Source organism: Dipodomys spectabilis, unplaced genomic scaffold (genome assembly GCF_019054845.1).
Source record: "Dipodomys spectabilis isolate Male_0828 unplaced genomic scaffold, ASM1905484v1 ptg000325l, whole genome shotgun sequence".
NCBI classification, from domain to species: Eukaryota; Metazoa; Chordata; class Mammalia; order Rodentia; family Heteromyidae; genus Dipodomys; species Dipodomys spectabilis.
Window position 1 is genome coordinate 554,254 of NW_024871002.1, and position 144,179 is coordinate 698,432.

At 42.7% G+C, this 144,179-nt stretch overlaps 3 protein-coding genes and 3 non-coding genes across 7 annotated transcripts in view; 4 read left to right on the forward strand and 2 right to left on the reverse strand.

Moving 5' to 3' along the window:
• The window catches only part of Steep1 (STING1 ER exit protein 1), a 14,667-nt gene extending 5,683 nt beyond the window's left edge, over positions 1–8,984 (forward strand). The window contains exons 3-7 of one of the 2 annotated variants that reach the window (XM_042702489.1): positions 2,035–2,076; positions 3,331–3,469; positions 4,284–4,373; positions 7,842–7,934; positions 8,439–8,984. In XM_042702489.1, the coding sequence (XP_042558423.1) occupies positions 2,035–2,076; positions 3,331–3,469; positions 4,284–4,373; positions 7,842–7,934; positions 8,439–8,501 (427 nt within the window). In that variant the 3' untranslated portion in view covers positions 8,502–8,984. The remainder of the gene's footprint in view (positions 1–2,034; positions 2,077–3,330; positions 3,470–4,283; positions 4,374–7,841; positions 7,935–8,438) is intronic. The other variant, XM_042702490.1, reaches the window with a different exon arrangement.
• Positions 8,985–50,001: 41,017 nt separating this feature from the next.
• On the reverse strand, positions 50,002–54,697 carry Slc25a5 (solute carrier family 25 member 5). Its single transcript, XM_042702485.1, has 4 exons — positions 54,489–54,697; positions 52,583–53,069; positions 51,757–51,897; positions 50,002–50,385 (listed from the first exon to the last, which is right to left on the reverse strand). The coding sequence occupies exons 1-4, from the start codon at positions 54,597–54,599 to the stop codon at positions 50,228–50,230; spliced, it is 897 nt and encodes a 298-aa protein (XP_042558419.1). The 5' UTR covers positions 54,600–54,697; the 3' UTR covers positions 50,002–50,227.
• Positions 54,698–64,994: 10,297 nt separating this feature from the next.
• Slc25a43 (solute carrier family 25 member 43) lies at positions 64,995–100,525 on the reverse strand. The gene is made up of 5 exons (XM_042702492.1): positions 100,227–100,525; positions 92,894–93,135; positions 86,937–87,109; positions 67,089–67,223; positions 64,995–65,901 (listed from the first exon to the last, which is right to left on the reverse strand). Exons 1-5 carry the CDS (start codon positions 100,499–100,501, stop codon positions 65,704–65,706), a joined length of 1,023 nt encoding a protein of 340 aa, XP_042558426.1. The 5' UTR covers positions 100,502–100,525; the 3' UTR covers positions 64,995–65,703.
• Trnav-uac lies at positions 69,859–69,931 on the forward strand. The gene has a single exon. It is a non-coding gene; the product is annotated as a tRNA-Val (tRNA).
• Trnaa-ugc lies at positions 72,174–72,245 on the forward strand. The gene has a single exon. It is a non-coding gene; the product is annotated as a tRNA-Ala (tRNA).
• Positions 72,880–72,951, forward strand: Trnaa-ugc. The gene has a single exon. It is a non-coding gene; the product is annotated as a tRNA-Ala (tRNA).
• Positions 100,526–144,179: the final 43,654 nt, after the last annotated feature.

The following is a 144,179-nucleotide window of genomic DNA, read 5'->3' on the forward strand; positions in this document are numbered from 1 at the left end:
ACTTGTGTTATACCATGTGTATATTGACTACCTAAAATTGAAACCATGGGGCTGGGAAGGTGGCTTAGTGGTAGAGTGCTTGTCTAGCATGTGATCCTCAGTACCACATAAACAGAAAAAGCGGGAAGTGGAGTTGTGTCTCAAGTGGTAGAGTGCTAGCCTTGAGCAAAAGAAGCTCAGGGTCGGTGCCCAGGCCCTGAGTTCAGTCTCAGGACTGACAAAACAAAACAAAAAAACCAACAAGGGGTGGGGAGTGAGGTGACTGGTTCAGAAGCAGTTGTTAAAATAGTTCAGGGAAATGATAATAGTGGCAGATTCAAGAAGTTCCCTTCCCCCCTTTTTTTAAAGGTAACAAAGAGTTTATTTAATAAAGGCCACTCATTGAGGAAACTGGTAGTCCCTTTTTCCTTTTTTCCCCCTTTGAGTTAAAACTCTTCAGATTTGTTGATAAAGTAAGTGAGAGATTGGAAAAGAGAAGAATCAAGCTTGAGTCCCATTAAGTCATTTGTTAAATGAAATTGAGTTGTTTTATCTATGTATTGGTTATGTAAGGCAGTGTTATATGGGCTCTTGTGCTTGACTGCCTGGACTTACATTATGACCTTGCGCAAATCATATAATTTGTACTTAGGTTCCTCTATCTATGAAATGGGAATAATAATATGACGTACACAACAAGGTTGTAAGGATGTAATGAGTTAATACTTGTGTATATTTTAGAGTAGCTCTTGCTGTATGGCGAAAACTATGTAATTAGCTCTCTGCATTTGTGGCAGATGGATTCTAGGACCTCTTAGATGTTCAAGTCCCTTATAGATAATGAGCTATATAATGTGTGTGCTGTGGGAAGTTGGGAGGGGAAAAACTGGGAGAGAATGAGGGAGGGGGTGACACTGTTCAAAAGGAAATGTACTCATTATCTGACTTATGTAACCATAATCCCTCTGTTTTTTTTTTTTTGTTTTGTTTTTTGGGTCTGGTCGTGGGGCCTGAACTCTGGGCCTGGGCACTGTCCCTCAGCTCTTCAACTCAAGGCTAGCGCTCTACCACTTGAACCACAGCGCCACTTCCGGCTTTTTTCTTTTTGCTTATATGGTGCTGAGGAATCAAACCCAGGGCCTTGAGCATGCAAGGCAAGCGCTCTACCACTGAGCCACCTTCCCAGCCCCCCATAATCCCTCTGTACATCACCTTTACAATAAAAAATTTAAAAAATGGCCCAACAATTGCATGTAACCCACTCAAATTCTCCTGAATATTTTAAATCATCTTTATATGACTTACATAGAATACAATGTAAGTTGTAAATGCTATGCAAATAACTATTGTTTAGGGAATAATGATAACAAAAATCTGTCCATGTTCAGTACTGGAACAATTTTTTGTTTTGATCTGCTCTTAGTAAATCTATAGCTGCATAGCCCATGGATGGTGAAGACTGATTATGTAAAGTGGTAGCTATTTATCATTGTTGTTATGACTCTAATCGTCATTGTATTTATTAATTACATCTTCCTCTGCTAGAGAAGTATCTGATTTGTATTAGGAATTCAATAAATGCTTGTGAAGGTAGGAAGGAATGCAGGATCTTTAACATTAGTATACATGTAACCAGTTGATCTATATAATAAACTCTGGAACTTTCAGCATGATTGAATGAGTGATGAAGAAGTGAAGAGAATAAGATGGTAAGGCTGATTGGTTATAAGACTTGTCCTAGCCAGGCGCTGGTGGCTCATGTCTGTATTCCTAGCTACTCAGGAGGGCTGAGATCTGAGTATCCTGGTTCAAATCTAGCCGGTTCAAAGCCAGCCCGGACAGGAAAATCTGTGAGACTCTTATCTCCAATTAACCATCAGGAAATTAAGTGGCATTGTGGCTCAAGTGGTAGAGTGCTAGCCTTCTGCTGAAGAGCTGAGAGACAGTGCCCAGGCCCAGAGTTCAAGCCCCATGACCGACAAAAAAAAGAAAGAAAGAAAGAAAGAAACAGATTTGTCCTACCTTATTATGTTTTTACTTCCATTTTCTGTGCAGACCTGAAGGCATTGAACGACAGTACAGGAAGAAGTGTGCAAAGTAAGTATGAAAAGTGTGGCATAAGGTGGTAGAAATTATTTAATGAAAATTCTCAGTTGTGTCTCTATCTTTATAATCTTGACCTTCAAACCAAATACCAGTATGTTTCCCACACATTAAAAAAAATGAGGGAGCCAAACACTGGGGGGGCTCACACCTATAATCTACCTATTCAGGAGGCTGAAATTTGAGGATCAAGGTTCAAAACCAAGTCAGGACAGAAAAGGCTGTGATAACCTGATCTCTAATTCCAATAAAAAAGAGAGAAAAAAGCTAAGTGAAAGTATGAGGCACTGCATTCAAGTCCTAGTGCTGGCACAAAAAGAGGAGGAGGTGGGGACGGAAGAGAAGGAGAAAGAGAAAGAAGAGAGGGAGAGAAGGGAGAGGAGGAAGGGAAGGTGGTATTTTAACTTTATTGCATTAAGGAAATTGCTTTTATCTATTAATAGTATATGTGCTGTGGAAGTGAGCCTATCTTAATAGGTTTTTGTTTACCTCAGAAGTATAATAATGACCAGCCCAGCCAAAAAATGGCAGTTACTACAGGTTTTAGATTTGCAGTTGATCACTGCAATTTTTTTTTTTTTTTTGCCGGTTGTGGGGCTTGAACTCTGGGTTTGGGCTCTTTCCCTGCCCTCTTCAGCTCGAGGCGAGCGCTCTACCGCTTGAGCCACAGCACCACTTCCAGTTTTCTAGTGGTTTATTGGAGATAAGAGTCTCACGGACTTTCTTGCCCGAGCTGGCTTTGAACCGTGATCCTCAGATCTCAGTCTTCTGAGTAGCTAGGATTACAGGCATGAGCCACCGGCGCCCCGCTGCAATAGAACCTTTTTAAGTCCCTCCTGATGATGCAAAATAAAATAGAAAATATTCGACAAAGATGCCCAAACCAGGCACCCAGACACCTATGAAGGATGGTAGAAATTTTTACTACAAAGCTATCAATAACACAAACCATCCCCAAACATGGGTAATGATAACAATCACTTAGGATGCTGATTAAAATGACAGATGTCCAGGCTTCATTAGCTACATGTGCTAAATCAGGATCTTCTGGGAGGGGCCTAGGAAACTGATGAGCAATTTTAACATTCACTCCAAGTCATTCTTACCCAGTTGTTTTGGGAAACATGGGGAAGAGCCAATCATTAGTTTATGCCAGAAGCAAAAGTGTTCCTGGAATCTGAGCACACTTTGTAAAATACTGGGGATTTGGAATTAGAAGTCTTCCAGTGCTTCGCTCTGCCTTTGCAGGTGTGGACTGCCGCTCTTCTACCAGTCTCAACCAAAGAATGCTCCTGTGACCTTCATTGTGGATGGAGCAGTAGTGAAGTTTGGTCAGGGTTTTGGGAAAACAAATATATATACTCAAAAGCAAGAGCCTCCTAAGAAGGTAATTATTATCAAAAGAAACAGACTAGATTTAGCTTCTATTTTATTTTTATGTAATGCTGAAACTCAAACCTAGGTCCTTTGTACATGCTGATCAAGCATCACTGAGCTATATCCCAGCCACCAAATTTTAAAATAAGGGTATAGTACACAAGAAACTTCCCTTCATGGCTGCATTCTTTTAGTGAATGATTTTTTTTTGTGTGTGCATAAGCAAAGTTGTCACACCTGTTATGTGTTTATTTTTCTATAGTTGGCTTGTAAGGTTAGAAATTGTATGTTTTTAAATTTTTCTTTATTTCCTTCAGAGTTGCTTCTTTTTCTAGTGTAAATAATTTAGTACTGAATGAATTTTGCTATTTTTTTTCCAGCCATGGGTCTTGAAGTCAGGGACTGGGCACTGTCCCTGAACTTTTTTGCTCAAGACTAGCACTCTTATCACTTTTGATCCTTGAGCCACAATTCCACTTCTGGTTTTCTTCTGATTAATTGGAAATGAGTCTCATGGGTTTTCCTGCCCAGGTTGGCTTTGAACTGTGATCCTCAGATCTCAGCCTCCTGAGTAGCTAGGATTATAGGCACAAGCCACTGGTGCTTGGCTGAATTATGCTATTTTTTTGATGAGCAAATGTTATAAAAATATACTGTACATAAAAACATTGGCAATTTAAAATAGTCTGTCTCTAAGAGGAAGGTGTGTCCAACCTCCTCCCCTTAGTCCTGTACACGGGCATGTGTGTGCGCGTGCACACACATACCTGGTTCATGGATCCTTTGGGGATGACTTAGCCTGACTCCTCTTCCTGCTATTCCAGGTGATGATGACCAAGAGGACTAAAGACATGGGCAAGTTCAGCTCTGTTACCGTGTCTACCATTGATGAAGAGGAAGAAGAGATTGAGGCTGTAAGTGCTTCTGTTCTCAATGGATTTGGAATTGGGGGCTGAGAGGAAAGGGACCTCAGGAGCCAGAGCTTCAGCATAGTAGAATGACTAGAGACTTTGCTTTCAGACTCCTCTCTGCTCATATGACACTGGGGTAGTATATTTCTCTGCATCTCAGGGACATCTGTATAGTGAGAACAAGGGAGTTAAATTTTATTGATCTCTCTTTAATTATTTATTTTTTTGTTTATGTGGTACTGAGGAATGGAACCAAGGGCCTCATGGATACTAGGCAAGCACTCTGCCACTAAGCCACATTCCTAGCCTCTCTCTAATTTGAAAAACTAGTAGAATAAATGCTTTTTGGACTCTTCTAGTCAGCTCTAATGCTTTGTCTGTCCTTCGCAGTAGCACCAGTCCTCCCCCCCTTTTTTTTGTTGGTTGTGGGCAAGTGCTCTACTGCTTCAGCCACAGCACCCCTTCTGGTTTTCTAGTGGTTTATTGGAGATAAGAGTCTCATGGACTGGGGTTGGGAAGGTGGCTCAGTGGTAGAGTGCTTGCCTTGCATGCATGAGGCCCTGGGTTCGATTCCCCAGCACCACATAAGCAAGAAGAAAAAAAAAGCCAGAAGTGGTGCTGTGGCTCAAGTGGTAGAGTGCTAGCCTTGAGCTGAAGAGCTGAGGGACAGCGCCCAGGCCCAGAGTTCAGGCCCCACGACTGGACCCCAAAAAAAAAAGTCTCATGGACTTTCCTGACCGGGCTGGCTTTGAACTGTGATCCTCAGATCTCAGCCTCCTGAGTAGCTAGGATTACAAGTGTGAGCCACAGGCACCCAGCACCAGTTCCCTTTCTGATAATTCAGTAGAATGTTGTAGATAGAGAGGCATTATCTGTTGAATATATAAATCAGTGAACATAATGCAGCATTTAAACAGAATCAAGGTAAAAAAATCATATGATCAGCTCAACTGATGAAGAAAAAACCTTTGACAGAATTGAACAGCTTTTATGATGAAAGTTCCAAAGAAACTAGGAATAGAAGGAATGTACCTCAGCATATAAAGGTTGTATGTGACAGACTGATAGCCAACATACTAGATGGGGAAAAACTAAATTCATTTTCTCTATAATTAGGAATAGAATGAAAGAATTCCTTGCTACAACAATAGGGAAGAAAAAGAAATAAGAAAAAGAAAAACAGGAAAAATAAGAGCAAGTATTGTCAAATGGTACTACATGAAATTTAAAAAATTAAATGGTTTTTGCACAGCAAAAGAAACAATAACCAGAACCAAGAGACCACCTACACAAAAGGAAACAATCTTTGCAAGCTATTTAACAAGAAAAGGATTAATATCCAGTATATATAAAGGACTCAAAAAAAAAAAAAAGTAGAACTGGGTACGAGTGGCTTATGCCTGTAGTCCTAGCTACTCAGGAGGCTGAGATCTGGGAATCATGGTTCAAAGCCAGGAGACTCTTTTTTTTTTTTTTTGGTTGGTCGTGGGGCTTGAACTCTGGGCCTGGGCGCTGTCCCTCTGCTCTTCAGCTTAAGGTGAGTGCTTTACTGCTTGAGCCACTTTCGGTTTTTCGAGTGGTTTATTGCAGATAAGAGTCTCACGATCTTTCCTGCCTGGGCTGGCTCTCTGCTCCCAGAGACTCTTATCTCCAATTAACCACCAGAAAACTGGAAGTGGCGCTGTGGCTCAAGTGGTAGAGTGCTAGTCTTGAAGAGCTGAGGGACAGCACTCAAGCCCACAGTTCAAGCCTCACAACCAACAAAAAAAAGAAAAGAAAAAAAATCTGTATGGGCTGGGAATGTGGATAAGTGACAGAGTGCTTGCCTAGCAGGTGTGAAGCCCTGGGTTCGATTCCTCAGGGACAATGCCCAGACCCTGAGTTCAGTCCCCAGGACTGGCAACACACACACACACACACACACACACACACACACACACACACACACACACACACACACACACACACACACACACACACACACACACACACCACACACACACACGCCACACACACACACACACACACACACACACACACACACACGACTGGCAACACTCACTGGCAACACACACACAGATTGTATCTCACCCCTCACACACACACACACACACACACACACACACACACACACACACACACACACACACACACACACACACACACACTAAGATTGTATCTCACCCCTGTCAGAATGGCAATCATCAAAAAACAAACAACAAATGCTGGCAAGGATGTGAAAGGAAAAGGGGGATCCTCTTACATTGTTGATGGAAATGTAAACTAAGTACAACCACTATGGAAATTAGTATAGAGGATTTCTCAAAAAAATGCAAGTAGACCTTCCTTGTGACCCTAACATACTGCTCCTGGGTATATATTAGAAGGAGTGTAAATCAATATACAAGAAAGAAACCTGTGTCCATGTTTAAGCTTGCCATTTTGTTCACAATAGCCCAATTGCAGAATCAGCCAAGGTACCCACCAACTGATGAATGGGTAAAGAAAATATGGTACATAGGTACAGTATAATACTATTCAACTGCCGGGCGCTGGTGGCTCACGCCTGTAATCCTAGCTACTCTGGAGGCTGAGATCTGAGGATCGCAGTTCAAAGCCAGCCTGGGCAGGAGAGACCGTGAGACTCCTATCTCCAATAAATCACCAGAAAACCAGAAGTGGCGCTGTAGCTCAAGTGGTAGAGCGCTGGCCTTGAGCTGAAGAGCTGAGGGACAGCGACCAGGCCGAGTTCAAGCCCCACGGCCGACAAAAAAAAAAAAAAAATACTATTCAACTATTAGGGAAAAAAATAAAATTACAAGGAACTAGACAGAGCTGGAGATCATTATGTTGAGCAAGATAAGCCAAGCTGAAAAAGCCAAACAGCACATTTGAGGAATCTATACTTGAAAGACACACACACACACACACACACACACACACACACACACACACACACACACACACACACACACACACACACACACACACACACACACACACACACACACACACACACACACACACACACACACACACACACACACACACACACACACAGTTATATACTTTTTTACATATATAACACTTGATTGTAACTATGTGACTAGGCAGATGTGGGGGGACAGCAGAGAATATTGAAGGGGAATAATAGCAAAATGCGTTGTGTCTATGTATGAAAACGGCATAAGGAATCTCATTGGGAAACATTGAATAATAGGGGGTATGGCATAGGAGAAGAGATCAATAGAGATTATTCTGATTATGCTATAATAAATTACATGTACATGTGAACTAAAGACTGAAACCAGAACTCCAGATTATTGAACAAATGAATTGTTGAAAGAACAGAGGTGTGCCTTTTTAGTCATGATGTCCTGACTTGGACAGTATAAATTGCTGCATCAGTCTTCATTGTAATTCCTCAGTGAGAACACTGGGTAAAGTGTTCTTTATTTTTCTTTTATTCAGAGGGAAGTTGCTGATTCCTATGCACAAAATGCCAAAGTGATTGAAAAACAGTTGGAGCGCAAAGGTATGAGCAAGAGGCGACTGCAAGAGCTGGTGAGTAGAGTGGAGTTGAAAGACACTGGGAGCTTCATAGTTTGTATTTCTTGTTTTGAGTGAGCACATATGCTTGCATACAGTTGTTTAGTAGTTATGGCTATTGAACAAGTGTTATAAGTTATGAGCCTAGCCCCTGCAGTCACTACTACAAAGCAGAGTATTCTGGGAGGTGCTGGGGTCTCTGGGATGATGGCATTTTGAGCTGTTGCCTTGATTCACCTACAAATAGGTTTTTCATACAAATATCATTAGTCTCTGTCAATTTGATGTAAAAGTTGCTATTTAGTCTCAGTTTTCTCATGTATTATAGAATCAGAAAGATTGGAAAAGAAAGATTAGAATCTGTTGTTACAGATTCATAAAGATTTCAGAATCACTTCTAGTTTGCATGCTTAATGAACATGAAGGGAGAGTGCTGAGGGCAGTTCGAATAAGGCAAGAAAAATAAGAATTCTGTGTGATGTATTTGAGAATACAATTTTCCCCCTCATTTCATTCCAGGCTGAACTGGAAGCCAAGAAAGCAAAAATGAAGGGGACCCTGATTGACAACCAGTTTAAGTGACCAGGATCTTTCTCTGAGCCCAGACTGGAGGCAAGCACTTAAATCATGAAGAAAAAATAGCTTTTTTATTACTTAGATTGATTTCTGTTTATGCCCCAGGAGAAGGATTTACTTTGCTTCCCATTCACTCCTATATTTAGTGGGGTCTTCAAGTCCATTTGACCTGCTTTTCTAGGAGATGGATTAGTCTTTGTGTAAGATTTCTATGCTATGATTTTGTCTATTTGATGTAAATTTCTTCAGCTGTGTAGAAACTCTTATTAATACATCAATTTTTTTTCTAGTTTCTAAGGTGGCTTGTTTTTATTCCTTTTTCAAAATGAATTCATATGAAAACAGACTCTGAATAGCCTAAGTACCCCGTTATTGGTAAAGCCAAAAATCTGATTTTTAAAAAGGTTTTTACTATTCTGAATTGCTTCTCCTGTGGACTTTTAAAAATATATATTATTGAGTTTATTAAAAATTTTCATTGTGATACTATTTCATTTTGAAAAGTGCAATGTATAACATGTGCATAGGGAGCACCCTATAGTGTATCTGTGGTTACATTTCTACATATTTTCTTTGTCCTTAGATACTAATCCTAACCATTTTAACATCTGGTTTAAGTTACATATTTTGCTTTATCTATAAGATTGCTGGATGCTGGTGGCTCATGCCTGTAATCCTAGCCATTCAGGAGGCTGAGATCTGAGGATCACGGTTCAAAGCCAGCCCAGGCAGGAAAGTCCTTGAGACTCTTCTCTCTCATTAACCACAAGAAAACCCTGGCTCAAAGTGGTAGAGCACTAGCTTTGAGTGAAAGAACTCAGAGATAGTGCTCATACCCTGCATCCAAGCCTCATGACTGACAAAAATTTTGAAAAAGATTGCCGCATTACATCATTAGTATTAGGCAAGCATATTTCCTTCATTATGTTTTATTCTTTTATACTGAAATCATTGACATGACATTTTCTACATTCTCTTTATTAACTCATAATACATTTACAACAAAAATGGTGTTTTAATGTTAAGGGGCCATATTGAAGTTTTGGAGAGTCTTATCCTATGTTTTTTTTTAAGCTATCAATTTTGACAAAAATATTAAAATACAATGACATTCTCACTAGAGTAGTAGTTGGTAACATTTGAATGTATAATTTTATTGAAGAGGAATTGAAAGACTAGCTTGTCTTGCTGGGTTTTGTGGTACACCTCTATAATCCCAGCCTTTGGAGGGTTGCTTGAGTCCAGCCTGGGCAACATCGTGAGACCTCTCCATCTAAAATATAGAATAAAATAAAGACTAGCTTGTCTTGACCATCTTAAGATCCTTATCATTGTGGACCAAGACTCTTTATCCTAACTTTACTTAGTGACTGTTTCTTAGTTGTATCTTGTTTTATCTAATTGGGACTTCTCCTGATAATAGATGATATTGGACATACTGTTTGTCTTTTTTTTTTTTTTTTGATTACAGTAAAAAATACAATGTAGCTGGGTGCCGGTGGCTCATGTATATAATCCTAGCTGCTCAGGATGCTGAGATCTGAGGATTGCAGTTTGAAGCCAGCTTGGGTAGGAAAGTCTGGGAGACTCTTATCTCCAATTAATCATAGCAAAAGCCAGAAGTGGAGCTGTGGCTCAAGTGGTAGAGTGCTAGCCTGTGGCAAAAGAAGCTTAGGGACAGTGCTCAAACCCTGGGTTCAAGTCCCACAACCAGCAGCAAAAAAACAAACAAAAAAAAACACATCAAAAAGCATGTAACATAAATTTTATCATTATAACTTTTTTTTTGGTTTAAGACTAGAACTTACTGATGCACTTGTATTTGTTCATTAGCTGGTACTCTGCCACCTGAGCCATGCCTCCATCTCATTGTAACTTTTTAATTACCTGTCTCGGGAGTATTAAGTATATTCACACTGTTGTGATAGAGATCTCTAGAACTGTTCGACTGTGTAAATCTGAAACTCTATCTGCATTGAACAATAGCTTTCATTCCCTCTGTTCCTGAAATCCATTCTTCTGTTTTGTGAATGGGACTACTGTAATTATCTCATAAAAGTGAAACCATGTAGCATTGTCTTTCTGTGACTTAGTTCTCATTATTCACCATGGTATAGGATATGAAAAATTCTCCTTCCTATTTAAGACAATACGTAGTGCACCAGTACTCCATCTCAAAAGAAGAAAAAGCTGGTCCAATTATGTAGAAGATGTAAATAAGATTATAGTTTAGGCTAGTGTAAGACAGAAGATATGACCCTGTCTCAAGATAGCTAAAGCATAGGCAGGTGCTGGTAGCTCATGCCTGTAATCTTAGCTACACAAAAGACTGAGATCTGAGGATCACAGTTCAAGTTAGACTGGGTAGAAAAGTCTGTGTGACTTTACCTAAAATTAAGTGGGAAAATATTAGATTGATGATGCCACTCAAGTAGAACTGTGAGAAAAAGCCAAATGAAAGCTCAAGATCCTGAGTAAATGCCCTGATACTGGCACACAAAAGAAAAAGAAAATACAATATACATACACAATAGAATATGATTTATTGAATTCTAAAGAATTAAATTGTATTTGCATGAGAATAGATGGAACTAGAGATCATGTTATGTGAAATAAGCCAGACTCAGAAAGACAAATAGGTCTTCTCTCATATGTAGTATCTAGACTAAATATATTAAACAAATATATAGATATATAAGTAATTATATGATATTAAATTATATATTATAAACATTATACACTATATAAAATAATAAAATATAACAAATATATAAATGTATATTGAACAAATATATAAATAAATGTATTATGATCATTTTAAATACGTATCTGTATTCCATAAATGTAAAAGGAAGGAATCAGCAGAAGGGGGCAGGGGAAAAGAAAAAATATTTGGGGGAGAATATGATAAAGGACATGAAATAGAATGTATTAATGTATTAAGTAGCAAAATGATATGCATTGCATTTTTTAAAAAAGTAGTAGAGGTGTGGCTCAGGTAGTAGAGCACCTTGATTGAAAAAGCTAAGCAAGAGTATAAGAACCTGAGTTCAAGTCTCAGTACTGGCACACACAAGAAAGAGAAGGAAGAAAGGAAAAAAGAAAAAGAAAAAGTAGGGGATAAGAGTGTAGCAGAGGGCTGGGAAGGTGGCTCAGTGGTAGAGCGCTTGCCTTGCATGCCTGAGGCCCTGGGTTCAATTCCTCAGCATCACAGAAGCAAAAAGAAAAAAGCCGGAAGTGGCGTTGTGGCTCAAGTGGTAGAGTGTTAGCCTTGAGCTGAAGAGCTGAGGGACAGTGCCCAGGCCCAGAGTTCAGGCCCCACCACCAGACCCCCCTCCCCCAAACAAAACAAACAAACAAACAAAAAGAGTATAACAGAGTGAATATGATCAGAGTGCATGGAAATATAATAAAACTTCTTTGTACCTGTAGTATGTACCAATAATTTAAAAATATTATTTTAAAGCAATATGAGGTGATAGAGAATTTTGAGTCACCAGGGCTGGGCTTTGAGGAGGGACCATTTAAGGTCTATATAATACCTGAAGGACCTAAGTGAGCCAGACAGGTTATGATCGTGGGGATAGCATTCAACTGATGCCATTAGAAAGTGCAAAAGCTTTATTGACAGAAGAAGCTTAGCCATTGGAGGAATATAAAGAAGACCAACCAGACTGATTTTAGAGAGCAAGTGAGTGGCAAGAAGTGAGATCCAAAGAGTGAACAGAAACCAGGACAGTTGGAGCCTTGCAGACCTGAATAAAGATTTTAGATCTAGAAAATAGTAGGAAGTTATTGGAGACTTTTTTTTTGTGCTGGTCCTTGGACTTGAACTCGGGGCCTGGGTGCTGTCCTTGTGCTTTTGTGCTTAAGGCCTGTGCTCTACTACTTGAGTCACAGTTCTACTTATGGCTTTTTTGGTGGTTAATTGGAAATAAGTGTTTCAAGGGCTTTCCTGCCTGGGCTGGCATTGAACCATGATCCTCAGTTCTCATACCTCTGAGTAGCTAGGATTACAAATGTGAGCCATTGATTTCCAATTAGGAGACTTTTCTGAGTGTGTGCCAGTAGTGAGGTTTGAACTCAGGGCCTGGGTGCTGTCCCTGAATTCTTTTGCTCAAGGCTAGCACTGTACCATTTGAGCCACAGCTCCACTTCGGGTACTTTGGGGGGGGGATGGTAGTTAATTGGAGATAAGAGTCTCACAGACTTCTCCTGCTCAGGGGTGGCTTCGAACTGCGATCCCTACATCTTAGCCTCCTGAATAGGTAGGATTACAGGCATGAGCCACTAGTGCCTTGTGAATTAGTGCCTTTTGGTGTGGAGTCTGCTGGGGAAGAGGCATAAAATTATACATGTTGGGATTGATCCACTCATAGAGGCTGTGAGTTATTCTCTTTTCTGTCCTAAAGTTGGGCTGGAGGGCTGGGAAGGTGGCTCAATGGTAGAGCGCTTGCCTTGCATGCCTGAGGTCCTGGGTTCGATTCCTCAGCACCACATAAGCAAAAAGAAAAAAGCCGGAAGTGGTGCTGTGGCTCAAGTGGTAGAGCGCTAGCCTTGAGCTGAAGAGCTGAGGGACAGTGCCCAGGCCCAGAGTTCAGGCCCACGACCGGACCCAAAAACAAAACAAACAAAAAAACTAAAGTTGGGCTGGAAGCAGAACAGACTCCCCTTATCTAGAGTGATTTTAGGGTATAGAGACATAGTCCCTCCTAAATAGTTCCCCTATAGATCTGTTATTCTCTAGGTCCCAAAAATTCTGCAATTAGCATCTTTAATATTATAAACCTTTGTTTATGTATATTCTCAGTAGCAAATCTGTGCAAGAACACAGGGGGATGCCTCATTATAGTGTCGATTCTGTTCTGGAATTGAATATTTCCATTTCCACCTAAGAACCATATTGTTCCTGTCACTTTATGAAAGTTGTTGCTACTTTGCTGTTAGTTATTCTTGGGTAACAGGCTGGTTTTATGAGCAAGGCACAGTTGGGTACCTAGCCCACGCTTCAAGTCTAATGAATTCTCATTATAACTGCTCCTCCTCTTGTGGAAACCCTTTCTTCTCAGAACAGTGAAGTATTGTGGTTTTTTTTTTTTTTCGTCCAGTCGTGGGGCCTGAACTCTGGGCCTGGGTGCTGTCCCTCAGCTCTTCAGCTCAAGGCTAGCACTCTACCACTTGAGCCACAGCACCACTTCCGGCTTTTTTCTTTTTGCTTATGTGGTGCTGAGGAATTGAACCCAGGGCCTCAGGCATGCAAGGCAAGCACTCTACCACTGAGCCACCTTCCCAGCCCCTGAAGTATTGTTTTTGAATGATCACCCATTTAATTCCTGTATGGATTTTAAAAGCCTGTTGAATTGTGTACTTGGCTGTTGTCACTCCAATACCTGGATGAGCCACGTGTTTTGTATTTCATCATTTATAATAGTGCTTTTTCTTTTATTACTTCATATTCGTGTTCCTTTGTAATTTTCTACATTTTCTATTTGCTTACTAATTAGGTTTAATCTTGACTCCTATCATTTTTATTCATCTTCTTGTAGACAAATGTTTGTATCATCTCCATTGTTAAGCCTGCATTTGTTTTCTGAATGGTTTATAATATTTTACTATCCACATAGTTTTTTGTTTGCTCTTAGCAACATGGTTGTCATTAGCATCAGTAACTATTGTTGGAGCAAAAATAATCATGACTCGTGTCTGTGAATTTAGTTTTTAAGAAGCAAGTAGAATTTTGGGGGCATTTAGGAATATGGTCTCATGAATTGTTCTTCTCTAAACAATACAGATATTTCCCAGCACATACTCATTAAATGTGAAGGAAGAAATCTAAGTGATCTGGGACTATGGAGCTTTGGAATTTGAACAGTTCAGTTCTGCTAAAGTGATTTGTTCTCTATTTTCACCACTATGTTTCTGGCTAACTTCTGCCTGAGCTATCTGCCTTTTTTTTTTTTTTTTTTTTAAAGCAAAAACACTGTTTTCAATTTCACCAAGCAAGATTTAGGTCCTTCAGCTTTACACCACCTGGCCCACAGATCAATTCTAATGCAATAGCGCCCCCTTTGTCTCTGTGGTGGCCACTGTGAAGTGCTTCCCCACTAAAAATATAGGACTCTGCTTATTGCAGATAGACCTCAGCTGCCACATGCCTTTGGGGCCAGCTTCAGCTGAAGACAATCACTTGGCCCAAGGCCATGCTGCCAACCTCAGAGAGCATGGATCTAATGAGTGACTGATATCAGGATAAAAAAGGCCTGAACTCCTGGCTTTAGAGCTTCTCATGGGCTGGAACTTGTACTGCAGCCTCATCTCTCCCTTCATTCCTCTCCCTGCTCCCTTCCCACAAGCCTCTATTCACACAGATCTATCCCCACAGCATTCCGTGATAAACCTCCTGTGTGCTGATGTCATGTCAGAGTCAGCTGCTCAACAGACTGAGCCTGTAACATCCTCCCTTCCCCCCTCCGCTTTCAGGTATGGGTCCTCTCTCCTCTCTTTGGACGTTAGCACTCTCTTTCCTGAAGCTTCAACTTCTGTCTTCTGTCGTGGTCCTCATCCTCCTCTTCTTCCTCCTTCTACTACTACTTTTTTTTTTGTCAGATGTGGGGCTTGAACTCAGGGCCTGGGCACTCTCCCTGAGCTAATCTTTTACTCAATGCTAGAGCTCTACCACTTTGAGCCACAGTGCCACTTCCAGTTTTCTGGTGGTTAATTAGAGATAAGAGTCTTATGAACTTTCTTGCCTGGGCTGGCTTTGAACAGTAATCCTCAGATCTCAGCCTCCCCAGTAGCTAGGATTATAGGCGTGAGCCACCGGAGCCTGGCAACTTCTGTCTTCTTGACATGCAAATTTGAACAAAGACTCAACAAAAAACCTCCTTTCACACCGAGCTCCCTTTAGCTTCTGCTGTCTCCTTCCATTTCTTAGGCTGAACAAGCAAGTTTGCTTGGTTCCTTTCCATTCTCCTTTTTTTCTTTCCCTCTCCCCCTTTCTCTTTCCCTTCTTTTCCTGCCTCCCTCTCCTCTTCCTCTCTCTTCCCCCTTCCACTTCTCCTCCCCCCTCTTTCACCCTCCCTCTCCCTCACCCCCTCCCTCTCCCTCACCCCCTCCCTCTCAACCATGGGGCTGGAACTTGGGGCCTGGGCACTTCCTGAGCTTTTGTGCTAAAAGCTAGGGCTCTACTACTTGAGCCACAGTTCCACTTCCAGCTTTTGGTGGTTTATTGGGATGAGAGTCTCATGGACTTTCCTGCCAGGACTGGCTTTGAACTGTGATCCTCAGATCTCAGCCTCCTGAGTAGCTAGGAATACAGGAATGAGCCACCGGGACCCAGTCTCTCTCTCTTTTCTTTCAACAGGGTCTTACTATGCAGCCCAGCCTGGTCTTGAACTCTCAATCTGCATGCCTCTGTCTCCCATATGCTGGAGTTACAGCTATGTTTCACTACGGCCAGCTGGGTTAAACTTTTAAACCAGCTTACTGTGATCTAGTTTCTGCCCCCACTACTGCTAAAATATCTCTTCCTATATCAGCCTTGCCTTTCTTTTCTTTGTGCCAGTATACGGGTTGAACTTGGGGTCCTGGTTGATGACCCTTTGGCTTTTTCACGCTAAGATGGTTTGCTACCACTTGAGCCATACCTTCATTTCTTGCTATTTGCTGGCTAATTGGAGATGAGAGTCATGGGCTTTGTGTGTGTGTGTGTGTGTGTGTGTGTGTTTGTGTGTACATACAAGCATGTGTGCATGCACACCAGTCATGGGGCTGGAAGCTGTCCCTGAGTCTTTTTTTTTTTTTGGTCCATCGTGGGGCTTGAACCCTGAGCCTGAGCACTGTTCCTGAGCTTTTGTGCTAAAAGCTAGAGCTCTACTACTAGAGCCACAGTTCCACTTCTGGTTTTCTGGTAGTTAATTGGAGATAAGAGTCTCACAGACTTTCAAAGCCGGGCTGGCTTTGATCTGTGATCCTCAGATCTCAGCCTCCTTAGTAGCTAGGATTACAGGTGTGAGCCACTGGCTCCTGGCTATCCCTAAGTTTGTTTTTTTTAACTCAAGGCTAACACTCTATTGTTTGAGCTACAACTCTACTTCTGGTTCGTGTGTGTGTGTGTGTGTGTGTGTGTATGTGTGTATGTGTATGTGTGTGTGTGTCGTTAATTGGACATGAGAAGCTCACAGATTTTTTCTGCCCAGGCTGGCTTTGAAGTGCTATCTTCAGATTTCCACCTCCTGAAAAGCTAGGATTACATTTCGTCCATTGGACTTATCTCTCACACGCAACACCTCTTTTTCAATGTCTTTTTTTTTCATGTTGAATGTTTCCATACACATCCCCCAAGTGAAGCTTTTTCTTGTGTTTTAAAGTAGGTCAGGGGTCTTTGTTTATTCCCTTTTATAGGTGAGGAAGCCAAGTTAGGTGAGGAAGCCAAGTTATGGTGAAGTCAAGAGCCTGGGGTCAAGAGCATCATTAGAGCCAAATCAAACAAAAAAAATTTAAGTAGTGTACTAAGGAAACTAAACGTTAAGTAGGTTAACTGGCTTCCAATTAGGAAGGGCTGTGGCTGAGGCCCAGCTCTCTAGGGCTGGCCATTGCAGTGCATTTACATTCAGCCCACAAGAGGTCAGTAGGGCCCATAAAAACAGAATGGGTACAGGAAGGCTTGAATCTTGGAAAGCTGTGTTTCAGGGACAGTAACTCTGGCTCCTGGCTGCATAGAACTTCCAGAAAGGAAATCCTGGTACCACCAGGAGTTTTGGGGAGGACCTTTTCCAGTGACTTTCCAGGGCTGGTGTGTGGCCAGGGATGTGCTTATCTCGGGAAGGCTGTGCAAATGTCTAGGGCTGACCACTTTCTTATACTGTAATTCTCAGGGCATGATGGGCCCATATGTAGAGGGCCACACATGTATATAGGGAAGCTGACGTTTCCCCTCCATTTAGAAAACTATAGCTATGTCTGTGGGACTAAATGGAACCAATTCTACTATAGAGGCTGTGAATGGAGGAGGTTGAGGTTGGAGATTTCATAAGCCATATATCGCACCCTCAGGATTTAGAAGCAGACATCTCTGGGATGATGGATCTTGACATTTTTTTTGTTGGTTGTGGGGCTTGAACTCAGGGTCTGGGTGCTGTCCCTGAGCTCTTTGTTCAAGGCTAGCTTAACCACTTTGAGCCACATTGCCGCTTCCAGTTTTTGACTGGTTAATTAGAGATGAGTCTCATGGGAACTTTTCTTCCCGACTAGCTTTGAACTGCAATCCTCAGATCTCAGCCTCCTAAGTAGCTAGGATTGCAGGCATGAGCCACCAGCACTCAGCTTGACTCTTTTATTAATGGGAACTTTTTTATGCCTCAGTCTCCTAGTTGTTAGAAAGAGGAAAAAATATTTGCTCTTCAGGTTGTTCTGAAGTTTTGTTTACTCATTTACTTGGAATATCTGTCCTTCCTACCTTCTTATAACGGTGTTTAGAGTACATCACGTAGTAAGTGCTACATTACTGACAACTTTTCTTAGAAAGCTAGGCTATGAATCTGGGCTGGCAATAGCAGAGGAAGTAGAGGAAGGAAGCCTTCTTTCTTCCTGCAGTGTGGAGTCAGGGTTGAGGGCCAGATTTAGTGTTTTCCAAGGGTCCTTCTGAACATCACAACATACTGGTGGTGATGGTGGATCTCATGAGTAGAATGCCTGAGGACCTGGTTTCACTTCCAGCACCAAGAGTAAATAAATAAATAGATGCAGAAAGAAAGAAATGCAAATTCAGGCAGAACAAGAGGCCAAGGGCTAACAAGTTGTCAGGAGTTGGAGCTACATAACAGTTTCTAAAAATCACAGACCCACAGTCTGTTTCCTCAAAGTGAAGGAGGCTTCATTTTGCTAATTTTTTTTTGTCAGTCATGGGGCTTGAACTCAGGGCCTGGCACTGTCCCTGAGTTCTTTTGCTCAAAGCTAGTGTTCTACCACTTTGAGCCATAGCCCCACTTCCAGTTTTCTGGTGTTAATTGAAGATAAGAGTCTCATAGACTTTTCCTGCTTGGGCTCGCTTTGAATCCTGATCCTCACATCTCAGCCTCCAGAGTTAGCTAGGGTTACAGGTGTGAGCAACCAGCGCCCGACATTTTCCAATATTCTTGCCTATCTTTGGGCAGTGGGGTCAAGGTATGGAAGAAGGCATTGGGTACACATATGTAGTAGTGAGAACTCAAGCCAGGACATTCTAAGGACAAGAGAATCCAAGAGCATAGAAATGCCACATGTGGCTGAGCCTTGGATTTTTTTTCTCAGACAAGGGCATCGTGGATGACAAGACCCAAGCATCATCCTTGGGTTCTTTAGTAAACTCTCAGCAATGAATTTATTCACAGTTTTCAGAAGCTGCAGTCTTCTGTTTGAGGTTGCCTTCCAATTGGGATGTCTTATGTACATTTTTGCCTTCCTCTTAAAGAGAAATTCTGCTATTAAAAACATACCTGCCAAGTGGTAGAGTGCTTACCTTGCATGCATGAGGCCCTGGGTTTAATCCCTCAGTGCCACATAAACAGAAAAAGCTGGAAGTGGCTCTGTGGCTCAAGTGGTAGAACACTAGCCTTGAGCTGAAGAGCTGAGGGACAGTGCCCAGGCCCAGAGTTCAGGCCCCATGACCAAAAAAAAAAAAAAAAAAAGAGCCTGCCAAGCCAGGTGCTGGTGGTTCATGCTTATAATCCTAGCTACTCAGGAGGCTGAGATCTGAGGATCACAGTTTGAACGCATCTCAGGCAGGAAAAGTCCTTGGGACTCATCTCCAGCGAACCACAAAAAAGCCATAGGATAGTGTTCAGGCCTTCAATTCAAGCTCTAGGACTGACACAAAAACAAAAACCCAGAAAACCATACCTCTTTGAAGCTTCAAGTGATGTACTTCCTCTGCTATTATATCAGAATTCCCTCCCATTCCTCTTATCCCAGCTTTTAGGTGCCTGTAGTAGCAGTAGGAATCCAAAGGAATCTTCTCATCTTCTAAAGTAGCCCCATTTTCTACCTAAGCAGACTAAGGATCAGAGAGGTAAAGTGACTTGTCCAAGGTCTCACAGCTACTATGTGATCCATATAAGTAGAAACCCCTTAGGTTTCTGGTTAAGAAGATCTACTGGGGCTGGGAAGGTGGCTCAGTGGTAGAATGCTTGCCTTGCCTGCATGAAGCCCTGGGCTTGATTCCTCAGCACCACATAAGCAGAAAAAGCTGGAAGTGGTGCTATGGCTCAAGTGGTGAGCTGAAGAGCTGAGGGACGGCGCCCAGGCCCAGAGTTCAGGCCCCACGACCGACACACACACACCCAAAAAAAGAAGATCTATTGATGTTTGACTTTCATGAACTTTTCTAAAGACTTGATCATTGCCTTGCTTTCCTCCCCCTCCCCTAATTTTATTCTTGTCCATACAGTCACAGTTGGCAGCTAGACCAGCGTGCTAAGTCCAATCTAGGTGCCTCAATTTTGAGAGTGACAGCAAGGTGTCATTGAGATACCACCTTCCAGGAAGCACACGAGTGGGCCTTCCTATCACGCAGCAGTAACACCTGCTTTGGGCCTTTCAGAGTGCATGGGGAAGGAGGAGCAGGGAGTTTGTGGATGGGGCCTGGGCTTTCCAATCAGAGCCCTCTGGTGACATTGAGAGAAAGGAACTTGAACACAAGACCATTTAAATTCTTTCCTTCCTTCCTTCCTCTACCTTTCTCTTTTCTCTTCTCTTCTCTTCCTCTTCCTCTTCCTCTTCCTCCTTCTCTTCTCTTCTCTTCTCTTCTCTTCTCTTCTCTTCTCTTCTCTTCTCTTCTCTTCTCTTCTCTTCTCTTCTCTTCTCTTCTCTTTTGTGTCTTGGGGCTTGGACTCAGGGCCTAGGCACTGTCCATGAGTTTTTGTGCTCAAGGCTAGTGATCTAACCACTTTGAGCCACAGCTCCATAAGAGTCTCACAGATTTTCCTGCCTGGGCTGGCTTTGAATCGAGATCCTCAGATCTCGACCTCCTGAATAGCTAGGAATACAGGTGTGAGCCACCAGCATCTGGCTAAATTTCATTTTTTCCCCTAAGAAATCTTGACTGAACATTTCCCATGTGCCAGGTGCAGGCTAAATACCAAGGAACCCATGAGGAATAACAGGGGCAAAGTCCCTGTCTTCATGGGATTTACAGCCTAGTGAGATAAATAGATGTTTATTGGTTTGCTTTAAAAAGAACCCCCCACACATAAATATTTTCTACTCACATGACTGTCCTCTCAGGTTTGGTCAGGATTGGAGCACCACTGGGATTTTTGAACCTTGTGTTTCTGGTGCAAAAGTATCTGAACCTTGGGCTTAAGCAGTGATTTGTTGGTAAATGTTTAACACCCAGCTCTCAGTATATAGGGGGATGTATGTGTGTGTACATGTACAGAAATTCATTATAAATTTTACTGAATAAAGGATGTATAGTATACATAAGTACAACATAATAAATTACACAGCATTATTTATTGTAAATTGCATATAGATAATTGATTCTCACAGAATGTTTTCATTGATGTGATTTTTGTCCAACTTATTTACCTGTATTTATAATTTTTTTTAATGCTGATCCTGGGATTTGAAGTCATGGTGTGGATGCTGTCCCTGAGTTTTTTTTGCTCAAGGCTTACCACTTAGGCCACAACTCCACTTCTGGTTTTTTGATGGTTAATTGGAGGTAAGAGTCTCATGGACTTTCTTTCCCAGGCGGCTTCAAATTGTGATCCTCAGATCTCAGCCTGCTGAGTAGCTAGTATTACAGGAGGACCCACTGGATGCCCCCTTGGAATTACAACTGACAGATTATAGTTTAGGTGTGAATTTTAGATGATAACTTTTATTTACATGTGAAACAATGAAGATGCAAGTACCTCATTTGTCAATAAGATGAGTGATTTTTTTATTTTTATCAATCCTGGGGCTTGAACTCTGGGCTTGGGTGCTGTCCCTGTCATTTTGCTCACTCTATCACTTGAGCCACAGTGCCACTTCTGTCTTTTTCTGTGATTAATTGGAGCTAAGAGTCGCATGGACTTTCCTGCCCAGGCTGGTTTCAAACTGTGATCCTCAGATCTCAGCCTCCTGAGTAGCTAGGATTACAAGCATGAGCTGTAGCATCTAGCATGAGAGATTTCTTTGCTAAATAAGTGAATAGATTTCAAATGTTAGAAGACTAATTCCTTATTTTGTTTTGTTTTTCATAGTATAACCTACAGATATGTTACACCTTTTTTTCTGGTGCTGGTCCTAGGGCTTGAACTCAGGATCTAGGGACTGTCCCTGGGCATTTTTGCTTAAGGGAAGTGCTCTACCACTTGAGCCACAGCACCACTTCCGGTTTTCTGGTGGTTTGGAGATAAGAGTCTCATGGACTTTCCTGCCTCAGCTGGCTTTGAACCACAATCCTCAATTCTCATCCTCCTGAATAGCTAGGATTACAGGCATGAGCCATGGTGCCCAGCACACCTTTCTGTTTAATCTGTATTGTTAATATTTCTGCCACATCAATTTCTTAGGTCTAGATAGCAAAACAGTAAACCATAGTTGATTTCCTATTGCTACCTTCATTGTATGTTTGGGAACTGATGCTGGAGGGGTGGGGTGAGCCCAGTGGAGCCACGATTGAATCCCAGGCTTTGTGCTTGCTAGACATGCAGCTTACCACTGAGTGGCACCCCCTCTCCTCCTCCAGGATATTATATAGTATTTCATCAGTACAGATAAAAATAACCTCACCAGCATAAATAATAGTAAACTATTAAAGTGATTAGGAATTAATGAGTTCGAGTGCTTTCATTAACTTTTTTTTGTTTTTTTTGTTCTGTCATGGGGCTTGAACTCCGGGCCTGGGCACTGTCCCTGAGCTCTTTTGCTCAAGGCTAGTGCTGTAGCACATGCAACACAGCACTACTTCCAGTTTTCTGGTGGTTCTTTGGAGATAAGAATCTCATAGCTGGGCGTCAGTGGCTCAAGCCTGTAATCCTAGCTACGCAGGAGGCTGAGATCTAAGGATCTTGGTTCAAAGCTAGCCCGGGCAGGAAAGTTTGTGAGACTTTTATCTCCAAATAACCACCAGAAAACCGGAAGTGGCACTGGAGCTCAAGTGATTTAGCACTAACCTTGTGCTGAAGAGCTGAGAGATAGTGCTCAGGCCCAGAGTTCAAACCCCACAACCAACAAAACAAAAAGAGAGAGAGAGAGAGAGAGAAAATCTCATGGAATTTCCTGCTCAGGGTGGCTTTGAACTGTAATCTTCAGGTCTTAGCCTCCTAAGTAGCTAGGATTATAGGCATGAGCCAGTGGCACTAAGCTATCCTTTGGATGTAGGCACGGGTGAACTCTGTGCTTCTGGGCCATAAGCAATTAATTGTCTCTTCTCCTCAGCTAACCCTTGGACACTTTCTCAGGCTTGACTCTTCTGATGGATTCGGGGCGATGTTGCTGTGTCCTACTCTGATATCATTGCACAAATGAGTGTTGTGTGTTGGCACCTAGGCTGGCAGTTCTCCCATGGCACAGTCTTTGGCCCCACCCTTCCCAGCACTCAGTACAAAGAGCTGCCCTCAATGACTTAATGAATCAATGAATCCAAGCCTGGCTGGCAGTCAAGATTTCTTCTTGGCAAAACAGAAGCACAGTGTGGAGTCCTGTAAGCAGCACTCATCTTGTCATCTTGTGCAAGGAGTGTCCTTTATGATTGTCAGCACTTGTGGGGAAGAGAACCTGTCCCCCATCCTCAACACATTTTTTTTTTGGTCAGTCCTGGGGCTTGAATTCAGGGCCTGAGCGCTGTCCCTGAGCTCTTTTGCTCAAAGCTAATACTCTACCACTTTGAGCCACAGCTCCATTTCTGGTTTTTTGGTGGTTAATTGGAGACAAGAGTCTCACAGAGTTTCCCACTCAGGCTGGCTTTGAACCACAATCCTCAGATCTCAGCCTCTTAAGTAGCTAAGATTACAGGGCACCAGCCACACATGGATTTTTATTAGCCAGATGTTCTGTAACCAGGAAGTTCAGATGCCAATAGTTTTTCTCCTGACTACTTTCCCCCTCCCCCCCCCCCCCCCATAAAATTAACACCCTGTATCACCCAAGCTGGCGGAAGTGCTCATCGGGATTATTTGCTCTTAGCATCAGCCTGAGAACATTCTGTGCGGCTGAAAGGGTGGCACTGCCCTGTGTGTAATACTCAGGATGGGAAATAACCAGGGTGAGGGCACATATATTACTGGGTCAATACACTCAAAAAAAGTAAGGCTTAAACCATACCAGAATTACAGGTGCCCCATTTACTACCAAACCCTGCTTAGCCCAACATGCAGCCCCCATCCCCAGCATCCACACAGTTCCAGCACAGTTGTTGCTTCTGCCAATACCTCTGCAGTCCTCTGAAAGAGTAGAGGCCCTAATAGTGAGGTCTGCAGATAGGCATAATCTGGAGTTTCAGAGTAAAAAGTATCCAGTTCACAATTCCCATTATCCTTATAGATTTGGATAATGATGATCAGAGAGACACTGAAAACCACAGTATAAGGTCAAATATAAAGACCAAGGCAGGAGGATCAAAAATTTGAAGTTCACCTGGAGACTTAGCAAGACCCTGTCTTAAAAGTAAAAATTTTAAGCTGGGCACCAGTGGCTCATATCTATAATCCTAGCTACTCAGGAGGCTGAGATCTGAGGATTGCAGTTCAAAGCCAACCTGGGCCGGAAAGTCTGTGAGACTCTTACCTCCAATTAACCACCAGAAGTGCAAAGTGGGGCTTTGTGGCACAAGAGGTAAGAGTGCTGGCCTTGAGCAAAGCTCAGGGACAATACCCAAGCCCACAGCTTAAACCCTATGACCAGTACACACAAAAAGAAAACATTTTTAAAAGGGCTGGCATGTGTGAGGTCCTGCATTCCCTCCCCCCCTCCCCAAATAAACCAGTGTACAGGAACTTTCCATGCCTGTCTCCTCCCAGGGTGACTCCCACAGCTTCTTCTGTCAACAAGTCCTGGCCTGAATGAGCCCACGTGTGCTCACCTTGGAAGTTCTGTGCTCCTATATATAACTGCACACAATCACATAATGTGTGAATGTTAGTAATACTGTGTTTCCAATTCAGACTTTGCTCGTGCGTTATACCAGTCTCCAACCTGAGTGCCTCTTAACCCTGCTTGGATGTTCCATCATCAGCTCAAATGTAATATACCCAACAGGGTGTATCATTGTCTCTTCTCCTTTGGAGCCCACTCTTTGTCCTGCCTCAGGATCCCTTTCTCCATAGATGGCACTGCCACTCACCAATTGGCCACATGGGAAACTTGGGCACACTCTTGTCTCATACCTCTACACATCCACACACCAACCCCGACCTAGTTTAGCCTTTGATCTAGTCTCAGTCCTGTTGACAAACTACTTCCAAATGATGTGCCCAAGGCAACAGGAAGACAGGCTTTGCCACAGCTCTCCTTTCTCTTTTTTTTTTTTTTTCCTGAGACTGGGACTTGAACTTGGTATCCCATGCTTTCACTTATTGGCTGGTGCTTTACCAACTGACCCATACCTCCAACCTCTAGTTTTCTTTTTTTTTTTTGTGCAGATCCTGGGGCTTGAACTCAGCCTCGGTGCTGTCTCTGAATTCTGTGCTCAAGGCTAGTGTTTTACCATTTGAGCTACAGCTCTATTTCTGGCTTCTTGATGGTTAATTGGAGATAAGAGTCTCACAGACTTCCCTGCCCCAACTGGCTTTGAAAGTTGATCCTCAGATCTAAGCCTCCTTTTCCTGAGTAGCTAGGATTACAGGCATGAGCCATTGGCGTCTGGCAGCTCTTTTTTTAGCCAGTTTTGAAGACATGTTCTTATAGCCCTAGATTATCTGGTTTACCCTGTTGGCATCAGATTTCCCCAGCTGGAAAGGAAGGAATGTGAAGTGAAAAAGCAGGTCTTGTTTTTTCCTTCCTTCCTTCCTTCCTTCCTTCCTTCCTTCCTTCCTTCCTTCCTTCCTTCCTTCCTTCCTTCCTTCGTTCCTTCCTTCCTTCCTTCCTTCCTTCCTTCCTTCCTTCCTTCCTTCCCTTCCTTCCCTTCCTTCCCTTCCTTCCCTTCCTTCCCTCCCTCCTTTTTGCCTGTATTTGGGTTTGAACTTGGGTCTTCATGCTTGGCTTACGTGCTTACTTTTGAGGCAGTAGGTTTTTTTTTTTTTTTGGGTCCGGTCGTGAGGCCTGAACTCTGGGCCTGGGCGCTGACCCTCAGCTCTTCAGCTCAAGGCTAGCACTCTACCACTTGAGCCACAGCACCACTTCTGACTTTTTTCTTTTTTCTTATGTGGTGCTGAGGAATCGAACCCAGGGCCTCAGGCATGCAAGGCAAGCGCTCTACCACTGAGCCACCTTCCCAGCCCCTGAGGCAGTAGTTTTAACACCAGTACTGAAAAAAAGTCTGAAAAATAGAACTACCATAGGATCCTGCTGAACCACTCCCAGGCATATATGTGAAGAATTACCAGTCAGAACACAACAGATATACCTTCACAACCATGTTTATAGTAGCAGTATTTATGATAGTCAGACTGGAATTACCATAGGTGCTCAATAACTAATGAATGGATAAAAAGATGTAGTATATATATGCCTTGGAATATTATACAGCCATAAAGAAGAATGAGGATATGGGGCATGTCTCAAGTAGTAGAGCATTTTCTTAGCAAATGGGAGGCCTAGCATTCAGTATGTAGTGTGACAAAAATGAAATGTCATTTGCAGAAAAATGGATAGAACTGGAAGTCGTGTTAAGTAAAATAAGGCCAACTGAGAAGGACAAATATTGAAAATTCTCTCATATATGGAATCTAAACCTAAGAAAAGAATGACATGAGTATAAAATGGTATTGCCTAGAGTTGGGAATCACTGAAAGGGAGTATGTATGTATGAAAATAGAAAATAGAATAATGAAATATATTAAATTTGTTTAAAAAGGTAGGAGGAGCTAGGTGCCTGTGGCTCATGTCTGTAATTCCAGCTACTCAAGAGGCTGAGATCTGAGGATCATGGTTTGAAGCCAGCCCAGGCAGGAAAGACTGTGAGACTCTTATCTCCACTAAACTACCAAAAAAAGCTAGAAGTAGAGCTATGGTTCAAGTGGTAGAGTGCTAGCCTTCAAAAGAAGCTCAGGGACAGCACCCAGGTCTGAATTCAAGCCCCAAGACCAGCACCAAAAAAAAGGTGGGTGGCAAGATTAGAAAATAATAGAGGTAAAGCCAGGCACTGGTGACTTATGCCTCTAATCCTAGCTGCTCAGGAGGCTGAGATCTGAGGATCATGGTTCAAAGCCAGCTGGGTCAGGAAAGTCTGTGAGACTCTGATCTCCAATTAACCACCAGAAAACCAGAAGTGGCACTGTGGCTCCAGTCATAGAGTGCTGGCCTTGAGCTGAAGAGCTGAGGGACAGCACCCAGAGCCAGAGTTCAAGCCCCACGACCAACAAAAAAAGAAAAAAGAAAATAATAGAGGTGATTATATACCCCTGGAGATAACACAATGGAACATCCTTTTACCATTAATACTGTATACACTAATCAAAATGAGAAGGCTAAGAGGTTGCAATGGAGACCTCTGATCTAGAGAGGTAACAGCCCAAATTTCTTCTCAGAAAAGATGGGTCATTTTCCCACAACATTACCCTAACAAGTTCCAGAGCCTTACTCCCTTGGACTTCTGGGAAAGGGACTACTGTGCCTCATTTATCATTCTTCTAATCACGAAGTTTCCCCCCCCCCCCCCCAAACATAACAGGCCTGCTGCGTTTCCTTCTTTCTTTTTTTTCCTTGCACTTCTGAGATTACCTTCCCCTTCGGAATACACACTTAAAGTCCAGATTCTGACCAAGATGTGCAAGTCTCCTCAAACTGCCAGCTGCTTTCATTTCTCACCATTTCCATTATGCTTCCATCTCTTGGTACCCTCTGTCTGGCCATATTTGCAAAGTCTCTTATGTAAAGAGGAATTTAAATTGGTAAAACACTGCAAAAGTTAAAATAGCAAAAGGAGCACAAGTATAATTTTTTCCCAAATTCACTTACTGTTAACATTTTATCTCATTTCTCTTATGATCCTGAAAGTACTTACACACATTTCACAGAGATACAGAGATAGGAGATACACACATAGTAATATTTATGCAAACATGTCTATACATATTATGTATTCATGCAGTATGTATACATATAAGCTATATACAATATATATGCATTCTGTGTATACATTCTGTATAAAACACTTTTGGGAAGTGTCATGGTCCTTTATCCTTATACTTCAGTATGTGTTTCATGCGTGCGTGCGTGCGTGCGTGTGTGCGTGTGTGCGTGTGTGCATGTGTGTGTGTGTGGGGGGGGGGGGAGCTCTGGAGATTGAACTCAGGGCCTATGTGCTAGCCTTGAGCCCTTTTACTCAAAGCTAGTGGCTCTACCACTTGAGCCATAGCTCCAATTCAGGCTTTTTGGTGATTAATCACAGACAAGAGTCTTATGGACTTTCCTACCCGGGCTGGCTTTGAACTGCAATCCTCAGATCTTAGCCTGCTGAGTAGATAAGGATTATAGGCCTGAGCCACCAGCACCTGGCCCAGTGTGTGTTTCTTAATATCTTCATATAGTTAGTTATGCAAGTTATCAGTTTCAAAAATCTAGCACTCCTACAATGCTTTGCTGTCCTGATTTCATTTTCATCAGTTGAGACAGCATGTCCTGTAGACTGTTTCCCCTCCAGTACAGGAGCTCCTTCTGGGTCAGATTTTTTGCATTTAGTTGTTCTTTCTATTTAGCATTCTTTAATCTGGAACATTCCAATAGCATGCATTTTTTTTTTTGTCTTTTATGACAAAAGAAGAATTAGAAGAATTCTCGAAGAGTACTGTTTCCCCTCCTGCTAACATTTTAAACAGAATGTGCTACATATTGTGTTTGTCTAATACTTCTTTCTTTTTTCTTTATATTTTTTTTGCCAGTCCTGGGGTTTGAATTTAGGGCCTGGGCACTGCTTCTGAGCTTTTGCATTCAAGGCTAGTCCTCTACCACTTGATCCACAGCTCTTCTTTCAGCTTTTTGGGAATAGTTTATTGGAGATAAGAGTTTCATGAACTTTCCTGCTTGGGCTGGCTTTGAACCACCATTCTCAGATCTCAATCTCCTGAGTAGCTAGGATTACAGGCATGAGCCTAAAGTTTCTTCTGGATTAGACTGGGGCTGTGCCTTTTTGCTGGCACACTGCACAAGTCATGTACTTTCTTGTATGTGGGTACTCTCAGTTTTTGATCACCAGTGACATTAGTCCACAGTTTCTCTTTTTTTAAGCTATGTTTTCCCTCCTTTGGCATATAGTAAACAGTTTATGGGAAATACTTTAAAAAATCATGCCACTATCTTGCTTCTCATTAAATTTCCCCTTGGCTTTAGCATAAATGGATACAGTTCTTGTCTGGGCTAGTCTTTACAGTGATCTTTGGAGTGTGATGTGTTTCCAACTTCTACAGTCTTGTCCAATCACTTTTACAACACTGGCTGTGCACTCTAGCCTTTTTGGATCACTCTGTTCTCTACACCTGCAAAGTCCTCTTGGCTAACTCCTATTCATCTTTCAGCCTGGGCTACCAGGGGCACCATTTGTGTTGTAGCCAGCCAGGCCTGGTGGCCTCCATGATTCTAGGTTTATATGGCACTTCCTCTGGCAAGCTTTCCTAGACCCCTCAAATGTCAGCAATTCTTCCCTCTTATTTTCAAAGCTTTGCTGCTGAATCCTGTCATCATCCTTGTAACATTCAATGATATTGCCTTCCCTTTTCTCTGCCTCCCTCACTAGAATAGAAGCTCTGCAAGAGTAGAATTATCTCTTTCTTCTGTGTATCCCTAACACCCAGCAGAGTGTCCAGCTCAGAATATGGGTTTAGAAGCTGGGCGTGGTGGCACATGCCTATAATCCTAGCTGCTCCAGAGGCTGAGATCTGAGGAACACAGTTTGGAAGCCAGTCTAGACAAGGGATATACTTAATTCATGTCTGTATCCTTTTCCCCTACCCTCAGTACTTGGCACAGGACTTTGCTCATAACAGGCGCTCATCAAACATTTGCAGAGTCCATGTGTATACATTGGTTGTTAGGGATACGTGTTGTTTTTTCTTCCCACAAGAACTGTACTAAACTGCAAACCCTGTCCATTGGGGTGACCTGTCCTCTGAATCCATGCTGTGGTGACATACCTAGGCCCAGCCCTGACTGAGCCTGAAGCAAATGGAATTGCAGTTGTATGTGATCTGGGTCATACGGGTTCCCATAACTGAGGGATGTGGAAATCTGAGTGAGTTTCTGAGGGCCATGGAGAACCACACAGGCCCTATCCTGAAGCTCTGACGCATTCTTGAATGACAGTATCTGGCTCCATCTACCTAGTCTCCCCAGGGGCTGCTGATAAAGCTGGAGACCCAAGCTAAGTGAGCTGACTAAAGAAAGACTTGAAGCCAGGCGCCAGTGGCTCAGCCTGTAATCCTAGTTACTCAGGAGGCTGAGATCTGAGGATCACAGTTCAAAGCCAGCCCGGGCAGGAAAGCCCATGAAACTCTTATCTCCTATCAACCACCAGAAAACTGGAAGGAAGTGGTAGAGTATTCACCTTGACCCGAATTGCTGAGGGGCAGCTCCCAGACCCAGAGTTCAAGCCCCAGGAGCAGCAAAAGAAAAAAGGGAAAAAAAGCCCTGATGTTGTGTCACTGGCAAGGCACAGAGGAGGGGCTAGGTTGACAGCGCAGCCCTTTGGTTCTGCTCACAGAGTGCCACTCTGGCCAAAGGAGCTCTGATGATGGATTCTTTTTTTTTTTTTTTTTTAATTTTATTTTATTTTATTTGAGAACATACTGTACAGAGGGGTTACAATTACATGGGCAGAAAAATGCATACATTTCTTACCAAGCATTGCAACCTCCTCCTTTGTTTACCCTTCACCTCCCTTCCCAGCCTCTCCCCTCCCCCCCACCCAATCATACTGATGATGGATTCTTAATTTCTGGTTTCTGTCTTGCTGGGCAGCCTTGCAGCTCCCCACCCCCAACCCACTTGTTGCCATAGCAACAACAAACATTTTGGGGAGGCTGAGATCTTTGCCTAGCTCAGCAATGAATGCATCACTGGGGAAGTTCTCAGTGGACTCTTCTCAGTCCTCTAGAGGCAGAGTGGGATCCTACCAGCCCCAGGAAAAAGTCAGGGCACTAAGGACTTTATTCGTTTATTATTTTTTACAGTGCTAGAGGTGGAACCCAGGGGCCGCATACATGCTAAGCAAGTGCCCTATCCATGAGCTACATCACCAGGCCTGTTTTGTTTTGTTTGTTGTTTTAAAACAGGGTATTTCTATGTACCCCAGGTCCCCTTGAACTTAGAATCCTCCTATCTCAGCTTCCCAAGTGTATGTTTTATATTTAGAATTTTTTTTTTTTTTGCTGGTCCTGGAGCTTGAACTCAGGGCATGTCCTGAGCACTGTCCTTGAGCCTCTCTGTGCTCAAGGCTAGTGCTCTACCACTTGAGCCACAGCACCACTTCTGGCTTTTTCTATGTATATGGTACTGAGGAATCGAACACAGGGCTTCATGCTTGCTAGGCAAGCGCTCTACCCTTAAACCACCTTTCCAGCCCTATATTTAGAAATGTTGCATTTCAAGATTATATTTATCCATTTAAATTACAGGGTTTTTTTCCCCTGTTCTGGGGCTTCATTTCAGGACTTTGCACTTGCTTGGCTTGCTTGGTCATGGCCAGCACTCTACCCTTTCACACTGGTATTTTGCTGGTTAATTAAATGCAGGTGGAGTTTTTCAGAATTTTCTACCCCGGCTGGCTTTGAACCATGATCCTTCAGGTCACCTGGGTAGCTAGGACTATAGCCATGAGCCATTAGTCACCAGATTAAATACCAGTTTTGTTTGTTTTGGTATCAATTCTGGGGCTTGAATTCAGGGCTTGGGTACTGTTTCTGAACTGTTTGTGGTCAAGACTAGTGCTCTACTATGTGAGCAACAGTGCCACTTCCAGCTAATTGGAGTCTTATGGACTTTTCTGCCTGGGCTGGCCTCAAACTGTGATCCTCACATCACAGCCTCCCGAGTAGCTAGGATTACAAATGTGAGCCACTGGTGCCCAGTGAGAAACTCTTGTGTTTTATTTCCTGAGCCACAATTCTGAGCTGAGCAGTTCTCATAGGTTAGAACAACATCAAAATCAGTCACCTACGGAGGAGAAGTCAGAGGTGATGAGCTTTTGCTTTGAACAGAGCAGAGTAGAAAACTGGGCATTGGGTTACTCTTGTGAATTCTATTGTGAAAGACAATGACTTGTTTATATTAAGCAAGGCCCCAGTGGCCTCTCTGTGAATCTCAGTTCTGAGAAAATCCAGCCAGAGCTGTGAGCCCAAACAGGTAAACTTTTGATAAGCTTGAGGAAATTTCACCTAGAGAGTTCAAGCACCCATGTCTGGGACAAGGTCAGAAAACTTTGGAACAAACAACACTCAACAAATGTGTGTATAGGGCTGGGAAGGTGGCTCAGTGGTAGAGCGCTTGCCTTGCATGCCTGAGGCCCTGGGTTCGATTCCTCAGCACCACATAAGCAAAAAGAAAAAAGCCGGAAGTGGCGCTGTGGCTCAAGTGGTAGAGGGCTAGCCTTGAGCTGAAGAGCTGAGGGACAGCGCCCAGGCCCAGAGTTCAGGCCCCATGACCAGACCAAAAAAAAAACAACAACAAACGTGCATATATCTGCTGTTCCTGGGGCTTGAACTCAGGAACTGACTGCTGTCTCTTAAGTTTTTTTTCTCTAGGCTAGTGCTTACTTGAGCTCCACTTCTGGTGTTTTGCTGGTTAATTCGGGATAAGAATCTCCTATACTTCCCTGCCCAGGCTGGCTTCAAAGCATTATCTTTAGATTTCAGCCTCCTGAGTAGCTAGGATTACAAGTGTGAGCCACCGGCACCCAGCCCAACAAACTTTTTGATGGCACATTTTGATTTGTCGCTGGGAATTCAAGTTGGAGTAAGAATGCTTCCATTTGTGCTAAAATATTATGTGTTTGCATGTGTAAGGTGATCTCTGCAAGAGGGAGCCAGAATGTGGTGTCAGAGCTGACCTGTGGTTGGGCAGGGCACAGGGTTGGGTAGAATAATTATACCTTGTCCAGGCAAACTCATGTTTTGTGAATTCAGCATCAAGGCATTCGATTCACATGTATTACCTATTCAAAAGATAAATGGCTGGGCACTGGGCACTCACAACTGTAATCTTAGCTACTTAGGAGGCTGAGATTTGAGGATCATGATTCAAAGCCAGTCTGTGCAGGAAAGTCCGTGAAGCTCTTATCTCCAATTAAATCACAGAAAAATCCAGAAGTGGTGCTGTGGCTCAAAGTGGTAGAGCACTAGCTTTGAGTGAAAAAGCTCAAGGACAGCTCCCAGGCCCTGAGGTCAAGCCCCACAATCAACAAAAAAAAGAAAAAAAAGGATAAATCACACACACACACACACACACACACACACACACACACACACACACACACACACTTGTAGCCCCACAATCAACAAAAAAAAGAAAAAAAAGGATAAATCACACACACACACACACACACACACACACACACACACACACACACACACACACACACACACACACACACACACACACACACACACTTGTACAGGAAAAGTACTGAGGTTGCTGACAGCAGTAGAAGAACCAGGATATATATGTTAAGTTTACAAGTTTCTCTTTCTGGCTTAAAGCAGAATTTATGTGTTGGCCATGCCAGTTATTGCCAAGAAATCTTTTTTTTAAAAAAAATTATGCGCTAGCTAGGAAGAAATGTGTATTTCTTAGTCTTTTTCCAAATCCATCACCTGCACAAATTTATAGTCTGATAAAAAAAAAAAACTCAGGGCAGGAGGCCCTGGGTTCAATTCCTCAGCATCACATAAGCAGAAAAAGCCGGAAGTGGCACTGTGGCTCAAGTGGTAGAGCGCTAGCCTTGAGATGAAGAGCTGAGGGACAGTGCCCAGGCCCAGAGTTCAGGCCCCATGCTTGACCCGCAAAAAAACAAAACAAACGAACAAAAAAAGCTAGGGACAGAGCTCAAGCCTTAAGTTCAAGCCCCTGTAACAGTACCAAAAAAAAAAGTAATTTCTGGATTTCCAGTTCCCAACATCTGATCCTGGGTTTTTCTTATAGTGGGTACTTGCTCAATGGATTGATTAATGTCAGTTTGCAGGACATTTAGTATCAATCAGACTGTGCTTCTCCCTAGCCCTTGTGCAAGATGCAAACTGTAGGGCAGCCATGACCTAGGGGAGAAGGAAGTGCCAGGTCAGAGCAGTAATCAGTGTGCTGTGTATTTGGGCAAGAGCTCTGCAGCTTCTCAGTGCTCATCTAACTACGTCACGAGTGGCAGGTCCTTGTAATAGGGCTGAGAAAGTGAATGCCATCACTAGTGTATTGCCTTTGTGCTTGTACAGAGAGCTGCAGTATCTGTGAGGGAAGATTGCCTTGTAATATCACAGCATTTCCATCAAAACTAGACTTTGACAGATATTGGCTGCCCCCTTGTGGACACTTGGAGGCAAGACAAGCACAACTCAAGCCATAGCATGGCTTGAAAATGTTTGCAGAATCAGAATCAGACCGCTTTGTCTTTCACTAAGGACAGGGACCTAAGAGTCCTGAGGGTTTTGTGGGTTTTTTTGTTTTTTGTTTTTTTTTCTTCCTTTTTTGTGCTGGTCCTAGGGCTTGAACTCAGGAACTGTGCTCTGTCCTTTAGCTTCTTCTGCTCAAAGTTGGCACTCTACAATTTGAGCCACAGCTTCACTTCTGGTTTTCTGATGGTTAATTGGAGATAAGAGTCTCACAGACTTTCCTGCCTGGCCTGTCTTTGAACCGTGATCCTCAGATCTCAGCCTCCTGAGTAGCTAGGATTACAGACATGAGCCACCAGCGCCCTAATGAATTTTTACAGAACCTTCCCCTGTCTTCCCCCCCACCCCCAATTCTAGTTCTGGTGCTAAAGATACAGAAATGTACAAACCAGGCATGCTTCTGCTCTGCCTGCCTTTGAGCTTTTGATCTCATAGGAGCAATGACATTTTTACTTCAAGCATTTGATTACAGGTTTCTGTTACTTAGCTTGTCCTGCTTCTCAAAATTTGTGGAAAGCTTTGATTTTCTTTGAATTCATTTCATTCCTTTCTTCCTTTCCTCCCTATATCCTTCCCCCTTTCTTCCTTCTACGTATTGAGAGCCTACTATATGCCAGGGTCAGTGCTAGGCACAGGACAGAGCAGGAGCAGGGAACACACCCTCTGGTACTTGGGTTTCCAATCCTTCATGCCACTCTGCCACTCTACCTTCATTACCTTGGGTCCACATTGTCTTCTCCATGTCATATAATTTCAAACCAATTGAGTTCATACTATTCATACCAAAATTCAAGCCAATCACCAAGACCCTTCTCAAATCTTTCCTCCTAGATAGAGTCTCCTCCAGTCCCTGAATTCATTCAACACTTAGGTGGATAACTCAAATGTCAGGACAACTCATTGACACATCTCTAATGTTCCTCATCCTTAAACACCTTCTCTTTCTCAGGAAAAATTGTGTGCCTGTTATATATTTCAGCAGTTAAAAAAAAAAAAGGCAAACTCGGCTGGGAAGGTGGCTCAGTGGTAGAGCACTTGGCTTGCATGCCTGAGGCCCTGGGTTCGATTCCCCAGCACCACATAAGCAAAAAGAAAAAAGCCGGAAGTGGCGCAATGGCTCAAGTGGTAGAGCGCTAGCCTTGAGCTGAAGAGCTGAGGGACAGCGCCCAGGCCCAGAGTTCAGGCCCCACGACTGGACCCCCCCCCCCCACAAAAAAAAGGCAGACTTGCTAGGCACTATGCCTGCAATCCTAGCTACTTTGGAGGCTGAGACTTGAAGATTGTGTTTTGTAGCCAGCCTTGGTAGGAAAGTCTGTGAGACTCTTAGATCCACTGAAATACCAAAAAAGCCAGAAGTGGAGCTGTGGCTCAAGTGGTAGAGCACTCTCCTGAGTGCTCCGAGTTCAAGCCCCAGGAATGGCACAAAAAAACCCACAACCACAAAAAAAGTGCAAACAGTGTAGAGCTTGTTTTAGTTAACAGTTTTCGTAACTATTTTATCTGTGTGTGTGTGTGTGTGTGTGTGTGTGTGTGCAAGCAAACACGCACACGCACGCAAGCACGGGTATGTGCCAGTACTGGGCTTGAACTAAGGACTTAGGTGTTGTCCTTGATCTTTTTTGCTCAAGGCTAATGCCCTACCACTTGAGCCACAGCTCCATGTCTGGCTTTTAATTGTTGTTATTATTTTGGTAGTTAATTGGACATGAGTGTTATGAACTTTTCTGCCTGGGATGGCTTGGAACTGAGATCTTCAGATCTCAGCCTCTTGAATACTTAGATTTACAGGGCTGAGTCATCCATACCTTTGACTTATTTTATCATCTCATCATGAAAAAGCACAACCCCTTTCGTTTTATCTTGTCAACTTGAAAAATGTAATTTAAATTGTTTCAAGGGCAAATACATCCTTGCTGTGAAAGTAAGCACATGACCTATTTGACTACTGCATTGTCTGAACATCTCGACCCCCTACTCCACTCCATAGTGCTTTAGAGATAAGAAGGAGGAAACTGAGGCACATGCGTTATGCTCATGATCACACAGCTAGTGTGTGTGAGGGATATTCTGACACACTCTCTACTGTTCCTATTTTTTCCCTTTCCCAGGTTCAGGAAAGACCCTATTTATGCCAGGATGGTACCAAAGCCAGGGCTCAGCAAATGTTTCCATAGCAATGCACTTGTCTGCACCTGTGTTTGCTCTGCACAAAGCCATTGCCTTCTGAAGTGGGCTGTGCTGACCCCATCTGGTCAATGCAGGTTCAAAGTGGCAACTGAGACTATGAAGGCATCCTCTTAGCTGTCTTCCCTCTCCCCCCCCCCCCCTCTCTCCCTCTTTTTTCCCACTTACAGGGGCTTGAACTCAGGACCTCATGCTCACTGAGCTTTTTTGTTTACTGGGCTTTATTACTGGGCTTGAGCTCTACCACTTGAACCACACCTTTGGCCCAGTTTTTTTTATTTAATTTTTTTGTTGTTGTTGTTGTTAATAGGAGATGGAGTCTCTGGGATTTTTTCTGCCAGGTTTTTTTTTTTTTGATCGGTCATGGGGCTTGAACTCTGGGCCTGGGCACTGTCTCTGTGCTCTTCAGCTCAAGGCTAGGGCTCTACCACTTGAGCCACAGTGCCACTTCCGGTTTTCTGGTGGTTTATTGGAGTCAAAGTGTCATGGACTTTTCCTGTCCCGGCTGGCTTTGAAGCGCGATCCTCAGATCTCAGCCTCCTGAGTAGCTAGGATTACAGGCGTGAGCCATTGGTGCCCTGCTCAGGGCTGGTTTTGAACTACAACCCTCCAGGTCTCAGCTGCTGTCCGTTGTATCAACCCTAGGCTCTGTAACATGAGGTCGTCTGAGAGTCTTTGGGAGCCACTACATCTAGGCCTAGTAAAGGCAAAGTATTTTCTGGCACATACCACGTGGCTACCAATGTGTGTATGGGAGGGGGGTTAGGGCCGAGGGGCAAATATTAAATATGATACTGTTGAGAAACCAAGACTTGTCCAACATATCCCACGCACTCAGCCGACCAGCCAGCACATGCCCAAATTCTAAATTACAAATTCCTGATAATGTTTGAGGGGTCAGGGGAGAAAGAGCATTCATTGGATGATAAGTGGAGGAAATGGATTGGATTTAGGTAGGTGATTGGCAGCCTGCAGGGGAGGGGCCAGGAGGAGGCGAAGAGGAGCACGCCCTCTGCAGGCAGCTGCTAGAACGGCAGCTGCGAGATAAGGAAGGAGCTGGGACCTCAGCTGCTGCTCTGGTTATAACTGGAGTGTGCCACGTGATGGCTTTCTCAGCCCTTGTCTTTCATCCAGCCTGGCACCGTGACGCCATTAGATCCATAGTCACATTTTCCGCTTGGTGTGTGCTAGATGTCTTAGAAGCAATGGTGGGGACGTTTTCCTCTGCTACTCTCCATTCTCAGCTAGACCCTGGGGTCATTTAACAAACAAGCACTTATTTAGTATCAAGCACCTGGCAAATAGCAGCTCATTTATCCTCTGGACACTGCAAGGCAGATGCTGTTATTGCTCCCATTGTATAGTTGAACAAACTAAGGCACTGAGGGGAACTCATAGTCCCACAGCTGGAAAGGGGCAGAACTGTGCTCCAGGGAGGAGGGAGAGGGGGAGAAAAATGAGGGAGGGAGGAACAAATTAGACAAGAAATGTAATCATTACCTTACTTATATAACTGTAACCCCTCTGTTTTTTTTTGGCGGGGGGAGGGGGTCCTGTCGTGGGGCCTGAACTCTGGGCCTGGGTGCTGTCCCTCAGCTCTTCAGCTCAAGGCTAGCGCTCTACCACTTGAGCCACAGTGCCACTTCCGACTTTTTTCTTTTTGCTTATGTGGTACTGAGGAATTGAACCCAGGGCCTCAGGCATGCAAGGCAAGTGCTCTACCACTGAGCCACCTTCCCAGCCCACAACTGTAACCCCTCTGTACATCACCTTGACAATAAAATTTAAATAAAAAAATAAATTTGCTCCAAGCACCTCTCCTTATACTCCTGATTCATGGGTCAGTCCCCAAACAGGCTGATGGTTCTTAGTCTGAACTCTTTCCTTCCCCTCTCTCTCCTTAGTCAAAAAAATTCCCAGCTGGGTGCTGGTGGCTCACGCCTATAATCCTAGCTACTCAGGAGGCTGAGATCTGAGGATAGCAGTTCAAATCCAGCTTGGGCAAGATCATCTATGAGACTCGTATCTCCAATAAGCCAATAGAAAACCAGAAGTGGCACTGTGGCTCAAGTGGTAAAGTGTTTGCCTTGAGCTGAAGAGCTCAGGGACAGTACCCACGCCGAGTTTAAGTTCCATGACTGACCAAAAAAAAAAAAAAATCCAGATGCTACATTATTCTGTGCTTCCCCTGGCCCTCTCTAAGTGGAGCTCAGCAGTTTCCCTATCTGCAAAATGGGGATCATAGCATTTGCAAGGTAAGGCTGCTGGGAAGATTCAGTGAGAGAATTCATACACAATACAAAGAGTACTTGTGTCGCAGTCAAAGCCCAAGAAATGTTACTGTGAGAGGGAAAAACATGTGAGAAGGAACAAACCCCACTTGCTTTCTGAATAGGTCAGAAAAGTTGTATCCACTCTAGGGTTCTTGTCTGCTTTTGGTGGCTGGGATGGTTTTAAAAGCTGGGAACATTAGGCTCAAACTATGTCTAGTGTACTCAGTCACACTGGTGTGCAGCTTGTACAGCTGTAATGTCAGTGTCCTTGAGTGCCCCCACAACATCCCGGCTTCTCTCCCCTTGGAGTGGCCTGAGTCATCTTGTGTGACAGCCAGTGTTCATGATTGTCACCATCACAACAATATGCCCATCAAGTACTTACTATATGGAAGGCTCTATGTTAACAGCTCATGATGGAAGGGCCAGCCTATGTTCAGAGAATGGCAGAAGCACTTGATGTGGAGTATGTTGCAGGCTTACAGAGGAAGGATGGTTCAAGCTGGATCTTGAAGGACTGTGCCTTAGCAAAGGCAGGGATGGGTATTCTCAGGAAAATCAATCATGCAACATAGCTTAGACAGGTTGAGAGAGATGGGTATGGTCGGAATGGAGATGGGTTGGTGAGCATAGGCACGAGGAACAACAGACCATGAGGGATGTGCTATGGCTTCTCCATAGAAGATGCAATCAAACAACAGCCTTTCTGATGGCCAGACTTGCTTAGATGTGAAGGCTACCCAATGTCACAGGCTCATGTGGTACTAATTGCCCAATGCCTCAATCATGCCAGCCTAAGGTTTTCTAAGTGTGTGTGTAGTGGTGGGGGGGCTTCATAATTCTTCCTGAGAGAGCCTTCATTTAAAAGGCAAGTCTGTCCTGAAAAAGCTAAAGGAACTAGAATAAAATCAAATTTAAATCCAGACCTTCACATTCATGTAGTTTATGCAACAATAATTCTTAAATTGACTGAAAATAGAAAATTACCCACTGTAAAAATAGCCTGTAAACTGTGCTTTGGTGATTACAATTTCTAGTTCATATTTGTCAAATGGATTTCTTTGCTTGCTACTGAAACTAGCTGACTTCCTTCCTTCTTTCCTTCCTTCCTTCCTTCCTACTTTCCTTCCTTCCTTCCTTTCCCCTTTCCATCCCTCCCTCTCCTTCTCTATTTCTCTTTCTCTCTTTCTTTCTTTTTTCTCTTTTTCTTTTTCTTTCTCTTTGTTTCTCTTTCTTTCCTTTCTTTCTTTCTCCCCCTCCCTCCCTCCCTTCTTCCCTCCCTCCCTCCCTCTCTCTCTCTCTCTCTCTTTCTTTCTTTTTTTCTTTCTCTTTTCCTGGGGCTTGAACTCAGGGCCTTGGCACTGTCCCTGACCTACTTTTTGCTCAAGGCTAGCACTCTACCACTGAGCCACAGAGCCATTTCCAGATTTTTCTGTTTATGTGGTACTGAGGAAGCAAACTCAGGGCTTCATGCATGCTAGGCAAGCACTTTTATCACTAAGCCACATTCCCAGCCCAAAATTACTTTTTTCTTTTTTTCTCTTTTCTTTTGTTGGTTGTGGGGCTTGAACTGGGGTCCTGGGCATTGTCTCTGAGCTCTTTTGCTCAAGGCTAGAGCTCTACCACTTTGAGCCACAGCTCTACTTCTGACTCTTTTGATAGTTTATTGGAAGAAGAGTCTCACAGACTTTCCTGCCTGGGCAGACTTTGAACCGTGATCCTGAGTTCTCAGCTTACTGAGTAGCTAGGGTTATAGGCATGAGCCGCTGGCACCTAGCTTCATTTTTTTTTTTCTTGTACTGGTGCTAGGGCTTGAACATAGGGTTAGGGCGCTTTCTCTTAGCTTTTCTGCTCAATGCTGGCACTCTACCACTTGAGCCACATTTCCATTTCCAGCTTTTTGGTACTTAATTGGAAATGGACTTTTTTTTTAACCAGGATCCTCAGATCTCAGCCTCTTGAGTAATTAGGATTATAGGCATGAGCCACTAGTGCCTGGCTATCAATAGTTTTATAACAGAAGTAAGCTCAATTCACTTCAATCTGTGTAGCTCTAGAACCTCTGGAAAAGTAAACCCCCAACAGGAAATTTAAGACATGACCATGAAACCAGCTGAAATTGTTTTAAGCAAAGAGCAAGGGGTAGGAGAGAATGATAGAAGGGGTGAGGTTGATGGGGTTACATTGTATGCATATATGGGAATGTCACAATGAATTCCTCTTCTACAACTATTATATGCTAATAAACATCTTAATTAAAAACTAAAATTTAAAAAATGAAACTGCAACTCAAACAGAAAAGTCGGTTTCCAGTTTTCTTGGTGGACAAAGAGAGGCTACAGCCAGTGATAGGGTAGGATAGAACCCACAACAGGTCAGGCACTGTGGCTCACACCTGTAATTCTAGCTACTCAGGAGGCTGAGACCTAAGGATGGCAGTTCAAAGCCAGCCCAGGCAGGAAAGTCCATGGGACATTTTTCTCCAATTAACCAACAAAAAAACCTGGAAGTGGAGTTGTGGCTCAAGTGGTAGAGTGCTAGCCTTGAGGAAAAAACTTCTCGAAGAATGTCCAAGCCCTGAGTTCAAGCCCTAGGACCAGCAAAATCAACCAAACAAACAAAAGAACCTAAGATAGAGAAGCACAGAGCAGAGGTAGGTTCAGATTTCAGTGACTACTCATCCATCATTTTATCCTGAGTGGCAAACAGGAGAGTTTTACTCTGAAGTCCAACTGCCTTTGCTCCCTAGACCTCATTTCTAGAGTGAAACTACTACCAGGTTCAATATTTATAATGAATGGACATTTTCGCCCCCCTCTGGTCTGGGGCTTGAACTCCAGGTCTGGGCGCTATCCCTGAGGGTTTTTTTTTTTTTTAATTATTATTGTGAGAATACCGTACAGAGGAGTTACAATTACATGGGCAAGATGATGAGTACATATCTTTTTTTTTTTTTTTAGCCAACAAATTCATTTTTTAATTTATTTTTTGCTGTTGTAACTATCATCTCTGAGAAACTAGAAAAATGACAACTATGATCCAAAAGTGAGATCCCCATGGCTCGTGGCTTTTAGACCACCCAGAAAAAGCAAGTGTGGGGGAGGCCCCCCAGCAGATGAATGGATCAAGAAAATGTAGTATATATACACAGTGGAATTCTATGCCTCCATCAGAAAGAATGACATTGCCCCATTTGTTAGGAAATGGAAAGACTTGGAAAAAATTATATTAAGTGAAGTGAGCCAGGCACAAAGAAACATAGGTCCCATGGTTTCCCTTATTTTTAATAACTAGTATATGTCTGAGTCAAGCAGAAAAGGTCGGATAAGCTGATGGTAGGGGAATGAACCCCAAGATAAGTATTCAAATGTTTTTTTTGTTTTTTCCTTTCATGTAATTGTTTCCTGAGGGTTTTTTTTGGCTCAAGGCTAGTGATCTACCACTTTGAGCCACAGCTCCACTTCTGGTTTTCAGGTAGTTAATTGGAGATAAGAGCCTCACAAAGTTTTCTGCCCTGGCTGGCTTTGCATTGCAATCCTCAGATTTCAGCTTCCTGAGTAGCTAGGATTACAGGTGTGAGACAGGCCATGAATGAACTTCTTCTTCTTTTTTTTTTTTTTTGGTCAGTTGTGGGGCTTGAACTCTGGGCCTGGGCATTGTCCCTCAGTTCTTCAGCTCAAGGAGAGTGCTCTACCACTTGAGCCACAGTGCCACTTCCATTTTCCTGGTGGTTTATTGGAGATAAGAGTCTCACTGACTTTCCTGCCCAGGTTGGCTTTGAACCTCCATCTCAGATCTCAGCCTCCTGAGTAGCTAGGATGACAGACGTGAGTCACCGGCGCCTGGCCATGAATGGACTTCTGCACGCTGAGCTTACTCGCAGAAGTGAAAGGAGCTCTTTGGCCAGTCATCTGTCACTTCCCTGAGGCTTCCTTCCTTGGGGAGTGGTGACAACACTGGATAAGCTGACTGGAACTTCATGAATTCCTTGAAACTCTTCAAGAGCAAAGGTAGCTAGAACCCTGATTGCTCTCTGCCTCCTGGGTGGCTGAGCCAGGCAGTCTGCTCCTTAGGCAAGCTGGATGTTTTTGGTCTTTGTTCCCTTTTATAATCAGTTTTGTAAAATAAGGACTCAAAAAAAGGCTCTGAGTTAGAGCTCGAGATTATCACTATAGCCATGTTGTTTCTTTTCAGTCCATTCAGTCCATTTTTATTTTAACCTTTTCTTTGTATGTATAACTTTCTATATGGCATATCTGTGGTACTGGTGTTTGAACTCAGGGTGTTGTGTTTGCTAGGCAGACACTGTATTGCCTATGCCCTATCCCAAGCCTTTTGGTGTTTTAGTTAATTTTTGGACTATGTTTTCTTGTTTTTCCACAGGCTGGCCTAAACCATGATCCTTCAAGTATGCTATCTGTATAGCTGGAATGATAGACACTTGCCACCATGCCCAGTTTATTGAGTTTTATGGGGTTCTGTGAAAATTTTACCTGGGCTGGACTCAAAACTGAGATCTTCCCTATCTTTGGCCTCCTGAGTCGCTGGCATTACAGGTAGGAGCCACCATGGGCAGCCTCATGTAGCATTTTCTTGAGGCTGTTTAAAAAAATGCACAGATCAAGGATAAATTCATTAAGCCAACCTCCCATGAATGAAGTGAAAATAAAATATTTTGCTAAGACAATTATATAGGGGCTAAAAGTGCAGTCCAGTGGCAGAATTGGTGTTTACCATTAAGTGCAGTCCTGGTTTCCAGTTCTCAGTACCGGAAAGAAAAAAAAAACCCAATCCGAAACAAAACAAAATTAGTTTAAAGCAGGTCCACAGGATTGTTCTTAGCACTCTACACAAATTAATCTCTTTAATCACAACATGATTCCTATGAACAAGTTACTGTTATTATCTCCATTTAACAGAAGGGGAAACTGAGGCACAAAGCAGGTAAGTTAAAGTTGGATAGTTGTCCCCAGACAATGTGGATAGTTTGGAAATGAGACCTTTAATCCCAAAGCTTGTCACGAACCAGTCCTGAGCAAAAAGCTGAGCAGTATGCTTCATTCCAGGTGAGATCAGGTTGACTGACTCCCAGTCCCTTCTTCTATTCCAACCCAGCAACAGAGTTACATCTAGGTGGGGCTTGAACTCAGGGCCTGGGTGTTGTCCCTGAGTTCTTTTGCTCAAAGATAGTGAGTGCTCTACCACTTTGAGCCATGGCTCTAATTCTGGCTTTCTGGTAGTTAATTAGAAGTAAGAGTCTCATGGATTTTTCCTGCCTGGGCTGGCTTTGAACCCAGATCTCAGCCTCCTGTGTAGCTAGGATTACAAGCATGAGCCACCAGCACCCAGCATGGAGCTTTCTTTGAAAAGAAAACCCTTTTGAAAATGTTACCAAACCATCCAAGCATATGAAGATATAGCCAGGGTCCCTCCCAGGGCTTGGCTTGGCCAATGAGGGGGTGGGGGCATGCAAGGGGAAGCATCTGCCTCTGTCTACGAGATGTCTGCTTCTCCTTAGCCAGCCATTGGTGTTCACTCAGACAGAAGAGTTTTCCTTTCACTGGTAAAACATGAGGCCTTTGGAAGTTCATCTTTCAACGGCTATTGAGCATAGTCTTTGCTATGGTTTTTGTCTTTTTCCCACAACAACCATCTTCATTCTGGAAGTGAAACCATGAGAGCTGGTGCAATATCTCCAATGTGATCAGATTGGGTATGTGCTCTTAATTCTCAACAGTGCTAAATTTTCTCCCTAAGTGAGCCAAATGTGGCCCAAGGAGATGATATCCTAGGACAGACATTCACCATAGAAATAAGAACCCACTTACTTTCCCTCTCCCCCTTGCTGACGCTCATGCAGCAATCGAATAGACTCGTCTAATTCAACTCAGTTTGGTCTCCAAAGAGGGTCCAGTGAAAGCAACTGCCCAATCTGTCACTTGAACATTGTTTATATTTGTTGCCCGGATACCGAAGGCTCTTTTAAGCCTTTGGCTAGGAAGAGCACCATGAATCTGACCTTGTTCACCTGCACATACAACAAATAATGGCAGAAATGATAGGAAAGATCCTCCAAACATTTGGAGTAGAACACAAGGCATTTTTGTGGGTATGTGTGTGTGTGTGTCCCCAAATTGCCGCATCCAATATTTGTTGTTCAACTCAATCTCCACCTGCATACACAAGTGCACATTTCACATAATAAAAGGAGGCTTTGGGATCACAGATGCTAATTATTTTGGAGGGCAATCAGATTACCTTTGACCCAAACCCCAAAACTGCAATTTTGTTGCTCCACTTCTTGGTGCTGAAATTAATGGAAATCTTTTACATTTGTAATTTTTATTTGCCAAAGACAAACCCACCCACACAGTCTGTAATGACTGCTCTGAGTCAGAGACCATTTAGTTATGATTTTGTTAGGTATTTTGAAAAATGTTCTCTGCAAGGATTAAATCATTTCATCCTGGTCCTTTCACTGATTCTGCTCTATGTAAAAATGAGGGAGTTGGAGGATAGCTAAACTGGAAGGGACTTTGAAGTTGATCCCCCCCCCCATTCCTCCTTTCATAAGGTTCTGATGTTAACCCCCCCCCCCTCCGCTGGCTCCGCCACGGGGCCCAGGTCACTCAGCAAACAAAGCTAAAACCCCAAAGGAAAGTACTGGTTTGGGTTTTTAGTAAAAGGCTACACTTAGAAATTCTTGCTCAATATCTAGAAACTACCCCTCCCTTGCTCCGGTCTCCAACAGCATCCGAGGGTCCTGGCCCCTGATGGCTTGGTGCCTTTCTTAAAAAAATGCCGTTTTGAATACAAATGTTCAGAATATGATTCCAATAATTCAGCTAGCATGATAGCAATAAGCATCAATTTGGGGAGGATGGATAGACAAGACACTACCAATAATGGTGACTTTTGAGGAGAGGGTCTCTGGAGATGGGAGAGGGTGAGTGAGGAGATGTTGACTTGGCATTTCCTATCTGTTCTTCACAATGTGGCTTTTATTCCCATGTACAGATAGGAACGATATTACAAACCTAACAGGCAAATTAGAAATACTATGCTCGCAAACTTCAAAGGAGAAATCGAATGAATCCCAGAATATAACATTGATGCTTGAAAATCATTACATAGTAACAGTAGTACTTAAAAAAAAACCAAAACACTTATTTTTTTTTTTCTCCCAAAGTATCCACAATGGCAGAGAAGATTGAATGGGTCCCCTCCAGAGTCTGGGGACAGTGACAGAAATGGTCCTTGTTTACAAGAACTCACTTTGCAGTTTATGTTTTGTGTTTTTTTTTTCTAAAATGCCATGAAATTCACCGACCCCTTAGCATTTCTGCATCTCTTTTAATACAAAAATAATAGCTTCAATGACTTACCATCCACGAAAAAGCTGGCCCTCTGGGAAAGACACCCTTGGTTTCTTTCCCCCGCGGTCCGGAGCACCCGCAGCTCACCGCCTCCTGTGACTGAGTGGAGAGGCCCCTGGAATAGACAGCGCGGCTGTGCACAAGCTGACTGACCTGTATTCTGGCTCTCTCACCTGGAATCAGGCTCCCCAGATCCTGTTAGGCGTTGAATAGTAACAAAACAACAGCATAAATTAGGGGGTTGCTAAGATTGTGTACCATCAACGTTTGCATGAGCGTAATGGACATAATGAATTCTATAGCACTATCCTGCACAGCTTGGGGAGATTAAAATCACTTTGTCTTTAAATTAAATTTCAAAAATCATTGAACAACCGGAATAGCAAGAACAACAACCAAAGCCCCCTACCTCATCTATGTCAGCCACCCAATGGAAGCAAGGTATCACTTCTTGCTTTCTGATCATTAATGCCCAGTCCTATGTTTATTTTAATAGCTGCCAGCTCAGTGAGTCCGCATCTATTGTAATAACCATAAAGGGGGATTGGGTCCTCTTGTATTGTGTGTGCAGCCCGAAGTGAAGAGCCTCTTACTCCCTTTCAGGAACAGAAATCTATAGCTGAAAAAGACCTAAGCTGAAGTTTATTTTAAATAAATGCTACAGGACATACTATGCCTAGGCTGTGGCAGAAGAAAGACAGAAAGAAGGAAAAGAAGGAAGGGAGGGAGGGAGGAAGGAAGGAAAGAAGGAAGGAAGGAAGGTAGGAAAAGGTAGACTTGAATTCATTCTATACTGGACTTCAACAAATCTTTGTTCAACAAAAATGGGTTCTGAATTGTAAAACAAAACACACAACGGGACACTTATTAGATGCCAGCCATCATACTTACTGCTCAACAGGTTTAATCTTTCTTGGCCCTCATTCCCAACACCCCTGAGGAATATGACCATTCCTGTCGCTCTGTTTCCACAAAGAAGGAAACTGAGGCTCTGAGAGATAGACTTGCCTGAAGTTACACAGCTAAGTAAGCAGCAGAGCCAGCCTTAAAACCCTGAAATCTGAGCTGCCTCCTAATTATTATAGTTACACCACTTATGGAGTACTTACTTATTACATACGTTCTAGGGCAGAGGGTTTACACAAACCATTTAATCTTTGCGACAACCCTCCGAAGCAGGCAGTATTAAGCTTCATCTTGTGAATAAGGAAAACTGAAGCTTCAAGAAATTTAATTAACTTGCCTAAGAGCACAATTAAATGGCAGTGTCCAGATTTTTAGCTCAGACTTCTGTCTGATACCAGCAGTGTTTACTTTACCAAAAAAAAAAATCTCTTCTCAGGAAGCCACTAAGATGATGATGAAAATGATGTGTGTATAGAATTTCCTACTTGCTCAAAGGAAGCAAACAGCCATCAATGGCAAATGACAATTGAAGCAAAGAACACCAAGAGGCAGCTTTACCCTCAGGAGAGAATGCTGCTGCCTCCTCCTCTTCGTAGTCACAACAATTCTTAACAACTAAGCTATAGTGTGACTCAGATGCTTGGCCAAGGTGTGTACAACAAAACCCCTAGGATCTCCTAGTCAGTAATACATGCTGCTATTCATCTGTGAATAGGCCTTCAAATATAGCAGTGTGTGGGATGTGTTCCTTGGGAATGAGTTTTACCTGTCACGTGGATTACCTATCTTATTTTCTGTAAATGTGGTGACCTGACAAGACAGAGTGCTTTATTATTCACACAAATCTTATGTTACACACAAACCCCACTGGATTTGAGCCCTAATTGAGAGTTACAGAAAATGCAAACTTTCATGTGGATGCCAAATAGGGGCTTAGCCCATAGAAACAAGCATGTCTACCACCCACAGGGCTGGTGAATATTAGTCCCAATGCAGGTGCTGGTTCTCCTTTGTGAAATGAGTTCTGAGGTCGTGGCTGTCATCCAGCAATCTTCATAGTCTTTAATGGCACTGCAACTATGCCAGCTCTAATCCTCTTGCTTTCAGTGAGATTAAATAAAAATGGCTTGAGCCAGGTGAATGCTGAAAGGCAATTAGATAGAAAGTAACTAGGGCTGGAGGTGCGGCTCAAGTAGGAAGGTGCCTGCCTAGATCGTATAAGGCTCTCAGTTCAGTCCACAAGACCACCAAAAATATTTCCTCTCTGCTATGATTACATTGCATTAAAAAAAAGGGGGGGGGGCTGGGAAGGTGGCTCACTGGTAGAGCGCTTGCCTTGCATGCATGAGGTCCTGGGTTCGATTCCTCAGCACCACATGAGCAAAAAGAAAAAAGCCAGAAGTGGCGCTGTGGTTCAAGTGGTAGAGCGCTAGCCTTGAGCTGAAGAGCTGAGGGACAGCACCCAGGCCCAGAGTTCAGGCCCCACGACCGGACCCCCCCCCCCCCCAAAAAAAAAGGGTTTGGCCAGGCACCGGTGGCTCATGCTTATAATCCTGCCTACTCAGGAGTTTGAGGTCTGAGTTTTGAGGTTCAAAGACAGCTCAGGCAGAAAATCCTGTGCAACTTTTTCTTTTGGGGGGGGGGGTCCGTTTCCGGTTGTGGGGCCTGAACTTGGGCCTGGGTGCTGTCCCTCAGCTCTTCAGCTCACGGCTAGCGCTCTACCACTTGAGCCACAGTGCCACTTCTGCCTTTTTTTTCTGCTTATGTGGTGCTGAGGAATGGAACCCAGGGCCTCAGGCATGCAAGGCAAGCACTCTACCACTGAGCCACCTTCCCAGCCCTCCTGTGCAACTCTTATTTCCAATTAACTACCAAAAGGCCAGAAGTAGAAGTGTGCCTCAGGTGGTAAATCACCATTTTGAAGTGGGAAAAGCTAAGGGAGTGTTCCCAGGCCCTTAGTTTATACTGGAACAAAAAAAATAGGGCCGGGAATATGGCTTAGTGATGAGTGCTTGCCTAGCATGCATGAAGCCCTGGGTTCAATTCCTCAGTATCACATAAACAAAAAAAGCTAGGAGTGGCACTGTGGTTCAAATGGTAGAGAGCTAGCATTGAGCAAAAGAAGCTCAGGGGCAGTGCCCAAGCCCTGAGTTCAAGCTCCAAGACTGGCGAAAAGAAAAAAAGTTTAAATGGAATAACATTCATGCAACAAATTGACCATTTGAAAGTGATCATCCAGACCATAGTTTTTGATTAATAAGCACAGAACTAGCAAGTGTAGGTGCATGATGCTTTTTGGAGAAAGCTCCCGCAGCTATGACAGGCAACAGATAGCATCTGTTTTTGTATACACCGAGTCCAAATTTCATTTTGCTAATTAATGTATTGGAAACATTGGCAGGTCCTATAAACAAGTGTATTCTCTGATGCTGATACCTGATGATGGGGTCTCAAAGTTCATCTCAAAGCTAGGTGTTGCTGGACACTGGTGGCTCCTAACTAACAGTATTCAGGAAGCTGAGATCTGAGGATGTTTGAAGCCAGCTGAGGCAGGAAAACCTGAGACTATCTCCAATTAACTGCCAAAAAAGCTGGAAGTGGAGCTGTGGCTCAAGTGGTAAAGCACTAGCCTTGAGCAAAACAGCTCAAGCATAGTGCCTAGGGCCTGGCTTCAAGCCAGGACTAACACACAACTTAAGGGACTGTACCTACTCCCAGGTTCAAGCCCCAGGGCTACCACAAGGAAAGAAAAGAAGCTGGTGTCTGGCTTACTCTTATAATTCTAGTTACTCAAGAGGCTGAGATCTGAGCCAGCACAGGCAGCCAAATCTTTATGTCTAACCAGAAAAAAAGCTGAAACTGGAAGTATGGCCCAAGTAAAGAGTGCCAGCCATGAAAACCAAACCAAGAGCGAGAAACTCTGGTACCAGCGCAGATGAAGTACCTCAGATGCTGTAGCATTTGCTTAAATATAGCACTTACTCAAATCCCCTCTTATCCTCAGATTTCAACTTCCTGAGTACATTTTCAGATGAAAATAAGACAAAACTTTTTATTTCTTTCAAAGATGTTTTTATTAGGAGTTTCTGAAATAAAAAACGAGTCTTTATTATTATCATCATAGAAATAGCTTTTAAGACACAACTGGTGAGATGAGTATTATTGCTTCCCATTTTCAACCAGCAAATCGTTGCCAACGATAAATGGGCCAGAATCTCTCCAAAAATGCTCAAGACATACAGCATGGCTAGTCACAGAGATCCTTGGGGAATTACTTAGGTGTACTTCTTGATTTCATCATACAAGACAAGCACAAAGGCCCCCCCCATGCCTCTGAGAACATTGGACCATGCACCCTTGAAAAAGGCCTTGCTTCCTTCATCACGTGCAATCTTCCGCCAGCAGTCAAGTGTGCCTTTGTACATGATATCAGCTGCAAAGAAGAAACACATGGAATTGATGACTAAAGTCAATTCAAACCCTAAAACAATAGACCAAATAAAACGTAGCCCCACTTATTGTTAAATAATTTTTTATTGTGATTAAGTGATCATATAAATTTCACAGTATTGTGATAGTGATACTCAGCTCTCAGTGTGGGTTTTAAATCCAATGTTTACATATCAGAATTGACAATACTGAAATATTAATGCCATGAATAAAGAATAGGGATCTGTAGACTCCCCACTGGTCTTAACCTGTAATACCATTTAAGCACCTTCATTCATAGGCATCTAAAGGGCCACTTGCTTGCAGGCAGTTGTGCGGTAGGCACACATGCTATAATCCCTCATCTCTCACCATGAATATACAGTGCTGGGTTTGTGTTTGTGTGTATGCAACACTCCTGGGCTCTGTCTCTGAGCCACAGTTCTACTTCTGGCATTTTTGGTGGTTACTAGAGATAAAACTCATGGACTTTCCTGCTCAGGCTGGCTGTGAACCGTAATCCTCAGATCTCAGCCTCTTGAGTAGCTAGGATTACAGGCATGAGCCACTGGCATTTATATTGCTGTGGGGTTGTTGTTGTTGTTGTTTTTTTTTCTGTTGGATGTGGGCTTAAACTCAGGGCTTGGTGTCATCATGAGCTGTTTTGTCCAAGGATAGTGCTGTACCACTTGAACCACAGCTCCACTTCCAGCTGTTTTAGTGCTAACTGGAGATAAAAATCTCATGGGATTTTCTGCTGAGACTGGCTTTGAACTGTGATTCTCAGAACTCAGCATCCTGAGTAGCTAAGGACTACAGGTTTGAGTCACCAGCATCCAGCTAATATTCCTGTGGGTTTTTTTTTTTTTTTTGCTTGTTTTTGTTTTTTTTTGGTCAGTCATGGGGCCTGAACTCTGGGCCTGGGCACTGTCCCTCAGCTCTTCAGCTCATGGCTAGCGCTCTACCACTTGAGTCACAGTGCCACTTCTGGACTTTTTGCTTATGTAGTGCTGAGGAATGGAACCCAGGGCTTCATGCATGCAAGGCAACCGCTCTAACACTGAGCCACCTTCCCAGCTCCAAGGGCTTTTTTTTTTTGGCCAGTCCTGGGGCTTGAACTCAGGGCTTGGGCATAGTCCTTGAGCTTCTTTTGCTTAAGGCTAGCACTCTACCACTTGAGCCACAGCACTACTTCAGGTTTTTTCTCTTTATGTGGTACTAAGGCATTGAACCCAGGGCTTCATGTATGCTAGGCAAGCACTCTACCACTAAGCCCTCCTGTCTGTTTTTTTTTGTAAGACAGGTTATCACTAGTTTGCAGCCATGGTTTGCCCCATGCCCACCAACTTTTCCCTTCTGCTCAAGGGAAACTTACTTCCTTTTCGACCTGATTGCATCATCATGCGTCTGCGAACAGTATCAATAGGATAAGATATCAAGCCAGCAATGGCTGTGACAGACTGGGCGATCATCCAGCTGATGAAGATGTGAGTATTTTTGGGATCTGGAAGCATTCCTGGGTAAAGAAAAGATATATTTATTAAAAAAAAATTTTGGGCTGGGAAGGTGGCTCAGTGGTAGAGCGCTTGCCTTGCATGCCTGAGGCCCTGGGTTCAATTCTTCAGCACCACATAAACAGAAAAAAAAAAGCCAGAAGTGGCGCTGTGGCTCCAGCGGTAGAGTGCTAGCCTTGAGCTGAAGAGCTGAGGGACAGTGCCCAGTCCCAGACTTCAGGCCCCATGACCGGACCCAAGAAAAAAAAAAATTCTACAACCCCCAACAAACATTTCATCAATCTTTGACCACAGTGACCAAGATGCACTGTACTCATAATCTGACTTGAATTGAAACCTCATTTATACAACTACTTAAAAAACCAGGGGCTGGGAAGGTGGCTCAGTGGTAGAGCGCTTGCCTTGCATGCATGAGGCCCTGGGTTTGATTCCCCAGCACCACATAAGCAAAAAGAAAAAAAGCTGGAAGTGGCGCTGTGGCTCAAGTGGTAGAGAGCTAGCCTTGAGCTGAAGAGCTGAGGGACAGCATTCAGGCCCCATGACCGGACCCCCACCCCAGAAAAAAAAACCAATACAAACACACACCCCTGACACCCGTACAATCTCTGGCTCTTAATTTTAGATTGGCACTGTAATCTTTTAAATTGTCTCAAAAGAACATAGCATCAAAGCACATAGTTAACTTACCCTTTGCAGTGTCATAGATACCAAAGTAGGCGGCCCGGTAGACAATAATACCCTGTACAGACATATTGAAACCTTGGTACAGGCCTTTAATACCATCAGATTTGTAGATCTTTACCAGGCAGTCACCTAGGCCTTTGAATTCCCTTTCAGCTCCAGCTTTGCCTACATCAGCTGCTAGACGGGTACGGGCAAAATCAAGAGGATACACAAAACACAGGGATGTGGCCCCAGCAGCACCTCCCGATGCCAGGTTGCCTGCAAAGTAGCGCCAAAACTGGGTTTTCTTGTCAACACCACCCAGGAAGATCTGCTTGTATTTATCTTTGAAGGCAAAGTTGAGAGCTTGGGTGGGGAAGTATCTGATGACATTGGCCAGGTTACCACGCCAGAAGGACAGAACTCCCTGTTCCTTGGGGATCCGAACCACACAGTCTACAATGCCCTTGTACTGCTTATCTGCGGTGATTTGCTTGCTGGCATGTTGTACCTGATAGACAGGAAATAAGACAACGGGTGAAGTTATAAGTATGGAGGAGGGAAAGGAAGAGTTTAAGTATATCATCTAAGGCTAACTGTCCTTTTTGCTTTTTGGTGTCAGTTCTGGGGCTTGAACTTAGGGCCTGGCACTGTCCCTGAGCTTTTTTTGCCTAAGGCTAATGTTCTACCACTTGTGCCACAGAATCACTTCTGCCTTTTTCTAAGTAGTTTATTGGAGAAAAGAGTCTCATGGATTTTTCTGCCTGGGGATTGGCTTTGAAACATGATCCTCAGATCTCTGTCTCCTGAGTAGGGAGGATCACCGGCATGAGCCACCAGAGCCTGGCATCACTCTCCTTTCTCCAAATGTGGCTTCTGTGTCCCACAGGCTGGATCCTCCTAACAGCTGACTGTCATAGGGGAAGAAGTGATGTGCCACTGTAAGAGGCATTTAGCCTCCACCCTTTTGGGTGGGGAGGTGACACTCTCAAGCTGACCCGTGATCTTTAGAACTGGGGAAAGTTCATTGTCTCAACTACAAGTACAGAGGTATCTGGGCGAGTTCCACATAAGGCACGATGACCAATCAAGATGACCATGACCTATATGTAAGGAGTTGCCTGAGCTACTCACTTCCTCGGTATTCCGCCCCCATCAGTCTTGTAGGGGTCACTGACTGTGCAACAGTTCTTACGCACGCTTGCGCATGCGCGCCCCCTAGGGCCGACATAGCCGGCACATGCGGCTGCCCAGCCCAGTTTCCGGGCGGTGAAGTGTGAGCTCGGTTGCCGGCCCGGTCCACGTGGGCTCACTCTATTACTTTCTCACCGCACCCTTAAAGTCTTAACGCGTTTGTGTGTGTCCGCCCGCTCGTCCTGGGGCTTGAACTCTGGGCCTGGGTGCTGTCCCTGAGCTTTTGTGCTCAATGGTAGCACTTCACTACTTGAGCTATAGCTCCACTTCTGGTTTTTTGGTGTTAATTGGAGATAAGAGTTTCACGGAGGGCTTTCCTGCGCGGGCTGGCTTTGAACCTGAACCGTGATCTCAGAGCTCAGCCTCCAGAGTAGTTAGGATTATAGGCGGGAACCACCAACGCCCGGCTTAAATGTGTTTTTTTTGTTTTTTTTCCTAGCGCCGGCTTTCCGGCAAGGCCCGAAAGGCAGTGTTCCCACACGATGTCTGTCTCATAAAGTTCGCTACCCAGGGGGCGCGACGCCCCTGAGCCGCTCCCCCCCCCCCCCCAGCCTCCCACGGTCTTGTATCCCTTTGTAGATTTTCAACTTTAAGCCACTCCCAACTTGGTCTTTTCATCCGACTCTGTGCCCACTTTTGCCGCCACACATGTCTAAAGAGTTAGCCCCGATATCGGGCTTTCAATGCGCCCCCCCCCCCCACTTCCTGCTCGGGATCTCTTGATTCCAAGACTTACCTGTAGCAGCAGCTTGACTCGCTCGATGGGGGCTACAGCAGTCTTGGAGATAGCCGCGGCCACTCCACCTGCCAGGAAGTCCTTAACGAAAGACATAGTGGCATCTGTCATGTTGAAAGGAAAAGCGAAGGCAAGCCAACTACGAACGGGACAAGAAAGCCAAAAACCGGCAAGGACTCCCGGGATCCAGGGCGGAGCGATCCAAATGGCCGACTTATATATGAGAGCTCTTGCTCGGGCGGCGTGGGTGGATTGAGGCGGGACCCTCGGTGCTGTAAAGCCGCTGAGTGGCTCAGCGCATAGAGGAGGAGCCAGGTGTTTAGGCCCCGCCCCAACCCCACCCTCCAAACTCAGCTCTTCTCTTTCCTCCCCTTTCCCCCCCCCACTTGACATGCTGGAAGGAGCTTCCGGAGGGCGTACCCCATCCCCCACGGTAGGGGCCTCTGCTGTACAAGTGTAGCAACCAAACAGAACAACCACAAAAAAAAGGCGGGCGATACTCAGGAAGCTGAGATTCCAAGCTCCTGATTCGAACCCAGTCTGGCTAGGAAAATCCGTGAGACTCTTCAATTAACCACCAAACAGTCGGAAGTTGAGTTGTGTTGTGGCTCAAGTAGTAGAACACCAGTCTTGAGCACAAAAGTTAAGGAACAGCACCCAGTCTCAGACTTTAAACCCTGGGACTGGCACACTCACACTCCCCAAAATAATACAAAAACTCGCAGCAATCAAGACAAACAATATGTAATATAGTATTTAAAAGATTTCAAATTGTAAGGCTATGTGCATGTAGGTGATTCCAGCATTCAAAACGCAGAAGCAGACAGTAACTCCTTGGTCTACCTAGAGAGTTCAAAGCCAGCCTGAGCCATCTTTCAAAAAAAAATAATCCAGGGTCTGGGAACAGGTGGCTCAGTGGTAGAGTGCTTGCCTCGCATAGATGAGGCCCTGGGTTCAATGCCTCAGCACCACATAAACAGAAATGTCTGGAAGTGGCGCTGTGGCTCAAGTGGTAGAGTGCTAGCCTTGAGCAAAAGAAGCTCAGGGACAGTGCCCAGGCACAGAGTTCAAGCCCCACGACTGACAAAAATAAAAATTTTTTAAAAATCCATAAGTAACTTATGTCCCTCAGCTCACTGCCACTGTACCATTTAGCCCTGCTTTTGCTGACTAAGTAAAGATGGACTCTCTGATTTGTCTAGTTTTGAGCTTTGATACTGGGGGTCCCAGCTGCCTGAGTAGCTAGGAATACAGATAGATGTCAACTACCCAGTGCTGGCTCTGGTCATCTAGTTTTGTAATTAAAGGTGACTTGTGAAGTTTTTTTTGGTCTGTTTTAGAAATAAAAAGATTAAAAAAAACAAAAAAATTGCAATTATTTGGCTACGTATTTATTTTTTATTTTTATTTTATTTTGGGTCCGATTGTAGGTCCTAAACTCTGGGCCTGGGCGCTGTCCCTCAGCTCTTCAGCTCAAGGCTAGCACTCTACCACTTGAGCCACAGACCACTTCCGGCTTTTTTCTTTTTGCTTATGTGGTGCTGAGGAATCGAACCCAGGGCCTCAGGCATGCAAGGCAAGAGCTCTACCACTGAGCCACCTTCCCAGCCCCTTTTTGAATGTATTCTGTGGATTCCAAATCATAAAAATAATGTATTTTATTTAAATTTAAATAATGTATCTTCAAGTGTTTATACAACAAAAAGAAGCAGCACCCTTTAATAATGAAAAGCTACTTTAATAATTAAATTCTTTGGGTATTTGAATGAATTTACAAATATAAAAGCTGATAGATATACTTAGAAAGCACAAGTTTCCAACACTTATTTAAACTTTTCATCATTTGTTCTTCGTGACTTTTGCATTACTTTGGATTTTTAAAAATAATGTACTAAAAATTATCCTGGTGCCTGAGTTATTCTGTGCCAAGATGAACTTCACCTAGACCTAGCATTGCTCTGAAGGCTTACTGTGAAGCTAGAGGAAATTGGGGTGAACGGCATGGCCTGTACAATGGAGCATGCCTCATACCCCCATTTCCTAGGAGACCCCAAAGACTAGGTTGAGCATGAGGAAATTATTTTAATAAGAAGCCAAACAGAGATGTTGTAGCAAAAGGTTTAGAGGCTTAAGAAGGTTAAGCACGAGGTTGCCATTTGACTCCATGAGCTCTTTGGACTGAGGATTTCTGAACTCCAAAAATATTTAGAGGAATCAGTGGAATTAGATGACATGTATTTTGTTAATGTACAAGTGCTACTGAGCCCCTTAATCCCAGCATTGGGTAATCATTTGTCTCTTGTGTCCTTGAAAGCTTGAGTGCCTTCCCTTAGGGTCAGAACAGCAACAGAGAATACAGATGCAAATCTCCCATTTCAATCATAAGAATGTTGATAGAAATAAAGGTAACAGTTGAAACCTGCAGCCACAGCAGAACCTTAGGTGGCCAGACTTCACAAATCCCTGAGGTAAAATGCCTGCAGGCCTGTGCACACCAAAGAGTGAATGGGCACATCCCTCATTCTCCTTTGCTGTTCTCTCCCTCTTTCTCCATATCTGCCTTTGATATAACCCAATTCTAGGGTTCCTCCTGGACTGGCCTCTTCTACAAGTTAGTCTTTCAAAGAACCCTAGCAATCTAGACCAATGGGCAGAAACTATAGATGTTCAGAACAAGGAGCGTGTTGTTGTTGCTATTGTTTATTATTATTATTTTGCTGGTCCTGGGACTTGAACTTAGGGCCTGAGCTCTATCCCTGAGTTTGTTCCTTTCTTTCTTTCCCTCCCTCCTTTCCTTTCTTCCTTCCTTCCTTCCTTCCTTCCTTCCTTTTTCTTTCCTGTCTTCCTTCTTTCCTCCCCTCCCTCCCTTCCTCACCCATTCCCCCCTCCCTTCTCTCTCTCTCTCTTTCTCTGTTTTTGTGCCAGTAATGGGCTTTGAACTCAGTGCAAGGGCATTGTCTCTGAAGAATTTTTTTGTTTGTTTTGTTTTTTTCTCAGGGCTAACACTCTAACGCCTGGCCATAGCTCCACTTCCTGCATTTGTGTGTGTGTGTGTGTGTGTGTGTGTGTGAGAGAGAGAGAGAGAGAGAGAGAGAGAGAGAGAGAGAGAGAGAGAGAGAGAGAGAGGAGGGGGGGCATTAATTAGACACAAGAGTCTCATAGACTTTCCTGCCTGGGCTGGTCTCAAATGGTTATCTTCAGATCCCAGACTCTGGAGTAGCTACGATTACAGGCATGAGCTACTGGCACTTGGCTTTTTTTCCATTCTTTTTCTTTTTCTCAAGTCTAGTGCTCTACCATTGAGCCAGAGCTCTCTGTACTTCAGCTTTTGCTGGTTAATTGGAGCTAAGTGTCTAACAGACTTTCCTGCCCTGGCTGGTTTTGAACCATGATCCTTAGATCTTAGCTTCCTGAAGGATTACAAATGTAATCCCAGGTGCCACTGGCACCCAGCAATTAATACACTTTTAACGAAATGGTAATTATTCCTTGGCACACCTCATAATCACTCACACATCCCTTTTCTTTTTTCTTTCTTTCTTTTTTTTTTTGGGTCCGGTCGAGGGGCCTGAACTCTGGGCCTGGGTGCTGCCCCTCAGCTCTTCAGCTCAAGGCTAGCGCTCTACCACTTGAGCTACAGCGCCACTTCTGGCTTTTTTCTTTTTGCTTATATGGTGCTGAGGAATTGAACCCAGGGCCTCAGGCTTGCAAGGCAAGCGCTCTACCACTGAGCCACCTTCCCAGCCCCCACACATCCCTTTTCTACCTGTGGTCCTTCACTTGCCTTTTGAGCATCGTGCATCTTCCATATTTGATTTCACAGCTCTTATCATTGAAAGTACTTCCATATGTACTGTTTTGTCAGATTTCCTTTTCTCCACTAAATAAATGTATAATAAAATCATTACATGGAATTTGTCCTTGGGTGACTAGGTGTAGTTTTATTGACAATGAAATACAAATTGAGTCATTTAAAAGCAACTTCGTGACTCACCTTAGTATTTTGCTAAATCCACTATCATCTGGAGCTCTCTTACTTGTCTCTACCATGTTCACCTTCAAAGCAGAGGTCTACTTTGAGGTACTTTCAGAAATGTCCAGGGAATCTGTGTGTAGTGGCTCACATCTGCATTCCTAGTTGTTTGAGAGGTTTAGATCAGGTCGATTAGAAGGATCTGATTTTTTTTAATTGTTATTATAGGGCTGGGAATGTGGCTTAGTGGTAGAGTGCTTGCCTAGCTTACATATAGCCTTGGGTTTGATTCCTCAGTACCACATAAACAGAAAAGGCTGGAAATGACACTGTGGCTCAAGTGGTAGAGTGCTAACCTTAAGCAAAAGAAGCTCAGGCTAGTGCCCAGGCCCTGAGTCCAAGCCCCAGGACTGGAAAAAATTGTTGTTATAAAGGTGATTTACAGAGGAGTTACAGTTACATAAATCAGGTATTGGGTACATTTCTTTTTGGACAATGTCACCCCTTCCCTCACTCTCTCTCAGTTTTCCCTCACCTCCCCCACAAGTTGTATCTTTCATTTTCAACATAGTGTCTAGTGAGTACCACTGTTGGATTTGTTCACCCTTTGTCCCTCCATTTCTGTGTCCACCTTTATGGGAAGATCTGTTTTTAGTGGATTTTACTATTCTATTTTCATATATATGTATGTATATACAATAACTTCAATCATCTTCACCCTGTATTCTCCTTTCCCAACCTCTTCTTGCTGATTCCTCCCAAATAGTCCTATTAAAATCATGTCTTCTTCCTTCTCGTCCTCTTGTTCTTCTTTCTATGAATGTGAACATTTAACTCATCTTTTTTTGTGTTACTGCTGTTTGAACTCAGGGCCTCAATTTATCAGGGAGGTGCTCTACCACTGAGTTATGCCTCCAGCCTTGCTTTTGTCTGGCTGTTTTGAAGATGGGGTGTTGATTCTGCCTGGGCATGTGTCTGGACCCTGATCCACCTATTTTAGGCTTCCTGTCATTGCTAGTATGACAGGTTCATGCCAGTGCATCCAGCTCCCCTCTATTGAGATGGACTGTTTCAGACTTCGCTGCTGTGGCTTTCCTGGAACTACAATCCTCCCAACTTCAGTATCCCACATAGATTAGGATGACATGTATGCCACTGTGTCCAGCTATGGATTGAAAAGGTGTCTCATTAACTTTTCTACCCTGGCTGGCCTTGAGCTATGGTCCTCCAAGTCTCATCCTCCCAAGTACTTAGGATTATATTCATGAGCCATTGGCACTCTGCTGGAATAGTCTCTCTCTTTTTTGTTGGTTGTGGGGCTTGAACTCAGGACCTAGGCACTGCCGCTGAGTTCTTTTGCTCAAGGCACAGTATATATCCATATACTGTGACAAACATGGCTGTGCAGGTGTCTCTATTGTGGATTGACTTATAGTCCTTTGGATATATGTCCAAAAACAGGTTGTTATTGATTTTTTTGAAGAACCTCCATTCTGATTTCCATAGTGGTTGGACTAATTTACATTCCCTCTCCCTCTATTCTCGCCAACATTTTTGTTTGCTCTCTTTCATGATGGCCATTCTGACTGGGACAATATGGAATCTCAGTGTTTTTTTGATTTGCTAAAATCCTTTTCTTTTTCTTTCTTTTTTTTTCTTTTCTTTTTTTTTGGCCACGCCTGGGGCTTGAACTCAGGGCTTGGGCACTGTCCCTGGGCTTCTAGTACCACTTCTAGGCTAGTACTCTACCACTTGAGCCACAGAGCCACTTTGGACTTTTTCTGTGTATGTGGTACTGAGGAATCAAACCCAGGGCTTCATACACACTCGGCAAGCACTCTACCACTAAGCCACATTCCCAGCCCTGTTAAAGTCTTTTTCTATACTTATTACTCATTTGTATATCTTCTTTTGGGAAATTTCTATATAGGTCTCTTGTCCATTTTCAAATGGGGTTATTCTTATTGTTGCTATGGAGCTTTTGGAGTTCCTTATATTGTGGCTATCAACACCTTGTCAGATATATCTTTGTAAAATTATTGCAATATTTAATAAGTCTGAACATTAAAAAAAAATCTAAAAAGAAAAAAAGAAAAAGATCAAAAGCAAGCTCCGAGGAGAATAAAGAATAATATTAGTGATAATGATGACCATACTGTTAACAATGTATGTTTGGTCAATTCATATGGAACTTCTTTCTCCTGTGAGTCAGTGGGGACTCTATGTAGTAACTATAGGACCGACTATGGGACTACAAGTATAATAAAGGGGAAATTAAGCTAAGGCAAGTACCCAGTACTCACAAAATATCCCAAAACACCAAAGACAAACAAGGAAGAGACTGAGAAGTAATACTTCAGGCCTTAGATATCTATGTACCAACACCCAGTATATAGATAATAAAGTGGATGTAAAATTTTAATACAAGCAGGAAAACACAACTTTATAGGCATTGTTCACACTGTGTAGAATGGCTCTTGGCAGACATCTGGAAAAGGAGGAGTCAACTTGTGTTACAGAAATAGTATACAGACAGGGATGGTAGGGGAAACACAAAGGGGGTGTGTGGCAACAATGCTCGATAGGAAGTGGACTCATTACCTTACTCATGTAACTGTAAACCCTCTGTACAATATCTTTACAACAAAATATATATTAAAAAAGAAATAGTATACAGAGGATAGGAGAGTAGTAATATACCAAGATATAAGCAGGAATTCATTGGCTGCAACGTGAAACACATTCATCAAAAATCAAAGGGAAGGGGCTGAGAATGTGGCCTAAAGGTAGAGTGCTTACATAGCATGCGTGAAGCCCTGGGTTCTATTCCTCAGTACCACATAAACAGAAAAGGCCAGAAGTGGTGCTGTGGCTCAATTGGTAGAGTGCTTGCCTTGAGCAAAATAAAAAGCTCAGGGACAGTGCCCAGGCCCTGAGTTCAAGCCCCAGGACAGGCAAAAAAAAAAAAGGGGGGGGGATGGGAAGGTGGCTCAATGGTAGAGCACTTGCCTTGCATGCATGAGGCCCTGGGTTCCATTCCTTAGCACCACATAAGCAGAAAAAAAACAAGCCAGAAGTGGTGCTGTGGCTCAGGTGGTAGAGCGCTAGCCTTGAGCTGAAGAGCTGAGGGACAGCGCTCAGGCCCAGAGTTCAAGCCCCACAATCGCTCCCCCCCACACAAAAAGAATGAAAGGAAAGCTGGATGCTGGTGGCTCATGTCTGTAATCCTAGCTACTCAGGAGGCTGAGATCTGGGGATTGCAGTTCAAAGTCAGCTCAGGCAGGAAAACCTGTAAGACTTATTTCCAATTAAACCACCAAAAAGCCAGAAGTGGAGGTGTAGCTTGTTAGGTTTTTAAAGTGGGGTTGCCGAGTAAGAATCACACCACGCACGTGGTATTCAGGTAAGGGGTAGGTTTATTCATCGTTCTGGCTGGCACCAGGCCATGTTGGCCCTCCACGCGGCTGGGAAAGGCCTGGGAAAGAGACCTGGGAAAGAGCTGGGAAAGAGAGCTGGGAAAGAGCTGAGAAAGACAGAGTCTGGGCCTGGGCTAGGCCGTATCTAGGGTACGAGCGGAGAAAGGTGTGGCCACATCAAATTCAGATGTGACCTCAGCGGATTCACATGTGACCTCTTCCAGGTGTGCCAGTTGCCTAGGTAATGCAGGTACTGGGTGGAGACTTTGCTGTGTGTGTGTGTGTGTGTGTGTGTGTGTGTGTGTGTGTGTGTGTGTGTGTGTGTGTGTGTGTGTGTGTTTGGTACTAGGTCTTGAACCCAGGGCCTGAGCACTGTCCCTTATGAGTCACAGGCCCTCCTCCTCCTCCTCCTCCTCCCCCTTCCCGCCTTTCTTTTGGCAGTTAATTGGAGGTAAGAGACTCAGACTTTCCTGCCCAAGTTGCCTTCAAAGTGCAATCCACAGATCTCAGCCTTTTGAGTAGCTAGGATTACAGGCATGAGCCAGGGGGCCCAGCTTCATTTACTTGTGTATTCACTACTACAATTGCTAGAATATCCATAGGCTCCAGGATGGAAAGACCTTATTTGTCTTAGCTATCACACTGCACCACAGTACCCAGCACCTGTTGAATGGATGCATGAAGCTGGTTTTCTCACTCCAGCCCAAGCACCCTTGGCCTGCTTCCAGTTTTGTGACTGATTATGTGCTGCCTCTGTGACACTGCTTATCCCGTTCAAACTTAGTTTAACTGTGGGGTATGATGAGGTATGCCTGTACTCTCAGCACTCAGGAGGCTGGCACTCAGGAAGATCCTGAGTGTTGCTTTGGGCTATACATAATTAGACCCCATGTCAAACCAAACAGAATTTTGTTCAAGATTCCTTACTTTCGAGAGCCGCTGTGCATTACTAGCCCCTCTCTGGTCCTGATCTCTAGGGATCGTTCAGCAACTCCTTGGCAATCTTCTCAGCAAGATTATATTATCACTGCCTTTGCTCATGTTTGCTTTGTAATCCTAATCATTTCATATATGTTTGATTCCTTAAGACTAAGTTACTCCTGGGTAAACATTGTGTCCTATTTCTTTATCACCATTATGTGTGGTGAGCACGGGCAGACATAAAATAGCAAGGTTAGGGTTGGAAGTAAGTGGTAGAGTGCCTGTCTAGAAAGAAGGAGGCTGTGGGTTCAAAATCTAGCACCACCAAAAGAAAAATCAGGAAAGCAGATCACTCCCTTATACTTCTAAGGAAATAAACATAGCAGCTTCTTGGAAAGTGGAACCAGGTGGACCGAGTTTGAAGCGAACACAGGCAACACTATACAAAAGGATTGGGTACATGGCTAAAATGGAAGGCCTTGGGCTCAACACCCAGTGATGCAAAAAAAAAAAAAAAGGAAAGAAAGAGACAAAGCAAGCCAGCCAGCTAGCCTTAAGTTCATTTTAAGAACATATCTAGAGTCCTAAAGAATTGTTCTGAAATTACAGAGACCAGGCCTTCTTCATTTCCTCACTTTAATTTATTAAACAGTTAAAAGTGCAGCACAGAAAATATTCCTGTCACAAGTAGTTATTTCAATTATTTCTAGAAAAATATACAGATCTAGTTAGTCAGGAGACTGAGATCCAGGTACCAGGAAAAGAAAAGTAGATAGAAGATCTACTATGATGTACATAAACTGAGGTTGGAATGTTAGAATTTTTTTTGGGGGGGGGGGCGGTTGTGGGGCCTGAACTCTGGGCCTGGACGCTGTCCCTCAGCTTTTCAGCTCAAGGCTAGCGCTCTACCACTTGAGCCACAGCACCACTTCCGGCTTTTTTCTTTTTGCTTATGTGGTGCTGAGGAATCGAACCCAGGGCCTCATGCATTGCAAGGCAAGCGCTCTACCACTGAGCACCTTCCCAGCCCCGGAATGTTAGAATTTATGAGTTATTTTTGCAGCTTTTAAAGAACTTTATGAAACGTTTGCTTTAAGGGGAACAAAGAGGACAAAGTATGAACTATTCATTCTTAGTGAAATATTTGTTACCCTCTGAATTCTAATAGACTGAGCTTTAGATGAGGTTTTCATGTTAGTGTTAACAGCATTTTCCTGTACAGTTCAGTGTGTCCCAGAGATTGGAGGACTGAGTCATTTTGGCATATTTAGCGGACAAGTTTTTGAGAGTTTAAAGTTTGAGAGTTTAAAGTATTTAATCATAATTTTATAGTTCTGGTTACTAATAATGACAAATATACTTTTTTAATTTTGGAAAAGAAGTTTAATTAAAAAAATACTTTCAACACACTGAAAACCTTTGTGGGTGTATGAGACACACAAAAAGAGAATAGTGCGCGAATAACAACTTAATTAAAAGTTAAAGTTATATAAATTTTACATAGGATCTCTAAGGTAGAACATTCTTTTTTGTGGTTGTTGTTTTTTTGGTAGCACTGGGGATTGAACTCAGGGCCTGGTGGTTGCTAGGTATATGCTCTACCATTTGAGCCATGTCTTTCATTCCTTAAGGTGGAACAATCTTGAAATTCATTTAAAAAACATCCCAGTACAGATAATGAGACAAAAGTGGTTTAATTCCACTATATTTGGTTGGGTATGTATGTTAAATGTTTCATTTGATCCTTTCTAGGCAACTGGGACATTTGTGAGAGTAATGCAAGATGACTAAATAATTCATTTTTAGTGTAGGCTTGCCAAGCGAGTTGAAAAGGCAGAGAAGCAGGCCACCTGAACTGCACCTGACTTCAGTCAGAAGGTATGTGTGTAGGAGGCATAATTAAAGAGTCATGGTAAAAAGTGCTTTCTGAAACAAAAGCTTCCAAGGCCAGTGTGCTTCACATTTCAATAAAGGACAATAGTCTTAACTCAATAATGATAACTTTTTTGAGTGTGTGCTGTACTAGGGTTTGAACTAAGGGGCTGCATACTGTGTCTCTTAAGGTTCTTTTTATCCCCTCAAGGCTTGCTGGCACTCTACCACATTAGCTACAGCTCCACTTCTGGCTTTTTGCTAGTTAATTGGAGGCAAGAGTCTTACAGACTTTTCTGTACAGGTTGGCTTTGAATACTAATCTTCAGATCTCAGCCTCTGGAGTAGCTAGGATTAGAGGTTTGAGCCACCAGTGCCTGGCTTTAGCACTGTCAGCTGTAAGTGGTAACACTTAGCAGAAATTCCAGCACTGGACAGGATGCATGAGGATGGCTCACTCAAGGTCAGCCTGGGCTCCACAGTGAAACACTGTCTCAAAGAAACAGAAGAAAAGTTATGATTATTATTTCTTTTTCATCTGGTTCAAGATAACTTGTAAGCTATACGTTGTAGTGGATGTTCTCAGAAGTTAACCTAGATTAACTGGAAGGGGAGGCCACAGGTCCAACTGGGAGGACTCTGTATCATCTGAGAATCACCTTGGGGCTGAGCTCAGGACTGCACATTCCCATGCAAGTTGCTCTGAAATATCACAACACCTTCTTCTTCTTTTCTTTTCTCTCTTGTTTCTTTTTAGAGGCCATTGTATATTTATGACCACTGGGCTTTGCTTATACGATCTGGTGGTATGTCATTGTGACCCAGGAGTGTTGGAAAACTTCATAACACAAGTGTTCTCAGGGATGTCAGTAAGGGGCTCTGAGGCAACAGATGACCAAACCATCTCATGGTGAAGAGGCAGTGGACAGGACTGCCCTGTCATTACTTCTCATGTGCACAATTAGGTGACATTTGTCTGTGATTGTCACATGTCTTCAGCCAGTGCCCTGGTACTGTACTTCCCACTGTGACATCACAAAGTTGGTTTTCGAGACTTCAGTTTTCCAGTTTTGAAGAATTTTATTTCCCGTAATTCTTGGGGCTTCAAACTTTGATCCACTCCTGGGGTCAATTTATAGCTCAGAGGAGACATGATATAACCATTTTGGTAAAGAAAGATTCTCTTGCAGAACTCAAAGGTGCTAAACATGACTCCAAAATAGGGAACAACCTGTAAGAACAGAAAATTAAAATCGTATTAAACTCTTAGAAAGAAATGATTAGCGCTTCTAACAGCAAGTTAGATGAGGGTAGACTGAGGTAAGAGCTGTGGGCAGTACTATAAGGAATTCTTTTGGAAATCAGACTAATTGGTAAAATGAATCCAAGCTTCAGTGGCTTATGTCTGCAGTACTAGCTACTAAGGAGGCTGAGATCTGAGGACTGTAGTTCAAAGTCAGCTCTGGCAGGAAAATCTCTGACACTCTTATTTCTAATGAGTCATCAAAAATTCAGAAATAGAGCCTAGCACAGTGGTTCAAGCCTAGCACAGTGCTAGGCTTTAGTGAAAAAGTTCAGAAATAGCACTTAAGCCTGGAGTTCAAGCCCCAGGACTAGCACACAAAAAACAGTAAAATGAAGGCTGGTTCGGTGTGTGTGTGTGTGTGTGTGTGTGTGTGTGTGTGTGTGTGTGTGTGTGTACTGGAGGACAAGCAATGGGCCTAGATGGATATTGAGGGAGATGATGTAACACTTCCTGTCAGTATCTACTGGCCCTGATTGGAATCACTTGCAAGGCAGCTAGTATGAGGGTAGCCCACCATTTTTAACCTTAAGTTTTTGCTCATAGACATTTTTGGAAACATGATGCGTACATGCATACAAATACACATTTTTGCAGACAATTTTAGGATCAGTGTTAGGTTCTTCTTAGGGTTCCTATGTCCCATGTTTTGGACCTTTAGACTAAATGTTCAGCTCCTTTATGATAGAGTATAAAGCTGGGCACCAGTGGCTCATACTTATAATCCTAGCTACTCAGGAGCCTGAGACCTGAGAACTATGGTTTGAGGCCAGCATAGGCAGGAAAGTTCATGAGACTCTGTTCTCTAAGAAACTAGTTAGAAAAAAAAAACCCAAAAATAGAGCTATGGCGCAGTGATAGAGTGCTAGCCTTAAACAAAAGATCAAGGACAGTACCTGGGCTCTGGAGTTCAAGCCCCATGACTGACAAAAAAATATAGGGTATGAGATGCCTACCACTGTCTTCAGTGTCAATAGCCAGCTTGTATCCCTAGGCTCTGTGCTAATGGAAGTGCTAGATGGAGTGTTTCCATGGCAACTCATAACTGAGGTGGGTGCCAAAGGAATGGGTACAAATGGAAGAGGCAGGGGAACAGTAGAACAGTCACTTCTCACCTTCAATAAGTTGGCTGTCAATCCATTCCAGAGCCCCAGTACCCCTTGGGCCTTCACGATCTGCCGGAAGCAGTCCACTGCTCCTGAGAATTGGACATCAACTCCTCCATAGTGGGGGAGGTAGGGACTCTGAGCCTGGTAGGAAATAGAAGGTTGGAGAAAGTGATTCTGACACCAGGAAAGAAACAGTGCTAGTCAGAGGAGCCAGGGTGTCAAGTGTGGATGCCATGTGCCTGGCCTAGACAATAGCAAAGAATGATTGTTCTGGGCCTCATCTTCTTCTGTGGGCTTAGAATGAGTATTTACTTACTATCAAACCATGGCACCCTGTTCTCCTATTTGTGGTCTATTTTTGCTCAGAAGAAAGTAGGATTAGGGAAACAGATTTGATTTTGTTCTGATATTCTCTCTCTGACTCCACTCTCTGGAAATGGCAAGGGTTTGTGTGCCCTGAACCTTCCCCAGTGCCCTCCTGCCTCTTCATAATTCCCTCCCCTGGGAAGCTACCAAGTGGAGGTTGGTACAGATGTTACAGGGCAGGGAGCAAAGTGATGCTGGCATGCATCTGCTCCCTCTTGCACTTCCCAGACTCCCACATCTTCACTCTCCTGTCCAAAGTACTGATTGGGCTTCTCCCAACCTCATCAGCATCCTGAGGAACTTATTAACAGCTGGTGAGTTCTCTGGAGAAAATGGAAACAGCCTCAGGCCCTATGCAGACACATCCACACAGTGTATTCCACTCTTCCTGCAGATTAGTCATCTTTTTGGTGAGGCTTTCCATGACCACCCCCTTCCCAAGAAAGAACTTTAGTGTCTTCCATGCACTGGTAAGAGCTCATTCTCTGCTTTCATTTTCTCAGTTGTGTGCTGATGACTGCCAAGTTTATCTCTTGCCCTCATCTCTCCTCCCATCTCAACTATTTGCCAACTGCCCATCTCCCTTTGAATGTCTAACTGGCATTGCACGGTTGAACCCGTGATGTTTCCACCCTGAAATGTATCAAGCAGAAAACCTGCTTCTACAGTTTTCACCAGCTCTTTTTTTTGCTAGACCTGGGGCTTGAACTCAGGGCCTGGGCACTGTCCCTGAGCTTCTTTTGCTCAAGGCTAGCGTTCTACCACTTGAGGCATAGTGCCACTTCTGGCTTTTTCTATTTATGTGGTACTGAGGAATCAAACCCAAGGCTTCATGCATGCTAGGCAAGCATTCTACCACTAAGCCACATTCCCAGCCCACCAACTTAGTTTTTGATAGAAATTTTGTTCTCATTCTGACTCTTCCTAGGCCCAGAGTATGGGTTATCATGTCAATTTGGGGTATAGGATGTGGGCAATCTGGGAGTTTTAGAATGAAGTCTCAGAATCCAAAACATTTTCAGTTCTGCTACCTATCTGCTATGATGACAGCTCTTTCTTAGAAGCACCCAAAATGATCCTGTCAAAACAAAAATTACATGGTGCCACTTTTCTATTCATAATCTCCAGCAGCTACTTTTCTTTTTAAAACAATTTTTTTTATTGTGAAAATACTGTCCAGCAGCTACTTTTCTCAATCAGTAAAAGTAACTGATTTCAATAGCCTACCTATCAGCTTGGCGCAGTCTGGTCATAATTTATTTTCTGATATCACCTATTACTCTCTCTTTTCTTTTAAAAAATCTTTCAGTGGTTGTATAAAGGAGTTTGGATTTTCAAGCCAACATGTCAATTTATAAGTACATAATGCCCCCCCGCCCTGTTACTGGGGCTTGAACTCAGGGCCTGGGCACTGTCCCTGAACTTTTTCCCTCAAGGCTAGCACTACCACTTGAGCCACAGCTCCACTTCCTGTTTTCAGGTGCTTGGGCTGGCTTTGAGTCAGTCTCTTGAGGAGCTAGGATTACAGGCATGAGCCACAGACAAACACCAAGCCTATTATAGTTCCACTTGTGGCTTTTTATGGTTAATTGGAGATAGAGAGGAGTCCCATGGCAATGAGGATGTAGCTCAGTAGTAAAGTGCATGCTTTGCAAATATGAAGTTCTGGGTTCTATTCTCACCTACCTGCCTATGTCTACATTTCATCACCTCTGGAAAAAAATGTCCATGTATTTTTATAAGACTATTGATATTTCTAAGCCATTTAAACTTTAAATATCTAAATCACATCTTATCTTCCTGTGCCTATACTGAGAAATAAATGTTGAAGTTAGATAAAATTTTAAAAAAGTAAAAACGCATGCCTATAATCCTAGCTACCTCAGGAGGCTGAGATCTGAAGATTGTGTTTGGGCAGGAAAATTTGTGAGACTCTCAGCTCCAAGTAATCCCAGAAAGGGCAGGAAGTGGCCCTGTCCATCAAGACTGTTGAAGGGAGGAGGAGGAGGGGGGGGAGGAGGAGGGGGAGGAGGAGGGGGAGAGGGAGGAGGGGGGAGGGGGGGGAGGAGGAGGAGGAGGAGGAGGAGGAGGAGGAGGAGGAGGAGGAAGAGGAGGAGGAGGAGGAGGAGGAGGAGGAGGAGGAGGAGGAAGAAGAAGAAGAAGAAGAAGAAGAAGAAGAAGAAGAAGAAGAAGAGGAGGAAAGAAATGTCTCACAGAAGCTGGTTTTTTAGTGGTTAATGGAGATAAGTATCTCATGGGCTTTCCTGCCGGGCTGGTTTCAAACCTCGATCCTCACATCTAAGAATCCTGAGTAACTAGGATTACAAGCAGGACCCGTAAACTGCCAGTCTATAGCTCCACTTCTGGTTTCTAAGATTAATTAGAGATAGAGACAAGTGTCTTGCCGGGATGGGAATGTAGCTCAGTGGTAGAGCGAATGCTTTACACGCATAAGGTCCTGGGTTCGATTCCCAGCATCCCAGTTTTTTATTATCGACTATCTGCCTCTGTCTACATTTTAAGATTTTATCTTTTCAGAGACACACATTAGGGTTTAAAAGACGACTGCTATTTCTAAGTCATTTAATTTTAAATATCTAAATCACACCTTATCTTCCTGTTCTTATATTGACAAATAAATGTCAGGGTTAGAAAATTAGAAAAATTAAAAGCCGTGTGCTGCTTGTGGCTCATGCCAGTAATCCTAGCTACCTCAGGAGGCTGAGATCTGAAGATCCTGGTTCCTAGCCAGCCTGGGCAGGAAGTCTTTCACACCTTTACCGCCAATTAATCTCAGAAACGCTGGAATTGGAGCTGTGGGTCAAGTGGTAGAGCGCTAGTTTTGAGCAAAAGGGGCTGAGGGACTGTGCTGAGGCCGGGACAGTGGGGGTGGGAGGCTGGGGGGGAGGGAGAGGGGGAAAGCGGGGAGAAATAACTAGGGGGAAAAAAAAAAGAGTCTCACAGATGCCATTTTTTAGTGGTTAATTGGAAATAAACGTCTCATGGGCTTTCCTGCCTGGTTGGTTTTGGACCTTGGTCCTCAAATGTAAGACTCCAGAACAGCTAGGCTTGGGTTACCAGAGGCCAGCCTACAGCTCCACTTCCGGCTTTGTGTGGTTAATTAGAGGCAGAGATAAGACTGTGCCCTTGAAGGGGATGTAGCTCAGTGGTAGAGCCCATGGTTTGCATGTATGAGGTCCCGGGTTCGATTCCCGGTCTCTCCACTTATTTTCAACTACCTGACAAACCTGACCATGTTGACATTTCAAGACTGAGTTTTCAGATACATATTGGATTTTATTTGACTATTGATTTTTTTTTTTTTTGTCGGTTGTGGGGCCTGAACTCACACACTTTACTATTGAGCTATTTCTAAGCCATTTGAACTTTAAATATTTAAATCACACCTTATCTTCCTGTGCCTGTATTGAGAAATAAATGTTGGGGTTAGATAAATAAATTTTAAAAAGTCATGTGCTGGTGGTTCACTCGTGTAATTCTAGCGCCTCAGGAGGCTGACACCTGAGGTTCGTGGTTTCAAGCCAGCCTGAGGAGGAAACTCTGAGACTCTCATCTCCAATTAATTCCAGAAAAGGCCGGAAATGGCGCTGTCCTTCAACTGGCAGAGCTCTAGTCTTCAACAAAAGAAGCTCAGGGACTATGCTCAGGCCCGTTCAAGCCGCAAGAATGGAAAAGAAGAAGAAGAAAGAAGAAGGAGGAAGGAAGAAGAAGGAGGAGGAGGAGGAGGAGGAGGGGGGGGGGAGGGGAGGAGGAAAAAAGGAGAAGAAGAAGAAGAGGAAGAGAAAGAAATAAAACGCCTCACAGATGCTGTTTCTTTTAGAGTTTATTTGCAGATAAGCGTCTCATGGCTTTCCCGCCTGGGCTGGTTTGGAACCTTGATCCTCACATCTAAGCGTCCTGAGTAGCTAGGATTGCAAACGTGAGCCACAGGTTGCCAGCCTATAGCTTCACTTCCGGCTTTTTTTGTGGTTAGTAGAGACAGAGATAAACGTGTTACGGTAGAGCACATGCTCATGGTCCTGGGTTTGATTCCAGCATCCTACTTTCTTATAATCGACTACCTGCCTGTCGACATTTCAACATTTAGTGTTTCAGAGACACATACTGGGTTTTAAAAGACGACTGCTATTTCTAAGCCTTTTAATTTTAAATATCCAAATCACATCCTAGCTTCCTGTTCCTATATTGAGAAATAAGTGTCAGGGTTAAAAAATTAGAAAAAAAGTCCTGTGCTGCTCGAGGCTCACGCCAGTAATCCTAGCTACCTCAGGAGGCTGAGATCTGAAGAGCCTGGTTCCTAGCCAGCCTGGGCAGGAAGTCTTCAAAGCCCTTATCTCCAAAGAATCCCAGAAAAGCCGGAAGTAGCGCTGTGGCTCAAGTGATAGAGCCTTAGCCTTGTGCAAAAGGAGCTCAGGGACCCTGCTGAGCTCAGGGACCGTGTTGAGGCCAGAACAGCGGGGTGGGGGGGGGCGGTATGGGGGGGCGGGGATAAATAAAGAAAAAAAATGATTCTTACAGATGCCATTTTTCAGTGGTTAATTGGAGATAAGCGTCTGATGGGCTTTCCTGCCTGGGTTGGTTTTGAGCCTTGGTCCTCACATGTAAAACTCCTGAGTAGCTAGGCATGAACTAGAAGCCAGCCTACAGCTCCACTTCCGGCTTTGTGTGGTTAATTAGAGGTTGAGATAAAAGGCTTTCTATGACGGGGATGTAGCTCAGTGGTAGAGCGCGTGCTTTGCATGTATGAGGTCCCGGGTTCGATTCCCGGCATCTCCATCTACTTATTTTCGACTACCTGCCCATGTTGACATTTCAAGGCTGAGTTTTCAAACACATATTGGATTTTATGACTATTGATAGTTCTAAGCCACTTAAACCTTAAAATTTAAATCACATCTTATCTTCCTGTTCCTATATTGACAAATAAATGTCAGGGTTAGAAAATTAGAAAAATAAAAAGCCGTGTGCTGCTTGGGGCTCACGCCAGTAATCCTAGCTACCTCAGGAAGTTGAGATCTGAAGATCCTGGTTCCAAGCCAGCCCTGACAAGAAGTCTTCAAGGCCCTTATCTCCAAATAATCCCACAAAAGCCGGAAGTAGTGCTGTGGCTCAAGTGATAGAGCATTAGCCTTGTGCCAAAAGAGCTCAATGGCAGTACTCAGGCCTAGAGCGCAAACCCCAAAACTAGAGAAAAAAAAAAAGAATGAAACAAAAGAGTTTCACAGATACTGGTGTTTTAGTGGTTAATTGGAGATAAACGTCTGATGGGCTTTCCTGTCTGGGTTGGTTTTGAGCCTTGGTCCTCACACGTTCCTGAGTAGCTAGGCTCGAGCTACCAGAGGCCAGCCTACAGCTCCACTTCCGGCTTTGTGTGGTTAATTAGAGGCAGAGATAAGACTGTACCCCCGAAGGGGATGTAGCTCAGTGGTAGAGCCCATGCTTTGCATGTATGAGGTCCCGGGTTCGGTTCCTGGTATCTCCACTTATTTTCAACTACCTGACCATGTTGATATTTCAAGACTGAGTTTTCAGATACATATTGGATTTTATATGACTATTGATTTTTTTTCTTTTTTTTGTCGATTGTGGGGCCTGAACTCACACGGTTTACTACTGAGCTATTTCTAAGCCATTTGAACTTTAAATATTTAAATCACACCTTATCTTCCTGTACCTGTATTGAGAAATAAATGTTGGGGTTAGATTAAAAAATTAACCACTCAAAAACCAGTGTGCAGCAAGTGTGCAGCCGGGTGCCGGTGGCTCACACCTGTAATCCTGGCTACTCAGAAGGCTGAGATCTGCAGTCCCAGTTCAAAGTCAGCAGGGCAGGAAAGTCTGTGAGACTCTTACCTCCAATAAATCACCAGAAAACTGGAAGTGGCACTGTGGCTCAAGGACTAGAGTACTAGCCTTGAGCTGAAAATCTGAGGGACAGCGCCCAAGCCCAGAGTTCAAGCTCCATGACTGAGAAAAAAAAGAAAAAAATGTCATGTGCTGGTGGCTCATGCCTGTAATTCTAACTACTCAGGAGGCTGAGCTATAAAGATCATGGTTACAAGACAGTCTGAGTAGGAAGTCTTCGAGACTCTTATGTCTAATCAATCACAGAAAAGGCCGGAAGTGGGGCTGTGGTTCAATGGTAGGGCACTAGCCTTGAGCAAATGGAGCTCAGGACCGTGCTCTGCCCAGAGTTGAAGCCCCAAGACTGGGGAGAAAAAAGAAATAAGAAAAAAGTGTGTTACAGATGTTGGTTTTTTAGTGGTTAATTGGAGATAAGTGTCTCATGGACTTTCCTGCGTAGGCTGGATTTGAATCTTGATCTTCATATCTGAGCCTCCTGAGTAGCTAGGATTGCAAACATGAACCAGGAGCTGCCAGTCGATAGCTCCACTTCCGGCTTTTTATGGTTAATTAAAACTAGAGATAATTGTCTTGGGGGGAGGGGATGTATCTCTAGTGGTAGAGCACATGGTTTGCATGCATGAGGTCCTGAGTTTGATTCCCAGCATCCCACTTTCTTGTTCTCGACTACCTGTCTGTGTCTACTTTTCAAGATTGAATTTTCAGAGACATATATTGGGTTTTATAAGACTACTGCTACTTCTAAGCCATTTAAACTTTAAATATCTAAATCACGTCTTACCTTCCTCTTCCTATTTTAAGAAATAAATGTCTGGGTTAGATAATAATAATAATATAAAAAGCCACGAGCTGGTGGCTCACACCTGGAATCCTAGTTACATCAGAAGGCTCAGATCTGAGGATTGTGGTTTGAAGCCAGCTTGGGCAGGAAAATCTGTGACACTCATCTCCAATTAATCATAGCAAAGGCTGAAAATGGTGCTGTGGCTCAAGTGGTAGAGCGCTCCCCTCGAGCAAAGGGTGCTCAGGCCTAGAGTTCAAACCCCAGGACCTGTGGGGGTTTTTTGTTCTTTGTTTTGGTCATAGGGCTTGAATGCTGGGCCTGGGCACTGTCCCTCAGTTCAAGGCTAGCACTTTACCACTTGAGTCACAGAGACACTTCCGGTTTTCTGAGTGGTTTATTCTAGGTAAGAGTCTCACGGACTTTTCCTGCCCCAGCTGGCTTTAAACTGAGATCCTCAGATCTCAGCCTCCTGAGTAGCTAGGATTACAGGTGTGAGCCTCCAGCACCCAGCTGCACACTGGTTTTTGAGTGGTTAATTGGAGATTAGAGGCTCAGTGACTTTCCTGCCTGGGGTTGACTTTGAACCTTGCTATCAGATCTTAGCCTCCTAAGTAGCTAGTGGTATGAGCCACCAATGCCTGGCTTCCTTCCTTCCTTTTATTCTTCCACTTCTTTCTTTCCTTCCCTCTTTTCTTCCTTCCCTTCCCCCTTCTGTGCCCTTCTATCTCCCTCCCTTCATCCCTTCTTTCCCCCCTCCCTACCTCCTTCTTTCCCTGCCTCCCTCACTCTCTCCCTTCCTCCCTCCCATCCCCCTTACCTTTTCTGCGTCCCTCTCTGAGCGCTAGAGATGGAATCCAGGGCTTCATGATGCTTGGCTAGTGTTCTAGCCATGAGCTCCACCTCTAGATCTTTATTGCTGTCCTTCTACATCCTACTCTTAAGTCCTGAGACTCCAGAATCCTTAAGTACAGACTACAATGTGTTAGGAATCCCAGGATCCTCTAGTCTAACTACTTCATTTTACAGGTGAAAACCCAAGATCATGAGAAGTATGAATTCATTAAAGCCTGTGCCGAGTGTAGTGGAAGCAGAAGTCATGTGCTCTGCCTTCTGGTCTACCGCAATCTATACTCTAGGATCCTGGCCCCAGTGGCTTCAAATAACCTGTGCCTCCCATCAGCTACCTACCTCTTGTCCTCTCAGGACATGCTGTCACACTCCCTGCTGCTGCACAGCCCTGGCAATGAGTTGTCATCTTGCTCAAATTAGACTTTAGTCTCTCTTCATGACCTATTCCTATAAGAACAGCCAATAAACCCTATCATAAGATACCATGAATTCCAACAGTGTGGCAGCCTCCCTCTCACCTTTGCATCTTTGAGTTACTCTTTTGTGTGTGTGTGCTGGGTCTAGGGCTTGAACTCGGGGCTTAGGCACTGTCCCTGAAGTTCTTTTTGCTCAAGGCTGGTGCTCTACCACTTGAGCCACTCCATCTGCAGCTTTTTGGTGGTTCATTGGAGGTTAGAGTCATATAGGGACTTTCTTGCCCAGGCTGGCTTTGAACTGCAATCTTCAGATCTCAGCCTCTTGAGTAGTTAGGATTACAGGCAAGAGCCACTGGCACCTGGCTCACAATCAATTTTTGATTAAAAAACACAGGGCCATCTATATTTAGTCTGAGACATTAACAGTCTTTCAAATGTCTTCACTGGGGGCTGGGAAGGTGGCTCAGTGGTAGAGCGCTTGCCTTGCATGCTCAAGGCCCTGGGTTCGATTCCTCAGCACCACATAAGCAAAAAGAAAAAAGCCGGAAGTGGCGCTGTGGCTCAAGTGGTAGAGCGCTAGCCTTGAGTTGAAGAGCTGAGTGACAGTGCCCAGGCCCAGAGTTCAGGCCCCACGATCGGACCCAAAAAAAAAAAAAAAAAAAACAAATCAAATGTCTTCACTGCACTCCTCCTCTGACAAACCACCATCCATGCTCATGTGGACCAGTGTAGTAGTTGCTTCTTATTTTTGTGTCTGTCATAGGCCTAGGTGCTGACCCGGAGCTCTTTTGCTCAAGGCTAGTGCTCTACCACTTTGGGCTACAGTTCCACTTCTGGTTTTCTGGTAGTTAATTGGGGATAAGAGTCTCATGGATTTCCTACTTAGGCTGGCTTTGAACTGTTATCCACAGATCTCAGCCTTCTAAGTAGCTAGGATTACAGGCATGAGTCACCAGTGCCCAGCTAGTATTTGCTTCTTTTTTTTTTTTTATTGTGAAAATACTGTACAGAAGGGTTACAATTACATGGGCAAGATAATGAGTACATTTCTTATCAAGCATTGTAGCCTCCTCCTTTGTTTCTCCTTCCCATCCCTTCGCATCCTCCCCCTCTGTATTTACTTCTTAAGTGGCTCCTTGCCTTCTGCTTCCCTAGACCATTCTCTGCAATGATTTATAAAAATGAATCCATTTAGCTGGGCACTGGTGGCTTACGTCTGTAATCCTACCTACTCAGGAGTCTGAGATCTGAGGATCGCAGTTCGAAGCCAGCCCACAAAGAAAAGTTGTTAGAGATTCTTAGCTCCGATTAAACCACACACACACACACACACACACACACACACACACACACACACACACACCACAAAGGAATCATTTGATCCATTTGCTTAAAATATTGCAATTGCTTACATCCAACTTGGACTGAAATGTAAATTGCTCACGGGAGCTTACAAGCTATGATGTCAATGTGGTGGTAACCATTTTAACAACTGGTTGTTGGGGAACAGAAAAGCTCTGGGATGTAGCGTTTGCCACTTTCAATGGTATAAATACTCCCACCGATTGTAAAGCCAATCAGCTCCCAAGCCCTACAGTTTAACAGTCACTTCCTACAGTGAGGAGGAGCAGGCTCCAGCTTGCTGCATGCACTGCCCTGCCCTGTATGGCATGCCCTGCCTAAATTTGCAAATTGGTCTGTGTCACTCTTTTGCTCCTGCCCTACACTTGCACTGGGCTCTGGCCTCTGATTTGTACTCTCTGCCTCATGGCTTTCCAGATTTTTTTTCTTTTATGCCCGTCCTGAGTCTTGAACTTGCAAGCAAGTAATCCTCCTGAGTAGTTGGTGCTATAGGCAGTACCCAGTGCACCTTGCGCAGGCTGGTTGATTTTAAGGTGCAGTTCTGATATTAGGCAAAGGTTTTGTTCTTAAGTACTGCTTCTATGAAATAGAGTGATTCAAAGAAATGATCTATGGAAAGCATGCCATGGATTGCCTGACATGTAATTAGAAAATGCCAGTGGCCTCCAAAGATATCATTTTGTCATGGTACTCAGTGTACTATTTTGGTACTGCCGTTTCAATGGATTTTGGCCTTCATGGGTTTGTTGTTGTTGTTGTTGTGGGGTTTGAACTCTGGGCCTGGGCTGTCCCTAAGCTCTGTCCCTAAGCTCTTCAGTTCAAGGTGAGCACTCTACCACTTGAGCCACAGTGCTACTTCCAGTTTTCTCATGGTTTATTGTAGGTAAGAGTCTCACGGACTTTCCTGCCCAGGCTGGCTATGGACCACAATCCTCAGATCTCAGCCTCCTGAGTAGCTAGGATTATAGGCTTGAGCCACCCGCACTCCGCAGGATTTTAACTCAAATGTACACAATCCTAGTCATCCTAGTGGCTTAGTGGTAGAGTGCTTGCCTTGCATGCATGAGGCCCTGAGTTCGATTCCTCAGCATCACATAAGCAGAAAAAGCCAGGAGTGGTGCTGTGGCTCAAGTGGTAGAGTGGTCGCCTTGAGCTGAAGAGCTGAGGGACCGCACCCAGGTCCAGAGTTCAGGCTCCATGTCCAACAGAAAGAGAGAGAGAGAGAGAGAGAGAGAGAGAGAGAGAGAGAGAGAGAGAGAGAGAGAGAGAGAGAGAGAGAAGACACGCTGAATTAATGAATTATACTTTTTGGTTAATATTTTTTGGGGGAGATTGGAGGTGTGGCTTAGTAGATAAAGCACTAGCCAATGAGCAAAAGCATTAGGTACTGAATTTGAGTCCCAGTCTCAGACCTAAATTTTTTTGTTAGTGTAAATTGATTGCATAGAGTTTTGCTATGAGATTTACAACATGCTTATGACATACTTTAATCAAATTCACCCCATTTATGTGTTTCCTAACCTCTCTCCTCCTTTCTCTCCTTTTAAACAGTTCTTGGCGAGTTTCATCGTTTTCATACATATAATGAACTTCTATCATATTGCCAGCCCTTGGTGTGTTGAAATAGGGTGTTACTACGTAGCTCAGTCTGGCCTTGATTTCAGTATGGAGTTCAGGCTGGCACTGGAATCAGGATACTCTTGTATCAGACTCCTCAATAGTGAATGTGCCACCATTCTCAGCCAATGTACCATTTAACTCAATGAACTTTGAGTAAAGCAAACGACCTTCCATAACGTGAGTGGGCTTCAATCAATCAACCAGTTGAAAACAAAAGAAAAACGAAGAATCTAGGTTTCTAGAGGGAACTCTTCCCTGGCTCTCCAGTTTGCCAGTCCATCTTGTAGATTTCTAATATGCCATTCCTCATAATCATGTAGGCCAGTTCCTTAAAGTCTGTCTGTCTCTCACTATATATGCGTACATGCACGTGCGTGCCTGCGCACACATACACACTCGTACCCTGGGGGGGGGGGTTCCTGTTTCTCTGGAGAATCTAATGCCCTCTCCCACTCCAGGAACCCCCCTTCCCATATCCACTCACACGGCTCATACCCACCTCTGGAGCACCATGACTACTTTTTACTCTAGTCACCTCATTTTTGAAGTTGTTCTTACATGGGAGACTGTTCCTTCCCTCTGTCACCCCTTCCTTTCTTTTCTTAAACCACTACTATTATCATTATTATGATTATCTAACCTTGGAGAAGAGACAAGTATGTTGAAGACCAAACCAACCTGCTGGACTGGAATTATCTTCCTGCCCAAATTAGCTGACTGCAATAGAGAAACAGAACACATCAGGCTGCTAGGTCCAAGGACCTGAACTCAAATCTTCCTTCCACACAAACTCAGCAACAATAAAACCCAGCTGCTGACTTCAGATTTCTCAGCTCTCAGGAATGACACACTAGATTGCACAGTGTAACATCATCTGAAAGATGCTGAGGAGCCAGGCCAGCCTCAGCCATTATCTGTGTAACTGTGCCTATGTCGTTTACCTTTGAACTTGAATTTCCTCACAGGTCGAGTAAGGAGATTGAAAGGAAATGTCCGTGAATGTCTTTTCCAGTTTAAATAATAGGTGTTGCTTGTCTTGACTCCATGCTTCTTTACATTTCCTCTGATTCACTTGTTTGTCTTTGTCTTATGGATCAGATCAACAGGAGTTCCTCAGACTGTCTTCTCAGGTCCCCAAACTAAGCATACTATAGTTCTCCTTTATAATAACAGTTTGTAATGATCTGCTGTATAGTTCGTAAGTTCTGTCCAAAGGGCAGTGACCACACCTGTCTTGTCCATGGTTCTAGCCCCCAAAGCCTGCCAGCATGCTAGCACACAGTAGCTGCTTAATATATACTGAAGGAAGGAACAGAGAAGATGAAAAGGAAGACCCAGTACTCTAAAGCTAAGCACTTGAGTGTTTCTGTGATGATCTTCAAGACCTTCCAAAAGAGCATCTGGGTTGGTCATTCAGTCTTTCCATGAGTTACTGAAATTGTTGAATAATGTTGATAAAGCTGGAAACATGTATCTTTCGGTCAAAGCAATGAATTTGCTCAACAGATGCAACTACATCTGTGAAATTAGCTGTGTTACAAGGAGGCTTGTTACAGCACCGTTGGTAGCAATAAAAGGTAGGAAATAATGCAAATGTCCCATTAATTGGGGACTAATTAGAGAAATAGGACAATAGGACATGTGGCAACTCCATGTCGATGGTTATGGTGTCAGCCCTATGATATATTTTAGGGCACAGAAGAGGGTCAGTAGTGTGCTACTGATTATATAAAACAAAAAGAATACACAAGCCTGATGCTGGTGGCTCATGCCTGTAATACTAGCTACTCAGGAAGCTGAGATATGAGGATCATGGTTTGAAGCCAGCCTAGGCAGGAAACTCTGTGAGATTCCTGTTATTCAGAAAAGGCTGGAAATAGAGCTGTGGCTCAAGGGGTAGAGTGCTAGCCCTGAGAAAAAGAATCTCAGGGATAGCACTAGGGCTGTCAGTTTGACCCCAGGATCAGAACCAAGAGACAAACAAAAAACAACAAGCCTCTCAAAACAACAACAACAACAATAACAACAAACCAGAGAAAAGGAAAAAAAAGTAACTATGAATGTAGGGGTGGAGAGGGTCAGGGAAAACTCAGCATCCTGTGTAGCTGTGGGTAGAACATGTTGACTCAATTTCTCTTCCCCACCCCACTGTTGTTCTACAGGGGCCAAACATTTGCTTTGTTTGTTGTTTGTTTATGGTATGAGGACCAATCCAGGGCCTCGTACCCGCAAGGCAAGTGCTCTACCACTGAGCTACCCTCCCTAGCCCCAAACAACTGCTTTTATTCATTGCAATTAGAGAGCTGGTTTAGGAGCAGGGAGAAGCCAACATTTATCAAAGCAAAGAAATAGCCACTGCTCCACGGGCAAACCCAGTTGAGTCCTCACTGAATTTGAATTTGAATTGGACGGAGAAGTGCAGAGGTAGAGGCAGCCACAGGAACCCAAGCAAGGCCTGCTGACTCGAATATGAAACAATACTCAGGGCCTGGGAGAGGAAGACTGAGCAAGATCACTTTGTTTGCAATCTTGCAAAGTGGGGGAGATTGTACATAGAAATCGGAACTGTACACACCTTTGAAAACTAGGCCTGCATTTCAGAATGACAGCCACCCTTTGGAGCTGCTGCAGCCTCTCACTGGCTCTGTTCCCTCTGTTCTGCTTTTCCTATTGAAATGCTAGGCACATTTTGTGAGCACAGTGAAGGTGAGTTTCCCAGAATGCCTTCAAAAGCCATGAGGGCTCAGAATGCATTTTAGAAGGCTTTATTGTTCAGGGGGCAGAATGCGTGTTCTATGGGTTCCCCAATGCTTCTGACTTCCTACAGGATTTTGAATTTACAAGTCCTGATCTAGAAGGCCTTTGTGCAAAGACAAAGAGCAGCAAAGCTGGTAAGGGCAACATGCCAGGCCAAGGGCTCAGCCTTTACTCTTTAAGGGTAATAAAGACTGACGAACTCAGGCAATGGTTTAAGAAAATTCATCCAGGCAAAGCCCATGCATTGGGCTATGGGGAACAAAACAGTACTGACCTTGGAGATGATACACCTCGGCTTATATTCCCAGGTCAGTTTGTGTGTGTGTGTGTGTGTGTGTGTGTGTGTGTGTGTGTGTGTGTGTGTGTGTGTGTGTGTGTGTGTGTGTGTGTGTGTGTGTGTGTGTGTGTGTGTGTGGTGGGGCTTGAACTCAGGGCCTAGGAGCTGAACCGGAGTTTCTTGTGCTAAAGGCTAGCACTCTACCACTTTGAGCCACTGTGCCACTTCCAGTTTTTTGGTGATTAATTGGAGGTAAGAATCTCATGGATTTTCCTGCCTAGGCTGGCTTTGAACCGCAATCCTCAGATCTCAGCCTCCTGAGTAGCTAAGGTTACAGATGTGAGTCACCAGCCTGGGGTGGCAGGTGTGGAATCTTTTGAGCAGGTCAAGGCTTCTGTCTAGTTACTGACCAGGTGTGTTCTGCTCAGTCAGCTGTGCTACGGAGGCACCACCTTTGTCCTTCTTCTTATGTGCTTTCAATTCAAATGCTGACCTGCTCCAATCTTGTTAACCTTGTAAGTAGTAAAGGGGCCAAAGTCCATCAGGGTATAAAGCAACAGGCTGACTCTTGGGTTCATAGTTGAAATGAAGACACCTAACTTGGGTCACAGGAGAGGGTGTTGGTAGAGTTGGAGTCTGTACTTGGGCCTGGCACCTCTTTCCTCTTTCTGAGGGCCTAATAGACTTATCCTTCACCCCCATTCTCAGCAGCTCCCTAGATCTCCAGGGCAGTGTTCTCCTGCTTGTCTCCGTCTTCTTTACTCACACCTGTCCACTGACCCTAGCCTTTTTAGGGGCTTATCATGTCCATTATACTTTGTCAATATTTTCCTATCCTTAATACACTAAGGGCAGTCAATCTCTTTTGGCCCAGGATCTAGGCCAAGTACCTGGCCTAGATGTACCTGGAATTGCTTGGGCTAAAAATGCCTGGGCATTTTGAACAGCATAGTGTTGGAGTCTGTGAAAACACATCCTTCACAGAACTCATCAGCCCCCTGCCCACTGGAAACATTGTCTAAACATGTGCATGCATAATTTATTGACTTCTCTATTCTCTAGCATGCTAGCCCTGGAGCCAAGGCAAGAAAAAAGGGAAAAAAAAGGAATAAATGATTGTAAGCCTGGTGAAGGAAGGGCTCAGGTGGTTAAACAAGACTTGATTATTGTCATTAATATTCAAAAGAGTTCTAATCTGATGTGGCATTAAATGGGCAGATTGTGTGTGAGTGTGTGTAAAAGCCTCTTAGGAGAACAAGTTGCCCAGACAGAGGCCAATCAGTGTGTGTGTGTGTGGGGGGGGGGTGGTAAAAAGAATTCCCTATCCAATTGGTAATCCAACAGACAATCTGCTTCTCGTTGGGCAGCACGGGGGGTGGTGGTGGGGAGCAGATGGAATGCAAATGCTCCCATTAACTATGGTCAGGTCCCAGCAGCTTGGATGCCCTGTAAATGTCCCTTGTGACAAATTTGATTGTTAAACCTTGCCTTCTCCAGCTGTAGGACTCTCTTCTAGGTGAATTTGGATTGTGTACTTTGCAAGGGAAAGAACAGATTTAGGGTTTGCCTATTGAGTCTAAGTCTCTTATCTTGTAAGCTGAAGAGGGACTTTGAGCTGAGATGCTAAGGGTGGTTAGTGCATGGAGATCACTATCCTCAGATACTTGCCATTTACTATAGCGACATCTAATGGTCAGAGAACACAGTACCATGCTTGCATTCCAAAGCAATCAATCCATGCTTCTGTCATGGGGGTTAATTAAAAACACACACACACACACACACACACACACACACACACACACATAGATACAGAGAGAAAGGGAGAGTATGGACAACATATTATATTTATAAATCCATAAAATAACAGTTTAACTGAAAAACCTGAGTTCACTTCCTGTATCTTTGGATATTATGTTGTTTATAATTATTCTGTGTACACACCACAATTACTTCAGTGGATTGTTTTTTAAACCATCAATGGTAGAGGGTTAGCCTTGAGCAAGAGAAGCTCAGGGACAGTGCTCAGGCCCTGAGTTCAAGCCCCAGGATTGGCAAAAAAAAAAAAAAAAAAAAAGATTGATGGAGAATACTGAATAACCTCAATCCCATATTCAGATGTGGATAAACTTAATTTGAAAATTTAATGACTGATCCTACAACTCTTAAGACCCTTGGGGGCAATAAACCGAGTTCAGGAAACCTTGCACAGGGTCACTCAATTAAAAGAGGTGGCAGAAAGGGCTGGAGAAATGCTCTTAGTAATGAGAAAAATTCTTAGAGCCGGGATTTTTAATTATTATTTTATTTTATTTTAGTGTTACTGGGGTTTGAACTCAGGGCCTTGGACTTGTTAGGTAGGTGCTCTACCACGGAGCCATACCTCCAGCCCACAGTTTCTTTTAAAGACGAGCTTATGGTTTTATCATTCTGTTATCCTTTCTATTCTACTTCTTTCCAGCTTTATGCTATTTTTCAGAAGAGGGTAACTTTGGGTGCTGGGGATAAAGCTCAGTATAGATTGCTTGCTTAGCCACTATTTTTTTAACTTAAAAATATTTTAAAAGGAAAGAATATAAATACCATATAAGGAAAATAACTTTCCAAAGGGTTGAAGCATAGGAAATTACCATTGAATATGACAAAGGTTGGATACTGGCAATTTCCTATGGTCTAACCTAAAGAAAGATGACTGAAACTAAAGGAAAGATATACTATAATCCTGAAGAAAAACTGGAATATTTCCCATAAATGATTCCAAGTTTATATAGCTTAACCTAAATTGTAATCTTAAATACACTGTAATTCTAAAGTTCATCAGGAAAAAAAAATGACTGAGAAGAATGAAAGCAATGCTACAAAGGGTATTACAAAGCTATAATAATCAGACTGGCATAAGAATAGCCAAACATATCATCACAACAGAAAATATAGGCCAAAGAAGAAGACTGTAGGGAAAAATACATAAATATGTTGTATTCACTAAAAGAAATATCACTTGCAGTGGGAAAAGGATAGACTATTAAAAATGGTGCTAAACACTGGGAGCTGGTGGCTCACGCCTATAATCCTAGCTACTCAGGAGGCTGAGATCTGAGAATCACAGTTCGAAGCTATCTGGGCAATAAAGTGGAGACTATTATCTCCAATAAACTACTCAGAAAAAGCTGGAAATGGCAGTGAGGCTCACTCAAGTGGTAAAGTGCTAGCCTTGAGCAAAGAAGTTTAGGGGCAGTGTCCAGGAAACCCCCCCCCCCCCCCCACACACACACAAAAAGGTGCCAAACAACTGACAAACTGTTAAATTACAAATATATTGAAGTGTCAAGTGTGAAATGATTTAAAAAGTATTTCAAGAATACATAGTCCCAAACCATAAGATTGCACTGGGGCTGGGGCTGGAGCTTGGTGGTAAAGCATTTGCGTGTTTAGTATGCATAAGGCTTTGCGTTCCAGCCCCAGCATCAGAAAAGAAAAAGGATTATGAGATAGGGTAGACTTTTTAAACAGAAAAGCAAAGTTAAAAAAATAGACAAAATTAAAAAATACATATAAGCAAACAAAAATAAAAGACACACAGCATTAGAAGCCAGATGTCAAACTGGGGAAATTGTTCAATGAGCCATAAAGGATTAGGTACAACTTAATTATGTAAAGACTTCTTACTAATCAAAAGAAGAAACTGAATATCCTAGAAAACTAGGCAAAAGGCATGGAAAGAAGATTTATAAAGAAATGCAAAGGGACAACTGACATGAAAAATGAGCAACCCCGCATCTAAACAATGACATTTTTAAGTGAAGACAATGACCTAGAAAGTACCAATAATTACTTCTAAGAGACTTTAGAAGATGACTCGTTCCCCTTTACTTCTGGCACAAATGAACACCTGTATGTTTCTGGAGTGGCAATTTCATTAAGTATTACAATTATTTGTATCATGTAATTTCCAGGTCAGTTTCCAGCACTAGAACCTATAGCTAACATCAGATATATAAGGATAACAAGTGTTTGCATTACAGTGTTATTATACTGAAGAATTAGAAACATCCTCAATTTTCAAATATGAGAAATTGTTACTGATTTCTAGTGCATCCATATGGTGGAATATTATTTGATAATGAAACACTTAATGTCCTGAAGCAATATAAATTATTTGACAAGTGAAAAGAGTACTAGTGGCTAGTACTCTAGTACTGCTAGCCAGCCTGGACGGACAAACCCAAGGAACTCTTTTTTTTTTTTTTTTGGCTCTACCACTTGAGCCACAGCGCCACTTCTGGCTTTCTTTTTTCTGCTTATGTGGTACTGAGGAATGGAACCCAGGGCCTCATGCATGCAAGGCAAGCACTCTACCACTGAGCCACCTTCCCTGCCCCATAAGGGACTCATCTCCAGTGAACCAACAAAAAGCCAGAAGTGGAGCTTGAGATTATTATCTCTAATTAAAAACACCAAAAAATAAAAATAAAAATAAAGCCAGAAGTGGAGCTATGGCGCAAGTGGTAGAGCACTAGTCTTGAGCAAAAAAGCTCAGGGACAAGAAGCAGGCTCAGAGTTCAAGCCCCAGAACTGGCACACACACACACAAAAGGTCCTAGGGAAGGGAAACTGAAGAATGAGAAAGGGCTTTGAAGAGGCACAGGGACAAGTCAAAATCAGGTGGGGAACCCAACAATAGGAACTAATCATTTGAAATGTCATGCAACTGATCTTGAATTAATTTGCACAGAGCTCTTCAGGAATACACAGATTGTCTGAATTAGTTTGCTTAGAGGAGGCAAGGGAGGCAGCTAAGCCCATGGAAGTGGAATTATGCAGGAATGTGTGGATAGGGGACGATGCAAAACTTCAACCCTGCTTGGACTCTGAGCCTTCCTGTTATACAGAAGCAGAGTAACTCCGTGTTAACTGATTTATCTTTTATGCAAAATGGCTTCTTCTAGGCTAAGCCCACTAGTCACTTTGGAGCCTCTGCTTCTAGGCTTCTGCTTCAATGACAAGACATTGTGGTTGATCATGTGTGGCCAATACCATTAAGACCCGCCCATTTGAAAAGCAGTTCCTTCCATAGCCAGGATGGAGCTGAAGACCACACAAGCCTTGTAAGCTACAGTTCTTGGCTTATGTTCGTTCTAGCCAGTGGGTTTTGCAAAGGTAAGGACCATGACATGCAGGAATGTGCGCCCTTGCTGTGGAGGTGGAAAGGAGTGTGAGTTAGGGGGCTGCATTCTACATTCTTGCCCTTACAGGTGTTGGAGGAAGTGAGGTATACAGGAAGACAGGAGAGAAAAGGAGGCCTTACCTGTAAGCTTCATAAAAGAACAGAGGAGGGGATGTGGGGCTTGGGCTCCAGCCAGCAACCCCGAGGTGAGCAGCAGAAATGTTACATTGAGGTTGGCATAGTGCTGGGAGGAGCAGTTCTTAGCTCCTTGGGAACCTGGCATTCACCAGGGGAGGTTGGCGTTCTTTGCTGTTAGCCATCCACAAACCCTTCAAGGCCTCCCCTGACCCCAGCCACCACCGTCACTCCTCACCTGCATTTTTCTCTTCACAGTGTCAAAGGGAAAGGAAAGGGTCTGGCTTACTGCAGCAGCCAGACAGACATTGGTAAAGTTCTGCAGGAGAGAGAACTGGTCTCGGGGTCCATTCCAGATTTTCTCCAGGTTCATGTAAACTAGAAGGGAGCCAGCAGAGAATGGGAGAGCACCTGCCAAGAAAAGGCAGAAGAGACTGATGTGTGCGGGAAGCACTGGCTTAAGCTTATAAAGGCCCTGGAGGATTGGGCAAAGGAAACAGAAGGGGTTCTGTGATGGTTACAACCACTGTAGCCAAGCAGAGTGGCTCAAGCCTGTGATCCTTAGCCATTTAGGAGGCAGAGATGGGGGATAGTGGCTTGAGGCTAGATCCCTCATAAAAGTTTACCAGAGTCCATCTCAATCAGTGGTTGGGTGCAGTAGTGTATGCCTATCATCTGTAGCAACATGGGGAAACACCAGTGCAGTCCAGGTCAGCCCAAGTATAATGGGTGACTGACCCTATATAAAAAATAGCCAGTGCAAAAAAGGCTGGAGGCATAGCTCAAGGCGTAGAGTGCCTGCTTAGTAAGTGTGAGGCTACAAGCTCAATTCTTCATTACCACCATAAAAAAACACCCACCAACAAATATCCATGTGATATTGATGAAACACATGAAGGGTTCAGGGGTAAAGTGCACAGATTGCAATTTATATCGAAATCATGCTGTGAGGGATGAGAAACAATTGAAGCATCTCGTCAGTGAGTGTGTGGGTGTTTGCAACTGTTTTTACTCTTCTGTGTGTTTGCAATTAAAAAAAAATAAAATGTTAGGGAAAATCACTCCCAGAAAAGTTATTAGGTAGCTGGGAAGGTGGCTTAGTGGTAGGATGCTTCCTAGAATGCTTGCTTAGCAGGAATGAAGCCCTAGGTTCAATTCCTCAGTACCACATACACAGAAAAGGCCAGAGTGGCACTGTGGCTCAAGTAGTAGAGTGCTAGTCTTGAGCAAAAGAAGCTCAGGGACAGTGCCTCGGTGCTGAGTTCAAGACCCAGCACTGGACAAAAGAAAAGAAAAGGTAATAGGCAGCACTTGATCTAGTGTATGTAGGAGGCTAGTAAGGACTGGTTCTAGCATGCTGGAAAAACTGTGGTCAAGGAGGTTATATGACCTTGTTTTTGAGAATTGCATCATAGTGTCAGGGCCCAGTGGTCACCCTGCATTCCCAATCCTCACCTTTCTGACTAGATGCTAAGCAATAGGGAGTATTCTCACAAACTTCCAGGAACTGGAGGAGCCATTTTCAGTTTCTACCAGGGACTAAATTTCTTCAAAAGGTGATTGAACAGTGGCGATACACAATGGGATTTTACTCATTCATGAGAAAGAATGACATTGTACGAGCTGTAAAGAAATGGAAAGACCTGGAAAAATTATATTAAGTGAAGTAAGTCAGGCCCAGAGAAATAAAAGATGCATATGTTCCCTCATATGTAGAAGCTAGATGTAGCTTATAAATTCATAAGTAAATACTTTGGGTGGTATGCAAGTGTATACAAGTGTATTCATTGAAATACGGTAGATTCAAGGGAGAACTCAAATAGTGTAATTCCTTAGAAAGGTAAAATCAAAGTTCGACAAAATAAACACCAGGAAGTGGGTACTCAAAAGGGGTGGTGTGGGGTCAAGGGGAAAGGGATGGACCAATGAAGAGGAGAAGAGGGGGAGAATGTAGTCAAGATTCTAAAGTATAATCTACAAAATTAGTAAGAGTGAGAGAAGGGGTGGATAGGGGAGGAATGGGTGAGAATGTTGAAAGGGGTGACATTGATTAAGATGTGTTGTATTCATAAAGTGCTCTGTTAAATGGCAACTCCTTTCTATAACTTCTTAAAGATATATAAAACATTAAAAAGTGGGGCTAAGCTGGTAAGCTCACACCTGTAATCTCAGCTATTCAGGAGGCTGAGATCTGAGGATTGCAGTTGAAAGCCAGCCTGTACAGAAAAGCCAGTGAGACTTTTAAACTCCAATTAAGCATCAAAAAAGCCAGAAGTGGAGCTATGGCTCAAGTGGTAGAGTGCTAGCCTTGAGCAAAAAAGCTCTGGGACAGTGCTCAGGCCCTGAGTTCAAGCCCTAAGACCAGCAAAAATAAAGTGAGGATAAGGATGATGATGTAACTCAGTAGAAGTATGTGTCTGTCTAGCATACATTAGGCCCTGAATATAATCCCCAGCATTGCAAAATAGAGAAAAAGAAAGGGTGAGGGACACAGAGGAGATTGTTTGTACATTTATTTATTTACTACTGGCACTAGGGCTTGAACCCTGGGGCCTTGTGCTTTTTTGTTTTTTTTTTTTTTGTTTTTGGGTCGGTCATGGGGCCTGAACTCTGGGCCTGGGTGCTGTCCCTCAGCTCTTCAGCACCCTTCAGCTGGTGAGGCCGGCACCCTACCACTTGAGCCATAGTGCTACTTCTGGCTTTTTCTGCTTATGTGGTGCTCAGGAATCGAACCCAGGGCTTTGTGCATGCAAGGCAAGCACTCTACCATGGAGCCACCTTCCCAGACCGGGCCTTGTGCTTTTGCTCAGCCTTTTCACTCATGGCTTGTACTCTTCAACTTGTATCTACTTCTGGCTTTTGATGGTTATTTGGAGATGAGTCTTTTAGATGTGTTTGCATAACTTTGTTCTGAACCAACATTCTCAAATCTCAGCCTCCTGAGTAGCTAGTAATAGCTGAGTAGTGGCTTGGGGTTGCTTATTATTATAGAAAGGTAATATCACGAATAATAACACATTCATTAGATGTACAAGTCCTCAATAATAACAATAAAATATTTAAAAAAAAGATATATTAGGCTGGGTGACAATTCCTCACACCTATAGTCCTAGCTACTCATGGAGGCTGAGATCTGAGGATCCCAGTTTGAAGCCAGCCTGGGCAGACAAATGTGAGAGACTCATCTTCAATTAGCCAACAAAAAGCCAGAAGTGGAGCTATGGCTCAAGTGGTAGAGTGCTAGCCTTAACTGAAAAAGCTGAGGAATAGCACCCAGGTCCCAAGTTTAAACATCAATACTGGCACAAAAAAAAGACACATTAAAAATGACATGTGAGCCATGCGCTGGTGGCTCACACCTGTAATCCTAGCTACTTAGGAGGCTGAGATCTGAGGATCACAGTTCAAAGCCAGCCTGGGCAGGAAAGTCTGTGAGACTCTTCTCTCCAATAAAGTCAGAAACGGCCAAAGTAGCAGTGTGGCTCAACTGGTAGAGCACTAGCATTAAGCAAAGAAATTCAGGGATGGAACTCAGGCAGAGTTCAAGTCCCAGGACCAGCAAAAAAAAAAAATAATAATACAATAAAAAAGCTCCAACTTATTCTCATTCACAATAATATTTGTAAGCCAGGTATGTTAGCATACTCTTGTAATCCCAGCTACTTGGCAAGAGGATCATTCTGGTGAAAATGCGAGACCCTTATCTGGAAAACTAATTACAAAAAGAAGACTGAAGTATGTGGCTTACATGGTATAGCACTTGCTTAGAAAGCAGGACAAAATTGCTTGACCCTATACCAAGTGTTAGGATCCTGAAGAGGAACAGGCAATTTCTAGAGATACTTGCCATCTAGCCAGATTGCTAGGGAAAACTAGGAAATATTGGCACCTCTCATGTGTGCTGTAATAGGGGACATACAAGGCGCTTTATGTAGGCATTATCAATTTTGCCTGGGAGAATCAGGAAGGACTGGATAGAACAGATAACTTCTTTTGTTTGTTTTTGAGAGAAGGGCTTTTGCTGTACTCCAGGCTGGTCTCAAATTCTTGACTGTCTTGGTCTCATCCTCCTGAGTGTGGTGATTATAGATGTGGCCACTATATCTGGCTCAGAAGAAAGAACTGTTTTTTTTGTTGTTGTTGGTTGTGGGATTTGAACTCAGGGTCTGGGCGCTGTCCCTGAGCTCTTTTGCTCAAGGCTAGTGCTCTCCCACTTGAGCCACAGTGCCACTTCTGGCTTTTTCTGCTTATGTGGTGCTGAGGAATCGAACCCAGGGCCTCATGCATGGAAGGCAAGCACTCTACCACAGAGCCACCTTCATGGGGGCTTTTCTGCCAAGGGCTGGCTTTGAATCTCGGTCCTTAGATCTCAGCCTCCTGAGTAGCTAGGATTACAGGCATGAGTCACTGGCACCTGGCTAAGAAAGAACTTTTTTTTTTTTTTTTGGTCCAGTCATAGGGCCTGAACTCTGGGCCTGGGTGCTGTCCCTCAGCTCTTCAGTTCAAGGCTAGCACTCTACCACTTGAGCCACAGCGCCACTTCCGACTTTTTTCTTTTTGCTTATGTGGTGCTGAGGAATCGAACCCAGGGCCTCAGGCATGCAAGGCAAGCACTCTACCACTGAGCCACCTTCCCAGCCCCGTAAGAAAGAACTTTTGATCTGGGTCTTGAGGGATGAGTAGGAGTTCATCAGACATGCAGACAGTGGAAAGGCATTCCAGACAGAGGGACTGGCATGTAGACGAAAGCTTTTTAAGGTTTTAGTTTTTATTCTTTTCCTTGATGTTTATTCACAGATGACTCAGTGTCTATATAACAAGTTCATTTAAATATATTCTCCAGTGTGCTGTCCTAGCTATAAATTGTTTCTCTTGTGACATAAAATACAAATAGAAATTATTTGTACCTTACCATACATTGACTGCTGTCAGTACTCCTCTTTTGCAAACACCCAAATGGAAGAAACACATTTTTCTGCATGTCTGGACTAGAAATGCAGGGTGGAAACATGATACAGGGTGGGATGAAGCAATATAGGTTGGCAGGGGCCAGGTAGGAAAGATCTAGAATGCCACAGGGAATTGAGGCTCTTCCCCTTAGCCCAGAGGGAAGCACTGAGGCACTGAAGGAGGGTGGTGCACGTGGAAAGATCACACAGCCTGGAGATGCACATGGCACACTGAGGCAGGAGAGACCTGAGACTGGCAGACACTGGGGCTTGAGTCTGCAGGAGCATCTGACTCTCTAAGACTGGGTTGGGAAGCTCCTGAGAGAAGAGATGGCCACGAAGGGACAGGCTTGAGCATGAAGTGGTCAAAGGGACAAGTACCTAGTAACTGAAATGGAATTGAGAGAGAAGGAGCCAAGGTGACACATAGCTTTCTCCTGACTGGGCCTCCTGGGTGAAAGGAAGTGGCCTCATTCACTACAGGTTACAGGAGGAAGAACAGGTTTGTGACTAATAAGAACATCAGCTAGGGTCATGTTTGGGCCTAGGGAGTGTGCAGGTAAGGGGTGGTGCCATTAGGAGCTGATGTAGGTCAGTAGCTAAGAGAGGAGGCCTTGCAGTTGGAGTGCTGAACTTTCCCACTGCCTAAGTGTGGAGCCTTGGGCAAGTCCTTTAGAGTCCCTTCAGCATCAGTTTTCTCATCTGTTGAATGAGGCCTTTGAGAAGTGAGTAAGATCTAGTTAGAAGGAAAATACTCGGGTGTTCTATCACAAAGCATGGCCACTATGGTTGACAATAATACACTCTGTATTTCAAAATATCTACGAGAGGTTTTGCCTGTCCAAGGCAAGCCTGAGTAAAAAGCACAAGACAGTATCTGAAAAAGAGCTCACACAAAATGGACTTGGGGATGTGGCTCAAGAAGTAAAACACTTGTCTGACTGCAAGGCCTCGGAGTTGAATGCCCAGTACTGAAAAACAAAACGCTAAAAATTGCTAGGTGCGATTATATACCCCTGTAATCCCAACACTCAGGAGGCTGAGACATAGGATCTAGAATTCAAGGACAGCCTGGCTAAAGCAAGACTCTATCAAAAACAGTAAACAAAACAAAACCAAACCAAAACCCAAAAACTATAAAGAGAAATAAAAAGGAAGCTTGAATGAGAAATCATATGCAAAGCATTTGGTAAAATATCTGGTACACAATAAACAGTGCCCCCCCCCCCAATGTTAATCACCTTACCTAAAACAGCCAGGGAAACCCCTCTATAAAGGGCCAGGAACCCTTCCTGTCGATAAACAGTAGCAAAAGCATGGACAAGCCCCTTGTAGGATGGTGCCAGCATGTTCTGCACAATCAACCGGGTTTTGATGAGATCTGTAGGATACATCACAATGGTGGACACCATGCCCGCCAGACTCCCCGCCACGGTGGCACTCCACTGGGAAATGTGGCCCAGGTCATCTGTGAACAGCACAACAAACCTGAGGAAACAGAGGGAAACCCAAAGGCATCAGCTAGGGATTGTGCCAGTGTTCTACACCACAAATTCTTTCCAGTGTGTGGACGGACTCTACAAAGGGAAATTATTGTATTATGTTAGAGTGAATGAGTAGTACATTTAGCTTGTTAGCTATAAGAGAGTCTGTGAGACTGTCGTCTTTAGTTAACCACTCAAAAACCAGAAGTGGAGCGGTGTCTCAAAGTGGTAGAGCATTAGCCTTGGGCAAAAGAGCTCAGGGACAGGGCCCAGGCCTTGAGCTCAAGCCCCATGACCACCACCACCAACAAAAGAGAGTCTCACAGACTTTCCTGCCCAGGCTGGCTTTGAACCTCAGAGCTCAGCTTCCTGAGTAGCTAGGATTACAGACGTGAGCCAGCGCCCGCCATACTTCCCTTTTTTATATGCACACTTGTCTATCTAGCCTAACTTGCCTGTGGGCTGGAAGTGTACAAAAGCACTTGCAGATATCAAATTGGAATGTCTCTTCTAGTCCTGCTAAAACTTTAAAGGAATGTAATTTCTTGAAATAATTACTTTGAACATCCCAAGAACTGAGTTAAAAAAAAATGTTTTGGTTGGGCTGGGAAGGTGGCTCAGTGGTAGAGCGCTTGCCTTGCATGCATGAGGCCCTGGGTTCCATTCCTCAGCAAAGCCAAAAAGAAAAAAAAGCCGGAAGTGGCGCTGTGGCTCAAGTGGTACAGCGCTAGCCTTGAGCTGAAGAGCTGAGGGACAGCGCCCAGGCCCAGAGTTCAGGCCCCACGACCAGACCCCCCCCAAAAAAATGTTTTGGTTTTAGCCAATTGGATAACCACCTATTCAATATAGAAATATCCAGAAAACAGTAATTATCCAAAGATAGATCCATATGAAGAAGCACACACATACACACATACACACACACACATATATACATATATACATACATATGTGTGTGTGTGTGTGTGTGTGTGTATATATATATATATATAAAGGTATATTTATACCTCTGGCAAAGGGGAGAGGGAAAGTGAATGAGGATGAACAGAATAGCTTTATCTATAATGTTTTACATTTAAGAAAGTCATGGAGGAAGTTGGGCTCCAGTAGCTCATGACTGTAATCCTAGCTCCTCAGGAGGCTAGGATCTGAGGATTGTGGTTTGAAGCCACCAGGGCAGGAAAGCCAGTGAGACTCTTATCTCACTGAAAAACTGGAAGTAGAGAGGTGGCCCAAGTGATAGAGCGCTAGCCTTGAGCAAAAAAGTGGAAGGACAGTGCCCAGGCCCTAAGTCTTAGGACTAGCATACACTCCCACCACAGACTTAGACACACAAAGCATCTCTCAAGCTGTAGCAGTATTTTCATTTTGTCAACCTGCCTTCATGGTCAAATGAAATAGTCATGAATTAAGTAACTACTTTTAAAGATATAGGTAAGAGGTTAGGGGTGTGGCTCAAAAGGGCTCTGGTTTTGATACTTAGCACCCATCTTCCCAACAATAAAAAAGAAAGATAAAGATACAGATAATGAAAGCTGGCATTGAAGGATGGGGGCAGAAAGCCTGTCTAGCAAGCAGGAGGCTCTGAGTTAAAACCCCAGGCGCTGCCGCTAAAACTGTCATTCACTAATGGATCATTTGGCTTAGTGTTACTGCCCAAATATCTCTTCCTCTCTTCCCTCCTCTGGCCAGAGAAGGGAAGTGCAGGAGAGACAGGAAGTAGACATACTCAACTAGTCATTGGCGCTTGAAATGTCAGGAGCTCCAACTTCCCTTTTTCCTAGCCTTATTCCCCACCCTAAGGCTACTTCTATTTTTGAACATCTGCAATTTGCCAGATATGGTTATCTGTACAGATCATATAAGAGACTTCAACAGTCCTGACAAAGAGATGACTGCTGGAGACAACTATGGGGAAATAAGCTCCTGGTATCCTGAATGACCCTGTCCTTTATCAGTCTGCCTCATGAAGTAGTCTTACTATCAAATATACAAAACTAAAAAGGAGGACTGAAAGAAGGCCTTTCTTCTCAGACTCCTACCATGGGATAGTTGCATCAGATCACTGATCTTCCCTCAGAATTGCAAAGTTAGCTTAGGCAGCCCTGATAGGCCACCAGTGATGTCATTTAGGTCCCTACTCCTTAAAATCTTGTCTGATTGGCTAGGGCAGCCGTGTTCTTGTTTCTGCTTTTCCTCCCACCCCCTCTCATACATACAGGCTCTGAAGATTTTTCTATCAAGACTGGATGAGCTGGTGAACTGCAGTAACCCCTTCCTTTCAGCCAGCACAAATTCTCCACACCCTGGATACACGTGATTAGGACTTGCTAATGCGTCAGCCTAGGGCAGGCTAGCAGCCAATACAGCCAAACAAGCTCACCGAGTGTTAAGCAATGAGGAAATAGTGTTGGTCCTCAACAATACAGAGCCTCAATGACTCAAAGACAAACAACCACGGAACGAGGCTGGGGGAGGGGTCTGATGCTTTTGAATGCCATCTGTTGTGCCAGCTACTTTTTGCTTCTGAGAAGAACCCTGCGTGGTTTGTTTTGATCATAAATCCACATGAGCAGACATTTCAGCTGCACATTGGTGGACAGAACCCTAGACCTGGCTTCAAATTCTAGCTAAGTCACTTCATTCTGTGGATAAGTGCTTTAGCTGCTCCAATCTGTGAACCTGCTGCGTGGTTACATGCTTTCCAACCCAAGATCTGAAACAGTCCCCGTACTACCAATCACCTGTTTTGATCATATTTATGGACAGAAGAGAGTAGAAAAGAATCAGTCTATATAGGGACCAATAGTATCATCTTTAAGTAGCAAGGTGATCTCATAATTAATTACCCACTATGTCGTTCTGTCTCACCATTCACCAAAATACTTTCAGTTTTCAGGAAGAAAATATTTGTGTCAAAAACAAAATATTCCTGGTACTGGTGACTCACACCTGTAATCTACTTGGGGATGAGAACTGAGGATCACAGTTCAAAGCCAGCCTGGGCAGGAAAGTCCATGAAACTCTCATCTCCAATTAATCACTAGAAAACTGGAAATAGAGCTGTGGCTCTCACGGACACTGCTCAGGCCCTGAGTTCAAGCCCCATGACCGACTGGAAAAAAAAAAAAGGAAACAAGCTGGGTGCCAATGGCTCAAGCCTGTAATCCTAGCTACTCAGGAGGCTGAGATCTGAGGACCACGGTTCAAAGCCAGCCTGGGCAGGAAAGACCATGAGACTCATCTTCAATAAACCACCAGAAAACTGCAAGTGGTGCTGTGGCTCAAGTGGTAGAGCACTTGCCTTGAGCTGAAGAGCTGAGGGACAGAGCCCAGGCCCAGAGTTCAAGCCCCGTGACTGACAAGAAAAAAAAAGTAAACATACTAAACTATGTTTGGAAAAGGTTTTCATTATAACTGATTATTTTAAAACTAGAATATAAAGTATTTTCTTTCAACAAGTCTAAGTAGGAGCCTCTTTTTCTACTGGCACCACCCTAGTTCAATGGCTATGGCTGCCAGGTACACTAATGCTACAGGTTCTTAACTGGTTCCGGCCACCAGCAGTCTTCCTTTTCTCTGCCATCATATGACAATCCTTCCCTGTGGAACATTTTGATCACAGTATGCTGCCTTCTACCCTGCACAAAAGTCTCCCACAGTCACCTTTGAATGCCAAGCCAGCACTAAAATCCTTAAATCCAATCCTCCAAGATCTCATTAGGCCCTGCTTTTTTTCAGCTTGTATTTCCAGTCCTGCTGCATGCCTTTCCTCCTCCATCTTTGCTTTAATTATCTCCCCATTTTTGCCCACCAGACTCATGCTCTTTTGTCCAAGGATAACTCAGATGTTTTCTCCTCCTCTGTGAATCTTTACTCCCCTCTCATACCTGAGGTATATGATTTCTTTCTTGCTTTCTTTTTATTTTTGCCAGTCCTGGGGCTTGAGCTCTGGGCCTGGGCCCTGTCTTTGAGCTTTCGTGCTCAAAGCTAGCACTCTACTGCTTGAAGCACAGCTCAACTTCCAGCTTTTTGTGGTTAATTGGAAATAAGAGTCTCATGGACTTTCTGAATTGCAATCCTTAGATCTCAGCCTCCTGAGTAGCTAGGATTACAGAGGTGAGCCACTGGTACCCGGCTGGCTGAAGTATACTCTGTGTGTGTGTGTGTGTGTGTGTGTGTGTGTGTGTGTGTGTGTGTGTGTGTGTGTGTGTGTGTGTGTGTGTGTGTGTGTGTGTGTGTGTGTGTGTGTGTGTGTGTGTGTGTGTGTGTGTGTGTGTGTGTGTGTGTGTGTGTGTGTGATGGGGCTTGAATTCAGTGTCTGGGCACTGTCCCTGAGCTTTTTATTTTGTGTCAGTTATGGGGCTTGAACACTGACCTGGGCGCTGTTCCTCAGCTCTTCAGCTCAAGGCAAGCACTCTACCCCTTGAGCCACATTGCCACAGTTTTCTGAGTGGCTTATTGGCTGATAAGAGTCTCATGGACTCTTCCTGCTGGCTGGCTTTGAACTGCGATCCTCAGATCTCAGCCTTCTGAGTAGCTAGGATAACAGGTATGAGCCACCGGCACCAGGCTTTGAAGTATACATTTCTATGACCATTATATTTCAATGGCAATCACATGCCACTGTGTGTGTTTTGATTATGGAATAAGTACACTACTCTTTTCTTTGCCAGTCCTGGGGCTTGAACTCAGGGCCTGGACACGGTCCCTGAGCTTCTTTTGCGCAAGGCTAATATTCTACCACTTGAGCCACAGTGCCACTTCTGGTTTTTCTGTTTATGTGGTACTGAGGAATCGAACCCAGGGCTTCATGCATGCTAGGTAAGCACTCTACCACTAAGCCATATTCCCAGCCAAGTACACTACTCTTATTCGTTTATTACTCTGTAAACTCCTGAGACAGAGGGACCGTGACACTTTCATCTTTGCACTGTCCCCAGCATCATGCACATATCATGTACTTTGTGGACTAAATTAATGTCAAGTGAATGTAGAGAGAAGGAAAGGTGGCCAGAGATAATAGAATGAGCATAAGATCTGGAGTCAGAAGGCCACGTGGTTGCACTAAGCTGTGTCACTGATAAGTGGTGGATCAGACTAAGCCCAATTCTACATGTGTGAAATGGGCATAACATTTCCTGCCCCATGGAACTTTGAAGGCCAGAGGGAGAAGGAGAAAACATCAAATGATGTAAACACACGAGGCAGTTGTTCAAAAAGCCATTAGTGCCCCCTGCTCCTAGTTAAACATTCTCTCTTACCCACAGGAAGATTAGCAAATCACTTTGTGGAAAAGAGGGAGACATAGGGGAGAAACTGAGTTGCTGAAACTCAGAAGGGGTTGCATATGGTGGCATATACCCCCAAATCCCAGCTACTCAGGAGGCAGAGGTTCAAGGATTATGGTCTGAGGCCTGCCTGGGAAAAAGTTCAAGACCCTATCTGAAAAATAAAGCAAAAAGGGCTGGAGTTATTATTTAAGTGGCTAGCAAGAACGAGGTCCTGAGTTCAAACCCCAGTCCTGGCAAAAAAAAGTGAATAATCGCAGAAGAGAATGATTTGCAGACTGCAGGACAGATGTTGCTGAAGGGCAGGGGGAGTGGGAAGGGAAGAGAGCCTTGGTAGAAATGCTACATGAGCCTACCAACCATGATTGTATCCACAGAGAAAGACAAGGCAATTCTCCCAGAGGTAAGTGGTGGTGTAGAGGATTTTGACTTCTCGCCTGCCAGGTGAGCCTTGGAAGTTCTGCCCTTCCAAGTGACAGGGTTAATGCAAAATCTTTATTTAGCATGATTGAAGCCCTGGGTTCTAGCCTCTGCACTTAAAAAAAAAAAGATATACTTGTGACCAGTTCTCTCTCAGAGTCAAACTCAACCTTTTCATTATTATTATTATTTATATTATTATTTATTACTATTTTCTTATTTTGTATTAGGGCTTGAACTCAGGGCTTTTTGTTTGGCTTTTTTGCTCATGGCTGGTGTTCTACCACTTAAGCCATGTATCTAGTCTAGGATTTTGCTGGTTAATTTGAGTCCCTTGGACTTTTCTGCCCAGGCTGGTTTCAAACTTATATCCTCTAGATCTTGGCCTCCAGAGTAACTAGTATTCCAGGCATGAGCCATGAGCATCTAGCTGAACATTCCTTTCTTTTCTCAGTGGTAGTGGGATTTGAACTCATCTTGTCCCTTTGCTAAATAGGCACTCTAATGTTTGAGTCATACCTCAAGCTCAAAGACAGTCTTTGGACTTGGCCTGCTTTTTTTTTGCTTTTGTTTTTTCCTGGTTAATTGGAGAGGAGAGTGTTTCAGATTTGTCTGCCTGGGCTGGCCTTGAACTATGATCCTCAGATCTCAGCCTCCTCAGTAGCTAGGATTACACATGTAAGCCACAGGTGCTCAGCTACTTTTTTTTTGGCTTTCTTTCCCAGTTGCCATGCAAATGTCTCTGAACCCCAGAAAGCTTTTTATACTCATCAGTCATTTGCCATAATTTCTTAAGGAGCAGCTGTTAATGTGGGAAAGAGTTGGGGAAAAGCCAGAGAATAAAATAAAGCCAGTGGGCAGCTAAGGATGGAAGAAAACATTAGTCCCAGGAAATGGCTCCCTGCTGCAGCCTCTGTTGGACCATATAGGCAAGTTTTATGCGGCTGGGTTTGAGGGTACATTGCCTGAGACAAAGTAACAGGTGCCTCTCCCTGTACTGACCACTTTGTTTTTACTCCACTGACTACAGAGACACACCTTCAGCTGGGTCTCTACTAAGCTAGGCAAAGCAAAAATCCCCACTTTTTTGGATGGTACAAATAAAAGGTCAGTAGTCAACTCTCTAGAGAGGTCTCCATTCCTGTCCTCAACATCTCCCTTTTGCATTTCACCTCCTGCCCAAGGTCCAAACCCCAGAGCCTCAAGATGTTACTGATTGCACGGCAGGCATTCCAGGAAAATGCAGAAAGCTTTACACTTGCCACTCTCTGTGTGGATCTCATGTGTGGCTCTGAGAAGACCCTCCCCCGCCCCCCATGTGGTACGGAAGAGGGGGTGCTGTAGCACGACAAGGCCCCTCCCGGCTCCTCCCGCCGACCCTTACTTGCGGTAGGCGGCGAGCTGCACGGTGCTGCAGGGAACGAGGCGCAGGCAAGCCACCGCGTTCCCCTTCCACAGGGCCCGGAGCCCCTCGGCCTGCCACACGAGACGCGCGGTGGCCCACGGGGCATGGGCGTGGCCTCGCCAAACGCTGACCTGGGCCAACACAGTGGCCAGCTCCAGGGGTGCTGTGAGGGTGAGGCTCAGCGCCCCTGCCAGCCCCGCGCACAGCAGCCGCTGGCTGCCAGTCAGCCGGCCGTCCCGCCTCCACGTAGCCATCTGGCTCAGCTAGAGTCCCGGCAAGTGCGCGGCTAGCGCCCCGGCGCTCGCCGGCCACTGGCCTACCGGCAGAGGGTCGGGCCAGGCCCCTCCCGATGTGGGACGGACCTGCAGGAGCAACGCTGAGCCTAGTTCACGCCCTAGGCCTGGGCCAAGGGCGGGTCTGGGAGGGCGTGTCTAGGAAGGCGATCCGGGGATCCAGGGAAAGTCACGTTTACCAGGCTCGATCTTCCACCTTCCCTGGAAAATCATCATCCAAAAACCCTCAAGGCCTAGCCAGCTAGGCTGTTTGCTAAGAATCCAGACATTGCTTCTCTTCCTGTTTGCCTCTTTCACATTCCACCTGGCCCTGTCTGCTTCCCTCACATCTACGACCACTCCCCCCCCCCCCCCCCACTTCTGTTTAAAGAAAAAGCTTGGCTGGGCACTTGTAGCTCACCTAGCTGCCCAGGAGGCTGAGATTTGAGGATCGATGTTTGGAGCTAGCCCAGGCAGAAAGACCCATGAGACTTGAATCTCCAATGAACCACCAAAAAGCCAGAAGGGGGGCTGTGTTTCAAATGTAGAGCACCAACCATTAGTGAAATCAGCCCAGTGAAACTAGGAGGCCCTGAGTTCAAGCCCCAGTATCAAAAAACAAAACAAAAACAAACAAAAAACAAGACTGGAAGATTGTGCAAGTACAGATTGGATGACCTTTGATAACAAGCACAGCTCCTACCTATTAGATAAGACTCTCACAGACTTTCCTGCCACTGCCACTTGGCTCATACATGTAATCCTACCTACTCGGAAGGCTGAGAACCGAGGATCTCCATTTGAAGCTAGCCTGGGCAAGAAAGTCTGTGAGACTCTTATCTACAATTAACCACCACGAAGCCAGAAGTGGAACTTTGGCTCAAGTGATAGAGTGCTACCCTTGAGCACAAAAACTTGAGGAACTTCAGTGCTAGGACACACGCACACACAAACACACACACACACAAATGGCTTCACATGTATCTCCTCAGTAGATCCTCAGAACAGTGCTTAGGACATATTCCTCATTTGCAGAGGCTGTGGGTGTGAAGATTAGAACTATTATCATGTTTTAACATCCTTGGCTGCACAGCTTCCTAGCTGTGTACCTTTGGGGGAAGTTGCTCAATCTCTTTGTGCCTCATTTTCAAGTGTAAAATGGAGATAATAGTTTCTTCTTCCTAGAAGTTTTTTCCTCAACTATTTAAATGAGCAACGATGGGGACAGTATATAGATGCCAGTTATGATTAGATATTACGTTATAGAAGACATCATTATTTTATAGACATTAGGACATAAGAGATAATGACTTGTTCAAAGTCATGTGAGCACTACAAGGCAGAGAGAGGAGTCAGAACTAAGCTGAGTATCTGGAGTCATCCACGAAAGGCTGCATTACAAGTATATCCACTAGCACTGCTAAGTGCAACTTGTGTGGGAACATTTTCAATGCTTCTTTTAGCTAAGAGGAAAACTGGCAAAGTAGGGCTAAGAGCAACCTAGCCAGAATAAAGAAACATTTTAATTTTTTTAACATTTCAATCTTATTTCTGTTTTTTTTTTTAAAAAATGTCCATAATAATAATAATTACAAGAAAAGAAACAGCCAACTGTGAGCATGAGCAAGATGTTCCCGGCCCAGAAGCTTTTAGAGTTGCTTATTATTTTCTACATTTGCTACCCCACAATGATAATAGAAACCTTTTCTTTTAAAGTAAGAATGTAGGGGTATGTGACATATAAAAATAGCATATATAGCTGAAAGAATTTTTTTTGTTTCTTTTTTTGGTCTTGTTTATCTGTCTTTGGGGGACAAGAGAGGCATAGAAAAGGAGGGACAAAGGGAACAAATATAGCAGTGCTACTCAATAGACACTGTGTTAAAAATGAAAATGAAAATACAACCTGTGGGTGGGGATGGGAGGGAAAAACTGGGAGACAGGCAGGGAAGGGGGCATTGTGCAAAAAGAAATGTACTCATTACCTGACTTATGTAACTGTAACCCCTCTGTACATCACCTTTATAATCACAATAAAAATAATAGCATATATTCTTGACATATGGTCTGATATTTGGATGCTCATACAATGTGTAATGATCAGAGTAATTAGCATGTCTATCACCTCAAACATTTATAATGATTCAAGGCACTTGAAAGGATTTTGAAAGTGTCTACTAGAAAGAAGTAGAGGAAACTTTTCCAAAAGCTATTGCAGGATTTCAATCGGGAGAACATGTTCTAGTTACAGAAGCTTTGCTTTATTCTCAGAAATTGAGAAATGCTTGCTTTTGTTTGTCTGCTTGGCTTGTTTTCTGAAACTCAGGGCCTCACGCATGCTATGCAAACTCACTACCACTGAGCTACCACTCCCGCCCCAGCCCAGGAATGGTTCATGTTCATGTTTTGCTGTGTTCATGGCTGTGGACAACTAGAGAAAGTAGATTTATGATTCTGAAGATCACAGGACAGAGGACTTTTAGAGAGCTTGAATTGGACTATAGGAGCATCAATAGAGAAACTTTTAATTCCAGCCATGTGTTGCCAACATGACTGGATGCTAGAATTCCTTCAGAGATTTGCCCTGGGATTGGAGCTGTTGCTGCCACACTCTGTTGTGTGCAGACTGGCTCTAGTGAATTGTGTTCTTTTGGCTTTGTTTTAAGGCAACCTCTATGAAAACTTCAATGGTATCACTCTTATAACCAGGTGCACCCTTTTCTTTAGTGTTGTCATTCTTTTTGCATTCTGCACAAATAACAGATTCCAGTGAGTCACAGGCAGAAGAGCCATTTTCAGCCTTGATAGCTATAGGCCAAGAACAACATGAATTGTTGTATTTTAGCTTCAAAAGTTAATTTTGGTCTACTTTTCTTCTGCAGATAAGTTCAACAGTAATATGAGTAATACGAACAGTAAGCTATATACTTGATGCCTTCTGTGTTTTTATGATATAATGTGCTAACTAGATGTGTTCATATTTGCCACAACCAGAGTCTCCTTCACTTGTGAAGAATTGACACATCATGTATATTGATCTTTTGTTCTTTTCAGGGCACTGGGGGATGACTATAGGGCTTCCCACACATGAGACACACTACTACTGAGCTACACCTCTATCCCTGTATATCAATCTTAAACATAAATAAATCCCCCAGTGGGTGGGGCACATTTCCTAGGCTGGTTTCAAACTGAGATTCTAAGATGTCAGCCTCCTGAGTTATTACAATTATAGATATGATCCACTGACATCTGGCTCATCTTATGGTTTTGTTCTGGCAATGGAATATGTATGGGATTGATACAGCCATTTGTTGTTTTTGGTCAGTCGTGGGGCTTGAATTCTGGGTTTGGGTGCTGCCCCTGTGCTCTTCAGCTCAAGGCGAGTGCTCTACCGCTTGCGGCACAGCGCCACTTCTGGTTTTCTAGTGGTTTATTGGAGATAAGAGTCTCATGGACTTTCCTGCCCAGGCTGGCTTTGAACTGCGATCCTCAGATCTCAGCCTCCTGAGTAGCTAGGATTACAGGCATGAGCCATTGGCGCCAGGCCTTGGTACTGCATTTCTTGATCTGGCTCATATAATATTCCTCCATAGGGTTTTCTGCTCAATCTTCCTACCATTGGTGCAACAGGAAGCAAAGGATTCTGAAATGATAATGTACTTTAAAGAACCTGGATTCCTGAGTTCAGCACTCAAGAGAAAGATCACCCTAGAGTGTTTCACAGACAGGAATCATTTCATGGGACTTTGTATGAATATGAAATAAACCTTTGGTTAAGACAATGAAATTTCAGTGTTTCATTACCGCAATATAAACTAGTCTACCCTGATTAAAATGTCTAAAATACTGTTGCTTTCTCTACTTGAGTTAAATATGAAGATTATGAGAAGCACTGGATGCTTATCAATTACATTAAGGGCTTTTTAAACTCACTTTCATGATGAGATGAGTGACCATTATAAATAAAAATAAACATAAAAATATTTTTACTCAAGGAACTCACTGACTCTCATAAGAAAAAGTCATCACTTGACTATTTGACCTTCCAGAAACAACATTTGTCTTTTGTTTGTTTGTTGGTCATAGGGTGTGAACTCCACAACTGGGTGCTGTCCTTGAGCTCTTCAGCTTGAGGCTAGCACTCTACCACTTGAGCCACAGCGCCACTTCTGGTTTTCTGGTGGTTTCTTGGAGATCAGAGTCTCACGGACTTTCCTACCTAGTCTGGCTTTGAACCATGATCCTCAGATCTCAGCCTCCTGAGTAGCTAGGATTACAGGCATGAGCCACTGGTGCCAGCTAAAATCATTTGTCTTTATGGAACAAAACCTTTCAATATGAATCATCATAAGCATAATTTGGGTTGATGTGGAGCAGCCCAAATTTAGGCTTGCATGACCGGCTTATCAGTGTTTTATTGTACAAGAAAAAAAACTGGATATAAGAGCTGCTAAAAATATAGCTGTAGTATACGTAGGTTGAAGGAGATTGTGGGGCAGGGTAATAAATGCTTTTTTATTGTCTGAATTACCTAGTTGTGAATTCCATTGAAGAAATTGCTGGAAACATTTTGATCATAATGAAGAGACTCTTGAAATGCTTGATTGAGTACCTTATAAAAAAATGTTCTCAAAGTGGATACAGTGGTGAATGGCAGTTTGTATCAATTTGGGTCTTTCAGGAAATAAATAATAAAATATGGAGTTAGGAATGTGAGATGATAATTGGGGATAATGCCCTTGAGAGATAAAAGGCCTGGAGCAAGGAACCTTGCTTCCATGGAGCAGGGCAACTCTCTAGATCATAATGCAGATCTAACACACATAGGAGGAGAAGGGCAGGAACAGTCTATGTTGAAAATAAAGACCTTTGACTGTGAGGCAGAGGCGACAGTCTTGGCCAGAACAATGGGGAGTGCTGGAGGAAAGACAGCCCTTAACAAGAGTCTCATATTGGGCAGAAATGACTAGGCCTTAGTGTTGACACCATCACCATGCTTGGTCATTGGCTGGAAACTGCCCAGGGAAAATATATTCTTACCAAGAACACTGCAGCTGATTTTGGGAGGTGCTATGGCTGGAGGTGGTTAATTGACTGCTTATATACTTGCAAATTCTTATATATATTCTTATACATACATACATATATATATATATATGCACACAAACACACACATATATGGAATATATATTGCCATGGTGTAGGTTGAACCCAGGTTTTTGTGCATACTAGGCAAATGCTCTATCCCTGACTGTACCCTAGCCTCATGACAGTCTTTCTTGAAGACAGATCTGAACCATGCACCTCAATGTCTGCCACACTCCCCCACTCTCTGGTGAATAAATCAACTTTCTCAAACATGTTCAGGGTTCCTGTGGACCTCACTGAGGGGAAAGGTAAATAGGAAGACCCACAGCTCACTTTTCTGCTGATAATCTCAGGCCTCCTCTGGTTTTCATCTCCTCTTTTCTCTACTAAGTTTATCTTCATACTGATGTTTTGTCTGCTTGATCTATCAAGTATTGACAGAAGGGTGCTGACATCTCTAATGATGATGATGATAATGATGATGATGATGATGATGATAATAATAATAATTTTTTTCTGTTTCTTCTTGGAGTTGGTCCATCTTTAATTATTTGATGCTCTGTTGTTAGGTTTATGCATATTAATGACTGTACTATCTTCTTGAAAATTAACACTTAAGTCATTACATCTTGTTGGGGAGATGGTGCCACTAGAGCCCTTTGGCTTGGTGTTTTGACAGCACACAGGTGGATAATAATATATCCCTCTAAAGCATCGGTAGGTTAGGTGCCAGCTCAGCCGAGGTCATTGTTGCTTTATGGGGCTGGATACTTTGGAATGGCATGGAATGTGACATGCCCAGAGAATCCCATGGTGGCAATTAAACCCCCATTCTTCCTTCTATTAAAACTGGGTCTCATGGTGTGCATCATGCATCTTTAAGCTTCAGTGTAGTGGTACTGAATGAGGATCTGTGGCCAGAAAAAATGTCCATTCTTGTGAGAACAAATTGATAGCCCTTCTAGGATGGAAGAGGCCCCAATCTACCCACTGATACTCATGATCCAATTCTGTAATTGCTTCTATTACCGCCCAATATAGCCTGCAGTGCAGAACTACAATGAAGTTCTGAGTGGTGCTCATAATCCTCATGGCCTTGACAAATGATAGTTATCTTTTCAGACCTCTGCAGTGAATCATAATCATCCAGTGGATATTCTGGATTCACCTGTCCATTGCACAAGCCCTCCTCTCTGAGACCTCTGAGTCTGTTTTTTGTTTTTTTTTGGCCAGTCCCGAGGCTTGAATTCAGGGCCTAGGCACTGTTCCCGAGCTGCTTTTGCTCACTATCACTCTGCCACTTGAGCCATAGTGCCACTTCTGGATTTTTCCCCCCTGTTTATGTGGTACTGAGGAACTGAACCCAGGGCTTCATCCATGCTAAGCAGGCTAAGCCACATTCCCAGCCTCCTGAGTGATTCTCCATGCTATTTTTCATGCACTGTATGTGCTTAAGGATGGAGTTGTTGCTATTCACTCAGCAGTAGCTGCTTTGGAAACAGAGTGAATACTGGCATCTATTAAGATAGTAGAGACTCTACAAAGAGAAAAAGATAGTTGGGGAGAGATGAAAGCTTCCACTTCTGGAACTCTTAAGGTGGAATCATTGAAATCATGAGAACAGAAATTAAATATTTAAGTTGGAGCACAGAGGAAAGGTCAGGGTTGCAGATAGAAATTTGAAACCATGGAACTGGAAAGGATTAGTAAGGGAGTGAGTCGGGCTGGAGGGAAGAGGGCCAAGGACAGAGTCCTGGGCATTCTCACTTTTAGACATTAAATTTTGCCTGACTGCACTGTAGTCTGAGACTCTCTCTTCCCTATTATGCTGCCTTCACCCCTTCTGTTCATACATGTCAGATCTGTATCATGGTCTGAGGCATTTCCTACCCATCTTCCCACTTAAACCTCTTGCTCTCCTGACTCAGTCTCAGTGCATGCTTTCCAGAGGACCTGAACTGATACCAGGCAGGACTGGTCCGAGACAGCAAGGGCATGCTTCAGTGTCAAGATTGCATTATAGACCTAAATGAAGACTTCATCCCAGGTAAGGCAGTGTGGGCCACAGATAGTCAGTAACTTTGGAGGATTTTCCCAGTAAGAGAAAATGCCCTGGCAGGCACTATGGAAAGCAGAGGTGTATATCTCTGCCACAAGGATGCTGGCTGACCCCTTATGGAGGAACAATGAAACTGCTGAGGGCAGTTAACAATGGAAACCCAAGTGTGAACGCCATGAGAACTCTTTGGTACCTCACAGAGAGGTCCTCTTCTTCAAAGGGAGTGTAGAAAAACCTAAAGATCAAGCTCAGCTTCCAAGAGTCACCCAGCTTCCAAGAGGATCAGTGCTCATCTCAGTCATCCATTATGCCACAGTGAAGGCTCTAGTTGAGGCAAATCTAGGGAATAGTTAAGTGACAAAGGCAGTTCAACCATTTCTGATCACTGTCTTCCTCTTTGTGAGGAGGCAGTTAAAAAATTCTCTTCCCATAAGATAATACATTTTCCTTCTACCTCTTTGCATAGATACAAAATGAATAATCACAATTAAATCTAACCTGGAATGTGCTGGGTAAGTCAGGAAAGTAGCTATACCTTCATGTGGTTGAAGTAACTAGCCAACACATACTGGTAAGAATCAGAAAGGATCCATAGACTGGATTTTGAGGGTATTTGATTAGTGGGGCAAAATCACAAGACTAGATAAAGGAGAGTTGATTGATTGGGGGCACATTCTTGGAACATGGGTCCGGTCGTGGGGCCTGAACTCTGGGCCTGGGTGCTGTCCCTCAGCTCTTCAGCTCAAGGCTAGCAGTCTACCACTTGAGCCACAGCACCACTTCCGGCTTTTTTCTTTTTGCTTATGTGGTACTGAGGAATCGAACCCAGGGCATCATGCATGCAAGGCAAGTGCTCTACCACTTAGCCACCTTCCCAGCCCCTAGGACTTATTCTTGCAGACTTCTAAGGGTTGGTGCAAATTTACCATTAGGTTAGCTCCTAGAGACCTGGGAAATATGATGACTCACACTGAGTGATAGCGAAAGTCTCAGAGAAGAAGCTTGATTGTCTGGGCTTAAAGAAGCACCAGAGAATTATGATGCACAGGAGTGCTCTAGTCCATTGATAAGAAAAGAAAGGCACAGGAAAAAAACAACAACAATGAGCCAATATTATAGGCATGACAGGTAGAAAAACCCGAACTGTAGCAATAGCAAGCAATTTATTGAAAGGGAGTGTTGGACCTATCAGGTTTTATGTGCACTCATTACACTTGAACATAGCTGAAGATATGCTTCAGGGCATCTGTAAGCCTTTTGGAAGTATTGCATGTATCCAATTTACAATGGTTAGTGAAACAGTGATCCAAGGGATATGGATTTATTATATTTCCTGACTCACAACGAACCAAAAAGGCTTTGGAAAACTTAATTGATTTGAACTAGCAGGGAGCCAATGAAAGTTAGAAGTATTATTAGTGTTAGTTCTTTTTGGACAGTAATGAACTGGAAAGGATTACAATAGACGGGAACAAGCAGACATCTCTAACTAATGGTTAGTCTTGCACTGGACATTGGAGATTATAGCAGCAGCAAAGTAAACATTTGATGCTGTGGCAAATTTGCAAACATGAATTGTCCAACATACTAAAGCTTCAGTGTTAGCTATGGCTGCTTTTGTTTAAGCATTTGCAGTATAGTGCTTCTAATTCACTAATCTGTTTAACTCGAGAACAGAAAAAAGAAGTTTAATAGCACAAAGATCAAAGATGATGTAAAATGCAATAAACATCAAGGAGTTATTTATATTTAGAAGGAAAAATTCAGACAACCTGTATATGGAGTACCTATCAATTACCGTGGCTTTTGCTGTTATGGCAGGTTGTTTGCTAGTAAAACGATAGCAGGAGCATGTATATATCTTCCAACTTATTACAACCCCTTTTGCTGAGTCTATATCTGTGACACAATTACTGGTTCTAAGAATAGTCTCTTCTGGATGTAGCTTGAGTTATTTCTTTATTTAGATAAAAAAGTATAAAAATATGTGTAATTAAGCTAAGTGCTAGTGGCTCACACCTATAACCCTAGCTACTGAAGTTGTGGTTTGAAGTCAATCTAGATAGGAAATTCTTATCTACAAAATTAAATACAGAAAATCTGAAAGTGGAGCTGTGGCTCAAGTGGTAGAGTTCTAGTCTTGAGCATAACAGGTCAGGGACAGTGCCTAGACCCTAAGTTCAAGCCCCAGAACTCGCACAAAAAATTTTATGTAGTATACAGTAGATAGTATATTGAAACAGACAGCTTTATGATAGTATATTTGGAACCTAAGTGGGTACTTTAATAATATAAATATAAAACTACAACATTTCAGAGCTCAGCCAAGAAGAAATGGACGTGATTACAAATAAAATTGAACTTGTGATTCAAATCTATCAACCAAAAAAACTAACAATCCACCATTACCCACCTAGACATACCCCCTCATATAGAAGAATTCTATCGAGTACTTAAGGAACCATTTCAATGTTCTTCAATATTCTTTCACTAAGTCCCTTGCAACTCATAAGGCTAGAATAACCATTTATAGGAAAGGAAACATAGCAGGTTAACTTCACTTATGCCCATAGTGTTAATGATTGGAATGAGATGTATTAATTTATATTATATTAAATTGTAATTAACTCAGTAATAAAAGTGACTTAATGCTAGAAAAATCAGGAATTTGATTCACCTCAACAATGGAACAAAGGAGCAAACCTAGCACTTCTTTTCAGGCTTGCACTGTAGGTCCCACTGGAGTAATATGAAAATAAGTAAAAAAAAATCAAAACAGTAGAAACAAAAAGTTTATTACTTAAAGGTGACTTGATTGTCTACATAGAGAATATGTAAGTTATTGAAGCTGTAAAGAGTAGCTAGCAAGGTTTGAGAATGTAAGGACAGTATAAAAATCAATAATGCAATAATTAAGTTTACAGTAGCAACAATAACTAAAAGACATTCAAGAATAATCTAACAAAAGATGTGGAAGACTTGTATGTAAGAGTATAATTCTTCATTCAATAACATTAAAGAAAATCCAAGTTAATTGAGGAGTGAAATGTGTTCATTATGAAGAGACTATGAGTGTAGCGATTTCAGATGTCTCTCAAATCATTTTGAGATTAATACAATTATAACTAAAATTCCAAGTAGGATCAAGAATAGCCAAGATAATATTAAAGCAACACAATATGCTTATCAGATGTCAATACTTTTATAAGCTATAATAATGAAAATAATGCAAAAAAAATCATAGTAGTGAAAGAGCCCAGAAACAGACTTACACAGATATAGACGCTTGATTCACCATCAATTCACATATGAGGAATTATTTAATAAATGTTCCTAGAATCAGTTACCCACACAGAAAAATAAATTAATATCTAAACGACCCATTGTATACAAAATCAAACTGTTTTTCTTTTTCTTTTTCTTTTTGTGCTGGTCCTAGGGCTTGAACTCAGGGCCTGATCACTGTCCCTGAACTGTTTTGCTCAAGGCTAGTATTCTACCACTTGAGCCATATCTCCGCTTTTGGCTTTTTGATGGTTAAGAAGAGTCTTTCAGACTTTTCCTGCCTGGCATGGTTTTGAACCTTGATCCTCAGATCTCAGCCTCCTGAGTAGTTAAGATTACAGGCATGAGCCACTGGTGCTCAGCCTATTTTCAGTATTTGTGACATGTATTTGAACACCTTTGAAACATAACATAGACAAATATCTTTATGATATTTTGGTAAGAAAGAATCTCATAAACACAATACAAATTGATTATCCATAAAGTAAAATCTTGATACACTTTTATTACATTAAATATTTAAGACTTGTGCATAGAAAATAAATCATAAACACAATGGGAAAAGATATTTGCAATGTGCTTGCTCCTTCTTCAGACCTTTATCATTCTCTGCCTAAACTAGTGTGTGTCCAAATATACATTTGACTCTCTCCTTCAATTCAATAACATCTTTGTCCAAATATTACCTCCTTTGTATCATCCTCATCACATTGATGAAGTGTTGACATTTATACTTGCTCTTTTATTTATTGTTGTCTCCCTACTAGTTAGCATACATGCTCCTTGAGAGCAGAGACTTTGTTCTGTTGGCTTCCATATCCTCCTTTCATCTTTAACAATGCCTTGTTCATAGCATGTACTAAAGAAATAAATACTTGTAGAGACTATGAATCGATGAATACAAATGATAAAGTTTTATATTCAGAATGTATAAAGAAATACACATCAATTTAAAGATATGAAAACATTTAATACAGGCTGTACTGAAAGAACATATAAAATTAAATAAAATGACCACTGCAGACCAAGAGACGAGTAAAAATTAAAAGCCTTATATTGCTAGTTATTGGTAAAGACTTTGGAGGCAAAGAAGACTTTCACTGTTAGTAGAAATACAAATTGGCACAATCTCTTAGAGAGGAATTTGATAGTATCTAATAAAAATAAACATACAAGGGTTGGGACGGTTCAGTGGTAGAGTGCTTGCCTTGCATACATGAGGCCCTGGGTTTGATTTCTCAGCACCACATAAGCAGAAAAAGCTGGAAGTGGCGCTGTGGCTCAAGTGGTGGAGCACTAGCTTTGAGCTGAAGAGCTGAGGGAGAGTCCCCAGGCCCAGAGTTCAGGCCCATGACCAACAAAGAAAACAAAAAACAAGAAACAAGAAACAAAAAACAAAAAACAAATACATATACCTATGTAAGACTCAGACATTCTACTTCCAGGCAAATATGCTAGGTATCTTTTCATATTTGAATCAAAGGCTACACAAGAATGTTTATAGCAGTATTGTTTGTAATAGTAAGTGACTGGATACAACCCAAATCTTCATAATCAGTAGAATAGAAATAAACTATGGCCTATTTGTACAATAGATTACCACATGACAGTAAAAATGAACAAATTATAACTACATTTACATTTACATTGCTGCTAATAAATTTCCTGAACACACTGGGCTAAATTGTAGGATGTATGCTATATTACTCCACTTTTGTAAAGTTTTGAAACACATCAAAACAGACTTATACTATTAGTGGATGGAAGAATGATAAAAGGTTAATACCTACTGTTACAGGAGACTTCAACTACATGTTTTTATTGCTTCAAAAAGAAGCAAATACATTAACCAAATGTGGTGGTGTACACCTTGCAGTGGGAGGCTAAGTCAGAAGGATTTTGACTTTGAGGCCAGCCAAGGCCACATAATTGAAATATATACTAAAGAAATAAGTACTTGTAGAGACTGAATTAATGAATACAAATGATAAAGACAAAAAATTAGTAGTGGAATGCCTGCCTACCATGCACAGGCTGTAAATTTGATCCCCAGAATGACAAAAAACCCCAGCAACAACAAAAGAGAAGCAAACATATTAGAATTCAATCAGATATGCAGTGGTATTATGATACTGAATGAGGTATTTTATTATTCCCTTAATGTGTGCTTGAAGTGATTTATTTGAAAAAGTACCTTAATCCAGTGTTCTCTATTCCTCCCCTCCCCCTCCCCTTCGTGTCTCTCTCTCCCTCTCCTTTCCCCCTACCCCATCCCCTCCTTCTTCCCTGCTTCTTTCTGTTATGTCATCCCAGATTTAGGGTTATCTGCTGAACTGATATCATTGTTCTTCAATTTGTGATTCACTCTAATTTTGGACAGGCATCAGTATAGTTTCTGTGAAGAGCCAGGTAGCAAGTACTTTCAGCTTTGTGGCTTCATATGGTCTCTGTTGCAACTACTGAAGCCTAGCCTTGTAGAGTTAAGGCAGTGTGGTATGCAAAATTTGAAGATGGCCCCCAAGATTTCTAGAGCCTGATGTACATGCACTTTATCTCAAGTTGTCTAATCAAATTCTAGGTGCAGCTGTGAAGACCTTTTGGAGATGTAACTGGTAGAAGACTGGGGGTGGGAGATAGGAGATTGTCCTAGTAAGGATATTAATTCAAGTGTTAAAGAGGAGATGCCTCACTGCTTACTTTGAAGATGAAAGGGCCACAAGGCAAGGAATGTAGGAAGCTTTAAGGAGGTGCAGCTGTCCAGAAAAAAAGAATGGGAGTTTTAGTTCTCCCACTGCAAGGAACTGCTATCTTTCAACCACTGAGCTTGACAATGGATCAGATGAGATTTTCGGCCCAGCCAAAAACTTGGTGTCAGGTTGGTGGCACTCTGAGAAGAGGGCCCTGCTAAATCCTAGTCAGACTTCTAACCTATAGACACTGTGAGATAATGTTAATATTGTATTAAGCCACTAAGTTGTAATAATTTGGTACACAATAGCCATAGACAATAAATACATAATCAAATGAGTGAAGGAGGCTATATTCCATTTAAACTTTATTCATGGATACTGAAATTTGAATTTCATATGATTTTCATATGTCATAAAACATTCTTTGACTTTTTCATATCCATTTAAATATATAAAAATGATTCTTAGTTCATGGATTATACATAAACTGCAGATCAGATGGACCCAGCCTGTGAGTTATAGTTTGGTACCTCCTGATCTAGGATATGTGTTGGTTAAACCTTTTGAACTTTTGGGAAACTTTTGTGTCTCATAGGAATATGGAAATAAGCCTTTATGGGAATGAATCTTTAAGCTATTATTTTCTTCAGATTTAAAATGAATTATAATTCATTTCCTTCACATAGCATTGTAAGTATCGCGTATTGTAAGTGTCATATATTTACAATCTCTGGTGCTGAGGATTGAACCCAGGGCCTTACAGATACTCAGTATAAGCTCTGTCACTGAGTTATACCTCTAGACCCACGTGACACATTTAAAATACTTTTCTCAAATGGCCTAAATCTCTTTTAAGTATCCAATCTAAACTATAAAACTAATTTATACATCAATTTCTAGTACTCAAATAGGTTCAAAGGAATATTGCCAACTCTAATGAAAATATTGTAGTTATTTATTTATTTTGTATCCCCCAAGGAAGTACTCTTTATTCATTTGATTACAATTCTAATTAGTTGATAAACGTGCATGGCCTTTTGTAAAACATGGTAATTAGTCTGGATGCTGCTCTAATCTTCTAGTAATTTACATTTTCCAAATATCTGGTATATCATGCATTAATTTTTATCATTTAACAAAACTGTTAAATCAGGAATTCAGAATGCTATCCTTAAACTTTCTTTAAGAAATAAACATAGAGCAGTTAGGACTCTGGGAAACAACAGTTCAGTAGTACAAGATAGATATTTATGGAAAAACTTCCCGGATTAGTTTTCTGGGAGTGTCACAAAGAATCACAAATGGAGTGGCTTAAAACTCACGATCCTGGGGGCTGGGAAGGTGGCTCAGTGGTAGAGTGCTTGCCTTGCGTGCCTGAGGCCCTGGGTTTGATTCCTCAGCACCACATAAGCAAAAAGAAAAAAGCCGGAAGTGGCGCTGTGGCTCAAGTGGTAGAGCGCTAGCCCTGAGCTGAAGAGCTGAGGGACAGTGCCCAGGCCCAGAGTTCAGGCCCCACCACCGGACTCAAAAAAAACCCAAAAACTCACGATCCTGGAAGCTAGAAAACGAAAATCAAGCTGCTTTCAGAGCTTGCTCCTTTATGAATGCTAAGATTACAATGTGCACCACAATGTCTTGGCCCTTTTAAAATTTTAAGATGGGATCTTGCTTGGTTTCCCAGGCTGTCTGAAAACCTATTATGAAGCCTAGGCTGCTTGGAACTTGTGATCATCCCACTTTAGCCTCCTGAGAAATTGGATTATGTGTATATGGGCTCTTTATATACTCTTCTTGTAAATTCAGAAGTCATTATTGGATAATTGCCTGTCCTTACAACCTCATCTTAACTTGATTACTTTTATAATTATTTCCAAATAAGGTCACATTTATAGATACTGAGAGTTAAAGTTCACTATATCCTTTTGGGAAACATAGTTCAACCCAAAACACTCTATCAAAGAAAAAGATAAGAATGTAAGATGGTACCAGAATGTTATCATAGGAATGGCCTTAGTAATCAATCATTTTCTGTAATATTCATCTGCTTTTCCATTTGGAGAAACTGAGGCATAGAGAGATTAGTAGAGACTCAACCAAGGTCACATAGCTAGACAAGGACAGAGTTGGGATTGGAAATTAGTACTGGCAGGGAATTTAACAAACCATGTAGATACAGACATGGGAATTAAAGTTTGAGTTTTTCTCATCTCATTCAGTGGCTCTTCTAGGATCAGGTAACATTTGGTGAGAGCTTCCTCTGTGCTGGGTAGTATACTAAATCATCTATAGTATTTGTTCATTTTAGTCTCATAGCATCATAAGTACTTTTGTTATTCTATTTTATACAGAAGTGAATGAACTTCCCAGGGTCATATGGCTTGTATGAGGCTGGGCTGAGGTTCAAACATAGGAAGAGACCACCTTTTCAATTATTATGCTGTTCTGCATCTTCCTTCTTAACCTTGTCTTCCACCATATTCTTGCACACCCTTTATACTTGGTCTAGAATCTTCCCTTAAAAGCCCTTGTAAGCCTTCTTTCCAGGATAGGGTCCTTTATTTTAGAATCATCTCTTAGACTCTGCCTGTTGCACTGAAGAGATGGTAAAGGAACAATCTGGATGGCTGTAATGAACAGGGCCTCCCAGGGGCCTAGCATCTATTTCTGAAAGTGTATTGAGCTGTTCCTCAAATTTGAGGACTCATAACCTTTGCCTTGTTGGCTTCCCAGAGAGTGTTCAGATCTAGGGATGGAACAATACTACTAAATATACAAGTGCTTAATTGCTAATCCAGAATATCAATTTTGGAATTTACACTGAGTAATATGCCTTCCAAGAGTTGTGACTAGACAGTAATTTTAGAGAGAGAGAGAGAAGTTCAGATAGGGCTCTACAATGGCTCTAATAGCTAGATTCTAATGTGATTTGGAACCTGGCTTCACACCAAAGCCACCAGGGCAAATGGATGGTAGTACCAGGAGCTTTTCCTTGGAAAATCCAAGCCAGACACTGTGTGGAGAAGGGCTAAGGTTTAGCAGGGAAGCCAATGTCAGTATTAAGTCCAAAAGAAAGAAAACACAAGAAAGGAATTGTGTAGCTCAGAGAAACAGGGGAAGGTGAGTTGAGAGGAGATGTAGTGCTCAATTCTTTGCTGTCTGAATTTTGTCTCTGACTCCATAGGTTTGGGCCCTGCACCAGGTCATCTGGTGTCTAAATACCAGCTTTGTCCTAAGGGTTACGCCTTGATCTAATGCTCAGGTTTTGGGCAGTCAAAATTATCTCTGCCTTATACTCTGGCTCTGGGTCCATGATTTCCAGTTGTCTCTAAGAAAGGAGGATTCAGATTATTTAACCCCATGTCAGAACAGCTAAGCCTATGTGATGATCTGAAATTCTTATTTCTACTTCTGAATTAAGTATCAGATTGAGCATCTTTTCATATATTTACTGGCTAAAAGTAATTTGTGTTCTGCAATTTACCAATTTTTGTCTTTTGCTAATTTTCATACTTTTTCTCTCTTGTTTAATTGATTTATGGCAGTCATGTGTGCATTACTATGTTAGTCAATTTATATTTCTGTAACAAAATACCTGAGACATTCATTTTATAAGGAGGAAAGTCTTATTTTGATTCACAATTTCAGAGGCCTCTAGGTCCCTGCTTTAGGGCCTATCGTGGAAAGTACATGGTAGAACAATGCTACTAAGCCCATGGTTGTATGGAAGCAGAAAGAGGAAGGGGCTAGAATTCCAAAACTCCCTTCTAGGGCACTCCTCCAGTGAGCTAACTTCATCAAGCAGGCCCCCACCTCTTATAGGGCCTAGGATCTCCCAAGAGCTCCACAGGTTAGCAACCAAGCTTTAGCCCATAGGCTAAAGATTGCTAGGTTGCTCTAGATCCAGGCTGGGAAGGTGGCTCAGTGGTAGAGTGCTTACCTCGCATGCATGAGGCCCTGGGTTCAATTCCTCAACACTACATAAGCAGAACAAGCCAGAAGTGGCGTTGTGGCTCAAGTGGTAGAGCACTAGCCTTGAGCTGAAGAGATGGGGGACAGTGCTCAGGCCCAGAGTTCAGGCCCCATGACCAAAAAAAAAAATTACTAATATTAAGCATTTACTTCTCATATTTGTTAACATACTTTCTCCAATTTTAAGAGGTATCCTCTTTTTTTTTTTTTAAATTGATATTTCTCTACTGCTTTTTTTTTTTTTTGGAGGGAGGGGGTCCGGTCGTGGGGCCTGAACTCTGGGCCTGGGTGCTGTCCCTTAGCTCTTCAGCTCAAGGCTAGCGCTCTACCACTTGAGCCACAGCACTACTTCCGGCTTTTTTTCTTTTTGCTTATGTGGTGCTGAGGAATTGAACCCAAGGCCTCAAGCATGCAAGGCAAGCGCTCTACCACTGAGCCACCTTCCCAGCCCCAAGAGGTATCCTCTTATATTTTATTTTACTCCCTTGTTGATTTACCTTTAAGTGGAAATCTTAACTCTGGATGAACATGTGTTTGTATAGGCAGTAAAATAGGGATCTAGTTTTATATTTTTCATAACTAGTGAGTTAAGGATCTTTAACTGTTAATAAAGGAACTAACTTGAGCTAGGTTGAGGGGAAAAGGTGAAATTATTATGGGAATTCAGAGCATCTTTCTGGAGCCCTAAGTCTGAGATAGAGCATAATCTCCCAAAGGACTGGAATTGGAGCTGGAAAAGGTATAAGGAATGAGAAAAGTAGTTTTTCTATGTCTCATCTCTTGTCTTCTGTGTATTGGCCTCATTCATTCCTGTGGATTGGTTTTCTCTGCTGCTTGCTTCTGTTAGTGAAGGCTGGCCATACTGAAACTCCACAACTGAAGTTTTAGGTTACTTCCCTTCATGATGCCAGCTTTTCAGAATGGAAGACACTCTGCTTAATCTCTTGGAGTTTCACCTCTGATTTCATCAGCAAAATGAAGAACATGGGTGAGTTTGTGAACACATGATTGTTATGATGGGTGAGTCTGTACCCATGGCTGTTGTGAACTCACTCTTGAAGCTTATAGCTTTGGATAGAGAAGATAGAAGATGAAGGTTCTGTAGGAAGAGTCACGATGACATATACAGTACACTATTTGTCCCAGTGACATTTTTCAACAATGTGTTTTATTCCCACTAATGATCTATTCCACTCTCTAGTAACTTTTTCACACTGCAATAATAGTGGCATGTGAATAGGGTTTAATCACTAAAGGATACCATAGGACCCAAATGGCAATGCTTACAAATATAGAGTGTAGTACACGATAAGGATTTGGAGAGGTCAGATGTGGCATCTTATTGTCCTCTTCTATAAAAGACATGACAAGAGACAGCTTCTCACATGGACCAGAAACCAGAGCTATGTACATGAAATACCTCAGAACTATGGAGTCCAAAATGGAGTCTCAGTCATTAATTTCTTTTTTAAAAAAACTGTCACATAAGTATACTCCAGCCTCAACATTAAAGTCATAGATAGGAAGAGGCAGGTAGCTCAGTGAGACCAGGTACAAACCATCAAGCTCACTTTTTTTCCCAGTCCTGGGGCTTGAATTCAGGGGCTGGACACTGTCCCTGAGCCTCTTTGAGGTCAAGGCTAGCACTCTACCACTTGAGCCACAGCACCATTTCCAGACACTTTTTTTTACTTCAAAATTTGCCTCTTGAATATAGGAACTTTCTTGGAAAAGCAACAAACATTGAGAACATTTTATTCTATGGGTACTAGACAGTATTTTTTGAGTTGACTTCTTAAATCACTAAAAAAATTACCAGAACAATTCAGTTTATATCAAAATTCTCTTGTGTCTTAAAGGAAGTTCAACTTGGATTATACAAACCCACTTCCTTTAATGGAAGAGTAGTGGTTTCTAACCAATTTAAGGACAAAACATCTTACCTAAAGAGCTTTCAAAGACTTTAAGATTAAAAATAGTTCAGAATGGAATTATTTCAATTCTTTTGAAGTGGATTAAATCGAGATGCATTCAAAAGCAGAAATCTGTACTGCTACCACTTGATGCAACTCACATGCTGCAAATGTTTTATCTTACAAAAGACCTGAAAAAAAAAAAACCCTCCTAATAGGCTGTCTTACTCATGTTTGTACTTATTTTTGTTAGAGAAAGCACATGGTTCCATTAGCCCCTGGGCATTGTCAGGCCAAATACACAGAAGCATTCATTGAGTACTCAGAAGTCTCAATTAGGCAGTGGTTTGTGCCAATAATATAAAGAGAAAAACATCTTGATTGAAGTTGGGGGAGGGGAGAAGCAATTTGGTCCCCATTGCAGATGTCTGATTAGCTATGAAAAGGAAACGTGTTCTCTCTAAGCTTCGGGTTAATCATCTTAAAATCTATTTCTGTGGCTCTTGTTAAAAAACAATCAGATGTGACACTGAAGGCAGAAACCATTAAAAAGAAATAATGAAAGTTTAGATCACATTAAAAATACCCTATATTGAGACACCATAAATAATGTTGAAAGTCAAACAATATAATCAGAAGAAAAACATTTGCAACATATATGGCATGATTCTAACACATTGATTAAAATGAAAAGAAGGCACATGCTGAAACAGAAAAATTGGCAAATGACTCCATTGTAAAATAAAAGAGGAAATATAAAAGGAAATAAATATGAAAATTGTTCTGCTTCACTGGTGATCAAAATCATACAAATTATAATAACATTGCTATTTATAAAAAAATTACTAACAGGGAAAAGATTAAAAGATTATTCATACCCAGTGCTTTAATGGGTATAGAGAAAAGACATTTTTATAAATTGCTAATGAGAAAGCCAACTGAGAGGCAATTTGGCAATAGCCATCAAAAAGGAAAATGTTCACGTTCTTTATTGAGCAATTTCAGAATTCAGAAATCTGTATTTTGCAACTTACATCAAATATACAAACAAAGATATTAATTTCAGCATTGTCTATAATCGCCAAGAAGATAACAGTTTAAATGTCCAGCATAAAGAAAACTTAGTACGAAGGTAGGGGAGGGATATCTCAATGGGAGAGTGCTTGTTTAGCCTGTGCAAGGTTGTGAGTTCCAGGACAGGAGTAAACTGAGTTAAGAAATTCTGATACCCTTACACTGGACTGCTTTAAAAATAATGAAGTAGGAGTAACAAGTTTGACAAGAAATGTATTTATTAGTTTACTTATGTAACATCACCTTGACAATAAAAAATAATGAAGTAGATCTATATATGCTGATAGGAGAAAAAGCATATCATCTATTCCTGAAAAAAGCAGTTTGCAAATTACAAATTATCAAAAAAATTATAAAAATATCAGTATCTCTTAAGTTCTACTCTTTCTATTATTTTTTATTCAACTCCATCCAATCTTGGCTACTCTAACTTCAATGATGCTAAATCTAGATGACAATTTTCTTTCTTCACATTATTTGAAATAGTTACTCCTTCTACTTGGAAACACTTTTTCCCTTGGCCTCCAGGACCCCACTCTCTCTGGTTTTCTTAGACCTCATTTAGTCATTTCTTGATCTTTATTCATCCATCTTTCTTTCCCCAAGTATTCCATCAGCTGAGTTTCTTAAGGCAGTTGCCCTGGCCCCCACTTCTTCTTTTTGTTCTTAATATATATTTTTATTGTAAAGATACTGTGCAGAAGGGTTACAGTCACATGAGTATTGTAATGAGTCCATTTTCTATCGAGCACTGTTACACCCTCATTTATTTTTCCCCTACCATCCCTTTCATCCTCCCCAACTCCTTCCTCCCCTCCCCCCTCAAAGATGTAAAGTTCATTTTCAACCCTCTTCTTCCTCTTTTTCTTCCTCTTCCTCCTCCTCCGCCCTTCTCCTCCTCTTCCCTCCTCCTCCTCCTCCTCCTCTTCCTCTTTCTCCCCCTCTTCCTCCTTCTCCTCCTCTTCCTCCTCCTCCTCTTCCCCCCCCCTTCTCTCAGATTGGTCTCAGACCCCATGATCCTCCTGCATGCTGTGATTACAAGCTCTTTTCTCCTTCCCTTCCCTCCCCTCCCTTTCCCACTAGTCCTCTTCTTTTTATTTCTATTCTTTTCTTGTGTTAGGGATTGAACTCAGGGCCTCATACATACTAAGAAAACACCACTGAGCTATTATCACTTGCCTTGTTTCCTTTCTCTCACATGCCCTATCTAATGCCATGTATACAGTAAAGTGAAGTTCCAGAGACACAGAAGCTCTTTATAAGCCTCTAACATAGGATAAAATAGTCATGTGCTTTGTATAATTTTCAGAAGTTAATTTTTGTTGTTGTTGTTGGTTGTGGAGCTTGAACTCTAGGCCTTGGCGCTGTCTCTCAGTCCTTCAGCTCAAGGTCAACTCTCTACTACTTGAGCCACAGCACCACTTCCGGTTTTCTGGTGGTTAATTGGAGGTAAGAGTCTCATGGCCTTTCCTACCCAGGCTGGCTTTGAACATGAACCTCACATCTCAGCTTCCTGAGTAGTTAGGATTATAGGCATAAGCCACTGGCACCCGGCTTGATCAGATCTATTTTTATGCTGGCAGTTATTTCTATGCTATGGTTAACTGCGTCAGTGTAAAAATGATTTCCTGACATACTAATGGTGTAAGAAAAAAGATCTTTCTCTCCTCTCCTCTCTTCTCCTCTTCTTCTGTCTGTCTCTGTTTCTGTCTGTCTCTGTCTCTGTGTCTCTGTGTGTCTGTGTGTCTGTCTTTCTCTCTCTCCCTGTTTCTCTCTCAAACAAGATTTTACTATGTAGTCCAAGCTGGCCTCTAACTGCAAATCCTCTTGTCTCTATCTTCTAAGTACAGGTGTGAGAAACTATGCGTAGCCAAAGATAATATAATATCTCAATAAGTCCTGTAGATGCCACATTAGAAATACATGTTGCTAACATGTACAAGACATGTTATGTCGAAAAATGAACTTTACAACTTTGGCTGGGTGGGGAGGGGGGGTGGGGGGGATGGGGAGGGATGCTAAGGCTTAAACAAAGGAGGAGGCAACAATGCTTGATAAGAAATGCACTCATTACCTTGCCCATGTAATTGTAACCCCTCTGTACGGTATTTTCACAATTAAAAAAATTACAAATTATATTAAAAAAAGAAATATATGTTGCTAAAGAGAAATAAGGTTTGGAATGTACAGAGCCTGAAATTACTCGAAATTTATTCACTGGGCATATGAAAGTATATGTGGAGAATCAAACACTAGCTAGTCAACTCAGAATGGACATTTTCTTCTGTCACTAATATAGTCAATAATGCAGTATATACAGCTATAAATTTATCATACTTTTATTGTGGTAATACTATGGAATATAGGATTTACCCTGTTGATAAAATTTTAGTAGATATTTGTCAATGATTTAACAATTATAGATATTATAATTATATATTTATATATATTATATATATATTCTCTCTGTCTCTGTTTCTGTCTGTCTCTGTCTCTGTGTCTCTGTGTATCTGTGTGTCTGTCTCTCTCTCTCTCTCCTTGTCTCTCTCTCAAACAAGATTTTACTATGTAGTCCAAGCTGGCCTCTAACTGCAGATTCTCTTGTCTCTATCTTCTAAGTACAGGTGTGAGAAACTATGCGTGTGTATATATATATATATATATATATATATATACATATAATATATTTTAATTATATATTTATTTATATATTTAATTATATATTTAAGATTTATCCTTTTGATAAACTTTTAGTATATTTAAGGTCTCTAACAGATCTCTACAACTTACTCACCTTGCAAAACTGAAAATGTATACCTATTAAACAGTGTCTCCCCTTTTCGTGTACGCTGCTTATTCTCTGACATCTACCATTCTACTCATTGCTTCTATGAATATGAATATTTACATACCACATATAGGTGGAATCATGCAATATTTGTCCTATGCTTGGCTTATTTCATTTAGCATTATGTCTTCCAGATTCACCCATACTGTCACAAATGATAGGCTTTCCTTCTTTTTAAGACTGAATAATATCCTGTCATATGGATGTAATACATTTTAATTATCCATTTGTTGTGCATTTCTCCACATTTTAGCTATTGTGATCAATGGTAAAATGAATTTTGTAAAGTACACGTATTGCTTTGAGACCTTGATTTCAGTTGTTTTGGATAAATACCTAGAACTGGCATTGCAAGATCATTGGGTAATTAGTTCTACTATTAATTTTTTTTTTTTTTTGCCAGTCCTGGGGCTTGAACTCAGGGCCTGGGACTGTTCCTGAGCTTCTTTTGCTCAAGACTAGCACTGTACCACCTGAGCCACAGTGCCACTTCTGGGTTTTTCTGTGTTTGTGGTGCTGAGGAATTGAACCCAGGGCTTCATGCATGCTAGGTAAGGACTCTACCACTAAGCCACATTCCCAGCCTGCTATTATCAATTTTTTTTTGTAGAAACTCTGTACTATTTTACATAGTGGCTTCATATTTGTATGGGAGTCTTGTGAAATAGAATGAATCAAAAACTTTGTGCCTGCAGACCAAGTCTGTAGCAATTTTACAAATAATGATCTTGCCTATCTATGATTTGTGTGTTTTATGCAACTAAACGTTTTAGAATAATGTTTTAATGCATCTGGCTCATTTTATTCTGATGAGCCTGACAGTTTCTGATGAAATGGCAAATGAAATTATCATAGGCATAGGGAAATAACTGGAAGAGCAATTTCCCCAGTCACAAAAAGCCTAAAGATGTTTATCAATAACTAAATATATGGGTTTTTAGTGATTTTGGTTATGCAGTCTCAGAAGTCAATATAATACAGTGCCAATTTTTAAATACATTCAATTACTCCTATAATTTATTATTTTCAAGTCAACTTTGTATAGTTTTCTGAAGAGTTGGTGAACCAAAGTGTAAATATGACAGGAAGAAAGCCAAATACATAAATTGAAAGACTAACTTGTTAAAAATCTCTTAAAATGGTAATTAAATGACAATTATGAACTTTACCAAAACAAATGTATGAATAATACTAATTTTGGTAAACTGCTGGAGGAAAAACAGAATTACCTTTCCATTCTTTTTACAGAAAAAATTACTATGAAGTCGTCATATGAGTTGGTGAACAAATAGTATACAACCAACAATAGAGGAAAGTTACATTATAGGTATATAAGGAAATTACTGTTGGGTTAGTTTCTATACTTTTGGTGTTTGTAATATGTTATAAACTTTTTATAAGTGTGTTCTCCATTTGAATAAATATTTTTTTGGTCCATCATGGAGCTTGAACTCTGACCCTGGGTGTTGTCTTTGAACTCTTCAGCTCAAGATGAGCACTCTCCCACTTCAGCCATAGAGCCCCTTCTGGTTTTCTGGTGGTTAATTGAAGATAAGAGTCTCATGGCCTTTCCTGCCTGGGCTGGCTTTGAACTGTAATCCATATATCTCAGCCTCTTGAATAGCTAGGATTACAGGTATGAGCCACTGGCACCCACTTTTAAGTGCAGTACTCAGGGCTAGGCAAGTGTTTAAACAGCCAACTATAGCCCCAAATATTCACTTTTGTACTTGATTTTGAATTCTTCTTAACAGATAACTTCCTAAATTCTGGACATGCCTATCCTGGATCCATTCTTTCCTATATCCAGTTCTTTAACAAATGCTGTTGGCCTTATCTTCAGTATATATCCGCCATCTTCACTGTTACTCCCTCCCTGCCTTTCCCTCTTCCTCTTTTCCTCCTCTTTCCCTCCTTCCTTTTTATTGTTTTTTTTTCTTGACATAGGTTCTCACTATGTAGCCCAGGGTGGCACAGAACTTGCTATGTAGTCCAGGCTGGCCTCACATTTATAATACTCCTGTTTTATTTCCCTAGGTACTGGTCTTCATTTAAAAAAATTGAGGGGCTGGGAAGGTGGCTCAGTGGTAAAGCACTTGCCTTGCATGCTTGAGGCCCTGGGTTCGATTCCTCAGCACCTATAAGAAAAAAAAAAGCCGGAAGTGGCACTGTGGCTCAAGTGGTAGAGCACTAGCCTTGAGCTGAAGAGCTGAGGGGCAGCACCCAGGCTCAGAGTTCAGGCCCACGACCGGACCCAAAATAAAAAAACAAAAAACAAAAAATAAAAAATTGAAATATAAGGCCTGGAGCGTGACTTATTGTAAGTTCCTGGGTTCAATCCTCAGTGTCAATAAAAAATTGAATTCTGTGAAAAAAAAACATATATAGCATAAATTTTTAATCATTTTAAGTTGAGTAACAAAAATATTGTTGTGCAACTATCATCACCATATATCTTATGGATTTTTTTGGTATTGAGGTTGAAATTCAGGACCACACACATGCTAGGCAAACACTATCACTGAGCTATACCCTCAGCCATGCTACAGAACATTTTTAGTTTAAAAAATTGAAATTTTATATAGCAGTTTTCTTTATACATTAGGTTTGTGCTTTTCTCCCTCCCTTCCTCCATTCTTCCCCCTCCCTCCCTCCCTCTTCCCTCTCTCCTTCCCTCCCGCCCTCCTCCCTCCCTTCCTTTCTCCCTTCTATCAATAGTGAGGCTTAGACTCAAGGCCTGGGCTCTGTTCTTAAGCTCTTTTGCTCAAGGCTCGTGCTCTATCACTTCTGAGCCATAGCTCCACTTCCAATTTTTAGGCGATTAATTGGAGCCTAGGAACTGCTACCCTCAGATCTCAGCCTCCAGAGTAGCTAGGATTATAGGTGTGAGCCACTGGTGCCAGGTGGTCATTTCCATTATGGGAGCAAACTAACCTGAGATTCATGTTCATTTTCTAAAATAATAACTGAGGAAAAAATGTGTTCCGATTCCTTCAGTAAAATAAGTGTGACACTGTCCAGTTTAAAAAATGATTCATTAACATGTTCCTCTAGGAGTTTTAATAGTCAGTACCAGTTGTTTTCCTCATTAATATTTGAATTTAACATTTTACCTTAAGAAATTCAATGCCAAAGGGATAATACTTAAAGATGCATGGTATAATTTTAATTTGTTGCTATATTCTTTTTTTTTTTTTTGTCAGTCATGGGGCCTGAACTCTGGGCCTAGGTGCTGTCCCTCAGCAATTCAGCTCAAGGCTAGCGCTCTACCACTTGAGCCACAGCACCACTTCCAGCTTTTTCTGCTTATGTGGTGCTGAGGAATTGAACCCAGGGCCTCAAGCATGCAAGGCAAGCACTCTACTACTGAGGCATCTTCCCAGCCCATGTCACTATATTATTTTTTTAAATAAGATTTTTATTGTGAAAATACCCTACAGAGGGCTTACAGTTTCATGAACAAGGTAATGAGTACATTTCCTATCAAGTATTGTTGCCTCTTCCTTTGTTTTTCCTCTATCATCCCTTCCCTCCCATCTCCACAACTATACTACCCCATCTTGCTATAGTCTTTAACCTAGAGTTTGTTTAAAAATAATACTATTGCAGTTATGTTTCTGGATCTCTATTAAGAAAATTTTGGCCTGTGCCAAGGACACCTAGTGTTTTTTTCTTATTCCTTCTTGTAATGTTTTCAGGGTGTCTGCTTTGTCTTTGAGGTCTTTGATCCATTTGGAGTTGATTCTGGTGCAGGGTGATATATAAGGATCTAGCTTTAGTTTTCTTCAGGTGATTAACCAATTTTGCCAGCACCTTTTACTGAAGAGGCTGTCTTTCTTCCATTCTGTTTTTTTTTTTTTTTTTTTTTAGTTTCCTTATCAAAGATTAAGTGGCTATAGGCCTGTGGGTTCATTTCTGGGTTTTCAGTTCTTTTCCATTGGTCCTCAGAAACACAACAAATCAAAGAAAGATCAGACAAATGGGATTGATTGCATGAAGTTTCAGAGCTTCTGCATGGCAAAGGACATAGCTAGCAAGATCGATAGAAAGCCTACAGATTGGGAGGAGTTCTTCACTCCTCAACATTAGTTATTTTCTGTTTTTAGCATTCTGATAGGTGCAAGATATTTCATTGTGAGCTTGATTTGCATTTCCCTGATGAGTAATGATAATGACAAATTTTCAAATTATCTGTTAGCCATTTATATATCTTTTTGAGAGATAGCTATTGTGGTCTACTGCCTTTTTATACTAGTTGATTTTTATTAGTGAATGTCAATTATATAAATGAAGGGCTTCATTGTAAATTTTCATACATGCATGTAATGGACTTGATCACAGTCACCCATTACTCATCTAATCTCCATTTAACTGTCTTAATATATTTCATTAGTGTCTATTAATTGTTCAAAAGGGTATCATTGTGGCATTCTACAAATTCATGTATTATTTTGCAGTCAGATTAACCCTTTATTGCTATTTTCCCCATTTCACCTACCTCTATTATTCAACAGCATTCTGTGAGTTTTGTTATGCCATCTTTATACACAGATAACAATGTATTTCAATATTATTCACCTTCCTTCATTCTTTTATATTTTTCCCTCTACCTCAAATCCCATTAGTTATACAATTACAAACATGTTTTCTCTCTATAGATGTATCGGTAATCATTCATGCATTTATATATATGTTTATTTTTTAGGTCTACTTTCCCCAGGTAAGAGAAAGTGTGTGAGCTCATTCTTCCAAACGGTGCCACAATTCCAATCATGTTCTATTAGGTTTAAATTCCACATATGAGAGAAAATATGTGATTTTTGTCCTTCTGGGTTTAATTATGACACTTTTATGCATGCATAAAATGTATTTCAATCATACTCTATCGTATCAGCTCTCTTTGTACCTCTTCCCATTTCCTGCTGAATTTCATACCCCAGGTACTCTTTCTTCTTATATTCATGTCTTTTTTTCTGTATACTGGAGAAAACTTGCTGCATTCATCTTTCTGAAACTGGCTTACTTCACTTAACATCATGAGTATCCACTTTCTTGCAAGTAACATTAATTTTATTCTTTTTTATGAATGATAAATGCCATAGTGTAACTCCACTCTTATTTTATCCATATATCCATGGATGGGCACCTAAAATAGTTCCTTAATTTGGATATTGTGAGCATTTCTATAATAGAGACATACCTATTGCATGTTCTGGTAGTTTCAAAGCTTCAGGTGTTCAGTTAAGGTCTTTGAGCCATTTTGAATGGAGTTTTGTACAGGATGAAAGATAGTAATCTAGTTTCACTCTTCTATGTGGGGATATCCAGCTTTCCAAGTACAATTTATCAAAAAATCTCTTTTCTCCAATATATGTTTTTAAATACTTTTATGTAATTATATCTTTGTAAAGAACTTGCTAGCTGTAGCTGTATGAATTTATTTCTTGTTCTCTATTCCGTTGGCCCATGTGTCTGTTTTTATGCCACTACTATGCTGCTTTTGTTATTATGACTTTGTGGTATGATTTAAAGTCAGGTGATACCTCCATCTATTGAGATAATTATGATGCTTTTGTTATTGATTCAGTTTACATATTGTATTTATTGCCCAATACATTCCTACTTAGGTTATATCCTGAATTTACTCTAGTTATTGGTTTTGTATTAATGAGAATAGAAAGAAGGAAAGCTTATTACCCTATGGGAAGAGAACTTTGTACTGCCTTCCCACAAAGGGGAAGACAGTGATTGGGGATGGGTGAACTGCCTCTGTCACTTAACTATTCCCATGTTACAGGAGCCTACATTTGCCCAACTAGCACCTTCACTGTGGCATAATGGATGACTGAGATGAGCACTGATCCTCTTGGAAGCTGGGTGACTCTTGGAAGCTGAGCTTGATCTTTAGGTTTTTCTACACTCCCTTTGAAGAAGAGGACCTCTCTGTGAGGTACCAAAGAGTTCTCATGGCGTTCACACTTGGGTTTCCATTGTTAACTGCCCTCAGCAGTTTCATTGTTCCTCCATAGGGGGTCAGCCAGCATCCTTGTGGCAGAGATATACACCTCTGCTTTCCATAGTGCCTGCCAGGGCATTTTCTCTTACTGGGAAAATCCTCCAAAGTTACTGACTATCTGTGGCCCACACTGCCTTACCTGGGATGAAGTCTTCATTTCAGTCTATAATGCAATCTTGACACTGAAGCATGCCCTTGCTGTCTCGGACCAGTCCTGCCTGGTACCACTTGTATCAGTTCAGGTCCTCTGGAAAGCATGCACTGAGACTGAGTCAGGAGAGCAAGAGGTTTAAGTGGGAAGATGGGTAGGAAATGCCTCAGACCATGATACAGATCTGACATGTATGAACAGAAGGGGTGAAGGCAGCATAATGGGGAAGAGAGAGTCTCAGACTACAGTGCAGTCAGGCAAAATTTAATGTCTAAAAGTGAGAATGCCCAGGACTCTGTCCTTGGCCCTCTTCCCTCCAGCCTGACTCACTCCCTTACTAATCCTTTCCAGTTCCATGGTTTCAAATTTCTATCTGCAACCCTGACCTTACCTCTGTGCTCCAACTTAAATATTTAATTTCTGTTCTCATGATTTCGAAGATTCTACCTTAAGAGCTCCAGAAGTGAACTCTTCCTTCTTTTTTGTTAGCCTCTATAATCTCAGTGGACAGCCACCAATATTCTGTCAGTTTCCAAGGTAGCTGTCACTGAATGATTCCTCTTCTTTACCCTGTACATGCAGTGTCTTAAAAAGTCCTACTGTCAGAGCTGTCTATGTGGCTTAGTGGTAGAGCACTGCATGAATCCCTGGGTTCAATTCCTCAGTGCCACATACACAGAAAAAGCAATAAGTGGTGCTATGGCTCAAGTGGTAGAGTGCTAGTCTTGAGTAGAAGAAGCTCAGGGACAGTGCCTGAGCACTGAGTTCAAGCCCCATGACCGATCAAAAAAAAAAAAAAGTAAACAAGCTGGGTGCCAATGGTTCACATCTGTATTCCTATCTACTCAGGAGGTTGAGATCTGAGAATCATGGTTGAGAGCCAGACTGGGCAGGAAAGTCTGTGAGACTCATTTCTCCAACTACTAGAAAACTGGAAGGTGTGCTTTCAAAGTGGAAGAGCACTAGCTTTGAGTAAAAAAGTTCAGGGACAGAGTCCAGGCCCTGAGTTCAAGGCCCATGACTGACCAAGAAAAAAGTTCCACTGTTGCTTGGTGCTGGTGGCTCACACATGTAATCCTAGCTATTGAAGATGCTGTAATCTGAGGATCGCTGTTCAAAGCCAGCCTGAGCAGGAAACTCAAAGACTCATCTCCAATAAAGTACTCAGAAAATGTTGGAAGTAGAGTTGTGGCTCAAGTGGTAGAGCACTATCCTTCAGCAAAAGAAGCTTGAGAACAGAGCCTGGGCCCTGAGTTCAAGCCCTAGGACCAACACATTAAAAAAAAAGTATCACAGAATACAATCTTGGATCAGTCAGAGAAAGTGACTGGATATGACCAACTGGGCAGGAATGTCCTCCTTCCAAAGACTAGGGCATGGCTTTCTGGATCCTATTTGTCTATGAAGATACAAGAGTGAGTTGGAGCTGGGCGCCGGTGGTTCATGCCTGTATGTGAATTTTTTTGTTTCTTTGGTAATGTTCCTCCCCCACGGTATCACCCCTATTTTCACTATTTGGTTTCAGTGCCTTGCATCTTGTATATATATATTTTCTAATTTGGGGAGGGGAAGGGAACAAATAAAATGCTTAAATAGGGATACAGGTTGACCTATTGTAACAATGAGATGTACAAGACACTATGTTGAAAACGAACTTTACAACTTCAGCAGGGGGTGGTGTGGAGGGATGGGGAGGTAAGGGGTTGGGGGGATAGTTGGGGATGGCAGGGAAAAACAAAGGAGGAGGCATCAATGGTCAATAGGAAATGTACTCATTACCTTACTCATGTAGCTGTAACCCCTCTGTACAGTATTTTTATAATAAAATGTGTAAAAATATTTTTCATTAACAATTATTTTTTTAATTTTATTTTCATATTTAAGTAGTCATACAAAGGAACTGACATTCAGTAAAGTGTATACAAATATGGTGAATCTTGAACAATGTTATCCTTGAACTGTACATTTCAGCTGTACACACACACACACACACACACACACACACACACACACACACACACACAATCACATTCTTTCATTGTTTCATTGAACCTTTATCAGTTTTCTAGTCTCTATGGATTGCCATTTAGTGGGGCTTCTACTTTTTACTATGGTAAAGAAACACTCATGCATCTTTGGTTAGAAGGTTAGGTGTATTCGCCTTCACTTGGTCTTTAAAACATCTTCCTGCTTTGTATTTTGGCTGCAAGGTGAGCAAATCTGCACGAGTTATGGTGTGATCAGGTCATCTGTAAGGAAATGAGTAACTGGGAAAGCACTAGGGCCCCTGACCCATTGCCTCGGGGTAGAAGATACATCCTAGGGGCCAGAAAGCTTGTGTGTTATAGATGGAGTATATACTTTTGTTGAGAAAGGATATTAATGATAAGGAGGTATCAATTTTTACTTCCTAGCTCTGTTTTTAATATAGTGTCTATCATTCACCCCTTATTTTTGGCTTACTTCAGTTTAATTTAAAAAGCATTAAGATCATGTTAAATATTTATCAGTCACTACTTTTTAGTTGGTCATGAGGTTTGAACTTAGCTCCTGGGTGTCACCCCTTCTCAAGGCTAGCACTCTACCACTTTGAGTCACAGCTCTACTTATAGTTTTCTGGTGGTTAATTGGAGCTAAGAGTCTGGCAGATCTTCCTGTTTCCTGCCTGGGCTGGATTCAAACCATGATCCTCAGATCTCAGCCTCCTGAGTAGTTAGAATAACAGGCATGAGCCACTAGCATCTGGCTCAATTACTGTATTGCAAGTGCTACCTCATTTAATTCTTGTAATAGTCCTATGTTCTAAGTCTTAGTTTAGGTATTTAATGGTATGATTTAAACTGGGCTGTTGAGTGTCCAGATCCTATGTATGTTCCATGTCATCATAGAATCTTTTTCTTTTGGCCTGATACAGATTAAACACAAGACATTGTGCATGAGACACAAGTACTCTACCACTGAACTACATTCCTAGCCCTTGGTTTATTGAGGCAGTCTCATTATAAAGCTCAGGCTGGCCTCAAACATGCAATCCTTGTTCCTCCTCTCTCCACCTCCCAAGTGCTAGAATTACAGACCTGTCCATCACACCCATCCATAGGACATTTTGTGGTTCAAACGGTAAGTTTTGGAGTTATATTTGAACTCATCTAGTTTGACTTAGAAGCCTGAACTCCCATTGCTTTATGGTCCCTGTAACTCTAGCTATATGCTTACACAAAGAACTGGCTTTGGAATGACTGATTTTGTTTTGCTTTAAATTGCCAGATGAGGTCTTTCCCTCATACTGTAATGTCAGCAGAAGAGAGACAATGTAAATGTTTATGTTCCACTAATACAAGCAAGCCCTGGGGTTCCTCTTCTGAGGGACACACTTCTGAAACTGTGTAGATGTAGAGCAGATGAAAGACTGCAGCAGGGGTTATTGCTTGGTTTGGTTTGGTTTGAACATTTCTTCTCATGGCTGTAAACAAATGATCTGACATTTGTTTGGGGGCAAGCTTGCCTTTTCTCTGGTGGAGACTAATTCTTTCAGTACTTAATTATACACATGTTAGTTACTTACCTGCTGGTGTTTGGGGGAGGAGCCTTGAATATTAATGAAAAATGAAAAAGCAAATGTTTCAGACTGGGGTTTTATATATTTTAGTTAATAATGAAAAGCTGTGCTTCACTTAGGCTCTGCTTTCAGCAGGCTGGATGTGGGGGTGAAGTGAAAAGGAAGTATTCTGTGGCCAATGCAATAGGATCTGATGGTCATTTTCAACAGATGGTGGCTATTTATATGGGGGTGATCTGATCAGTCTAATAATTCAAGGTTGGGCCTGCCCTTCCTGTCTTTCACTTTTTGTAAATGGGATGAGGTGGGATCAGAACAAGGTAGTTGCTTGCTCCAGAATCTCTTCTTTTGTGGCTTTGAGGTTCTCATTTGGGAATATTGGATGATCGTGTGTGTGTGTGTGTGTGTGTGTGTGTGTGTGTGTGTGTGTGTGTGTGTGTGTATGTACAGTACGATGGAGATCATCTGGGTCTAGTAAGGAGTAATGAAAGGCAAGACAGATGCATAAAAAATGTCAAGGTAGAGATGAAGGTGACAGGAATTACAGCCTCTGGGAATATGACTTGGCCCAGACTGTGGTCTCTATATATGTATTAGGGAAAGCCAGATAAAAATCTTTGGCAAATGTAGATGTCCCAAAGACGATCCTGGGGGAAACTTCCAATGTTTTCAGTCAATCATGAAACTCATTTGTTGTTAGATCCCTACAAGCCTGTTGGGTACAATTGTTCGCTGCACAAGGGAATCTGGATGAAAGGGCCAGGAAGGATTGTATTAGTTAACTTTCCATTGCCCTAACAAATGACCTGATAAAAATCAACTTATAAAGGTAAAGGTTTATTTTGGCTCAGTTTTAAAGGTGTTAGTCCACAATTAGTTGGCTCTATAGATTTTTTTTTTTTTACCTATGGCAATGCCATACCTCATGGTAGGAGTACTGAAGAGGTCTGTTCACCTCATGGCAGCTAGGAAGCAAAAAGAGGAAGGTGCTGAGGTGTCAGTTTCTCCTTTAAGGGCATGCCTCTAGTGACCTAACTTCCTCTCACTAGGCCCCACCTCTTAAAGGTTACCACCAATTCCCAACAGCACTACAGCCTGATGACCAAACCTTTTGCTTAGGGACATTTGTGGGATGTTTAAGATCCAAACTATAACAACTGAAGCTCAATCTTTGCTCTACTCGCCAAGCCATATACTCTGTTGCAAAGGTGTCAGTGTGGAGCAAGAGTGCCTTTTTTGAATTCACACAAAAAGTACCTCATAGCCTTTGGGCACTCATGAGCCATGAGTGTCTAGTTAATGGTGAGTAATCAATATCTATTGTCAAAAGTAAAGGGATGAGATGCAACTGGTTAGCATGAAGGTGAAAGCTACAACTCTAGTGAGAAGAGGTGCTCCTGTTCGTGGGTGCAGAGGGAATAGATGTGTAACCTAATCATTTATTGGCAGAAAATAGATGATAATGAAAAATCTCCTAAAAATATGCTTTTCATGTCTTATCTGGCTGTTGTTCTGTTAACTGGGGGAACATGGATTTGGACACAGTATTTTGGAAGTGTGTACTCTAGAGTTGTTACACAAATTGGAGTCCACAGTCAGATTAGCCAGCTGTGGACATGTCACTGTCTCTAAAGAATGAGATAGAGATAATTGGGGAAGAAAATGGTCCAGATGAAGAAAGTGAATTAGTCACAGACAAATGTTGACTTTAATGATTAGCATGCTATGACCAGTTAGGAGAGAGTGGTGATATTAGTAAGAAATGTAAGGTATGTCTCCTAGAAGCACTTGGTGACTAAAACTCAATGGGATTATATCTACTAAGCGTCTTTCTTTCTTTCTTTTTTGAGGAGGAGGGTGTCAAGATAGGGCTTTGCTATGTAGCCAGATGGGTCTCAAACTCCTGATCCTTCTGTCTCAGCCTCCTTAGTGTTGAGATTACAGGACTGAGACTCCAATCATGGCTGTTATTTTTGTCCAGATGTAATCAAAACCGTGCTTCCTCATAATGCAGTATGTTGAATAGATTAAGGGTATGTTAGAATTTTAGTTGGTGTGACAAATACCTGATAGAAAACACTTAAAGAAGGAAGCATGTCACATGGTTTCAGTCCATGAACACTTGGTGCCATTGCTCTTGCACTTTGGTGAGGCAAAACATCATTGTGAGGAGCAGGTGGTAGGTAGGGCAAAACAGTTCACAATCTGGTGGACAGGAAGCTAACAGCTAGGAAAGGGCACTGAGTGACTGACCTATGCCTCTTAGCAAAGTGTTAAGGGAGAAAGTTGTCTTCCCTGTCACCTCCCATGGGTTGGTTCTATTCTTCCATGTCTGGTTCATTGTGCACCTGTCGATTGGATAATCACCCCCAGAGGACACCCACAGAGGACTTCCCTCCTTTCCCACTCACCACCTTCTCCCCTTTCCTTCCCTCTCCTTCTCCATCAGCACAGAGCACACAAACACATATTACATCAATATAATGGGTTTATTTTTATAAACCCATGTCCCCTTTAGAAAGAGGGCAGACAAGTTGTTCATGGCCAGGGATCTAGAGATGCTGTAGATGATGATGAGGCACATACCTGGCCTGGTTCTCTTGATCTCCTTAACTAGATCTTTACTGGCCCTCTTTCTTTCTTGGGTCTGGTGGCAGCTTATTTGTTTATCCCACGCTGGGTATGGCGCTTGAGACACTTCTTGGCTGTCCTACGGATCTGAAAGGACAACAGGAAGTTCTTAGAAAGACACTGGATGGAGAGAAGAGGGTGGAAGGGAGATGGGAACAGGGAATTCACAGGAGGGGTAAGGGCTGGGAACATTCTGTGCCACAGGGAAGATCTTGTAGAAGTCAAGAGGAATGAGGGAGAACCTGGAGTGGATCACCTCACCTTTCCTTTCCCAGGTCTTCTTAGGGCCCTGCTGCATTTTCTTCTACGTTTGTTTGATTGTCCTCCATGGAGTAAGGTTCTCTTATGGCAAGCAGCGGCAACCCTCCTCTGTGGAATCATGGTTCTGGCCATGGTTTCTTGCTCATAGCTTGAAGGGATCCTTGGGATTTTAAAAAGTATGCCCAACCAGGACAGAGTGGCCACACTCCTAGGCATTGTTAGGTCAGCAAGCCACTCACCTAGCCAGCTTATCACTGACCAGGGAGGGGCTAGCACGTTATGGAGCACAAAAATATCATAGGGCACCATCATGTCCTGTAAGGGTTGGAAGGGGTTAAGGAGAAAGGGTTAAAGTTGAGAAGAGCAGAAGTTGCAGTTGGAGAAACAGAGTACCGCTTTAGTACCTCCCTCTATTTCTTTTGGCTCATACTATGGCTTGAAATCAGGCTGGGCACTATCACTTAGCTTTTTCTGGTCAAGTATCTCATTCTACTACCATGAGCCACAGGTCTACCTCCAGCCTTTTGACAATTAACAGGAGATCAAAATCTCATGGACTTTCCTGCCTGGGCTAGCTTTGAACTGTGTAATCTTCAGATGTCAATTGTCAGAGTAGCTAAGATTACAGGCATCAGCCATTGGCACTGGCCTTAGGACCCCTTTATTTAAAAAAATTATCTTCAAGATGGCACTGGTGGTTTACACTGCTAATCCTAGCTATTCAGAAGATTGAGATCTGAGAATTACACAGTTCAAAGGCCCCCACAGGAAAGCCCATGAAACTGTTATCTTCTATTAACCACTAAAGATTTAGGAGTAAAGCGGTGACTGTAGAACACTAGCCTTGAGAAAAAACGCTCAGGGACAGCACCCAGGCCCTGAGTTCAAACTCCAGATCAGTATACAAAGATTATCAAGTAGTTTTACAAAAGTGTTTTTTTTAATTCATTTTTATTTATTGTGAAAATACTGTACAGAGGGGTTACAATTACATGGTCAAGATAATGAGTACATTTCTTATCAGGCATTGCAACCTCCTCCTTTGTTTCCCCTTCCCATCCCATCCTCCCCCCACCCCCACCCCGCCTTCCTCCCCCCACCACCAAAGTTGTAAAGTTACTTTTTGACATAACGACTTGTACATCTCATTGTTGCAATGGGTCCACCTGTATCCCTATTTAAACGATTTGTTTTTTCCCTTCCCCTCCACAAATTATACCAACATCAAATACAGTGAAAGCAGGGGTTATACCGTGGGGGAAGAGACATACAAAGCAACAAAGAAATAATCTTATAAATGTGTTAGTAACAATCGCATGAAAGAAAAAAAACATTTGAATACATATCTTAGGGTTCATTTCCCTAACATCAACTTATCTGACCTTTTCTGCTTGACTCAGACATATACTAGTTAAAAGTGTTTCAGTTCAATATAATTTATAAGTAAAATGTATCTTGATCAATGTCACTTCTTCCATCATTCTCCTCCATCCCTCCCAACTCCACTCATCCTCTCAAGTTCATGTGTTCCATTTTCACATAGGTACATTGAATATTATAACTATTTCCCCACCCTTCTTGTCCCTATGCCCATCCTTCACCCCCTTGATCCTTACCTCCCCCACCCTCCCCCCAAAAAACCTCTCAAACATTCAGGGTCCTTCAGAGGGCCATTAGTTGCTTACCTTACTAAGTTGGAGGGAACAAATAATACTACGAGGCAGGTGTCCTTGGGGAGATCACTTTGTGTGTTGTTTCTTGGAGGGATACCACCACCATATACACTGCATCTCCCTTCACATACTCTCTACCCACAGGCTGCTGCCAAGCACAGGAAACTCACTGCTCATTGTGACACATCTGCTTATGCAAACAATGGGCCTTGATCAGAGCCACTCCCTCTGTCACTCTCCCTTAACCCTCCTTCCCTCACACCTTCCCTAAGCAATCTCACCAGGTTTCATTATGCCATTTTCATGCACATACATAAACTATTCCGATTATATTCACATTCCTTTACCCTCTCTTGTCTTCCCCCATCCTACGAGTGTCCACACCCCAGATCTGCTTCATCTTTATGTATGTTAACTCTCTAAAGGCATTTCACCATTGTATTTCACACAGAAATATATAGTTTTAATCAACTTGATGATGGATCACAAGTAGCATCCTTTCCTTCTCCTATGGGGCAAAGTAATAAGGGAGAAAGTCATCTTGCCTCTCACCTCCCACGGGTCCTTTTCCTCCATGTCTGGTTCACTGTGCACCTGTCGATTGGACAGCCACCCCCAGAGGACTCACCTCCCTCCCTTCCCACTCACTCCCTTCTCCCCTTTTCTTCTCCCTCCCAGAGCACAGGGAAACACATATCACATTGTCTACCCGGTGGGTTTATTTCACCCCGTGACCCCTTTAGAAGAGGACAGACCAAGTGTTCATGGCCAGGGATCTAGAGATGTTGTAGATGATAAAGAGGCATGTCCCTGGTGGTGTTGTCCCTTGAACTAGATCTTGACTGGTCCTTTTCCTTTCTTGGGTCTGGTGGCTAATTATGAGTTCCTCACCCCACTCGACCAGGGCGTTTGAGACCCTTCCGGGCTGATCTCCGGACCTGGGAGGACGACGGGAAGTTGTTAGGAAGGGACTGGATGGAGAGAAGAGGCTGGAGCGGAGATGGGACCAGGGCATTCACAGGAGGGGTGAGTGCTGGAACATTCTGTGCCTACGACAGGAGGATCTTGGAGAAGTCAAGGGGAATGAGGGAGAACCTGGGGTGGATCACCTCACCTTTCTCTTATACCGAGGTGGATAAAAGACCCTTCTCTTCTTTTTGTTTGCTTTTCCTCGCCCGACTGAGGGTCTTTTATGGCCAGCCGCAGCAGCCCTGCTCCGTGGGATCATTCTGGCCATCGTTTCTTGTTCACAGCCTGGAGTCTGACCCCCAAGTCTCAGGACAGTCAAATATATACCCACCCAGGACAGGTGGGCACCCTATAGTCCTTGTTAGGTCAGAAAGCTACTCTCCCAGCCAGCCAGTCACTGACCAAGGAAGGAGTTACATACACATCAAAAGCAGCATCCTGACTTCTGTGGAGGCAGGGGGAGGGGAGAGGAGTATAGAAGAGGGGAAACAGCATTGCTTTAGAACTTCTCCCAGCTTCGAACCCCTCCACCTACCCTCCCCCTTCATTACCTCTCCTCCTCTCTCCCTCCTCCTCTCCCTCTCCCTTCCCCCTTCCTCACATTCCTTTCCTCCCCCTCTCCCCTCCCCATCCACTCCTACCTTCTTCCCCTCCCTCACCATCCTCCCCTAACCTTCCTCCTCTTTCCTTACTTCACTATCTCTCCATCCTCCTCTCCTCTTTCACAGTCCTCCCCTTCCTCATCCCCTCTGCAGTCCACCCCTCTTCCTCCTCCCCTTCCTTTCCCTTCCCCCCTCCTCATTCTCCTCCCCTCCCCTCTCCTCCACTCCCTCACCATCCTCCTTTCCCCATCCAGATCCTCCTCTCCTGTCCACCCTCTCCCTCCTTCTTTCCCTCACCTTCCTCTTCTCCCTCTCTTCCACTCCCTCAGCATCCTCCCTTCTCCCTCCTCCCCTCCCTTACCATCTTCCTCCCCCTTCCTCCCCTCCTTCACTATCCTCCCCTCTCCCTCCTGCTCTCCTGTCCACCACTCTCCCTCCTCCCCTCCCACACCATTTTCCCTCCCCTTCCCTCTCCCTACCCATCCTCCCATGTTCACCCTTTTCCCTTCTTCCATCCCTCATTGTCCTCCACTCCCCCTCCTTCCTTCCTTCACTGTCTTCTCTTCCCTACCCCCTCCTCCTCTCCATTCATCCCTCCCCCTCCTCCTCCCCCTCACCTACGTACCCTCCCCGTTCCCTCTCCCTGTCCACTCCTCTCCCTCCTCCCCTTCCCCTCCTTCCTTCCCTTCCCCCCTCCCCTTTCTGCCCCCTCCCCCTCTTTATCCCCACCCATTCCTCTCCCTCCTCCCCTCCCTCATCGTCCACCCCTCCCTTTCTCCCTCCTCCCCTTCTTCACTGTCCTCTCCTCCTCCCCTCCCTCACCATCCTCCTCTCTCCCTTCTCCCTGCCCTCATCATCCTCCCTTCCCCCTCCTCCCTTGTCCACCCATCTCTCTCCTCCCTTCCCTCATAGTCCTCCTCTTCCTCCCCACACCATCCTCCCTTCCCCTTTCCCTCTTCCTCTCCCTCCTTCTCTCCCTTACTGTCCTCCCCTCCCCTCCCCTTCCTCCCCTGTCCACCCATCTACCTCCTCCTCTCACTCATCCCATCCACTCCTCCTCCTCCTCCTCCTCCTCTTCCTCGCCTGTCTTCCCCTCTCTGTCCTCCCCTCATCACCATCATCCCTTGCCCTTATCTCCCTTCCCCTCCCCCTGCTCCCCATCCACTCTTCTCCCTCATCCCTCCTCCTCTCCCTCGTTTTATCCCTCACCATCCTCCTCCTCTCCCCTTCCTCTTCCTCCTCTCCCTCCCCTCCCCTCCTCCTCTCCCTCCTGCCCTTTCCTTCTTTCCTTTATCCCTCCTCCCTCTCCTCCTCTCCGCTCCTCCTCTCCTCTCCTCCTTTGTTCCCCCTCCTCTCCAACTCTACCTTCTCCCTCTGCTCCTCTTTCCTTCTCTCTTCCCTCCTTCCTCTCCCTTCCCTCTTTTCTCCCTCTCCTCTCTCTTCCCCTCCTCTCCCTTCACTCCCCACTCCACCTATCCCTTCTAGTTATCTGGTTCCATTTATACATATGTATATTAAATATTATGACTATAGTTGTCCACCCTTTCTCTCTCCATTCCTTTGCCCCAAATTCATCACATGTTTGCAGTTAAAATTATCTATTATTTTCATCTTTGGACAATATCAACTTCCCATTATGTCAGATAAGAAATTTAGTTCTCAGTTGAGTGTTGGTGGCTCACGCCTGTAATACTATCTACTCAGGAGGCTGAGGTCTAAGGATTGCAGTTTGAAGCCAGTCTGGGCAGGAATGTCGGTGAGACTCAACTCCAATTTTCCTCTTATCTCCAATTAACCACCAGAAAACTGGAAGTGGTGCTGTGGCTTAAAGTGCTAGAGCACTAACCTTGTGCAAATGAGCTCAGGGACAGCCCCCAGGCCCTGAATTCAAGCTCCAAGACAAAAAAAAGAACAAAGAAATTTAGTTCTGTTTTGTAACCCCTCAATTATTTAATTCTTTGCATAATATAGGTAAACTTCTTTTTACATTTCCTTCTTAACTGTCTATGTCAAATGAAAAAATGACTCCCAACTACTGCCAATTTTTAGTTTTACATTGTTAAAGTTTATGCTATTTTCACATTTATATCCTATTCTATAACTATATTTTTTTGGCAACTGTCCTTGGGCTTGAACTCAGGGATAGGGCGATTTCCCTGAGTGTTTTTAGTAAAGCTAACAAGCTATCCCTTGACCTATGGCTTAAATGATTTTTTTTTATGATTAATTGGTGATAAGAGTCTCACAGACTTTTCCACCCAGGTTGGCTTCAAACCTTGATCCTTAGATCTTAGTCTGCTGAGTAGCTAATATTATAGATGTGAGCCTATAGTAGCCCCTAGCTGCTATGTTTGTCTTTCACTCTTTGTATGTTGATTCTGAGAGTCACATAAAATATTTTGTAAATATTTTTTGCTGCAGTATCAAAATATGTCAAAAGATGTAATCTTATGCTTCTCTATACCTAGGCCATTTGAAACTAATAGCATAACTTCCCAGTTCAACTCTTAATTTTTCCTTACACTATATCTATTTTTTTTACTACATTTCATATAATTTCATATTTTCTTTTATTGCTGGAAGTTGAAACCAGGGCATATGGATGACTTTTGATGACATTTTATTTTCTTAGCATATATATATATATATATATATACATATATATATATAGCAGATATATATGATATGTATCTAATATATAATAATATATATGTAATAATACATGATATAGATATTAGCAATATACATTGCAGAAAATATATGTATCTTTGCCACTATCTTACTTGTATCTTCTAGCTGTTTGCAAAACGTACTTGTTAAATGCTGTGATGTGTACTGGCTCTTTGGCCTCCCTCCCACACAGCTATCATTTAAAGATTTTGTCTATTTTATTGCTGAGTTAGTGTCTTGGTTGCTCAGATTCCAGGTCTTCTTCTTCCTTGAATATCGTTTTGTGATAGTTGGAATGCATCCTCAAGTAGTTATTTTTGCAGAGAAGATAGCTAAGAAGCAACATTTCCATTTTTTTAAATGCTGAAAATGTCTTCTTTTTTTATATGTTTGGTGAATATGGAATTCTAGCTTCAAAGTCATTTTCCCTCAAATTTCGCAGGTATTATTCTCCTGAGGTTTTGTTGTTGTTGTTTTGTTTTGCTTCATCTAGAGCTGCTAAGGAGGATGTTCACTTTTGTAGATAAACGTTTTTCCCCCTATAGTGATCTATAGAGAAAAAACCCTGATGAATAGGAATGGACACAAACAACTCCAAATACTATTATTATTAATTTAAAAATTATCTTAAAGTAGTTGTACAAGGAATTTTCAATTTGACAAATCTGTTTATAAGTATAATATACCTCTTCCATCATTCCTCCTCATATTTCCCAACCCCACCCATTTTTACATGTGTGCATTGAATATAATGATTGTATTCACCCACACCTTCCTCTTTCCATTCATTTGCTCCCCTACTCCCCCACTACTCCTCCCTTTGACTGCTGTCTGAAAAAAACATGTTGCAGCTCAAATATTATTATTTTGGGGGGGGTCTGGTCATGGGGCCTGAACTCTGGGCCTGGGTGCTGTCCCTCAGCTCTCAGCTCAAGGCTAGCACTCTACCACTTGAGCCACAGCACCACTTCTGGCTTTTTTCTTTTTGCTTATGTGGTACTGAGGAATCGAACCCAGGGCCTCATGCATGCAAGGCAAGCGCTCTACCACTGAGCCACCTTCCCAGCCCCTCAAACATTATTTTTAAGGTGAGTACTAGGGGTTTCCTAATTTCTTAAAGAGGTATTAATACAACAATATTATTTTCTCAGAGAGATCCTCAAGTCTGCATATTTTTATTTCTATTTTTTTTTTTTTTTTGGGTCCAGTCGTGGGGCCTGAACTCTGGGCCTGGGCACTGTCCCTCAGCTCTTCAGCTCAAAGCTAGTGCTCTACCACTTGAGCCACAGCACCACTTCCGGCTTTTTTTTCTTTTTGCTTATGTGGTGTTGAGGAATCAAACCCAGGGCCTCATGTATGCAAGGCAAGCGCTCTACCACTGAGCCACCTTCCCAGCCCTAAGTCTGCATATTCAAAAAAAAATTTTTAATTGTGAAAATACCGTACAGAGGGGTTACAATTACATGGGCAAGTTAATGAAGTCTGCACATTTTTTTGATGCTGAAGAAGATTAATAATGGAAAAATATTTTGACCTTTGATTTATGTCTTAGTCCATTTTCTGTTTCTATAACAGAACAACTTTTTTGATTGGCATGTATTTATAGCACAAAGAGATATGATTGTGGTATTTCCATTGAACATCTGGTTTATACAGAATAAAAGTTTATTATGTTTCACAGTTCTGAAGGTTGGCAATTTCTGACTTCTTCTCAGTTTCTAGTGAGGCTTCCTACTGCTTTAATTCATGGAGGAAAGTAGATGGGGAATTAGGCACATTCAAAAGAGAACATAAGGGATGGAGTTGCTTTATAACAACCTATTCTTGCTGTAACTAATCCAGTCACACATTACTGAAAACACTGATGTAAGAAAGGCATTAACCCATTTATGAGATCTCTGGTCCCCTGACTCAAGTACTTTATACTAGACCCCACCTCTCAATACTGCTACATGAACTTTTGGGGGACATACTAAATCATAATGTGTTGGAATTAATCACTTGAAAAATAACTCTGGGACTTCTGCTTTTAAGAAGGTCCACTGCACACATTCTGTACTATTTCTCCCACTATGTACAATAAAAACCTCTTGACAGTACACATAAAAAATATAGGAAGACTGTGATAAGTGGGTAAAGATTACACTCTCTAAGGATCTTGGGATTTAATATAGTGGTGAGTTCCTTGGATTTTTTTTT

Coding starts and splice junctions, on each gene's coding strand:
- Slc25a5 (XM_042702485.1), bottom strand. CDS start 54,599: ATGACAGATGCCACTATGTCTTTCGTTAAGGACTTCCTGGCAGGTGGA. Junction 53,070..54,488: donor GAGTCAAGCTGCTGCTACAG/GTAAGTCTTGGA, acceptor CCTGTCTATCAG/GTACAACATGCCAGCAAGCA. Junction 50,386..51,756: donor GCAATCAGGTCGAAAAGGAA/GTAAGTTTCCCT, acceptor TCTTCTTTGCAG/CTGATATCATGTACAAAGGC.
- Slc25a43 (XM_042702492.1), bottom strand. CDS start 100,501: ATGGCTACGTGGAGGCGGGACGGCCGGCTGACTGGCAGCCAGCGGCTG. Junction 87,110..92,893: donor GGTTTCCCTGGCTGTTTTAG/GTAAGGTGATTA, acceptor TTTTCTTGGCAG/GTGCTCTCCCATTCTCTGCT. Junction 67,224..86,936: donor CTGTGAAGAGAAAAATGCAG/GTGAGGAGTGAC, acceptor ATTTCCTACCAG/GCTCAGAGTCCCTACCTCCC.